Source organism: Gorilla gorilla, chromosome 3, assembly GCF_029281585.2.
Source record: "Gorilla gorilla gorilla isolate KB3781 chromosome 3, NHGRI_mGorGor1-v2.1_pri, whole genome shotgun sequence".
NCBI lineage: Eukaryota > Metazoa > Chordata > Mammalia > Primates > Hominidae > Gorilla > Gorilla gorilla.
In genome coordinates, this window is record NC_073227.2 from 119,124,081 (window position 1) to 119,234,527 (window position 110,447).

General features: G+C 39.1%; 1 protein-coding gene across 4 annotated transcripts; it reads right to left on the reverse strand.

The window, feature by feature from the left end:
- Positions 1–48,658: 48,658 nt before the first annotated feature.
- EIF4E (eukaryotic translation initiation factor 4E) lies at positions 48,659–99,279 on the reverse strand. 4 transcript variants are annotated; one of them, XM_063705442.1, is made up of 8 exons: positions 98,334–99,237; positions 71,234–71,340; positions 60,627–60,722; positions 57,285–57,348; positions 56,475–56,588; positions 55,849–55,941; positions 54,322–54,461; positions 48,659–50,537 (listed from the first exon to the last, which is right to left on the reverse strand). In XM_063705442.1, exons 1-8 carry the CDS (start codon positions 98,349–98,351, stop codon positions 50,423–50,425), a joined length of 747 nt encoding a protein of 248 aa, XP_063561512.1. In that variant the 5' UTR covers positions 98,352–99,237; the 3' UTR covers positions 48,659–50,422. The 4 variants fall into 4 exon arrangements, with proteins under 4 accessions (XP_063561512.1, XP_063561511.1, XP_018880568.2 ...); XM_063705441.1 differs by lacking the exon at positions 98,334–99,237 and adding an exon at positions 98,134–98,289; XM_019025023.4 differs by lacking the exon at positions 55,849–55,941 and having other exon boundaries at positions 98,334–99,279.
- Positions 99,280–110,447: the final 11,168 nt, after the last annotated feature.

Sequence of the window (110,447 nt, forward strand, 5' to 3'; positions counted from 1 at the left end):
ATACCTGAATCTGACTATGAGAAACCATCAGACAAACCCAAACTGAAAAAATTCTATAAAACAACTGACCTGCCTTCTCCAAAATGTCTTATGAAAGACAAAGACATTCTTATGAAAGACAAAGAGAGACTGAGGAATGTCCTCTAAAGGAGAGTGAAGAGTCATGATAACCAATGATCCGCGACTGATCCTGTCCCAAGAAAGAATGAAATTGCTACAGATGACATTATTGTGACAATTAATGAGATTGGAATATGGGCTGCAGATTAAATAATAGCATATAGCAATTTTAAATTTCCTGAGTTTGATTACTGTATTATTACAACATAAGAAATATTTTTGTCTGTAGAAAATACACATGGAAGAATTAACAGGTAAAGGGGCATGATAAAAGTAACATACTCTCCAATGGGTCAGAAAAAAATGTATCTATACTGAGAAAGAGATAATAAAATAAATATGGCAACATGTTAAAACTTGGTGAATCTGAGCAAGAGGAGTTTGGGAGTTCTTTGTACTATTTTTGCAACTTTCTGGTAAGCTTGAATTTTTTAATAAGAAGGAAAAATAAAAAATTTAAAATAACAAATACTTGGGGGTAAAGTATTAAGAAGAATTATTCAAGATCTCTATGAAGAAAACTTTAAAACTCTACTAAGAGACACAAAAGGAGCCTTGAATAACTAAAAAGGCATCATAATGAAGAAATAGCTTCATTAAGATGTCAATTCTCCTTAACTAGGTGCATAAATTTTATACAATTTTGATTAAGACTTAAACAGCAAAAAATAGCACAAAGTCATTTAAAAAATACTATGGTAGATATTAAAATGTACTATAAAGCCAGTTGAATAATGTTATATGGTAAGGTAGACTGCTCAGTGGACTAATTACAAACGCAGAAATGCATCCAAATACACATGCACATTTTTGACCCAGCAATTCTTTTTTTTCTTTTTATTTTATTCATTCATTCATTCATTCATTCATTTTTAGATATAGGGTCTTGCTGTGTCACCCAGGCTGGAATGCAGTGATGCAATCATGGCTCACTGCAGCCTTGAACTCCTGGGCTCAAGCAATCCACCCACCTCGGCCTCCCAAAGTGCTGGGATTACAGGCATGTGCCACTGTGCCCAGCCTGACCCAGCAATTCTAATTATTGTATTTTGTCAGGTAGGTAATATTTGCATGTATGGAAAATGACATCTGTACAAAGTCATTCATTACAGCACATTAGTAATACCAAAACATTGAAAATAGCCTTACTGTTCATTAATATGGGACTGATTAAATAATGATCTTCCCACACAAGGGAATTCTATGCATCCAGAAAGGAAAATGAGAATATTCTCTATGTACTGATAACAAATGATCTCCTAGATGGAGAGCAAGATATTTAGTACACCATCACTTAATTTTTTAAAGGAAAGGAGGGGAAAATTACATGTGTCTATATCTCTGTGTCTATATACATTGTGGTTGATAGAAAACAAAGAATGGCAATGGGAATTCAAAATATTACTTTTATTATTGATAAAGCTCATGTCAGAGAACACAACTCAGGTATGCGCCAACAGTAGATTCCCCAATACTAATCCCAAGAACTAGGCAGTCTCATTCACTTGGGCTGGGCCCCCACAACCCTCCCCATGTGAGGGCCACTCTTGTCCATGCTTAAACATGATTGGAGAGCAAAAAGTCTGTTTGCTGGAGTCACCTTGCTCCAAAAAGGAAGGGCAGGAACAAAATAACTAAGCTTCATGCACCAATTTTTCTGCCACCCTCATCAATCATGTAACTCATTATTTTCTGAGGAGAGGAGAAAGGGATGGGGGCCGAGGCCAGGAGAGTTAGGGAAAAAATACTTTTCAGGTAAACCTTGTGGATGAACAAAAGAAGTCCCTCCCCAGCCCCTTCCCCAAGAGAATAGACAAGAAACTGGAAACTCTGAAGGCCTCTGGCAACAGGCACTAGATGACTGGGGGCGTGGACAGAAGGAGGCCATTTACTGGGTTGCCTTTTCCATTTTTGAAATTTTGAACCAGGGGACTCTATTTATATTGAAATATAAATAAAAATATTTCCAAGTGATTCTGTGCAGATAATTAAGAGCTGTAAGGAAAGAATAAAGGAAAAATATTGAATTCATGTATCATTTGCTTCATGATGAAATGAATGGAATTTTACCTAACTTGATATAATTGGAAAATGTTTCCAAAACACAGGTAACCTACCCAGAAAGTATAGTTGATCCAGCCATGTTTTTGCTCCTTCTGCATGAAATGTATTGTCTGCCCATCAAGAGACCACAGATGGGGGAGCCAGGTGCAACGGCTTATACCTGTAATCCCAACACTTTGGGAAGCCAAGGTGGGAGGATCACTTGAAGACAGGAGTTAGAAACCAGCGTGGACAACATAGGAGATCTTGTCTCCACAAAATATTTTAAAATCAGCTGGGCATGGTGGCACGCACCTGTAGTCCCAACTACTCAGGAGGCTGAGGCACGAAGATTGCTTGGGCTGAGGAGTTTGAGGCTGCAGTGAGGTATGATTACGCCACTGCACTCTAGCCTGGGTGACAAAGTGAGACTCTGTCTCAAAACAAAAAGAAAGAGAGCATAAACGAGGTTGAAGAAAGTAGCTACAGGCTGGATCTGTGAAAAATCCAGAATCTAGAAGAGAAGGCAATATGATCAGTAAAATGCCTTCTCAGCATGGGGGACTCATAACATGTGGGCAAGGGTGCTCTGGGTTGAGAGCTCATGTTGACCAACATTGATAATGTTAAAGAATGTCTTCTCCATACTCTGAGAGTCGCTTCTCCTTCAGGGCTGGAGTTGGTCATATAGGTGTGTTTGCTCATGCAGAAGGGGCAAAATGAACTTGTGTGGGTCCCCATTTTGTGCCTCTTCAGACTGACTTCTTCTTTGCCTCTTGGACATTGACAAATGGAGAAACTGAGATATAGCTCAGTAGCTCTCACCTTGACTCTGCTATTGAAGACCAGAGAAATCTAGACTTTTATGACTACTCCTAGATTTTACATATATATATATATACACACACACACACACACAAATAATCTATTTTATATATATATACACACACACAAATAATCTAGGAGTAGTCATAAAACCCATATGTGTGTGTGTGTGTGTATATATATAGGTTTGTTTATTTTTTGCTAATTTTCATACCCTTTTTTACTCATGTTCCCATACTTCTGATAGACTCTGAAGTGTCAAACCAGGCATATTTTTAAAACAGGTACTATAAATAGGTCATGAGAGGCAGCCAAGGAAAATGTCACCAACTCACAGTGGCACTGAAAGAAACATTTCAAAGAATAATTGACTCAAAGTGCTTCCTTGCTGAGCATGCAAAGGCTGAGGCAATGGTGAAAGAATGTAATGTGCCAAATTCAAAAAGGGCATTTAGGACAACCATTCTACCTTGTTCTATCCCTCGTCCCCTGACTTCCTCCCATGGAGAAATCAGCTTCTCCCTGACTAGCTCTGCTGGATTTAAAAAAGTGTTGTGTAATTTTTATTCTGAGTTTTCCGATTAAGGTAATGGATTCAGGAGAATAGATTGTGTAACAATGAAGGAAAAAATGAGAAAGAAAAGGGTGTTAAGAGAAAGAAACAACATAAAAGAAATAGCAAGCAATATTGAAAACAGAACCAACCAATCAACAAACATAACCCAACTTTTCTCCCAAACACTGCAGCTTAGAGGTGGCCTCAGGAGATCTATTGCCTAGGGTGGGACATTTGTCTCCCAGGACCTCGGCCTTCCAGGCAAGGAGGCTCTTCACACCTGATTGAAACAGTGGCTGGTCCCTGGACCAGAGGAGTTGTGTGGTGAAGCTTTCCCTAATCTACGTGAAACTGATGAAAAAGGGAGCAATGTAGCTGACCTTTTATGAAGCTAACATTCAAATAACTCTTCGGAGTCTCATTCTGTTGCCCAGGCTGGAGTCCCGTGGGGAGATCCTGATTCACTGCAGCCTCCGCCTCCTGTGCTCAAGCGATTCTCCTGCCTCAGCCTCCCAAATAACTGGGATTATAGGAGCAGCTAATTTTTGAATTTTACCACCATACCCAGCTAAGTTTTGAATTTTTAGTAGAGACAGGGTTTCGTCATGTTGGCCAGGCTGGTTTCAAACTCCTGACCTAAAGTGACCCGCCTTCCTCGGCCTCCCCAAGTGCTGGGATTACAGGCATGAGCCACCATGCCCAGCCTAAATAACTATCCTTTTTTATTCTGATGTTGTCTTTCCTAAATTTATGGTGCTAAAATGTTATGTTTTTATCTTATGGAAATAGTAGATGCTAGTTGCTTTTTTTTTTTTTTTTTTTAGTTGCTTTTAAATATACCCTACCTGGCCAAAATAAAAAAAGGTTGGGAACTCCCACCTTCTCCAATGTTTTTAGAAATATATATCTTAGTGGAGGGGCACAGTGGCTCAGGCCTTTAATCCCAGCATTTGGGGAGGCCAAGGCAGGCAGATCACCTAAGGTCCAGAGTGATCGAGACCAGCCTGACCAACACGATGAAACTCCATTTCTACTAAAAATACAAAATTAGCCAGGTGTGGTAATGCATGCCTGTAGTCCCAGCTACTCAGGAGGCTGAGGCAGGAGAATTGATTGAAACTGGTAGGCGGAGGTTGCAGTGAGCCGAGATCGGTCCACTGCACTCCAGCCTGGGTGACAGAGCAAGAGTCTGTCTCAAGAAAAAAAAAAAAGAAAGAGAGAGACGAGAGAGAGAGAAGGAAGGAAGGAAGGAAGGAAGGAAGGAAGGAAGGAAGGAAGGAAGGAAAGAAAGAAAGAAAGAAAGAAAGAAAGAAAGAAAGAAAGAAAGAAAGAAAGAAAGAAAGAAAAAAGAAAGAAAGAAAGAAAGAAAAAATATATATCTTACTGATCCATGAAGTATAATATCTTATGCTTATGGCTGGGCATGGTGGCTCATGCCTGTAATCGCAGTGCTTTGGGAGGCCAAGGTGGGAGGATTGCTTGAGCTCAGAAGTTTGATATCAGCCTTGGCAACATAGCAAGACCCTGTCTACAAAAAAATTTAAAAATTAGCTGGGCATGGTGGCATGTACCTACAGTCCCAGCTACTTGGGAGGCTGAGGTGGGAGGCTCTCTTGAGCCCAGGAGGTTGACGCTGCTGTGAACCATAATCAATATTAGTGCACTCCAGCCTGAGCAACAGAGCGAGACCCTTTTAAACAAACAAACAAACAAACAAACCCAAAAAACAGATATCGTTATGGTTAATTTGGTGAATTTACTTCAAATGAATATCAAAAATCACAATGTGGCAGGTTAGCAAGTACACATATAATTTTTTGAATTGCAAATAATGGGTAAACATATCACTCTTCAAAAATTAGAAGGAAGAGTTAATTTAAAATTCTATTTGTCTTTAAAGACTTGCTTTCTTTATAAATCACTTTCTCATTGTAATAGCTTTAACAATTATCCTTTAAAAAAATAGAAATTTACTCTTATTTTAATATCTTTAGTAAAGTCAGAGCAAAATATTAATGCAAAATCTAGAACTTTTCATTCCTGTGATCCAAAAAATTGTATCTTACTAAAAAATGATAATCATGTAATGGCATGTCTGTATTTCCCTTCTGAAATATTTTAGGATACAAGTTTGCATTACTGAACATATTTTAGACCCATTTACTTGCATCTCTGGCTTCCTGGACAAATTTTCAGGACAGTAGACCTAAAGTCTCATACCAAGATGTGAGTGTAGTCCCTAAAGGATTAGAACAATGGCCTGGAAATCATGATAGAATCATGGTATTGGACAGTAATTCAGCGATCTCTGGGTTCAGCAATTCTTGACAGTGCTTCTATTAAGTGCTTTTCAGTAAAAGAGTTCTTTAGTCAGGCAAATTTAGGAGATCCTGCATAATGCATTTCTACTTTGAAAATCCACAATACACATTGGCATGTTAAAACTTCTAAGAAATCCTACATTAAAGAAAATCTTTAACTTGGCTTAATCCAATATTCCCAAACTTTCTTTAGCATTTAATACTCATGAATGAAGCACACTTTGGGAAACAATGATTGAATACAACCTGTCTTACTTGTTGAAAAAGGGGGATCAGTAAAAGGTTAAGAGACTTGTCCAGTAGGTAGTAGCAGAGTAGAGTCAGGACCAGAACCCAGGCCCCCTGGATCCTAACCCAGGGCACTTTCTACTATGACATGCTACTTTTCTTTTACCTCATAAATAATTTAGAAGTGATGATGAAAACCCTGTTATCAAAATAAAGTAAACCCAAATGGATACAAAGTGCATTCTTAACTATTTCCATGCTTTTCCAGTTGATGTTGTTAAAACAACATTTTAAAAAACTTGAAAGATGGCCGGGCATGGTGGCTCACGCCTGTAATCCCAGCACTTTGGGAGGCCGAGGCAGAAGGATCACCTGAGGTCAGGAGTTCGAGACCAGCCTGACCAACTGGTGAAACCCCATCTCTACTAAAATACAAAAATTAGCTGGGCGTGGTGGTGGGTGCCTGTAATCCCAGCTACTCGGGAGGCTAGGCAGGAGAATCACTTGAACCTGGGAGGTGGAGGTTGCAGTGAGCTGAGATTGTGCCATTGCACTCCAGCCTGGGCAGCAGAGCAAGATTCCATCTCAAAATAAATAAATGAATAAAACTTGAAGGCCGGGCGTAGTGGCTCACGCCTGTAATCCCAGTGCTTTGGGAGGCTGAGGCGGGTGGATCACCTGAGGTCAGGAGTTCGAGACCAGCCTGACCAACATGGAGAAACCCCGTTTCTACTAAAACTACAAAATTAGCCAGGCACAGTAGCGCGTGCCTGTAATCCCAGCTACTCGGGAGGCTGAGGCAGGAGAATGGTTTGAACCTGGGAGGCAGAGGTCGTGGTGAGCCAAGATCGTGCCATTGTGCTCCAGCCTGGGCAACAAGAGCAAAACTCTGCCTCAAAAAATAAAAATAAAAAACTTGAAGGTTAAGTGTGTGCATATATAAGGAAGAAGGGAGGCTTGTGATTGGTGAACGATGTGAGGAAGTTGCTTTTTCCACAGGCTGTTATTCAAATTATACATTTGCACGTATGAAAAGTTGAGACAAAGATGTGAGCTTCTAAATAACACACCGAAGCCCTCTCTGAGAATCAAGTTATGCAAATTAGACAGTATGAACTTGGATAACTTGTGTCAGAGATTATTTTGGGCATGTGTCTGACAACTGATATTTGGAGTACAAAATAATACACTGTACAACGTAAGTTCTCCACAAAATATGTTCATGCTTATTTAGTAATCTCTAATGCCTTTAAAGGAATTTTTCATCTAGAAGTTGCTTAAAGGTAATTTTAAAAACATTAATTTTAAAAAATACTCCTTTTAAAATTTTTGAAATAATTTTTATGTAGCATTGGTGTCCCATATCATAATAGAATTAGTCATGCATTTCCCATTAGTTTGGAATATTGTGAGGTGGTTAATTTTAGTGTTCCCAGATGACTTCCATTAGTGCCTTAAAACAGGCCTTAGTGATCCATGTCATACAATGAGTTAAACACACACACACACACACACACACACACACTTCTAATTTAATAGCTCTTTATCTTGAAAAAAAATTAAAGAAATCCATTCCCAAATTATCCCACATAAAAATCCTGTGATGATTAGAGAACAGAATTTTCAAATGGTCTTCATTTAAATAATGACAGAAATGGTTGGGGACAGTGGCTGTGTGCTCAGCACTGTGCTGAAATTAAAATAATACTAGGTGAGTGCAAAAGTAATTGTGGTTTTTGCATTGTTAAAATTTGCCATTTGATATTGGAATACATTCTTAAATAAATGTGGTTATGTTATAGATCATTTTAATGGGTATTTCTCACTTTTTTGGCTAATAACTTATTACTTTCTGTTTATGTTTATTTTAGACTACAGAAATGATGTTAGACAAAAAGCAATTTTCTTAGTTGAGTTCAAAATGGGTCGTAAAGCAGAGGAGACAACTTGCAACATCAACAGTGCATCTGGCCCAGAACTGCTAATGAACGTACAGTGCAGTGGTGGTTCCAGAAGTTTATGCAACAACAGTGAACCATTTCTCGATTGGATTGTGACATGTGACAAAAAGTGGATTTTATACAACAACCAGCAATGACCAGCTCAGTGGTTGGACCAAGAAAAAGCTCCAAAGCACTTCCCAAAGTCAAAATTACACCAAATAAAGGTCATGGTCACTGTTTGGTGGTCTGCTGCCAGTCTGATCCACTACAGCTTTCTGAATCCCAGTGAAACCATTACATCTGAGAAGTATGCTCAGCAAATCGGTGAGGTGCACCGAAAACTGCAAAGCCTGCAGCCGGCATTGGTCAATAGAAAGGGCCTAATTCTTCTTCACAACAATGCCTGACTGCACATTGCACAACCAACGCTTCAAAAGTTGGACGAATTACGCTACGAAATTTGGCCTCATCTGCCAACCAAGCGTTTGTCAAATCTTGAAGCAAGGATCTTTATGCTACAGGAATAAACAAACATTTCTCACTGACAAAAATGTGTTGATTGTAATGGTTCCCATTTTCATTAATAAAGATGTTTAAGCCTAGTTATAATGATTTAAAATTCAGTCTGAAACCACAATTACTTTTGCACCAACCTAGTTTATTCAAAAAATTTGCAATTTAATATATGTTCATTTTGTCTTTTACCTTTTTATGAGAGTATTTTTTCTCAATTTAAGATTATTTTTAAGTTACAGAGAAAAAAATCACATGCTAAATTTTTACAGCCTAAGGCTATTTCTCTCTATTCATGGCATACACCATACCTTCATAATCCTGTCCTTGTTTCTCTAAGCTTCTGTTGTAGGCACAATTCTAAGATGATCACCATGGTCTCTGCCCCCTGGTGTTTCTCCCATGATTATATTAGTTACATGGCAAAAGTATTTTGCAGATGTAATTAAGGTTACTAATCATGTGATCTTAAAATAGAGAACTTTGGTTGGTGTAATTTAATCATATGAGCCCTACAAAAACAGATTTTTCTCTAGCTGGTAGTAGAGCTGGAAGTCAGAGAGATTCCAAGTGTCAGAAACATTTGACATGTCATTGCTGGCTTTGGAAGTGCAGGAAACCACGTGGTGAGAAATATTAACAGCTTCCAGGAGCTGAGAGCAGTCCCTGCCGGACAGCAAGCAAGGAAACAGGAAGTTCGATCCTTCAACCACAAAGAGCTAAGCACTGCCAACAACCTAAAGGAGCTTGGAAAAGGATTGCCCCCTACTCCCCCTAGGTAAAAGCCCAGTCCAGCCTATACATGACTTTAAAAATGTGTTAAGAAAATTTCTACTAATTCTTATTATTTTTTTAAAAATCAAAAAGAGATATTGAAATTTTTTAAATGCTTGTATGCATCAACAGAGATAATCCTGTCATTCTCATTTCTTATCTATTAACCTGGTTAGCTGTTATTGTTTTCTTTGTGACTGTTCTTGTATTTCTGATATGATTCCAACTAGAGTATAGGCTATTACTGCATTAATGTGCTACTAGATTCTTTTTTTTTTTTTTTTTTTTTAGACAGAGTTTTGCTCTTGTTGCCCAGGCGGGAGTGCAGTGATGCAATCTCGGCTCACCGCAACCTCTGCCTCCCAGGTTCAAGCGTTTCTCCTGCCTTGGCCTCCCAAGTAGCTGGGATTATAGTCATGCACTGCCACACCTGGCTAATTTTGTATTTTTAGTAGAGATGGGGTTTCTCCCTGTTGGTCAGGCTGGTCTTGAACTCCTGATGCCTGCCTTGGCCTCCCAAAGTGCTGGGATTACAGGTGTGAGCCACCATGCCTGGGTGTGCTACTAGATTCTAATTGTTAATATTTTAAAGTTTGTGCACTGATATGTGTACAATTACCCTGTAGCCTTGCTTTGTGATACTAGTTTTGTCAGGTATATTAACTGACACTTATATGCCCATCCCAACATGCTGATGCTTATCATTTGCATGGTATATCTCTTTCCATCCTTTTGTTTTTAATATATCTTTCATATTTAAAGTTCGTTTCTTGTGGATAGAATACATTGGAGTCAGTCTTGCTTTTTTAATCCATTCTGATAATCTCTACCTTTTAATAGTTTAGTCCATTTATATTTATGCAGTTATTAATATGGTAGGATTTTGATCTACCAATGTAATTTTTAAAGTATTTGACCCTTCCACTTTTTGTTGGGTTTTTCAATTTTTGCAGGACTATTTTTGCCTATCTGGTGGGTGTGGGGTACTATCTTGTGGTTTTACTTTATATTTTCCTAAATACTGATAAGATTTAGCATCTATTCACATGTTTGTGAACTATATGGGTATCTTCCTTGTAAAGTTGATTAGGTTTTTTGGCAATTTTTCTGTGAGTTTTCTTAACTTTTTCCTTCTTGATGCTGTAGAAGTGCTTTATATATTCTGGTTGGCTATATATGTTGCAATTTCCTTCTCCCACTCTATTGCTTGCCTTTTTACTATCTTAATGGTCTTTTTTTGAGAAATACAGACTCATAATTTTAATGTAATCAAATTAATTTTTTCTTAATATTAATGCATTTTGTGCCATGGCCAAAGGCCATGAAGATGTTATCTTCTAAATATTTCATTGTTTGGCCTTTTATTTAGGTCTTTGATATGGTTTGGCTGTGTCCCCACCCAAATCTCAACTTGAATTGTATCTCCCAAAATTCCCATGTTGTAGGAGGAACCCAGGGGGAGGTAATTGAATCATGGGGGCTGGTCTTTCCTGTGTTATTCTCATGGTAGTTAATAAGTCTCATGAGATCTGATGGATTTATGAGGGGTTTCCACTTTTGCTTCTTCCTCATTTTCTCTTGCCACTGCCATGTAAGAAGCACCTTTTGCCTCCCGCCATGATTCTGAGGCCTCCCCAGCCATGTGGAACTGTAAGTCCAATTAAACCTCTTTTTCTTCCCAGTCTCAGGTATGTCTTTATCAGCAGTGTGAAAATGGACTAATACAGTAAACTGGTACCAGTAGAGCGGGGTGTTGCTGAAAAGATACCCGAAAACATGGAAGCGACTTTGGAACTGGGTAACAGGCAGAGGTTGGAACAGTTTCCAAGACTCAGAAGAAGACAGGAAAATGTGGGAAAGTTTAGAACCTCCTAGAGACTTGTTGAATGGCTTTGACAAAAATGCCGATAGGGATATCAACAATAGGACCAGGCTGAGGTGGTTTCAGATAGAGATGAGGAACTTGTTGGGAAATGGAGTAAAGGTGACTCTTGTTATCTTTTAGCAAAGAGACTGGCAGCATTTTGCCCTTACCCTAGAGATTTGTGGAACTTTGAACTTGAGAGAGATGATTTAGGGTATCCAGCAGAAGAAATTTCTAAGCACCACAGCATTCAAGAGATGACTTGGATGCTGTTAAAAGCATTCCATTTCAAAAGGAAAACAGAAGATAAAAGTTTGGAAAATTTGCAGTCTGATGATGCAGTAGAAAAGAAAAATCCATTTTGGGGGGAGAAATTCAAGCCAGCTGCAGAAATTTGCATAAATAGCAAGGAGCCTAATGTTAATCCCCAAGATCATAGGGAAAATGTCTCCAGGCCATGTCAGAGACCTTCACAGCAGCCCCTCCCATCACAGGCCTGGAGGCTCAGGAGGAAAAACTGGGCCCAGGGTCCCTGTGCTGTGTGCAGCCTAGGGACTTGGTGTCCTGTGCCCCAGCCACTCCAGCCATGGCTGAAAGGGGCCAACATACAGCTTGGGCAGTGGCTTCAGAGGGTGGAAGTTCCAGGCCTTGGCAGCTTCCATGTGGTGTTGAACCTGCAGGTGCACAGAAGCCAAGAATTGAGGTTTGGTAACCTCTGCCTAGATTTCAGAAGATGTGTGGGAATGCCTGGATGCCCAGGCGAAAGCTTGCTGCAGGGTGGGGCCCTCATAAAGAACCTCTGCTAGTGCAGTGTGGAAGGGAAATGTGGGGTCAGAGCCCCCACACAGAGTCCCTCCTGGGGCACTACCTAGTGGAGCTGTGAGAAGAGGGCCATCGTCCTCCAGACCCCAGAATGGTAGATCCAACAACAGCTTGCACTGTGTGCATGGAAAAGCCACAGACATTCAATACCAGCCCGTGAAAGCAGCTGGGAGGGAGGCTGTACCCTGCAAAGCCACAGGGGCAGACCTGCCCAAGACCAAGGGAACCCACATCTTGCATCAGCATGACCTGGATGTGAGACCTGGAGTCAAAGAGATCATTTTTAAGCTTTAAGATTTGACTACCCTGCTGGATTTCAGGCTTGCACGGGTCCTGTAACCCCTTTGTTTCGGCCAATTTCTCCCATTTGGAAAGGCTGTATTTACCCAATACCTGTATCCTCATTGTACCTAGAAAGTAACTAGCTTGTTTTTGATTTTACAGACTCATAGGCAGAAGGGATTTGCCTTGTCTCAGATGAGACCTTGGACTAGGGACTTTTGGGTTAATGCTGAAATGAGTTAAGACTTTGGGGGACTGTTGGGGAAGGCATGATTGGTTTTGAAATGTGCAGACATGAGATTTGGAGCATCCAGGGGCAGAATGATATGGTTGGGCTCTGTCCTCACCCAAATCTCAACTTGAATTGTGTCTCCCAGAATTCCCATGTGTTGTGGGAGAGACCTAGGGGGAAGTAATTGAATCACGCGGGACGGTCTTTGGTATGCTATTCTCGTGACAGTGAATAAGTCTCATGAGATCTGATGGGTTTATCAGGGGTTTTTGCTTTTGCTTCTTCCTCATTTTCTCTTGCCGCTGCCATGTAAGAAGTGCCTTTTTCCCCCCGCCCCCACCATGATTCTGAGGCAACCCCAGCCATGTGCAACTGTGAGTCCAATTAAACCTCTCTTTCTTTCCAGTCTAGGTATGTCTTTATCAGCAGTGTGAAAATGGACTAATACAGTCTTTATCTCAGCTGGAGTTACTCTGTGTGTTTGTGATATGAGTTTGGGCTGAAGCTTCTTTTTTTCCACAGCAATATCTAATTTTTCGTGCATCATTTGTTGGAAAGGCCATCTTTTCCCCCCACTGATAGTGTCATCTTTGTCATGAATCAGGTGTTTATATATACATGAGTCTATTTCTGGGTTTTCTATTTTATTCCATTGTCTTATTTTCTGATCTTTGCACCAAAAGACTGTATTTTTAAAATTCCTAACACTTAAAAATAAGTCTTGACACTTGGTAGGGCAAGTTCCCTGAAAACTGTTCTTTTTTATTGAGTGTCTTATCTATTCTTAGCCTTTTATTCCACATAAGTTTAAATCACTGTTAATTTATACACAAAATTTCCATTGCCATTCTGATTAATATTACATTAAATTTATAGCTCTATGGGCAATTTGAGTGAATTGACAGCTTACAGTATTGGATTTTTCATTCCATGAACATGACATATAGCTCCCCTTATTTAAATCTGTTAAAATTTCTTTCAGTAATCTATTTAGCTTCCTGCATAAAGGTCTTTAACATTTTTTTCATTAGATCTGTTCATTAGACATTTTTTATGCTAATGCTAATATTGCCTATTTTAAATTTTATTTTCTAACTGCTTGTTAATGATATATAAAAATATGGTTTATATATTGCTTATGAACCCAGAAACCCTGCTAAATTCTAAGTTCACAATCCTATTATCTGCAAATAATGACAATTTTATTTTTTATCTCATACTCCTGTGCATTGCTATTTTCAGTTTCGTGATCTCTCTAGGACCTCCCATAGAATGTTGAATAGAAGTGGGCAAATTTATCTTTCTCCCATTCTTAAAGGGAAACCTTTTTACTTTCCCTGGTTAAATATAACATCTGCTGTAAATTTTGGTAGATGCTCTCTGTAAGATTAAGGAAGTTCCCTGCTATTCTTAATTTACTAGCAGTATTTTTTAAATCATGGATATTGGATTTAGTATAATCCTTTTTCTGCATATATTGAGAAATATTATAATTTTTCTCCACTAATCTATTAATTGGTGAGTTACGTTGGTAAATTTTCTGATGTTAAGCCAACTTGAAATCCTTACATAAATCCAATTTGGTCATGATATATCATCTTTTTTTTAAGTGAAAGCAAGATTATTAAGAAAGTAAAGGAATAAAAAAATGTCTACTCCATAGGCAGAGCAGTGTCTTGGGGTGCTCAACTGCTTGTACTTATTGTTACTTCTTGATTATATGTTAAGCAAGTGGTGGATTATTCTTGAATTTTCCAAGAAAGAGGTAGGTAATTCTGGGAACTGGCGGTTCCTCCCCTTTTTAGACAATATAGGGTAACTTCCTGATGTTGCCATGGCATTTGTAAACAGTCATGGTGCTGCTGGGAGTGTCTTTTAGCATGCTAATGCATTATAATTAGCATATAATAAGCAGTGAGAGGGGTCAGAGGTCACTCTCATCACCATCTTGGTTATGATGGGTTTTGACAGCCTGTTTTATCAGCAAGGTCTTTATGACCTGTATCTTGTGCCAACCTCCTATCTCATCCCGTGACTAAGAATGCCTGACCTCCTGGGTGTGCAGCCCAGCAGATCTCAGCCTTATTTTACCCGGCCCCTATTCAAGATGGAGTTGCTCTGGTTCAAACACCTGTGACATATTTCCCCCTCCCTTTTATAAAACAACCTGTAATCCTAATGGTTGTAGAGGAATGAATACCCATCTTCTGTAACTTATTCAGGCTGAATGGGGGCAATGATATTCTTGCCTATTAGGGTCTCTCGTATTCAGGATAGAGAGGAGCTCGGTCACAAGATATCTGTATGCTGAGGGTCATTCATAACTCTGAGTTCTGACAAAAGGTGGTATCTGGAAGATTAATAAGTGTTCAATTTAAGAAAACATTCAGTAAACTTATCCTGCATTCCTAAACAGAGTACAAGAGCAATATTTTCCACAACAGTAAAACAAAATCAGTAAAATTATCCCAAGTAAACTAAATAAGAAGGATTTCCATGAACTGCGCAATTATTGAAACCAAGCTGATATGGGTTTGCTAGCTGATTCCAATATGTGGTCAGAATTAGAATATTGATCCAAATTTTTACATTACCCGTCCTTGTTTCTTCTGAGCTGCAGCGAGAGATCACTTGTCAGTTCACAGGAATAGGCAGTCAGTCTATTGCTGGAAAAAAAAAAAAAAGAAACAACTCAAAAACAACTGATGGCACTAGAATCTAATAACAGATGTATCATAGTTCTTGAAATAATTTTTTTCTTTTTCCAGTTTCTCATTTTTACTAAAGACAAACTATGGCAAGACTGATTTGCTTTATTATATTTGGCCTGGTTATTTGTATAAAGTGCAGCAAAAATAATTATTTTTTACATAGGCTTTTAAAATGGGCTTTGATGGAACTTTGTTCCATGAAAGGAATCTCAGATAAGACTTTATCTGAAGTCGAGCCCAGGCCAGGGTTTGTACCCTCAAATACCTAGGAATTGGGCAAATTCCTCTCCTCTTGATGTCCTAAGACAACTTGGGGCTCCTGTGCCTGTCAGAAAGTAACATTCTTTACTTACTACAGTTAGGAACCCTGTACAGGGACTGTGTAGACAAGATATGAGGCCAGTTTTCAGCTTTTATTGGATCTACAAGTCAAATTTGATTCCTTAAAGGAAAACATCCTATTCCAGCCAAAGCCTTGGTAAAATAACTAACTTCTCCAATTGTGAACTATTGCAAAAGAAAACATTCTTACTGCATTTATGCAAATAACTATGTTGCCATAAATTAAGAATACTCACAAATAGTTTCCAAATTCTGGAGAAATCAATTAGAGAGAAACAAATATACTCCAAAGTTTGTTCATAGGAGTATACTTTGCTCAATTGTTAAAAGCTGTAAATAGTTCAAGAGAAAAGTTTTCTTGGCTCTGATAAACAAAACAAAGGATCAGCAACATTTTAAGCAAAAAGTCAAAAAGATTACTTCAGTCTTCTATTAGTTCAGTCCGTGCAGTTAACTCCTGTTCTGCTTGATATTCATGAACACTCCAGCTCTCCAGGAGAGCCCTGAAAGTTTTTTCCTCTATTCTAATGTCACGATCTCCAAAGTTATTAGAAACCTACATTCAAGAGCACTTGTTTGTTAGAGTTCTATAGTTGATTATAAAACCACCTTTTGAAGAGGATAAAAACAAGACAACAATTATCTGTAGATGACAAAAAGTCTTAGGGCAGCCACTATTAAAGCCACAATTAAATAGGAATTTTGGTTATGTCTGTGTCATACAATAATTGTACATGACAATATAACTGTTATACACTAAGTTATATCAGAATTATAAGTTTCCCATAATTTTAGAACACATACCAATAACATATTTATACAAATACAGCCCAAAGAAAGCCAAACACCATTTCATATTTGATAACACTTCCTGTATGATTTTAATATTCCAAATAAGCCAAATACAGCATTTTTGGACTTCAGGGGACTTAATATATAAAAGATTAACTACATAAGAAAAAGACATAATTTATAATTTGATTTTGGAAAGTTTGTCAAATATTAAACGTTTAAGTACTTGATATTTTAAAATAGAATATGAGGTTACTATAAGCCATTCATTTAGCCAAAATGATAACTCAAAATTTTCAAAAAGGAAAACCTTTACTTATTAATAGAGAGAAGACTTAGCTTTCCAAGCAGTCTGTCTCTTTTCTTCCCCTTCTTTTTCCTGTAGTTTATTCAAAAGGCAAATAAAAAATTTTCATTTTTTTAATATGCCATGAAAATCTTGTTCAAGAGAAAGCCTAAATTTTACCTCTGCATTAAAGCATTATTGATGTCAAACCCAATTCTTAATAAAACCTTATGGACAAATCTATCAAATTTTAATCAGTTTGATCATAAAGTAAGATTCTCATAAACATTTTATAACCCCTTACAATTTTTTTGTTAAAGAGCAGATCATTGCTCTCAGGAAACCCTGTTGTGCTTTTATTCCAATGCTCAATTTATGGAAAAAGTGAATAATGCCCTTTAACTTTTAGCTAATATGTTCACACACAATTTTTTTACAAGAGTAATTGTTCATAAACCTTTCACAACTTGTTCAAACCTTCAGCTTTTTCCTATCTAACTTGAAACAATCCTTTAACACTTTAGGCAAAAAAGATCCACATTCTCATGATTTCTTATAGTCTTTTACCAAAAACACATTTCACTTTCCTTATACACCTAGTGTGTAAAACTGTTTCTTCAATAGTCTCAATTATATGTTATAATGTTAACTCTTAGAAACGATTATTTTTGGGAAAAAAAAAAACCTGAGAACTAAGGAATTTTAATTATTTACTAGATGTGGAGCCTAGGACATCAGACAGAAGTGCAGATAAGGTCTGCCTCTTTCCAGCATAGCTAGGGGCATGGCTGACTCCAGATGTCCCCATGCCTTATCTAGAATCTAATGCTCCAAAGTAGTTAAATGGAAAATTTTCAAGAGTCAAAGAAGTTGGGCATGGTGGCTCAGACCTGTAATCCCAGCACTTTGGGAGGCTGAGGCGGGTGGAACAGAACAGAACCTTAGATTTTGAGAGGGATCTATCCACTTTCAATTCCTGGGGTTCCATGAGGAAAATTTTCCCCAAAACAGGTTTTTCCCAAAACATGATCTTGTGCCTCCTCAGTTCTTCCCAAGAAGTCTCAGGCTATAAGAGCTTGAATATCTGCTTTTAATCAAGCTGACTTTTAACCATAGCGCTCTTATAAAAAAAAAAAAAAGTCGTTTTAAATCTCTTATTACCTGACTTTAGCCATGCCAAACCACCAATATTTCTGACTGTTGAACTTTACCAAAGGTACCTCCCAGGTGCTCAAAGAAAATTCAGGATGGTTCATGGAGGGGAAGAGAATAAAAAAATGTCAAAGGTCACTCAAATATCAACCAGAAAGCACTCATACCCTAAATCAGGATTGAACCTGCCACTGTAAAATGGCAAAGCCTTAGCTGCTGAGCTACAACATTGGGCAGTTTCCATTGCCCGACCCAGAAGGAGTCCAGAGCAGCCAATTATGAGCTTGCAAAGGCTTTTAACTGTTCAAAATAATTTTTAGGGCTAACTATGACAGGAGCCCCAAAATCCCTGTTCTATGGAAGCCAGAGACCAAGAGGAAGTACCGCCACGTGGTTACAAGGTCAAGCTCCCAAGAACACTTTTCAACATGTGGTCTCTGGGCAGGATGAAACAGTGGACAATGTCACCCACAGCCATCAGCAAAGAGTGCAAGGCAGATTAATCCAAAAAGAATAGCAATCAACATCCTGTAGTGCCAAATCCGTTCTTAGCCGAGGTACTTTACTGAGAGGGATCTCTAACCCCCTAAATCTTAGGAAGGACTCTAACCTTCCTAAGTCAGGCCTTGAAGGCAAGTGCAGTCAAGTGTCCTGCCTTTTAAGAGGCACCTTTAACCTACTCTGTCTTAGGAGAGACTTTAACTCTCCTAAGTTGGGCCTCTAACCCAATCCCATCCTTTACCCAGATACCCTACCACTTACCCAAAGTCAGCCAATCAGTGTTGTAGTCTATTTCCTTTGGGTTGGGGGTCTCCTCAGTATAGTCCCTTTGGGGTTTGCAAGGAAAATGTTATTGGAAAGGGGTCCCAATCCAGACCCCAAGAGAGGGTTCTTGGATCTCATGTAAGAAAGAATTTGAGGCAAATCAGTAGAGCAAATTGAAAGCAAGTTTATTAAGAAAGTAAATTTAAAAATGGCTACTCCACAGGCAGAGCAGCCAGTCATGATACATTATTTTTTAACGTATTGCTGAATTTGTTTTGAAATTATTTTATTTGGCCGGGCGCCGTGGCTCACACCTGTAATCCTAGCACTTTGGGAGGCCGAGGTGGGTGGATCACCTGAGGTCAGGAGTTCGAGACCAGCCTGACCAACATGGAGAAACTCCGTCTCTACTAAAAATACAAAATTAGCCAGGCATGGAGGCTCATGCCTGTAATCCCAGTTACTCGGGAGGCTGAGGCAGGAGGATCGCTTGAACCCAGGAGGCAGAAGTTGCGGTGGGCCGAAATCACGCCATTGCACTCCAGCCTGGGCGACAAGAGCGAAAACTCCATCTCAAAAAAAAAAAAAAAAAGAAATGATTTTATTTAGCATGTTTGCATCCATGTTCACAAATAAAATCGGCCTTTATTTTTCTTTTCTCATTTTGTTCTTGTTGGATTTTTGTATCAGGATTTTGCTAGACTTATAAAATGATGTGGGAAGTTTTCCTCTTATCTATTCTCTGGAAGAGTTTACAAGATTGAGATAATTTCTGCCTAAATGTTTGGCAGAACTTGTAGTTGATGCCATCTGGGCCTGGATACTTTTGTATGTGTGTGATAGGTTTTTAATTATTAATTCAGTTGCTTTAATAGTAATATGATTTTATTCCTCTTTCTTTCATAGGTTTAGTGAGTTGCATTTTTGTTGAAATTTGTCCCTTTAAATCAAACTTTCAAATGTATTGGTATAAAGTTATAAAAAAAAAGTTTGTTATCTTTTGAGTGTTTGTAGAATCTGAAGTGACATTTTTCTTTAAATTCCTGATCTTGGGTATTTCGTTTTGCTTTCTTTCTTGATCAGACTGAACAACTTAATCAAATGTATTAATGTTTACAAGGAACCCACTTTTAGTGTGGTTGGTCCTTGCTTTTGTAGATTTGTTTTCTGTTTCATTCATTCTCCTATCTTTTTTCCATGCTTTTCCTGAGCTGTAAATTTGTTTTAATTCTCTTATCTTTAACACTTCTTTCTTTTTACTTCTTTTCTAACTTTAAGCATTAAAATGAATGCTTAGCTTATTAGCTTTCAGCCTTTTTCTTTTCTAATGTAAAGTTTCCTCTAAATAGTATTTTAATTGCATCTCACAAGTTGAGGAGCCACTGACAATTTATTCTTCTACTTAAAAAAAATATGATTTCCTTATTATGTTGATTTGTCTCCCTCCTCTGGAATATAAACTCAGTGAAGGCAGATATTTTTGTCTGTTTTGTTCACTGACTTATCCCCAGAAACTAGTACTATGCCAGGCACACAGTAGGTAATCAAAAAATATTGAAGGAATGAACAACTTAGAAGTTGAGGGCACCTGTAGTTCTAGCTACTTGGGAGGCTGAGGTCAGAGGATCACTTGAGCCCAGGAGTTCCAGACTGCAGTGAGCTATGATTGTGCTATTGCACTCCAGCCTGGGTGACAGAGTGGGACCCTTCTCAAAAAAGAAAGAAGGAGGGAAGGAGGGAGGGACGGAGGGAGGAAGGCAGGAAGGAAGGAAGGAAGGAAGGGAGGGAGGAAGGGAGGAAGGAAGAAAGGAAGGAAGGAAGGGAGGGAGGAAGGGAGGGGAGGGGAGGGAGGAAGGAAGGAAGGAGGGGAGGGAGGAAGGAAGGATAAAGAAAGAGAAAGAAAGAGAAAGAGAGAAAGAGAAAGAACAAGAAAAAGAAAGAAAGAGAGAAAGAAAGAACAAGAAAAAGAAAGAAAGAAAAGAAAGAGAGAAAGAAAGAAGAAAAGAAAAGAAGTGGATGATTGTTGTGAAGAAAACAGAACTGGGTGAGGAAGATTGGGAAACAACATGGAGTTTTTACAATTTGAGGAGTTAGAGTCAAGGTAGAGCTTGATGAGCAATGACTTGAGGAGGAGTGGGAATATGCCATATGGATATCTGGAGGAAAGAGGCTCTAAGCAGAGGAAAAAATGGAAAAGCCTTGAGACTGGAATATTCTAGAAATGTCAAGGAGAACAGAATGGCTGGTGTGGAATGACCAAGGAGGAGATTACTAGGTGATAGGAAAAAAAAGAGGTAAAGAGGGTCAGAGCACATAGAGTCTTTGGGATATGAAAAACTTTGGCTTTTATTATGCGAAATGAGGAGCTATTACAGCGTTTTGACCATGTACATTGAGTTTTTAAAGGATCATTTTAAAGGATCATTCTGGCTGTGCTGAGAATATAACAGAGAAGGAAGGATAGAAGTAGGAAGACTAGTTAGAAGGTAAGCTAAGACTTATTGAAGTGACTTCAGGCAAAAATTGGAAGAATTAAATTGGATACAACAAGGAAACACAACCTTTTTAAGTTTTGCAGAAAAAGAAAACAGAAATGATTTAAGGAAAGGTTTTATTTTTTAAGATGATAGCGATAAACAAATATTTGTATACTAATAGAAATGACCCAATGGAGAGTAAAGCATGAGTGGTTCCCAAAACCCAGGATTCTAAACTCTGGGAGAGGAAAAGAATCAGTACAAGAGGGTGAAGGGAGAAGAGCAAGAAAGATACTAGGGCCTGATGGAGAGTGGTCACTGGGACTTTTATGTAAACACTAGCTTCAAATTACAGCTACCGGAAATACCATTCCCCCTGGAAAGTTTCAGAGTAGGGTGGCATATCTCCTCCCCTTCCACATAACCAATGCTACAATTGCAAATCAGGAAAGAATGGTTTCACATAGAAGTGAGAGTGGGTTTGTCAGCCTTTTCTCCAACCTCCATGGGAGAGCTGCTGTTGACCCCAGAGTTCACACTACCACCATTTCTTCCTTGCATTCTTGATTTTATTTTCTGGTAAATTGCATGTGGTTTACCTTAATATTTAAATCCTACCTCCCCACTCCTGCACCATATTCCCTCATCAAGACACGTGCTGTCTGTTCTCTTTATTTTGCAAATCCCATAGCAGAATTAAGTGGGTGGGTTATTTGCCAGCAGATCATTCTTTTAGAGAAAGATGTAATCATCTAGATAGGGGTTTCTTAACTTCAGCACTATGACATTTGAGGCTGGATAATTCTTGGTGGTGAGGGGTGCTGTTTGGTGCATTGTGGGATGGTTAGCAGCATTCTTGGCCTCTCCCTACAAGATGCTAGTCACACCTTCCTCCCCACTTTCCCCTCATCCCAATTGTGACCAAAAAAACAAAACAAACAACAACAACAACAACAAAAAAAAACAGAAGTACTCCAGACATTGCCAAATGTCCCCTAGGGTTCAAAAATTGCTCCCAGTTGAGAACCACTGATTTAGATGTAAATTTTCTCAATTCATTAGCCAGGAGCAGTGGCTCATGCCTGTAATCCCAACACTTTGGGAGGCTGAGGCGGGTGGATCACCTGAGGTCAAGAGTTTGAGGCCAACATGGTGAAACCCCAGCTCTACTAAAAACACAAAAATTAGCTGGGCATGGTAACGGGCACCTGTATTCCCAGCTACTCGGGCGCCTGAGGCAGGAGGATCACTTGAAGGAGGTGGAGGTTGCAGTGAGCCAAGATTACGCCACTGCACTCCAGCCTGGGCAACAGAGTGAGACTCTATCTCAATAAGTAAATAAATAAAATTTCTCAATTCATTATCAATAGATCCTGGTGGTGTCAATAATATACGGAAAGAAGCTGAGGATTTATTAACTATATCTTTATTCTCTGATTTATTTATGTCAAGGATATCAGTGTTAACCTTCCACTTCTTACCACCATTCCAAAATGAATATTATGGAACCTCATTTTAGCAACTGGTACCTTTCTGCACATGGTTGGCCTGGGAGAATAAAGGAATGAGTAAAGTCGGACTATGGAAATTTAAAACATCATTGGTGAGATTTTACCATCAGAGGCTCTTCAAAATATTTGCCTCAAGCATCATGGAAGAGACTTTTTTTCTATCAACTAATTGCTGATAACCTAAAATTGATGTTATCTGCATTGGACCCATTAATATGTATTACTTTGTGAGGTACCAAAAAAAAAAAAAAAACACACAGCATCAGAAAAGCTCAATCAAGCTTGAAAAAAGATAAATTTGAAGAATTTATGCTACCAGAATTCAAGACTTAGTGCAGAGTTGCAGTAGTTAAGATAGTGTGGGATTGCCACAAGAATATACAAATAGACCAGTGGAAGAGAACAGTCAGAAAAAGACCTGATTTGTGACAGATATCAGTGCAACTCTGTAAGGGAATGAATAGCTTTTTAATAATTGGTATTGGAACAATTGAATTTAGAGGACAAAATGAAACTTGACCCCTCCCAATCATACTTTGCCCAAAATTAATTTGAGATGTATCACAGTATCAAGTGTATAAAATAAAACAATAAAGCATTTAAAACAAAAGAACATCTTCAAGACAGTCCTAAATAGAACACTAACCATAAAAGACTAGCTTCATTAAAATTAAAATTAAAATTCATCAAAAGACAGAACTAAATATGTCAACAGGCTGGGCATGGTGGCTCACATCTGTAATCCCAGCACTTTGGGAGGTCAAGGTGGGAGGATCACTTGAGGTCAGGAGTTTGAGACCAGACTGGGCAACAAAGCGAGACTCCATCTCTACATCTAAACTATATTTAAAATTAGAATTAAAAAAGCAAACCACAAACTGAGAGATTTCCATGGAATGTATATCCAACAAAGGCTCGTATCCAAAACAGCAAGAAAATGACAAATAATCCAATTTTTTTAAATGGGAAAAAGACCTGAACAGGTCTGTCACAAAATAGGCTATTCAGGTAGCCAACAAGAATATGCAAAGGTGTTGAATATAATTATTTTTCATAGAAATAATAATTGAAACTACAGTGAGGCCGGGTGCAGTGGCTCATGCCTGTAACCCCAGCTCTTGGGGAGGCTGAGGCAGGTGGATCACTTGAGGCCAGGAGTTTGAGACCAGTCTGGGTGACATGGCGAAACCCCATCTCTACTAAAAGTACAAAAAATTAGACGAGTGTGGTGGTGGGCACCTGTAGTCCCAGATACTCAGGAGGCTGAGACAGGAGAATCAACTGAACTCGGGAGGCAGAGGTTGCAATGAGCTGAGATGGTGCCACTGCACTCCAGCCTGGGCGACAGCACAATACTCTGCTAAAAAAAAAAAATCTACAATGAGATAACTCACCTACCATATGGTTAAAATTAAAAAGACTGTCAATATAAGATATTAATGTTGCTATGAAGCAACAATTGGAAGCTTCATTTATTGCTGATAAAATACAAAATTAGCCAGGCGTGGTGGCGCATGTCTGTAATCCTAGCTACCCAGGAGGCTAAGGCAGGAGAATCGCTTGAACCCGGGAGGCAGAGGTTGCGGTTAGCCGAGATTGCGCCATTGCACTCCAGCTTGGGCAACAAGAGCAAAACTCCGTCCCAACAAAAAAAAAAAAAAAAAAAGATAACTTTGTTCAACCACTTTGGAAAATGGTTTGGCAATAGAAAAATTGATGGCACTATGTGCTAAAACAAAACAGTTCTATTTCTAGACGCATACCCAAGAGATGAATGCACATGTCCACCAAAATATATCTTTAAGAAGGTTCACAGCAGCGTAATTCATAATACTAAAAAACTAGAAGCCACTCAAATGTCCTTCTGTAGAATGAATCAGTTATGGTATGGTCTTACAATGGAATAGTACAGAGTAATTTAAAAAAATCAAAAACCTTGATGCTTGCAACAAAATAGATTAATACTATAGACACTGTATTAAGTGAAAGAGGTCACAACAGTGCATACTGGATGATGCATTTATACGAAGTTTGAGATCAGGCAAAACTAATGAATAATGACAGAAGTCAGAATAGTGATTGTTAAGGGTGGTATTGACTAGGATGGAACATGAGGAAACCTGAGGAGACAGAAATGTTCTATAGATGTACATGGATGATAGTTTCATGGATCCTCTAGAAAGTGCAGATCACTCTTCTGAGGCATTTTGCTGTAAAGCAGAGAATGAAGGCAGTGGCTGGCAGAGCAAACAACAATAACAAAAACAAAAACAGGTTCTATAGGAGCAGAGGTGAGACCAGGATACCTGCGAGTCATTGTCTATGTGAGCAGATGAAATGGGAGCCTAGGGAGTTTTCTTCTGATTGCCTCCATTTTCTCAGAGAATTAGGAAGCAAAAATCATCAGAGTGAGGACAGAGGAAGTGACTTGGAAGTATGGGGAAAGAGCCGCAGGAGATAATTAGAACAGGAACGCAGTGAATGGTCCAGGGATATACTACACTCGCGAGGTAGGTTCAGGGCAGGGAAGTTCATGTGGGTGGGTTTCTCTCCAGTTATGTTCTGCTGCACAGAGCACAGGCACTTCTTTGAGAGGAGACTTGGATTTAACCAGCCTTGCAGTTTTACTATAGGGTAAACATAAATTTTGTGCGTGAGATAATATATACCTAGGAACCTTATTTTTACCAATTGGGGCATCATCAGATCTAGGTTCTTTCAGTGCACAAAACTAGGAAATTATTTAAATATATTTGAAGAAGTTCATGTTGACATTTATAATTCATATTTAAGACTACAGCGATCTTTCTGAACTTTTGATGTGATATTTGCAGCTCTTTTCTCTGGCAGTGAAAATCTTGGTTGATAATTACAATACTGATATTACTATCAGCAAAAAAACTACCTAGCAAAGTTTAAGTTGAGTTGCTTTTTTTCTTAGAATATATCCTATTAAGGATGTACAAGTGGAGTACTATATTCAACAGTCACTTGGAATCATTACTTTCTCTGTATGGATCATAACAATATGAAATAAAAACAGGTTCTTTAATTGTTTGAATTAAATTTGGATGTTTGCTTTTTACACTTCTAAATTAATTTTTAAAACATTTAAAACACATTGGTAAGAAGAAAATCAAAACTATAGAAAAGGTTATATTCAGAGAAGTCTTGCTTCTATCCTTGTCCTCTCCTCATCCCCTCTTCATTCCTTATAAGTGACCATTTCTTACTCTGAAAGCTGGTAGTTTAAAGAGAGGAATTAAACTCTGAGGACAAACCAAAATTTATCTGCAGCTGATGAGTGAAAATTATTCTTTCTGACTGAGAAAAAAATGTGTTAATAAATGAAGAGGAATTTACTTGGAAAATCTTTCTGCAAATCTCAGTAAAGTAATTCAGACAAGGATGCTAAGATATAACGTTGTTGGAGAAGAAAATATTGGCGCAGAACCAAAGTATCACCCCATTCTGAAGCTGAGTTCAAAACAAACAAACAAAAACAAAGTATCACCCCACAGATTACTTGCTTGTTGCAAAGGAAAAACTTATCACTACAATGGAGAGATCTCATATTATCATCCTAGCCAGGTGATCAAGCTTGACATTATGTGCTTACTGATGGGAAGCAATATGCCATACACAGCACCAACCATGAAAATAAATATTTTCAAAAATATTTAACATGATTCTAGTCAAGCCACTAGGCTGAACTTCCAGTTTAGAACTGGGAGAGGTTAGAGGAATAAGTTTAAAAATCTGGAGTGTGGATCATCCCACGAAACAACTGATCTTGTTTCTTCAAATAGGCAGTGTCATGGGGGAAAAATAACAGAGCTGTCTAAATAAGACTAGATTTTTAAAAAGACACAATGATACAAATAACAAAATATTCATACCTGGTACCCAAAGTGCAACACTGTGCAATATTAACCAACTCTTAAATGTATGTATAAATAGTTGTAGAAGTAATATGTGAAATGTGCTACTGATTTTTTACACTGGCAACAAGGTGGACATTAAACATTAGAATTGCAGAGGTTTATTTATATAAACCATTTAATAACATTTTATTAAATTTTCAAAAATTAAATTTAAAGTTTTATTTAAATTTTTATTTAAAATTGAGACAATTATATTTATATTTTGTCTTTTTAAAAATAATTTTGAATATTTTAAAAGAGAACTTTTTTGAAAACATGAAAATAATTTTAAATATTTACTTAACTTTTCATTTTCAATGAAATGTATGTACATATTATACATTTGAAATACATTTTTTATATTTTATATTACTGCCAACAGAACACAAATAATGAGAAAATTCATTTAGAGGCAGAGGCAGGAAGACTGCTTAAGCCCAGGAATTAGAGGCTGTAGTGAACTATGATTGCACCACTGCACTCCAGCCTAGTGACAGAGCAAGACCCTGTCTCTAAAAATACACACACACACACACACACACACACACAGAATTAAATTAATGATTTTGCTAGGATGAAAGCAAGACAAAACTGAGAAAGTTTCTTGGAATGAAGATTTGAAAAGACAAGAAGAGATGGCTGGGCATGGTGGCTCACACCTGTAATCCCCGCACTTTGGGAGGCTGAGGCGGGCGGATCACCTGAGGTTGGCAGTTCGAGACCAGCCTGACCAACATGGAGAAACCCCGTGTCTACCAAAAATACAAAATTAGCCGGGTGTGGTGGTGCATGCCTGTAATCCCAGCTACTCAGGGCGCTGAGGCAGGAGAACTGCTTGAACCCGGGAGGCGGAGGTTGTGGTGAGCAGAGATCGCGTCATTGCACTCCAGCCTGGGCAACAAGAGCGAAACTCCATCTCAAAAATAAAAGAAAAGACAAGAAGAGATAAAAACAATGGAAGAATAGCCAAATACATAGATAACAGAATCAAAATAAGCAGAGTTCCTGAAAAAGATATCTGAACAAAATGAATATTAACCAAAGATACGTTTTCATCACTCACTCAAACATTGCTGCTAAACACCTGAATAAGTGCAATAATTGTCATCTTTGATATTTTGTACTGTGTCATATACAAACCACAATGTTACATATCTTTCTTAATATCATTATAATGAAAAGTTATTTGCCGAGGTAAGAAGATGGAATATATTTGAAGTTTGCTAGCTTGATTCAAATATTATATTTTAGTTTTTATTTTCTCTTTGTTTTTCTTTGAGACAGCGTCTCATTCAGTCACCCAGGCTGGAGTGCAGTGGCACAATCACAGCTCACTGCAGCCTCAACCTACCAGGGCTCATGTGATCCTCCCACGTCAGCCTCCTTTGCAGCTGGGACTAGAGGACTGTGCCACCACACCCGACTGATTTTTTTTGTAAAGACAGGGCCTCACTTTGTTGCCCAAGCTGGTCTCAAACTCCTGGGCTCAAGTGATCCTCCTGCCTCAGCCTCCTAAAGTGCTAGGATTATAGGTATGAGCCACTGTGCTCAGCCAATTCAAATATTTTAAATAGTTAGACATATTATATGTGGATCTTCATTTGAACTCTTGCCTTGGGCCCTACAGCTGCAAACATTAGGGGGTGGGCCTGAATGCAATTTTTAAATGCCAAGAATAATTAAGCAATATCTATAAAGTTTTCAAAGAAAAACATTGCAACCAAAGGATTTTAAATTATTTATACCTATTCAAGTTTCCTTTAACATGTAAGAGAAATGAAAGAATATTTCAGATATTCAAAGGCTGAAAAATATACCATCTATGAATCCTTCTTGGAAAAATTATATAAAGACCAAACATCCCAAAATACAGAGCTCAAGATTAGGAGATTTCAGAGAAGATGGCCATATGAATGTGTTCCTGCCATTCGACACTCTATACTCCAGCCCAGCAACAACTGCTTCCCCAAGTAGGTAGGTATGGACTATGTGAGCTAACCCTCAGGTCTGCTTAGATCATTTCAGATAGAGGGAACTTAGGACTTTCCCTTCCAGGCCAGATGAAGTCATGGGGACCTGTAAAAAGAACAAGAGCCTTAGGATGAGAATTGAAAAGTCACCCATATATGCTTGGCCGGCTCACGCCTGCAATCCCACTACGTTGGGAGGCTGAGGAGGGCAGATCACCTGAGGTCAGGAGTTCAAGACGAGCCTGGCCAACATAGTGAAACCCCTGTCTCTACCAAAAATACAAAAAATAGCCAGGCATGGTGGTGGGCGCCTGTAATCCCAGCTACTCAAGCTGTTGAGGCATGAGAATCACTTGAACCTGGGAGGCGGAGGTTGCAGTGAGTTAAGATTGCACTACTGCACTCCTGCCTGGGCAACAGAGGGAGACTCCATCTCAAAAAAAAAAGAAAAAGAAAAAGAAAAAAAAAAGTCACTGATGTAAGATCATACCAGATCTCACGAACATTTCTTTTTGAATCTCTGGCCCTTGGGGACCTGTGGAAAACTGACAGGTAGATTGGATCCCTGCTGCCCAGAATCTGAGAAGTCAAGGGAATAGAGCATTGTCAGCAGTGAATAAACACCTTCTGGCTTAGGTGCCAGTGGGCTGCAAGATAGAAAACGACAGTGCCTCTCAGAACTAGTGGAGTTGCACTAGAGGGACACCAGCGTCAGGACTTTAGCTCTGAGCAAGGGTGTAGCCATGAAGAGTAAAAGGAAAATAACAAGACCCCTAACCTAGCAGCCAGAGTGAGGAGGCGGGCAGAACCGCTATTACCTCCCAAAACAGAATTACTGGAGGACAAAGAAGCCATCTTGAACAAACCAAAAAATGTGCTTAAGAAAACCTGATTACAAATCACAAACCATGGGTTTTAAACTTAGAAAATAAGCAGATGAATTGAAGCAGAGAAAGGTCACTATTTAGATTTCAAATGGTGAAATGTAAAGGTCAGGTTGAAGGCCTAGCTCAAAACATTCAGCAAACATGCAAACAATTGGGACTCATGAGAGAAAAAATAAAAACTACCAGGACAGATCCAGAGCATCTCTCATAAAAAATGACAGGAGTGCCAAGAGAAGTTAAAGAAGTATAGATGAAGGAAAGGCAATAATTAAACAAATTAATAAAAGAAAACTGAAGTCTGCAAATTAAAGGGGTCCACTAAGTCCCAGTTAGGATTGTCAGAAAAAACATACACACCTACACATGGCTTCATAAAATTCTGTACTCCAAGGATAAAATCATACAAGCTTCCAAATTGAAAGAAAAAGAGAGCATAAGAGAGAGAAAAAGAGTCAGCTTCTTACCCCTCCAATAAAAAGATTTTTTTCTTAATCAAGTTTGAGTCCTTTCTTGAACATTTGGCTAAAATGCTGTAGGTGGTTTGTATGGTCTCTGAATATTTACATATCTGGAAATTATTTTTCATTCAGCAAGTAAAGGATATCTTAGCTGTGTAACAGACATTTATATAATACTTACAATGTGCCAGGCACTCTTCTCAGCACTTTAGAAATATTAACCCTCCTAAATTGTTATAATCCCCATTTTAACAGAATGGAAGTACAGAGGTTAAGAAACTTACCCAAGGTCACAAGCTAGTAAGTGGCAAAACCTTTTCTCTTTGTTACTATCAGTCCATGTGCACTAATATTAAAAGCCATACACTGAATAAAGAGAGGCATCATATAAAGTAGCAATTCATGTGGATATAATGGTCATTAACTTGTATGAACTAACAACATACATACATAGATTTGTATCACAATTTTTGGATGAGAAAAAGTACCATAACTAAAGTCAATAAACAATATGCTTGCAAAAGTATTTATAATGCAAAACAAATAGTTAAATAGCTCTTAGAAAACAGTAGTAAAAAAGCAACTTGCCAGAAAAATGTCCTAAGAAAGTAAATATGCAGAAAAGTAAATACAAATACATACACGAAAAGATGTTCAAAATACCACTATGCAGAGAAATATAAAGTAACAATGACAAATTACTTTACATCCATTAGATTATCAAGAACGAAGAGCTTTAGTTAACATGTTACCAAAGTTGTTACTGTAGCTTATAGAGCCTAATGTAATCCAAACCCAGACCATCCCTTCTGACCTCATTTCTTTCTACTTCTCCCTTATCACTCCACCCCAGCCACACTATCCAGCTAGTGACCTTCACACAAAGCACGGCTGCCTTTTCCTGAAACACTCATTCCTTAGATACAACTCTGGCTTGCTCCTTAATTCAGGTCTTTGGCCAAAAGTCAACTGCTCAGAAATTTGCCCTGATCACTCAACAATCTTATATATAATGCTCCTTCCATACTGCTCCATGTGCTGACCCTACTTTATTTGCCTCACAACACTTATCAGTTACCTAGCATAACTGACTTGCTTATTGCATTTGTATAATACTTATTTTATTGTATTCATTTGTTTATTGCCTGTCTCCCTTAGTAGGAGACAGGAACTTTTTCACTCTAGCACCTAGAACAGTGCCAGGAACATGGCAGACACTCAGTAGACACTGACAGAATGAACAAACATGCAATGAACAAACACTGACCACTAGAACAGATGCTAATAAAATGGAACTCTTCTATACTCATGGAGAATATGCAGATTTATAACAGCATTTCTGAGTTTCTGTAAAATGATGCTTATGTATGATAATATTCCCCTTAACTGAGCAGTAGGTCACCATCTGCATAATCTAAATAAACTTCCAAATATAAGGACAAATGTAAAAGAAGAATATCTATAACAACATTACTTATAGTGGAAAAAACTAGAAACAAGAGTGAATCCTCAGCAATAAGGATATAATTAAGTAAAATGTGGTACATACACAGCGTAGTTTATGCAGGCTTTAAAAGAACTGAAATTAGATCTATGCCTGTTTTCTTAGAAGGATCTGTACTACATATTAAGCAAGAAAAGCAAGATTCAGGTGTTTATACTGTGAGCCCATTTTATGAAACAATGACTAAACCTCCACTCTATACATATACATATATTAGCCTAGTGAAAGGGAGGTACCAGTGTTGATAAATGGTCATGTGGAGCTTGGGCAAGGTAAGAAAAAACATAATGCTCTTTTGAAAAATGTCCACACCAAAATCAACACAAATGATACAGTCCCCATTATGTACAATTATACATGTGTGGCGGATACCATAGGTTGTCTGTCCAACAGCCACTCCTGATCATTCTTCCTTGCTATCAAAGCTTACCTCTCAATATAGTAGCAGAAAATGCCAGAAACACTTGTTCCCGTTCTCCCTTGTAGTTGAAGGATGACCATGTAACCTGACCAATGGGAACTAAAAATCTGCTAGAGTCTCCTAGGAAGCATATTGTTTCCCCTTGAAAAGAAAGACGTGAAGAGAAGCAGCTCATTTCCTTGCTTCTAGCTTTTGAACATAGTTATCTGAGGAAGTTATGACTGGAGCTGGTAGAGCCATCCTGTGACTATGCCAGGAAGGCAAGATCAAGAGAAGTCAGTCCAAAGCCCTGACTCTGCTAAACTGCTATCAATCCTAGAACTGTCATCTCCAGCCTTCTTATTACATGTTATATATTTAATGAATAAATTTCTATTGTTGACATTACTTTCAGTCAAGTATTTGGGTCAATTGCAGCCCAACATCTTAACTAACCCTGTATCTATGTGAATTTTATGAATCCATAAAAATTTGACCACGAGGCCAGGCGCAGTGGTTCATGCCTATAATCCCAGTATTTTGGAAGGCCAAGACCAGTGGATAACTTGAGCCTATGAGTTCAAGACCGGCCTGGGCAACATGGTAAAACCCTACCTGTAGAAAAATATATATACATACAAAAATTACCTGGGACTGGTGATGCAGGCCTGTAGCCCCAGCTACCTGGGAGGCTGAGGTGGGAGGATCACTTGAGCCCTGGAGGTTGAGGCTGCAGTGAGCCAAGATTGCACCACTGCACTCCAGCCTGGGTGACTGACAGAGCAAGATCCTTTCTCAATAAAAACGTTAAAAAAAAAAATTACCACCAAAATATTAACAGTACTTATCTTGGATCAGGGAGATGGAAGGAAATTGCAGGTAAGTTTCATTTAATCCTATACTTTTATAAATTGTTTGGATCTTCAGTGAGCAAATATCCTTTATAGAGTCATCCCAAAACAATAATTTTATTATTACACATAGTTTCGTTATTTTAAAATAATGAAATCAAAATAATATAGCTGATTTCATTATTTTAAAAAATGACATTAGAGTCAGGCAATAAATAAGATAAATTAGAGATAAACTTAAATGCTGTAAACGTGATTATAAAACATGGTACAAGGCCGGGTGTGGTGGCTCATGCCTGTAATCCCAGCACTTTGGGAGGCGAAGGTGAGTAGATCACCTGAGGTCAGGAGTTCGAGACCAGCCTGACCAACATGGAGAAACCCCGTCTCTACTAAAAAATATATAAAAGTTAGCCAGGCGTGGTGGCACATGCCAGTAATCCCAGCTACTTGGGAGGCTGAGGCAGGAGAATTGCTTGAACCCAGGAGGTGGAGGTTGCAGTGAGCCAAAATTTCACCATGGCACTCCAGACTGGGCAACAAGAGTGAAACCTTGCCTCAAAAATTAAAAAAAAAATAAAAAAAAACCCATGGTACAAATTGTCAAAAGTTCCTATTCAGTGAGAAAAGAGATGATGTTTTTAAAAGTATTTAAAATAATTGGGCATTTAAAAAAGACTGAGAAGTATAAAAGTTGAATTTTTTTAAATAAGAGGAGCTAAATAAAAATACTACATGTCATGTCACGGTTGACACTGGCAATTAAAGAACACAGATTAAAGAATGATTTTGGAGACTTAAAACATCCACTATATAAATCAAATACAAAATTTGCATATTTTAGAAATACAAAAGCAAAGAAAGTAGTTTAAAGCAAAACACTGAAAAAGAAGTAGCAATCAAGCATTTAAAAGACTAAAAATGCAGGGTGGGGTTGCTCATACCTGTAATCCCATCACTTTGGGAGGCTGAGGTGAGAGGATCGCTTGAGGTCAAGACCAGCCCTGGGCAACATAACAAAACCGTCTCTATTTTATTTTTAAAAAAATTAACAGTAAAAAAATTAAAAATAAATAAAAATTAAAAACTAAAAAGATGACTATAATCAAAGATATATGTTATAACAATAAAGATAAATTAATCTTGTACAGTAAATAAGGATGATCTGAAAAGTTAAAAATGACCAAACTCTGGCCTCCAATTGAAAATAATAGACAGAGGATAAATTTGCCTCCCTTCCTTCCCAAAATCATAAGGAAGTAACAGTGAAGAGGAATAAGGACTTCTGATGTGAAATAGCTGTGCAAATCAGCATCTTTTACTTTCTCCTTTTAGAACTGTTAGATATAAGTTCTAAATATCTTTTCAAAGAATCAATGTCAGTATGTTCAATTCTTTACCTTCTACTTTTAAACTTAACTTCCTCCTAAAGCAACCTTTTTCCATTACCTGCTCCACCCTGACTCATTCTGATTACCTACTCCACCCTGACTCATTCTGATTACCTACTCCACCCTGACTCATTCCAATTACCTGCTCTGTCATAACCTTTTTTCCCGCCAACCACTCAACCCCTCACTCTCTTTAAATTAGCTAATCGGAATTAGTTTATCCTGTGCGGTCTAACCCTAGCCAATAGGGGAAAGACACAGCAGAAGGCGCCACGTGTGTCAGGGATAAGAACCCCTTCCCCTCCCTTGTGCAAGTGTGCACTCACCATTGCTCCATCTGTAAGGGCTCACCCTTCTATAGAAGTGCCTTGCTTTGCTAAGAATTAAAAAGAAAATTTTATATTCGAGTGCTATTTATTTTGCAGCGCCGAAACTTTATATATAACAGCACCTGGACGAAAACAAGAATATCGGGTAGGGGAGACCCTATGACCTTTCTCAATGAAACACAGAAAAAGCATAATATGGACGCCAAAACATAGGTAAGTAGTGCGAAAGCACCTGAAATTGTACAGACAGAATAGAGACAGCCCACTGGTGGCAAATCTCAGAGAGCACCAGCAAAATACACGTGCACCCTAAAATGTATATCCTTCTTTGCTATAAGCAGTGCAAAAATGGAAGTGAGCAGGACTGATACAGGCAGCAGGGCATACAAAACTTAGATGGTACCAAGGAGGCCTGGCAACCAAAAATGTGAGAAATACCAGAAAAGTACACTCAAACTGCAATTCACTAATTTTTTTTTTTTTTTTTTTTTTTTTTTTTTTTTTTTGAGACAGAGTTTCACTCTTGTTCTCCACGCTGGAGTGCAATGGCTCACCGCAACCTCCACCTCCCAGGTTCAAGTGATTCTCCTGCCTCAGCCTCCCAAGTAGCTGGGATTGCAGGTATGTGCCACCACGACTGGCTAATTTTGTATTTTTAGTAGAGACAGGGTTTCTCCGTGTTGGTCAGCCTGGTCTTGAACTCCCGACCTCAGGTGATTTGCCCCCTTCAGCCACCCAAAGTGCTGGGATTACAGGCATGAGCCACCACTCCCGGCCTCACTAAGTACCTTTTTTAAAATGGCACATCAAAGATAATATCAGAAATAAAATAAGCCACGCACAGTGGCTCACACTTGTAATCCCAGCACTTCAGGAGGCTGAGGCAGAAAGGTCACTTGAGTCCAAGAGTTCAAGACCAGCTTGGGCAACATAGACCCTGTCTCTGTGAAAAATAATAATAGAAATAAAACGAAAAAGCAGCAAAACTGACCAGCAGATAGAAAATACTCCCCCAGAGAATATGAAAAATTTATAGTTAAAAAGAATAAAATGGTTATTTTCATCAGGCTATGCAACTGAAATCCAACTGACAAGCGAAAAACAAAACAAAACAAGAAAGAGTAGGAGGTGTATTGGACAGATGGTAAAATCTGAATAAGGCCTATAAAATGCTTGAGTGTATTAATGCTAATTTCCTGATTTTGATCATTATACTATGGTTATGCAAAAAAAATGTTCTTGAAAGCTGGGCGCGGTGGCTCACGCCTGTAATCCCAGGACTTTGGGAGGCCGAGGGGGGTGGATCACGAGGTCAGGTGATCAAGACCATCCTGGCCAACATGGTGAAACCCCGTCTCTACTAAAAATACAAAAATTAGCTGGGTGTGATGGCACACGCCTGTAGTCCCAGCTTCTCAGGAGGTCAAGGCAGGAGAATCGCTTGAACCCGAGAGGCAGAGATTGCAGTGAACCGAGATCGTGCCACTGCACTCCAGCCTGGCGACAGAGAGAGACTCGGTCTTAAGATTTAAAAATAAAAAATGTTCTTGGTTTTAGGAAACAAAGATTTTAGGAAATACACACTGAAATATTTGCAGCTAAAGGAGTATCATGTCAGCTTATTCTCAAATGGTTCGGAAAAAAATTTAGGTAGAAAGAATAGGCTGAATGTCGTGGTTTATGCCTGTAATCTCAGCACGTTGGGAGACCAAGGTTGGAGTTGCTTGAGGACACAAGTTTGAGAACAGCCTGAGCAACATAATGAGATCCCATCTCTATAAAAAGTTTTAAAAAAGAATAAAGTAAAGGTAGTAAAATGCTAACATTTAATGAATCTGGGTGAAGGATAGTCTTGGAAATAATGGTATTCTTGCCAGGCACAGTGGCTCACACCTGTAATCCCAGCACTTCGGGAGGCTGAGGCAGGTGGATCACCTGAGGTCAGGAGTTCAAGACCAGCCTGACCAACATGGAGAAACTCCATCATTACTAAAAATACAAAAATTAGCCAGGCGTGGTGGTGGGTGCCTGTAATCCCAGCTACTCGAGAGGCTGAGGCAGGAGAATCACTTGAACCCAGGAGGTGGAGGTTGCAGTGAGCCAAGATGGCGCCATTGCACTCTAGCCTGGGTGACGAGAGCGAAATTCCGTCTCAAAAAAAAATGTATTCTTGTATTATTGTTATAATTTTTATGTAACTTTGAAATTATGTCAAGACGTAAAGTTAAAAAATATATATATTTACCTGGAATTGGCCGGGCGCGGTGGCTCATGCCTGTAATTCCAGCACTTTGGGAGGCCGAGGCGGGCGGATCATGAGGTCAGGAGATTGAGACTATCTTGGCTAACAAGGTGAAACCCCGTCTCTACTAAAAATACAAAATCAGCCGGGCATGGTGGTGGGCGCCTGTAGTCCAGCTACTCAGGAGGCTGAGGCAGCAGAATGGCATGAACCCGGGAGGCCGAGCTTGCAGTAAGCCGAGATCGCGCCACTGCACTCCAGCCTGGGCGACAGAGCGAGACTCTGTCTCAAAAAAAAAAAAAATAATAATAATAATAATAATAATAATAACCTGGAATTTACACATAGATAATTCTAATGATTGGTCTAAAGTGAAACCTGTCCATTTACAATTCTAACCTACACTAAAGGTTAGACTTCAGGGGTTAGAGAGAAGCAATAGTTCCTAGAGGAGAGGAGTTCAGACAGATAATACCAGGGATATATATTGCATTGGAGAAATATTAGACATTTCTCTGTGTAATAAAGCCTACAGTTAGCAATGAAAATTGCCATCTTTTAGCATCAAATAACTTTACATGAATTGTGTAAGGCAAAAACTCTTAGAAATACAAGGGGGAAATGAGCATATCTACAAATCCATTAGGACAAAAGCTTTAAATCAGGCATGGTGGCTCATGCTTGTATTCCTAGCTACTTGGGAGGCTGAGGCAGGAGGATCACTGGAGCCCAGGAGTTCGAGACCTGACTGGGCAACACAGTGAGACCCCATTTCTACAAACAAATTTAAAAATTAGCTGGGTGCGATGTTGCATGTCTATATTCCCAGCTACTTGGGAGGCTGAGGCAGAAGGACCACTGAGCCAGGCTGGGCAACATAGAAAGATTGCATTTTTTAAAAAAACAAGCAAACCAAAAAACCCCCCCAAAAACAAAAGCTTCATCTGGGGTGATGTTTTTGTCCTGATCTTTTACTAGTAAACCAGCACTTAAGAGGTACCTGGCATATAATAATCACTTAACAAAATGTAGTAGAGATTTGGACACATTTCATAGATTTACAGATAATCATCATGAGGGTGAAACCATGTCCTATTTTGTTCTCCACTGTCTATTCAACACATAATAGATGCTCAATAAATATTTGTTGATTGGCTGAGTCTGCTTTTTGATACTTGTGGGAGATTGAGTAATAAAAACATCTTTTAATGAGTCAGAATTCTAGTGGTATAAAAAAGGAATGTGCATATTCCCTCCACCTTCTTTTTAATTTGTAACAACGTGACACCACATTTGGATAAGGTGAATATAGGCTCTTCTGCTATACACAACAAAGAGAAGTATTCATGTTATTGCAGATGATGACATAGGCTTACGGTCATGAATTGTGAGGCTTTAAATAGGCAACCAGTCTAATGTAATTAAATGTTCCATCGTTGACCCCCCTACCCCCTGCAAAACATATTCTACGGAGGACATATCTAAAACCAGCATTACACTTTTGACAGATTATTTAGCTGATTAATAGTTAACAGTGCCATGTAGCAAAATGATTCATTCAGTTATTTAGGGATATATTTTGTATTTATGTTAAGAGTATAACTTGAAGTTAAATTAACCAATTGTAAAAAAAACAATGAAGGCTTCAGAGAGAATTTTTTATGACCAAGGTGGCCAACTGTTATAAATTGCTTTGTAATTTTCATAGGCCCACATTACCACAGATACTTTTTGTGGCACTTTTTCAAACTACAGATTGTGACTGACTAGATAAAGAGGATTGAGGCTAGCATTAAAAAAAAAAAAAAAAAAAAAGAAGAAGAAGAAGAAGTTGGGTGGTGCACACCTATAATCCTAGCTACTAGAGAGGCTGAGGTGGAAAGATGGCTTGAGCCCAGAATTTGAGGCTGTAGTGCACCATGATGGCACCTGTGAATAGTCACTGCACTCCAGCCTAGGAAACACAGTGAGATTCTGTCTCTTAAATTTTTTAAAATTTTTAAATGAAATAGACCAGCATAGAAAATCTCAAAACGCATTCCATATGGTAACACTGAGAACCACCTAATGAAACTTTTGTTTTGGTGTATACATATATCTACATAAACTGAGCCACAATATAGAATGTATTTCTTACTGTAGGATACAGTAAGGAACTTTTTTGAAAAACACTTTATGCTTTAGAACTCTTTGCAGCAGAACTTCGACTCACTGCTAGGATGATTTGGTGGCATTCCAATCAGGTACATTTCATTATCAGACTCAACAAAAAGAATGACAATCTTATTTAAGCTTAGCTCTCAAAGCATATGATTGCTCTTCAGATACTTGTCCAAAAGTAAAATGCACTGCCATTTGAAACATTAAAAGCTCACCTGAGAAAAAAATGCATACAGCACAGCTGTCCAATAGAACTTTTGGAGCTAGAAATACCTGCACTGTCCAACATAATAACCACTAGCCACATGTATTGAGTACCTGAAATGTAGCTAGTATGAGGAGCTGGTGAATTTTATTTAATTAACATTAAGTAGCCACATGTGGATAGCGGCTACTGTTTTGGATAGCACAGATACAGGGCATTATGCCTTAATACTTTCAAAATGTAGGTACATGAACAAAGAAATAAATGCTACATGTTTGAGATGATGAATATCCTAAATACCCTGATTTGATCATTACACATTGTATGCATGTATCAAAATATCACACATACCCCATAAATATGTACAATTATCAACAAAAAATAGATTTTTAAAATGTGGTACCTGGACTATAAGGATCATCTGAGTCACTTGGGAGCTTCTTAGAAATGCTGAATCACAGACCTGACTGCAAGCATAATTAGAGTGACCAGCTGGTTCATGAGCACAATGAATTTGAAAAGCACTGATCTATAGGACTGGTTTTCAATGGGCATGGAACCAGTGAGCACTGCTGTACCAGTGAAAATTAATGGGACACTTTGGTTGGAACAATTACCGATGAAGTGCTTCTGGCACTACTACACATCTAAGAGCTGGCATCTCAAATGACATTCAAATATCTTGCCACATATTTATGTAATTTTAAAATAATCTAATCATAATAGTGAACATTTGAATTGAACTCAATTTTCTAACATTATCTAGCACCAAGTATTTTTTGTGCAACTTTAATGTATTCTGAATTTTCCAGGAATACCATATGTAAATTGAGGAAAAGATATATTTTTGTCCAGAACTTTTACTAAGTGTTGTGCCACATTTCAGAAAAGCTTATTTAATAGCCTGCATTTAAAAGTTATCATGTGCACATCTAGGTGGAGGTTCAGTTATCAGACTACTTCATTATGTAGTTATGTTGGAACTAAAACAAATATTTAAAACGACTTCCCTCTTATTTCACCTATTATATTATCTCTATTATTCGCCAGTTAAGACTTTTTTTCTTTAAAAAAAAGTAGGTAAGCAAGTTATATACACATGAATTTCACTTCAGGATAATAGTGCGCACTGATTTTACATATGAGGTGCTGGGTCTAACAGACTTAACCACTGATTTAAAGATTTATGCACCTATTATCATCCCTCTAGATCAGGGGGCCTTAATCTGGGAATACTGTACAAGGATCCTCAGCCAAGAATTCTGTTGAGTGCAGCTTCAGGAGATCTATAAAGTCCTCGGTAGCACACAATTTGATGTATATGTATTAAATGATAATCAATCATCAAGGTGTTGCCACCATGGGGTGAAGAACACATAACTTTATCAGGAAGTATTAAATTAAGAAACATACGTTACACCCTCAGACTGTATAAATTAGGCTGGACTATAAACTTGGGCCTCAAAATGTGGATCACCACCCAGTTACATTTACAGAATTGCAATTTTTATCATTTCATCAACCTACATTGATGAACTCTACAAAAAGAAAAAAAACATAAAAGAGTTACAGAGTCACTGCATTACTCACACTATAGGTGTTCCTTCACCGAGACATAGGGAAGGCTAACATCCATTAAACATTTGCTACACACCAAGCCATACGTTACATTCTGTACACCCAGGAATTCATTCATAAAGTCTCACAACTACCCTCTGATACAGGTATTACTCCTTGTTTCACAAATGAGGAAACTAGCTTAGAAAGCTCAATTAACTTTGACTAAGTTCATACAGCTAATAGCAGAACTAGAATGTGAACTCAGGTTGTCTGCCTCCCAAACATGCATGCACTTTTCTGGAGAGGGTGGCTACTTTTTCTTTAATGTTATCATAAAGTATACATCTATTGGATCTTGTCTTCCATTGGCATAGCCTGCTAGATTTCTTAGGGCAAAAATTGTATCCCACAAATGAAAGTTGCCCAAGCATGACATCAGCATCTTTGAGTAAATTGCTTCACTTAAGAGTGGTCACTTAGAATGGGCTTTATGGAATGCATTTGGCATGCTAACCTTACTTTTGGTTTAATATTTTTTCACATTCTCCCTTTTCTTCATTTTTAAATTTACTTCCTGCAATAAGGCAATGAACAAATAAATCCACACTACATGCTGCTTTAGGTAATGCATGAAATACTAAGACAGTCCTACAGAGTGAATACAGCTTTATTGGATGATTCAGAAATCACCTGGAATCATTCTTATAATTCAAAACACCAACTATCATTATGATAACAGTACATAAGTTCCAGTATTTTCCACTTTGAGAGAACCCTGGTTTCCTTGGCTGCTTTCTAAAGAGTAGAAAAAGAACACCTAACAGGGAGATAGATCAACAATGAGCACATTTGAGGGCATAGGCAAAAAGTAGGGAGATCAGTTGTTATGTCATTTAGGTAAGAACTGATACAGTAACAGTCAGGAGACAAATAGAAACTGCAGTGGACTTGGAGACACTGCCTAAGTGGAAGGTGAAAGGAAGTAGAGCCATGCAAACCAAGCTTAGTTGACCATATTGATGACAAAGTCGTAAATGGTGTTAGGAGTTTGTAGGAAGTAAAAGGGAAATTTAAAGAGAGTAAGCTATTTGGTTTTTTGCCAACACTACCATCACTGCAAAACGTTTAGAGTAGGTGGTCAGCAAACTTTTTACATAAAGAACCAGTTAGTATATATCTCAGGCTTTACAGCCAGATAGTCTATGTCTACTTTAAGACAACTCTGACATTGTGGCACAAAAACAGCCATGAATATATGTAAACAAATGGGTAAGGCCATGTTTCAATAAAACTTTATTTACAAAATAGATGTGAGCAGTCAGAATGGCTATTACTAAAAAGTCAAAAAATAACAGATGCTGACAAGGTTGTGGAGAAAAGTGAACACTTATTCACCATTGGTGGGAGTGTAAATTAGTTCAACCATTGTGGAAGACAGTGTGGCAATTCATCAAAGACCTAAAGGCAGAAATAGCATTCAACTCAGCAATCCCATTACTGGGTATATACACAACAGAATATAAATCATTCTATTATAAAAAGACGTGCACATGTATGTTCATTGCAGCACTATTCACAATAGCAAAAACATGGAATCAACCTAAATGCCTAATGATAGACTGGATAAAGAAAATCTGGTACATATACACCACAGAATACTATGCAGCCATAAAAAAGTACAAGATCATGTCCTTTACAGGGACTTGGATGGAGCTCGAGGCCATTATCCTTAGCAAACTAATGCAGGAACAGAAAACCAAACACCACATTCTCACTTGTAAGTGGGAGCTAAATGATGAGAACACATGGACACATAGAGGGGAACAACACACACTGGGGCCTATCAGAGGGTGGAGGGTGGGAGCAGGGAGAGGATCAGGAAAAACAACTAGTGCATACTAGGCTTAACACCTGGGTGATGAAATAATCTGTACAACAAACCCCATGACACAAGTTTACCTATGTAACAAATCTATACTTTCATCCCTGAACTTAAAAGTTTAAAAAAAAAAGTGATTGGCACAAAATGACAGGATGGATAACCCAAGGGCAGTAGAAATGGAAGATGCGAACATTTGAAGACAACCTTCATAAAAGTACTACTTATAAAACAGCATGTAGAAAAGGAAAATAGTGGTTTCCTGAAAGGAGAAAAAATGTGCTTACTAATCACTTATCATTCTGACTCAGTTACAAAACTCGTGTGTGGAGACATGCAGGACATTGCAATATTTATCCATGGTTATTATCTAAAAGGCAGAGCTAGAACACAGAGCCCCAACAGTATATCTAATACACTCAACACCTTGACATAAACAATACAAAACAAGGTCAAGTTGGGACACATCTTGTCTCACATGTCCTATGGCATATACTACACATCAAAACACGATGTCAGGCACCATGCACAAACCATTCACCCAAAATTGAGTCAAATGTTGAAGTCACAAAATAAAGCAGAAAAATAATGCTCTTAAAAACAAATCAGGCCAGACGCTGTGGCTCACGCCTGTAATCCCAACACTTTGGGAGGCCACGGCGGTCGGATCACCTGAGGTTGGAAGTTTCAGACCAGCCTGACCAACACGGAGAAACCCCGTCTCTAAAAATACAAATTAGTCAGGCGTGGTGGTGCATGCCTGTAATCCCAGCTACTTGGAGGCTGAGGCAGGAGAATCACTTGAACCAGGGAGGCAGAGGTTGCAGTGACCCGAGATCACGCCATTGCACTCTAGCCTGGGCAACAAGAGTGAAACCCCTTCTCAAAAAGATAAATAAATAAAAATAAAAATAAATCAAATGCCAAGGGAAACTGGTTATGACCATAAAGATGTCTTTGGGAAATGCTCTCATTTAGAAAACTGTGAAGTTAAATTCATTATAAGGCATAACAATTAAAACTAGGTCCAATATCACTGCATTTGATTGTTTTTTCAATGTTTACAGGTAAATAGGTAAAATGAAAGTAGATGCTAGTTCATAGCCCATCTTTGGGAAAGAGTACAATCTAGCAAATAAACAGATTACATGTATAACAATGTTGGCTCGTTAGAACAAAATACATTAAAAACCAATCAGAAAAATATCATGAGGACCAAAACTGCATAACTCGCAAAGCTGCATTATAGAACACAATAACAAAACAGATGATGGTCTGTATACATGGATTAGAATGGTTTGGGTGTTAAAGGGGTGGATGGTAAGTGCCACTTGATACTGCTGAAGAAAATCAATCCGTCTTTTTTTTTTTTTTTGAAATGGAGTCTTCCTCTGTCGCGCAGGCTGGAATGCAATGGTGCAATATGCTCACTGCAACCTCCACCTCCTGGGTTCAAATGATTCTCCTGCCTCAGCCTCCCAAGTAGCTGGGGCTACAGCTGCGCACCACCACGCCTGGCTAATTTTTTTTTCATATTTTTAGAGATGGGGTTTCAGTATGTTGGCCAGGCTGGTCTCGAACTCCTGACCTCGTGATCCGCCCACCTCAGCCTCCCGAAGTGCTGGGATTACAGGCGTGAGCCACCATACCCGACCCCAATCCGTCTTCTTTATGCTTAGTGTAAAAAGATACGAATACAACTTGAGGGTCTGTGAAGGCAAAAATTCAACCAACGAGACATCTGTATAGTGGAACACCAGACACTAAAAATAATGTGTTCTACATACATCATGACAAGTAAAAATGAGAAAACAAAGCTAATGGAATTTTTGTGTCCAAAGAAAAAAGTTACATATATTGTACATCTTTTTTTTCTTTTTTTTTTGGAGATGGAGTCTGGCTCAGCTGCGCAGGCTGGAATGCAGTGGCGTGATCTCAGCTCACTGCAGCCTCTGCCACCCGAGTTCAAGTGATTCTCGTGCCTCAGCCTCCCAAGTAGCTGGGATTACAGGCGCGCACCACCACGCCTGGCTAATTTTTTCTAATTTTAGTAAAGACGGGGTTTCATCATGTTGGCCAGGCTGGTCTCAAACTCCTGACCTCAGGTGATCCACCCACCTCAGCTTCACAAAGTGCTGGGATTACAGGCATGAGCCACCATGCCCAGCCACAGTGTACTTCTATTGTATGCACAAGTTTCTAGACACGTACAAGAAATTTGAGTGGCACCTTGAAAAACAACAGTAGGATAGGAGACAGAATTCTCATCTTCTACCTTTCTGTAGGGATGAAAAATAAAATAAGCATGTATTATGTTTGGCCAAACATTAAAGAAAAAAATCACAGATCAGTGTTTTGGGAAGGTGGCTGGAGAAGCCTCTAAAGCCACACCAATGCAAACACAATTGCATTAAAAATACTACAGTATGCTAAAAAATGTTAAATGAATGGTGAAAAAATTTTAAAGTACAATCAAATAATCAAAGAGACACAAAACTTTACTTGGACAATCATATAGAGTTCAGTAACATAAAAGTAGAAACGGTCTTGCAAAAGCTATAATTTGCATATGCTGGTTTGCTAGAGTCCTCCTGGAATGTGATCTGTTTAGAATCAATGTTTTAGAGCTGGAAGAGTATTTAGAACAACCAGGGCCGGGTGCAGTGGCTCACGCCTGTAATCCCAGCACTTTGGGAGGCCGAAGTGGGCGGATCACGAGGTCAAAAGATCGAGACCATCCTGGCCATCATGGTGAAATCCCATCTCTACTAAAAATACAAAAATCAGCTGGGTGTGGTGGCACGCGCCTGTAGTCCCAGCTACTCGAGTGGCTGAGGCAAGAGAATCGTTTGAACCCAGGAGGCAGAGCTAAGAGCGCGCCACTGCACTCCAGCCTGGCAAACAAGACTCCGTCTCAAATAAAAAAAAGAAGAAACAACCTCATTTTATATTTACCTCGACCGCATCATCCCCAGTAATAAAACCCTAGTCCTATTTTCTGTAACAACAGCTATTTGTAGAACCTTATGGACACGTTTTTTTTTGAGATGGAGTCTTGCTCTGTCACGCAGGCTGGAGTGCAGTGGCGTGATCTCAGCTCACTGCAACCTCCACCTCCTGGGCTCAAGTGATTCTCCTGCCTCAGTCTCCAAAGTAGCTGGAATTACAGGCGCATGCCACCATGCCAGGCTAATTTTTGTATTTTTACTAGAGACGGGGTTTCACCATGTTGGCCAGGCTGGTCTCAACTCCTGACCTCAGGTGATTCACCCGCTTCAGCCTCCCAAAGTGCTGGGGTTGCAGGCATGAGCCACTGCTCCTGGCCAGACTCACGCATTTTTAATATGTTTGCTTTTAAATCTTCTTTAGAGCAGGGCCCCAGACCATTCTGTTCTTGCTATATGCCCAGCACGTGGAACACAGTAAATAGAGGTGCTCAATATATATATATGTGTGAATACATACTTTTTTTCAGAAAAGGTAGGGAAGTGAGTTCTGTGCAAAACTGAGAAATCACAATGCATGAAGTAAACAGAGCTGCAAGATTAAAATATGAAAATTAGTTCCGCTGTATTGGAAAAGACAGCACCATAGGCACATGTGATCACATGCCTACAAGTTCATTTTTTGCTTCTACCAGTAGAATGGTCATAAGAATATTGAACTCTAAACTATGGTAGTAGGAAGGCTACCTAATGCCTACTTTGGAATTCACAGTAAAGCAGGACACAAGAGTTTATTTTAAGATGGTAGAGAACAGGACCAAAGTTTTTGACACCAAATCCATAACTGCATGAAGATGAAAACTGTAGACGTAACAGACCTGGTTGTTCTAGGAAATGATGGGCAAATGAGTTGCCCTGGGCTAATGGGGAAAGCAACCTGTGAACAGTGTTTCTCACACCATATGTGAAGGACCAGTCTTAACCCCTAAATTGTACTCTGCCAGACATACTATATATACACGTACATATATGTGTTTTGTTATATATTATATATATTACACACATACATAAATATTTTTTAATTTGTTTGTAGCGATGGGGTCTCACTTTATTGCCCAGACTGGTGTTGAACTTCTGGACTCATGCAATCCTGCCACCTTGGCCTCCCAAAATGCTGGGATTACAGGCATAAAGCACTATGCCTGGCCTGTAAGATATATTTTTTTAAAACATTACTAGAAAAGTGATCACATACTAATGTCACAGTAATATAAAATTACTATAGAAGTTGCCAGACACACAATTTCTACACTGACCTTGAGTGATATGCTGAAGTTTTGTTTATCAATGTCAATCTTGAATTTGTATAAAAAGGATCTGACATTTATTGTTTTACTACTCAATAAAAACATTCTGTAAGAAACAATTAGAGATAAAAGGTGCATAGCCTTGTCATTAACTTTAAAATATAACACTGCTTTGTCACAACGCCTAAAATTATCCTTTTGAATGCAACTTTAGCATTTAAGAATCTCAATGCCTATCAGTTTGAATATTTTGCCTTATTTTGCCATTTATATTAGATTAGAATACAGAAGCTTAAAATGTATATGAAAACATGACCATGCATTGATTAATGATGGGAATATGTTTTGAGAAACGGGCCATTAGATGATTTCGTTGTGTACTTACACAAACCTGAATGGTATAAACCTACCACAAATATAGGCTTCAGGGAACAGTCTATTACTGCTCCTAGGCTACAAACCTGTATGGCATGTTACCATACTGAATACTCCATAATGTTATTTGTGTATCTAAACATAACAAAACATGGAAAAGATACAGTAAAAATACAGTGTTACAATGTTACTGGCCCACCACCCTATATATGGTCTGCTGCTGACCAAAACTTCCTTATATAGCATGTGATTATATTTACTTACACTACCTCCCGTAAACTCCTGTATCTTTGCCTCCAAACTTCCCCAACTGACTAACACAGTGAATCTAGGGAAAATTTCCATCTATTACTAGATTCATTACCAAAGGGAGTAAAATGGAGAAATGTTTGCATGCCCGACCTATAACAAGCTGAGGTGATTTACTATAGCCAATAGACAGGCTGTACCCTATGGAGAAAGTGTTATGTAATTATTGTCTCTGGAACCAAATTTCCAGAATTCAAATCCACCCTTTGCAATTTACAAGCCAAAGTTAAATTCTCAGTAACAGCACCTACATCTCAAAAGATTATTCTGCAGGTTAATAAGCATGTAAAGTGACTAAACTACTGCCTGGCACATAAATTATTACTACGTAGTGTTATAATTATTTAATTGCATAGTATGCATTAAATCCTTCTGTAGAATTGGGATAATAAACTTTAAATTCATTAAATGAAATGTCACATGCCTACAATAAACTGCTATTCACCCATTAAAGACTATTTCAATTCTCTATTATGAAAATATATCTATTTGGGCTGGGTGCAGTGGCTCACGCCTGTAATCCTAGCACTTTGGGAGGCAGAAGCAGGCAGATCACAAGGTCAGGAGATTGAGACCATCTTGGCTAACACAGTGAAACCCCGTCTCTACTAAAAATACAAAAAAAATTAGCCGGGCATGGTGGCAGGTGCTTGTAGTCCCAGCTACTGGGAGATCACGCCACTGCACTCCAGCCTGGGAGACAAAGCGAGACTCCGTCTCAAAAAAAAAAAAAAAACAGAAAATATATCTATTTAATCTATTTATAATATCCTGCTAAACAGAGAGAAAACAGTAAGTTGGAAAATAACATATAGCCTAATTTTGTATTTAGAGAAGATGCTGATAAAGTTATAAAAGTTGCAAGTCACTGTACTATTTAAGTGGCAACTGCCAAAAGTGATTCAGAGTAATTTATTATCCTTTCTTGTCCCCAGGAAAAAGGTTTAAAATAAAATCATGATTCTAAAATGGTAATACCAATAATCAAATGCTACACATCAGTTATTTCAAAAATTTAGAACTGTATACATTTAATGTGTTAATTCCTCCTTTGCACCTAAAAGCTGATGCTTAAAATTGGACTTCATCTTAGAATTAAGAAAATAGATCAATTTATAATAGATATACTACTTCAGTCCCACCCACTGCCAACATACCACTAACATCATCACTTTTAAGTAAACTCTTGAAGTACTCAAAACTATACATATTGACATAGACAGTAAGTCACCTTAACCAATTACCCAAGTTTAACTAGCAGATATTATGTACAGTATGCTGAGATTATAATAAACACAGAAGATTCAGTATTTCTAGAATACTGAACAAGAGGTGTTTGTGGCATTGAGAGTACTGTGATAACCTGTGGTGCCCTTTAAACTGCTTTAAAATTTTACAATGAAATCAGTGCTATTAATTTCATGTTTATTTCATACAGGGTTTTTGTCAAGTTTATCAGTTTTAAAATGATTTAAGTCATAATCACCATTCAAAGACAAATTTTCCTCTCAAACTAATAATTTCCATTCTGCTACCTACAGTTTGGCTTATCCTTTGGTCTGATAGCCATACTTCATTTCACAGGACTATACAAGTATGTACTATGTACAAAACATTTTCAAGTTTGCTTTCAAATGATACCTACAAAGAGTAGATCAAGTTTTCAAGTTTACAGAATACCATACTACAACAATTTACCACTATAAATATGTCTTAATACCTGTTTATTCCATTCTATTTAGATTGCAACACTAACAGAATTCTTAATGCATATGTCCCCACCACCTGTACTTTCCCTACACTATCATTTTGACACTTACATAGAAACAACTCAATTCAGCAACCAAGTTTTACAACCACTGTTGCTACCAATCAAATGGTGATGCATCAGATCCCAATTCTCATGAGTATTAACATATTAAGAGAGTACATTATTTACCTAAGACTGAAGGACTGTGCCTTACTTTATAAAAAAACAAAGATAGCCACATCAATTTAATTCCATATATATGATACTACCTATTCAATTTATTAAAAATTGTAATAAACATAATAATCAAACTAGTGCTCCAAACTTATGCTGTTCACATGGAAGACACCACAAAAGAAGACATAATATAGAGACTGCCTTGCAATAAGAAGTACAAATTCCTTCTATAAAGATGGAGAAATAAAAGGACAAATCTAGTTGTCTAAAAGACAATTCACTGTACACATTTTATTTACAGTTTTGTACACTGTCTTAATATGAATGGGACTGCTTTTCTACTTGAGCCATTTTTAACCAAAGCAAAATAACCTAAGTAATACAAAGTGTTAAAATACAGCATAAAGATACAAAAACAGACATACTAATTCTAGTTAGGAATGTAATTATGATGTTACATGTTTTATAATCCACAATTATGTTTAGGAAATCACACAAACATAGATCACTGATTTGAATGAAATGCATAAATTTGTAGCAAAGCTTTGTAGTTACAAAAAACAAAAAAAATTACCAAAGAATGCACAAAATTAATGTTTATTCCACCTTTGTGTCATATTCCTGGATCCTTCACCAATGTTACATGAGGAAAAAAACAAAAGCAAAACAAATGAAAAACTGAAATCAGAATCACTAATATTATCAAGTAGGGAAACAAATAAATTAAAATCTAGCAGCCATCAGCAAGAGTACAGCAAAGACAATGCTGTAAAAAGAAACAAAGAAAATTGCTAGAAAACTGTATGCATCATAATCTTTCAAACCAGCAAAATATGCTTCTGCATAAAATGGAACAACAGAATTTTTTTTCCTGTAAAGTATAGAAATGCCAAGTTGTTTTCTGACTATTGTGGATAGGTAAAATCTGTATGTAATTAATGGTAATTCTACTGAACTATTACAGAGTGGGCCAGGAACACATTTATGGATTCTGGGGATGTGTACTGTAATTCTTTGATTGGGATAGTGGAAACTCTAGCCAAAAAAAAAAAAAAAAAAAAAAAAATGAACACAGAAGTACAAGACAAAGGCGAATGAGACTTCTCTTATATCTGAGTAACATTTAGATGGAAATCAAATTTAAATGCAGTCCACTCTGCTTTTTGAAGAGGCTTTGGTTCAGCTCCCAAATCTCGATTGCTTGACGCAGTCTCCTATGAGAATACTCAGAAGGTGTCTTCTTAAACAACAAACCTATTTTTAGTGGTGGAGCCGCTCTTAGTAGCTGTGTCTGCGTGGGACTGATAACCAATCACTATCTTTGGAGGAAGTCCTAACCTTTCCTTGTATACCCTCCTAGAAGAAAAAAAAAAGAAGAAAAAAGTAGCCATTAACTTTTACTCACAAGAAATACATTTAAAAATTTAGGGTTATTAGTCTTTATATTAAAAAATATAGACTTGAGAGTAAAATAGGAAATTAATTATACACCCTTTTCCTTTCAGCACAATTTACTCTTCATTTTTGTGATATTCTTGGTTAATTACTTTTAAAATATTTGAGAGCGAGTCAGGTATGTTATTACTAAATTACAGGAGCATTACTATATTATTATATTGTTACTTATTATGATACTATAATTATTACTAAATCAACAGTGAACAAAGTAAGGACAGTCCCTGAGCTGACTGCATTTATAGTCTAGTAGAGGAAACATAATCAAATAATCACAAATACATGACAGACCTGTATCACATGCATACTTAAAAACAGAAATCTGTAAAACAAATATGTTTATTTTCATTCTTTGATCTAAAATCTTACATTTCACGTCTGAACCCTAGCAAATATTGTATATTACTACACAAATTATATTAACCATACCTGCTATAAGACTGCACAAAAACTAAACACTTTGAGGGAGATTAAACACTTCAAGGGAGTGAATGAAGCACTTCGAGGGAGAATGTAATTTCTGCTTTACATACTAACTTTACAACCTAATTTTCAAGTAAGACATGACTCTATTGCAAGAATAAAATGGCACTTGTCATGAGTGCCAAAGAGTAAATATAAGGGCTGCGATACTGTATAACAAGGAGATTCTAATCTCATCTACAATATTAGAGAAGTCTTCCCCTTTAAATATCACGAGGTCAAAAGGATAATGTTAAGAGAATGAGCACATCTGAAAGCTGAGAAATAAAAATTAGGCTGTGTGGCTAGGGCTCGTAAGTAAAGTGAACATGAGATAAAGCTGACAAGGTTTCAGAGGAAGATCACAGAGAGCTTCATAGGTCATCTTAAAAATTTGAATCTTTGGCCGGGCGCAGTGGCTCACACCTGCAATCCCAGCACTTTGGGAGGCCGAGGCGGGCGGATCACGAGGTCAGGAGATCGAGACCATCCTGGCTAACATGGTGAAACCCCGCCTCTACTAAAAATACAAAAAATTAGCCGGGTGTGGTGGTGGGTGCCTGTAGTCCCAGCAACTCGGGAGGCTGAGGCAGGAGAATGGCGTGAACCTGGGAGGCGGAGCTTGCAGTGAGCTTGAGTGAGATTGTGCCACTGCACTCCAGCCCGGGTGACAGAGCAAGACTCCATCTCAAAAAAAAAGAAAAAAGAATCTTTAGGAAAAAAATAGTAAAAATTCAAAAATAAGCAAAAATCAAATAAAATTAAAGGAATAAAGATATTAATGGAGTTAAATCCTCCAACCTCCAACATGACACTAGGATAGGTTTTTTTACACCTTCCAGAAGATTTACCACCTTCCCCCTAAAATAAGGTATTAAAAAGTAATTTTATGGTAACTAAAGTGTTAATTATCAAATTTGCATTATAATGCAATACATTCCTTTCAATTATACTTAATTATTAAAAATGCCATTTTGCGACCATTGAGTCATGCAAATTGGAAGGGTTAAAAAAGAAAATCTTCATTTGAAAATCTGAAGTCTTAATATACACTCAAAAACATTTAATATTGACAAAAATACAAAACTTCCGTGGGAAAAAAATTCTTAATTAATCTAACTCTTGTTTAAAAAAAAAAAAGTAAATTCTCCAAAATTAGGTTTTGATGCTGGAAGAAACATTAAAATATGATGACAAATCAACTCTTTTCTCTTATGGAACCCCATATAGCATGAAATGTAGAAAATCCCTATACCTTTTGATCCAGAAATAAATTATGTTCACATAAAAATTTACATGGCTGAGAGCAATGGATCACGCCTGAAATCCCAGCACTTTGGGAGGCTGAGGCAGGTGGATGACTTGAGGCTAGGAGTTTGACACCAGCCTGGCCAACATGGCGAAACCCTGTCTCTACAAAAAATACTGCAGTGGCTCAGGCCTGTGGTCCCAGCTATTCAGGAGGCTGAGGCAAGAGAATCACTTGAACCCAAGAGGTGGAGGTTGCAGTGAGCCGAGATCGCGCTACTGCACCCCAGCCTGGGCAACAGAGTGTGACTCTGTCTCAAAAAATTAATTAATTTTAAAAAGAAAAATTAATAATATTTGAAAAATCACAAAGGGGCAAACCAAACATTTTGACCACTGACTGACCAGCACTTAATTTTAACATAAAATTGTAAGTCAAAATTTTTTTTTTTTTTTTTTTTTTTGGTGAGACAGTCTCGCTCTGTCTCCCAGGCTGGAGCGCAGTGGCCCAATCTTGGCTCACTGCAAGCTCCGCCTCCCGGGTTCATGCCATTCTCCTGCCTCAGTCTCCCAAGTAGCTGGAACTATAGGCGCCCGCCACCACGCCCAGCTAATTGTTTTTTTTGTATTTTTAGTAGAGACGGGGTTTCACCGTGTTGGCCAGGATGGTCTCGATCTCCTGACCTCGTGATCCACCTGCCTCAGCCTCCCAAAGTGCTGGGATTACAGGTGTGAGCCACTGCGCCTGGTGTCAAATATTACTAATATAATTGAGGTAAAAAGAAATCTTAGTTAGAAAAAAAATGTCAGCTGGTTTAGCATGGTGGCTCACGCCTGTAATCTCAGCACTTTGAAAGGCTGAGGTGGCTTGATCAAGTCCAGGAGTTCATGACCAGTCTGGGCAACATGGCAAAACCTCTTCTCTACAAAAAATACAAGAAAATAGCCAGGTGTGGTCATACACACCTGTAGTTGCAGCTAATTGGGTGGCTGAGGTGGGAGGATCACCTGAGCCCAGGAGGTTGAGGCTGAAGTGAGCCATGACTGCACCATTGCACTCTTGCCTGAATAACACAGTGAGACCCTGTCTCAAAAAAAAAAAAAAAAAAGCCACTTTTGCAAAGAATAAAATTTACAAAAAAAGGTTTAATAAAACCCTACATATGTGGGTTTTAAACATGGAACAAAAACCAAGATACGTTATATAAATTTTAATGAAAATTGTATGTAGTAAACACACATGCTTTAAATGCACATATACTATTTGCCAATAATCACTGAATTATTATTACGAGCATACATTAGCTCTTTTCAAAGTAGTACTTTTTTTCAAACAGCACTTTCAAAGTAGGAAATAATACATTCTCATTTGTGAATGAATAAAAAATGCTACATGCCAAAGGAGAGTGCTCTAGTGGTTATATACTTCACTGCTAAGAAAAAGCAATTTTACAGAAATAAAAAACATATGAACAAGGCCAGGCGCAGTGGCTCATGCCTGTAATGATAGCACTTTGGGAGGTTGAGGTGGACGGATCACTTGAGACCAGAAGTTAAAAGACCAGCCTGGCCAACATGGCAAAACCTGGTCTCTACTAAAAATATAAAAATTACCCAAGCATGGTGGCATGCGCCTGTATTCCCAGCTACTCGGGAGGCTGAGACATAACAATCTCCTGAACCCAGGAGGCGGAGGTTGCAGTGAGCCTAGATCATGCCACTGTACTATATAGCCTGGACAACAGAGTGAGACTCTATCTCTAAATAAATAAATAAATAAATAGCTGTGAAAAAACCCAAAAAAACAAGACGTTGCACACCAACTGAGCCGTTCAAAATTATAAAAGTGTTCACGAAAACAATACAAGGAAAACAGGATCTACAAACTGAAGTATTTCTAAAGCTACAAATAAAATAACTTCTGGTTTTACTCATCTTAATACTGTAAAATAAGTAGGCAAAGAGCAAAACTTACCCTATATGTGTAACAGCTTCTCTGTTTTCACATTCAGTAGTCCATATTGCTATCTTATCACCTTTAGCTCTAACATTAACAACAGCGCCACATACATCATCACTGTAGTCATCAAAAGATTCTCCAATAAGGCACAGAAGCTTAAAAAAAAATCCCAAATTACATTTAATAGATTATAAACAAGCTCATTACACTGCAAATGTCTCTTCTGTATTTGCATAGATAACTAAAGACAGTTTTTAAATCAAGAGTTAATTTTTTAAATGTGTAAATTTTATTTGCATATATAGATCTGTCCTGACTTTTAAATACTCATTCATTTATTTACTATCAAATCAGCCTTTTTCAGCAAATTTGGCAGTTAATGCCATGGCAGACATAAAAGCTGATTTTATTAATATTCATTTGCTCTGCTGCTGCTTATATTTACGAGCAAACAAATATTAATAGAATAACAAAAATAGCTATTCATGGTTAATCTCTTGTTCTTATTTTTTATGAATATTTGTTAATGGTCTGGTTTTTTGTTGTAGTTGTTTGAGACACGGTCTTGCTCTGTCACCCTGGCTGGAGTGCAGTGGGATCATCACAGCTCACTGCAGCCTCAACATCCTGGGCTCAAATGATCCTCCCACCTCAGCCTCCTGAGTAGGTGGGCATACATACAGGGACATGTCACCATACCCAGTTAATTTTTGTATTTTTTGTAGAGACAGGGTTTTGCCATGTTGCCCAAACTGGTCTTGAACTCCTGAGTTTAAGTGAAATGCCTGCCTCGGCCTCCTGAAGTGTTGAGATCACAGGTGTGAACCCAGCCCTAACAGGTTTCTTAATTGTGGTAAAATACAAATAACATAAAATTTACCATTTTAACCACCTTTAAGTGTACAGTTCAGTGGTGTTAAGTACATTCAACATTGTTGTACAACCATCCCTACTACCATCCATCTCCAGAAGATTTTTTTTAACTGCAAAATGGAAATGTCCTGACTTTTTAATGTGGAATTCAAAAATAGTATTTGCTCATGATCTTCCTTCTCAAAAACAGAATTTTCTTCTTAAAAAGTCATTCATTCATTAGCTGGGTGTGCTGGCATGCACCTGTAGTCCCACCTACTTGAGAGGCTAAGGCAGGATGATTGCTTGAACCCAGGAGGCTACAGTGAGCTATGATGGCCCCACTGCACTCTAGCCTGGGCGACAGAACAAGACACTGTCTCTAAAAAAAAGCAAAATAGTCACTTATTCAAACATTTAAAGTGATTAACTTAACAAGTGCTAACTATAAACCAGGCACGGTTTCAAGTGCTAGGGATACAAAAGAGACTACAAACCCCGCTCCTATAAGCTTGGGGTTTGGAATCTCTGTCTACAGAAAATGCTTATTATCTCATATTTAATTTGTCTTGTAAAGCCAGAAGTTCCAATTAATATCACAACATGTAGGTCAAATGGTAGTACACAACAATTTTATTATTTGCTTCACTGATCTAAAAAGTTTAGTGGGACAGGTACAGTGACTCACACCTGTAATTCCAGCACTTTGGGAGGCTGAAGTGGGAGGATCACTTGAGGCCAGAAGTTTGAGACCAACCTGGGCAACATAGCAAGATCCCATCTCTAGGAAAAAAATTAGAAAATTAGCTGGGCATGGTGGCATGCACCTGTAGTCCCAGCTACTTAAGAGGCTGAAGTGGGAGGATCACTTGAACCCAGAGGGTGAGGCTGAAGTGAGCCATATAAATAAATATCCACACTCCAGCCTGCGCAACAGAGCAAGACCCTCGCTCTAAAAATATAAATATTTAAAAGTTTAGTATACATATAGCAATGCTGTAAGAGGGTTGCAAAAACTTCAATCATACAAAATGTAAGGTTCTATAATTTTGAGGTTAATGAAATGACCACAGTGAGCTTATTGTGGTGAGAGTCAACTGCCAATCACTTAAAATATCTGACTTATAATGTGGTAGGATGTTTCACTGTACTATAAACAGGAGTCATATGACAGAACAAAAATAATTACTGACCCTGATTTTCTAGTGTTGGGCATCCTTCTCTTAAATTAAGTAACAAATGTAAAACATAACATATCTTAAGTATCAGTATTCCAAAACTACCTCTAAAACTGCTTTATACTTTTAAAACCTTACTGTCTCTAGCCAAAAGCGATCGAGGTCACTTCGTCTCTGCTGTTTGTTCAATGTAATTAGCCATCGTCCTCCCCGTTTGTTTTTCTCATCTTCCCACATAGGCTCAATACCATCCTACAGGGTTAGAAGACAACAGTATTACACAACATTGTTACCTTGACTTTGAGAGATAATCATTAGAAACAGTTAAGCAACAACACTGTCAACTTCTTACTTTATTGCCCATAAAACTGCCATTGATGTAGTTTTTAAACAGCACATAAGACTTAAAGCCAGAGGCATGACATTGCAGAATTAGAGTCCTGGCTTTGTCACTTATTAGCTATCAAATCTTGGGTTTCACTTAATTTGAAGGTTCTTAAACTTTCTGAGAAGCAAACATATTTTAGAAGCTCTGTACATTTCTACAGCTAGAAAATATATGCAAAAACTATGCAATTTCAGTTAATGAATGTCCTGTCCCCCTACCACCTGACAAAGCCCAATAATAAGTATTCCAAGGACCCATGCTCCTAAGGTTAAGAATGCTTGATAAACTCAGTCTGCTCAAATATATAAAGGAAGGAGTAGACTGGATAATCAAAGCTCTCATCAAAATCAATCTCAGTATGTTCCCACAGAGTAACTCTCTCTCAATTTTTATAAACAAATAGAGTAAGATATATTGATACTAAAGCATACTACAGCCAATTAAATTATCAGCCTATTCATCACACTATCAAATATTCCTAAGTTTATGGTAAGATTTCTTAATGAATACCAAATGGCCCAGTCCTATAATAAATATATAAAATCACCAATTAAGCATACCTTAAAAAGTGAGTAGTCACAGCCAGGCATTAAATTACTAGACAACTGGATATGGTTGTACAGACTAGGTAAAAGAAAATAACAATTAAAAACACAGACTATGTAATATAGAGTTTAGGTGCTTACATATATATACATTTAGAACATATGATGAAAATAAACAGATAAAAGTTCATGTTTACTTGTTTCTAAGGAGTCAATTTCTAAAATGGACAAAACAGATCTTAAAAGCAGTTAAATAATCAACTTCAGATGACAGGTATAATTTTCAAAAAAACTTCTAGTGACTGCTCTGACAAAAATATATTTTACGTTAGTTAACTCAGTGCATACATATGTATATATATAAGAAACTGAGAAGAGAGGTATAAGGTGGCTTTAAGTAGATGAAATAATTTCTGAAGTTAATACACAGTTTTTTTCACAAACATAAAAAAAAACAAACCAGAAATGATGAACTTCCTGACCATCAGGATTGCATGACTGAAACAGTCATTATCCTTGAGGGTATCCAAGAGTAGAATAGATCAATGGTTCCCAAACACCACGAACTGTCACTGGTTAGTCAACATAATAATCACTTTAAAACTGATTTTAGAAAAATAAATAAATAAATATAGTTCCAAGCCCTACATCTTGGGATTATAATCACCTAAATACGAGATGGAACCCTGCAGTCTGTATTTCTAAACTATTTCCCAAGTATCAAAATAACAGAATAACATTTGCGATGACTTAGTTGCTTGCCTGAAGGTAGGAGGCTTAGATCACTTGATCTCCTGTAGTCTTTTACAGCAAAATTGATTTAAAAATTGGCAACTCTTCAGAATCTTTTGCTTGTCTCCAATATTAGATGGCAGAAATAATGATCTTAGCTGTGTCTACAGACCATGGATGATTCTACTATCCTTAGTCTGGCTCTCCTGGTGCCATGTTAACCCCATCTAGGAATATTTCAGGTAAAGATTTAAGGGCCGGGTGCGGTGGCTCACGCCTGTAATCCCAGCACTTTGGGAGGCTGAGGCAGGTGGATCACGAGGTCAGGAGTTCGAGACCAGCCTGACCGACATGATGAAACCCCGTCTCTACTAAAAATACAAAAATTAGCCGGGCACGGTGGCATGCGCCTGTAATCCCAGCTACTAGGGAGGCTGAGGCAGGAAAATTGCTTGAACCCAGGAGGCGGAGGTTGCAGTGAGCCGAGATCACCCCACTGCACTTCAGCCTGGTGACAAAGCTAGACTCCATCTCAAAAAAAAAAAAAAAAAAAGATTTAAGAAAGAAGTTGGCATCTTTAAATCAAATTCCATAGTATAACACACAAATATAGTTTAGGTGAGACAACCTAAGACCACATAAGGTTTGCTGAGTCACTACCTAATGGTAACTCCCAACTATATCATCAATGACAGCCTCCACTAGGCAACAAAAAAAGCCTGAATACTAAGTGACTATAAAATTAGCGCTACTAATTTCATAAAATAAATGGATATTGTGGAATGACCTTCAATAAAATACTTTTTCCCTTTTGCTGCCTCCTTTCTCTTCTGTGGTGCTCAAAGGTCTCTCAAGTAAGTCCATCATGAGAATTTATAATGGCACATCTAAACAGAATCCTAAGACTATGCAGTCTGGATAAATACAAAAGGACTCAATGGTTATTTGCAATAAATTTGCTAGAAAAAAACAGAAATTAGGAAGTGGCCCACACATTTATAGAAAACTGAAAAATCCTTCATATCTCTAAGTTATGGTATAAAAATCTACTATGTAATGACATTGACTACACGTAACTGAAGCGTGGAGAACTGTTCTAATTAGAAGGTAGAATTATGTAAACTGGTAAAAGCCAAACAAACTAGATACATGCAAATCTGATTGGGGAAGGTGGCTCAAGGCTTCCTTTTTCTCTGTAGGAAAATGAAAAGCTTTTTTTTTTTTGGGTGCAGAAGACTGGAGTTATTTAAGAGTCCTGAATAAACAAAACTAGAGAAGAAAAACTACTTGATGTTTTGATGATGGGCAAAGAAGAATAATCCTAGTTTAACTAGAAAACTAGACCTATAAATTATTAGGCCTTAAATGTAGTTATTATTAAGTGTCAATGCTTTTAATAAAAAATAAATACTCTCAAAGTTTACTCTCAAATGAACGTTCTCAAATACTCTCAAAGTTTATGGTTTTAATCGTATGCTTTGCTTTTTTCAGCAACACAAATGAATACAAAATATCAATTAGAAGCCAAGCACTGGAAATATACAGAAAAATATTGTTTCTGCTGTTGAAGATGTACATATATATGTATAAATTTTATACCACAATCTATTTCTTTGTATGAGCAGAATATCTTGAGGGGGTTACATTAAAACATAAGAGCAGCATCACTAATTCAGCACGTATATGATCCTAAAAAAAGATGTACAAGTTAGAATACTTAGATAACTGCTAGGTAATTTAAAGTGCTTATTAAAGAGTTTTGCCTTTCATGGTCTCAAATAGTACCTCCCTAGTCATCCTCCAAGTAAATTAGACACACTGGATTAACTTTGTTTTTAAGAGAATCAATTATCAAAACTTCTTGAAATAGACTTTACAATTTTTAATTTTATTTATTTTATAGAGAAACAGGGACTCATGTTGACCAGGTTGGTCTTGAACTCCTGGCTGCAAGTGATCTTCCTGCCTCAGCATCCCAAAGTATTAGTATTACAGGCATGAGTCACTGAGCCCAGCCTTAAATTTTGTTTTAAGGTCATGCAAAAGTTGATGATCCCAATTCTCAACTTTCTGCTATACAGAAACAAAATTTCAAAAATATTTCAACTATTCTTCTTGAGGTTGATCAAAGTATAATGAAATGAATAAAGTATCATGATAGATACTGGCATTCCCTTGACAAACCGTGAATTCTGAACACTTCAGCCTTTGATATCTTAAAATCTCTGGTACAGGAAATTCCAGATATTGCACTGAAAACAGTTTGCAGAAATGAGGACCCAACAACGCACTGCAATACCCAGTTATGAGGCAAATGTATCTTGGCAACCAAGAGTGGAACAAGTTCCAACTAGCTGTCAAAAGTTCTAAGGGCAATAATGGATTCTTGAGCTAAGGATATCTCAGGACAAGAAACAGAATAATTGGGGCTGGGGGATGACAAGATTGAAGCTCTGTAAAACTAATAAAGCATAATCACCAATTCAAACTTTTGTGAGGAGATAAAAAATAGATGAACATTCATTAACTGTTTAACTCATGCTTCATTTTGTGAATTCGACTTAAAAATTAAAAAACTACACAATGAATAAAACAACAAACATACTAAAACAAATGGTTACTTACGCCCAAAAGTCTTCAACAGTATCAAACTTGGAGATCAGCCGCAGGTTTGCTTGCCAAGTTTTGCTTTTATCATTTTTAAAAAACCAGAGTGCCCATCTAAAAATAAAAAATCAGTGTCAAAAAATGGTAGCTGCATACCCATGTTAAAAGCAACATTATTCACAAAAGTCAAAAGGTAGAAGCAACCCACCTGTCCATCAACAGATGAATGAAAAATGTATATATACACACAATGGAATACTAAAAAGCCCTGATGAAGGAAATTCTAACACTTGATAAAACATGAGGGGAAGCTAAGGACATTAAGTGAATAAGCCAGCCCCCCTTCAAAAAAGACAAATACTGTATGATTCCACTTATATGAGGTATAAGAAGTCAAATTCATAGAAACAAAAAGAATGGTGATTGCCACTAGCCAAAGAGAAGGGAGTTTAGGGTTATAGAGCTTACAGAGTCTTGGAAGATGAACAAGAGTTCTGGAGATTAGTTGCACAATAACTGGTTGCAGAAAGTACTTAACATTAACTCAACTGTACACTTAAAAATAGTTAATACTGTAAATTTTTATGTTTACCACAAAAATTTAGGGAAAAAAGCAAAATGCTAGTTGTTATTACAGTGGCAAATAATGAGAGTTCTCCATTTCTTTCATTTAAAAAATATGTATGTTATGTCTACTACATAACAGATTCCCTGCTACACCTAGAGACCCAAGACACACTGAAACTCATCACTCAACGGAATTCACAGAAATGACGCAGAGAGACAACTACAGTGTGCTAAGTGCTCTGACAGAGATAAGCAAGCACAGTTATTTAAGAAAAACACAGCAGAGCTGGGCGCGGTGGCTCACGCCTGTAATCCCAGCACTTTGGGAGGCTGAGGTAGGCGGATCACCTGAGGTTGGGAGTTCAAGACCAGCCTGATCAACATGGAGAAACTCCATCTCTATGAAAAATACAAAACTAGCCAGGCATGGTGGTGCATGCCTGTATTCCCAGCTACTTGGGAGGCTGAAGCAGGAGGCTACGGTGAGCTGAGATCACGCCACTGCACTCCAGCCTGGGCAACAAGAGCGAAATTCCATCTCAAAAAAAAAAAAAAAAAAAACACAGCAGAAACACTTAAACTATAAAATAAGACAAGGGGCCAGGCGCGGTGGCTCAAGCCTGTAATCTCAACACTTTGGGAGGCTGAGGTGGGCGGATCACGTGAGGTCAGGAGTTTGAGACCAGCCTGGCCAACATGGTGAAACCTGGTTTCTACTAAAAATACAAAAAAATTTAGCCAGGCATGGTGGTATGTGCCTGTAATTCCAGCTACTCGGGAAGCTGAAATACGAGAATCACTTGAATCCAAGTGGTGGAGGTTGCTGTGAGCCGAGATTGTGCCACAGCACTCCAGCCAGGGCAACAGAGGGAAACTCTGTCTCAAAAAAAAAAAAAAAGAAGGCGAGAAACAGGTTGGCTGATATTTCTCAGAGGAACAAATTAGCCAAGAAGAAACGAGAGTGCCAGGAGTGGGGAAACTATCAAATGTGATTCTATATTTAATCAAATACCTAACTGGGAAAATAATAAAGATTGAGTAATGCTGCATAGATATGTTCTGAAATAATGTATACCAGTTTTTATATATCTGTATATACTTCTCTTGAAATAGTTTTATTCCTACATAATATATAATAGCTTATATATACCTAACATATTATATATAGAGGCATACCTTGGATATATTGTGAGTTCAGTTCCAGATCATCATAATAAAGTGAGTATCACAATAAAGGAACTATCTTTAAGGAGAGTCACACAAATTTTTTGGTTTCCCGGTGCATGTAAAAGTTATGTTTACACTATACTGTAGTCTACATTATGTCTGAAATAGCATTACATCTAAAAAAAAAAAATGTACATACCTTAATTAAAAATTCTATTGCTAAAAATGCTAACGATCATCTGAGCCTACAAAGAGTGGTAATCTTGCTGATGGAGGGTCTTCCCTTGTTTGCTGCTGACTGATCAGAGTAGTGGTTGCTGAAGATTGGGGTGGCTGTGGCAATTTCTTAAGACAACAACGAAGTCTGTCACACTGATTGACTCTTCATTTCACAAAAAATTTCTCTGTAGCATGCAATGCTGTTTGTAAGCATTTTGCACAGTAGAATTTCTTTCAAAATTGGAGTCAATCCTCCCAAACCCTGCAGTTGCTTTATCAATTTGGTTTATGTAATATTCAAATCCTTTGTTGTCACTTCAACAATGTTCACAGCATCTTCACCAGGAATAGATTCCATCTCAAGAAACCTTTTTTTCTGCTCACCCATAAGAAGCAACACCTTATCCATTCAAGTTTTCTCATGAGACTGCAACAATTCAGTAACATCTTCAGGCTCCATTTCTTACTGTTGGTCTCTTGCTCTCTGCACATCTGCAGTTACTTCTTCCACTAAAGTCTTGAACCCTTCAAAGTCATCAATACGGGTTGGAATCAAATTCTTCCTAACTCTTGTTCATGTTGATATTCTGACCTCCCATGGATCATGAATGTTCTTAATGACATCCAGAATGCTCAATCCTTTCGGAAGGTTTTCAATTTACTTTGTCCAGATCCATCAAAGGAATCACTATCTACAGCATTTAGCCTCATGAAATATAGTCCTTATTAATAAATAATAAGGCTTGAAAGTCAAAATTCCTCTTTGCTGCTCCATACGCTGCAGAAAGTACACTGTGTTAAGAGGCACGAAAACAATTCATCTCCGTCAGAGCTCTTGGGCGACTAGGCGCATCATCAAGGAGCAGTGATATTTTGAAAGGAAACTTTTTTTCTGGGCAGTAGGTTTCAACAGTAGGCTTAAAATATTCAGTAAACCATGCTATAAATCGATGCACTGTTATCCAGGCTTTGTTGCTCCATTTCTAGAGCATGGGCAGAGTGGATTTAGCATCATTCTTCAGGATTCTTCAGATTTTGGGAATGGCAAATGAGCACTGGCTTCAACTTAAAGTCATTGGCTGCAAGATCCCCTAACAAGAGTCAGCCTGTCCTTTGTAGCTTTGAAGCTAGGCCATGAATTCTCTCTAACTAGCAAAGTCCTAGAAGATGGCATCCTCTTCCAGTAGAAGGCTGTTTCGTTTACACTGAAAATCTGTTTTTAGTGTAAACTTCCTTCATCAATTACCTTAGCTAGATCTGGAGATTTTGCTGCAATTTCTATATCAGCCCTTGCTGCTTCACCTTGTACTTTTATGGGGGTGACTTTCCTTATACCTTATAACTGACCTCTGCCAGCTTTCAACTTTTATTCTGCAGCATCCCCACCTCTCTCAGCCTTCATAACACTGAATAGAGTTAGGGCTTTGCTATGGATTAGGCTTTGTCATAAGGGAATGTTGTAGCTGGTTTTATTTACTACCCAGACCACTTGAACTTACTCTATATCAGCAATAAGGCTGTTTTGTTTTCTTATCATTCATGTGTTTGCTGGAGGAGGACTTTCGATCTCCTTCAAGAATTTTTCCTTTGCTTTCACAACCTGGCTAACTTAATTTGGTACAACAGACCTAGCTTTTGACATGTCTTCCTCGTAAGCGTAATCATTTCAAGCTTTTGATTTAAAGTGAGAGACATGTAACTCTTCCTTTCACTATAACATGTAGAGGCCACCGTAGGGCTATTAATTGGCTTAATTTCAACATTGTTGTGTCTCAGGGAATAGGCAGGCCCAAGGACAAGAAGATGGGAATGGCCAGTCAATGGAGCAGTCAGAACACATACAACATTTACCAATTAAGTTTGCCGTCTTATATGGCCAATGTTCATGGCACCCCAAAACAATTATAATAGCAACATCAAAGATCACTGATCACAGATCATAACAGATACAATAAAAGTTTGAAATATCGTGAGAATTACCGAAATGTGACACAGAGACACCAAGTGAGCACATGCCATTGGAAACATGGCATCAACAGAACTGCTTGACACAGGATTTCCACAAACCTTCAATTTATAGAAAAGGCATGATTCGTGAAGCACAGTAAAATGAGGTACGCCTGTATAATATTTTCTCTAATGCCTTGAAGATAAACTCGTGGAACATTAAAGTTACACTTAAATGTTATTATCCCAAGATGATTCTCCTTTAGAAGAATTAAACTGAATATTCTCTGAATTACAATACCAAAGGGAAGTCAAAGGGAAATTTCATTTTCTCATCAACACGAATGTTGTCTGAAGAGCCTTCCAAATTGAATATATATTTCATAATCCTATAATTAATGCTTGGTGACTTCACCTAGACAGAAAAATGAGATGCATTTCAACATGTACTTGATAATTTGTCAGCAACTGCCACCCCATTATCAATAAAAAAGAAAAAGAAAAGGCAAGAAAACCACCAACGAGGTCAAGTATACATGCTGGATTTTTAAAAATAATTCAATCTTTTTTCAAAACAAAAACCTCTGCACCCAGCCATTTAAACACATAAAGATCTATGGGGCCAGGAAAGGTGGATCATACCAGTAATAACAGCAATTTAGGAGGCTGAGGCAGGAGGATCACTTGAGTCCAGGAGCTCAAGACTAGCCTGGACAACAAAGCGAGACCTCATCTCTACTAGACATTTAAAAAATTAGCCAGGCATGGGCTGGGCGCGGTGGCTCACGCCCATAATCCCAGCACTTTGGGAGGCCAAGGTGGGTGGATCATGAGGTCAAGAGATCGAGACCATCCTGGCCAACACGGTGAAACCCCGTCTCTACTAAAAATACAAAAATTGGCTGGGCGTGGTGGCACGCGCCTGTAGTCCCAGATACTCAGGAGGCTGAGGCAGGAGAATCGCTTGAACCTGGGAGGCGGAGGTTGCAATGAGCCGAGATCGCACCACTGCACTCCAGCCTGGTGACAGAACGAGGCTCCATCTCCAAAAAAATAAAATAAAATAAAATAAAATAAAATAAAATTAGCTAGGCATGATGGCATGTGTCTATAGTCCCTGCCACTCTGGAGGCCAAGGCAGGAGGATCGCTTGAGCCAAAGAGTTCGAGGTTGCAGTGAGCTATGATCATGCCACTGCACTCCAATGTGAGTGATAGAGCAAGACCCTGTCAAGGAACGGGACAGGGATGGGGACAGGGACAGGGAATGGAAGGGGAAGGGGAAAGGACTGCTTGAGGTCAGGAGTTTGAGAACAGCCTGAGCAACATAGCAAGACCCCGTATCTCTCAAAAAAAAAAAAAAAAATCTTAGCTAGGCATGGTGGTGCACACCTATGGACCTAGCTAGAAAGCTGATGTGGGAAGGTCATTTGAGCCCAGAAATTTGAGGCTGCAGTGAGCTATTATCATGCCACTGCTCCCCAGTCTGGGCGACAGAATGGGACCATGTCTCTTCAAAAAAAAAAAAAAAGCCAGCCACGTTGGTTCATGCCTGTAATCCCAGTATTTTGCGAGGCTGAGGTGGAAGAATTGCTTGAGTCTACGAGTTCAAGGCCAGCCTGGGAAATAGCAAAACTTCAACTCTACAAAAAATACTAAAATGGTGGTGGTGCATGCCTGTGGGGCCCCAACTGGGGTGGAAAGACGGCTTGGGTACGGAAGGTGAAGGCTGCAGTGAGCCGAGATTACACGCCACCCCAGCCTGGGTGACAGAGTGAGACCGTGTCTTCAAAAACAAACAAATGATGTTTTTAGTTCTGGAAAATCTGAAAACATCCTAAGTGCTTATCAAGAAGGAATTATTTAAATCAGCACTTCTCAAAATGTGGTCTGCAGACAGGCAGGAGGCCCTAAGATCCATTTTCATAATAATGCTAAGAAGTCACTTTGCTTTTCAGTATTCACATTTGCACTAACGGTGCAAAAGCAACAGTAGTTAAATCTGCTGGTGCCTTAGCAAGAACCAAGACAGTGACACAAAACTATACGAGTAGTCACTGTACATTTATTACTACCAACTCTCACAGTACTAATAATGTGAGTTTCATATAAGAATGCCTTTGGGCCGGGCACGGTGGCTTACACCTGTAATCCTAGCACTTTGGGAGGCTGAAGTGGGTGGATCACCTGAGGTCAGGAGTTCAACACCAGCTTGGCCATCATGGTGAACCCCTGTCTCTACTAAAAATACAAAAATTAGATGGGCATGGTGGCAGGTGTCTGCAATCCCAGCTACTTGGGAGGCAGACGCATGAGAATGAACCCAGGAGGCGGAGGTTGCAGTGAGCCAAGATCGCACCATTGCACTCCAGCCTAGGCAACAAAGTGAAACTCCGTCTTGAGAACAAAAAAAAAGGAATGACTTTGATGAGGCAATCAATAGACATTACCAGTTTCATTAAATTTCATTCTATTTCCATATTTTTCATAATCTGCACAAAAACCACTTCCACTACTGTACAACAAAATACAATATTTAGGCAATTGTCTGAACTTAAGATTGTTGCTTAAAATTTAAGCTTTCAGTAGAAAAATCAGAATTTTAGAAAGATTTCATCTACCACTGTAAGCCTGACAACTTCCTAAAAATCAAAGATGCTTAATGAGTTTAGAGGTAATATTAATGAATTATTATTTTGATACTATATAAGAAAATGTGTCAACATTTGGAAGATCTGCATAACTCACTGAACCATTATTTTCCAAATAAGCAGTGTATGATGTTAAAAATCTTACACAGGTAAGAGATCCATTCCAGATGCAAGACAACAGACCAATGGATTTTAATGTAACAAAGTAGAAAAAAATTCTTGGATATGGTTTCAGATTCCACATTGCAACTAGCCTCTAAGAAACCTAGTATCTCTTTGAGCATGTGTCCTACGAAAAATGGGGGAAAAAAAGAAACCTAGTAGTGTATCAAAGGAGCATATCAACAATTATTTTTAAAGGCTTTTAAAAACTATTCTCCCTTTTCCAACCAAATACCTGTGTGAGGCTGTACTGTCTTCTTATACTTCTAATGAAACATCTTAACTCCATAGACTGAAGGCAGAAACAGCTATGAAAATCCAGTTGACTTCTAAGACGGCAAAAATGCGGCTAGGCACGGTGGCTCATGCCTGTAATCCCAGCACTTTGCGAGGCCGAGGTGGGTGGATCATGAGGTCAGGAGTTCAAGATCAGCCTGGCCAACATGGTGAAACCCCGTCTCTATTAGAAACTACAAAAATTAGCCGGGCGTGGTGGCACACACCTGTGGTTCCGGCTACTAGGGAGGCTGAGGCAGAAGAATCGCTTGAACCCGGGAGGTGGAGGTCCAGCCTGGGCGACAGGGCGAGACTCCGAAAAAAAAAAAAACAGATGGCAAAAATGCTGTTCTTCCCATTATATATTTTTTATTTCAAATAATTATTTTCATTACAAAATGTCACTTATGTTAACATGTGATAGATTTTCTAAACGAACAATTTTACATTTCTCAAGTTTTTCAGGTGAAATTATATATTCATTTTTAAATGCGAAAAATAAAATAACATCTTAGCATTATTTACTGTAAAAATATAGTAAATAACAATAGATAAAAATCCACATAAAGCTCTGTAGAGTCACCAATAATTTTTAAGAGTGTAAAGGAATTGTGAGACCAAATACTTGAGTACTGCTGATTTAAATAAAATATCATACATCCACGCAAGTGACTACTATGCAACTATTAAAAAGTTTAAAAAAAAAAAGCTTAATTGTGTGGTAAAGTTTTCCTAAAATTGATATGAAACCCAGAAACCACTGAGGAAAAGCAGTATTTGCCTACACGAAAATTAAAGACCTCTTAAAAAAAAAAAACCATACAATTCCACAGACAATGTTAGAAGACAAATGATTTGGACAACCTGTTTCTGACTTAATACTCCTCCAACTTCCCTGCCTTGGGTGAGTTAGCACTCTAATATAAAATGCTTGGAAATAAACTTGAGAAGATATTCCATAACTTGTTAGCTTGAAAGTAGGGGGAAAAAAAAGATAATCCAAAAGAAAAACAATAGAAGAATTGAATAATCTGTCCTCAGATAAAAACCACAAATCATCAACATGAAAATATTTTGAAACTTCAATTTTAAAATGCAAATTGAAAATACTGAAATTGTTTTCCCAAATCAAACTGGGACCAATCTGATTGGCAACAACTTAAAAGACTAATCACATGAGTTAGCAAGGATATAGAAACCAGGAACTCTCAAACTATTAAGTCTAAGCCAATAAAACAGAATAATGTGGCAGTATCTGCGCAAAGGTTGTTAAAGGGTAATCTTTGTTCTAGGAGATCTGAAATTTTACCCTATAAATATATTCACACAAGTGCACAAGTATGTAAGGATGTAAATTACAGCACTGTGTGTAAAAAGAAAAATCTATACAGCCATTAATGTAAACCTAATAAAATATATGGCTGTATATTAATATAATGCAAGACGGTGGTTTAAAACAATGAGGTAAAATCTGCACATACAAACAGAAAAGTCAACTGTATAGACATATGTATTAAAAAGTATTACATATGTGCATTTAATACTTCTGGAATACAAACCAAATTTAACATTGACTACTCTGGGGAGTGAAGAAAGTAAAATGCAAGAAGTAAATAATGAGAAAACTGCCAAAATTGGAGCCATAAAACATAGTATTTTTCCAAATGATACTTGCTATTTTACACAAAAAGTAGAATTTATAGAGAAACTGAAGTCCCCAGAGACTTCATTTTAAGATTTAAACTTTTTTTTTTTTTTTTTTAACTGATGAGGACACTTAAGAATCCCTTCTTAGACTCCATTCAAGCTGTGAGGGATATACGCCTTGTTTACTTCTCCCCACAATAAAAGCGACGCCAAGAACTGGGTTCACAGACAGCTAGAAGATATACAGAGTTTGTTTCATATCACTGAAAAAAATGAAAAAAAATGTGGGTTTTGGTGCTACTATTAGGTTAAACTATATAAAACTGCCTCTAACGAATTGTTCAACGTAATACATGTGGTACATTGCTTTCCTGAGGAAGGATTTTATCCTTTATAGACTGTTTGACCTCTGATGTCCCACTAGCTGAGAATCTCCATTGTCTAAAAAACTGATTTGTTCCTCACTGGAGGATATACTGAACCAAAGGGTCTCCTGTAAGAAAACTGCATACAGCATATTTGAACTATTTATTTCAGTAGGTCTTCCATGATGAATAAAGGAAACATTAAAAAAAAATAAGATCATAAAAAAATTTTAATAAATGAAACTAAATTACAAATAGACTTGTGGACTCTTTTAAGTAGAGAGTGAATGGTCTGCCCTAAAAAAAGTAAATAAAAAGAAAAAAAGACAAGAAATGAACTGAAATACTTCAAGAACCTCAGAAGTTAATTCCAATTCACTTTCCTCTAGATTGTTACAATGTTTCTGAACTGCCATTTTCTTCCCACCATCAGTATTCAGTGAACTCAAGTTAATTCTCATATACCCCAGAAAATAAATAAAAACAAACCTACTGGAAAGGAGTGGGAAGAGTTGGGAAAAGCCATATAATGAACTAATACTCAATTTCCTGTTACACTGTTAACTATGAAAACTTAACTAATTTTAATCTGTCCCCTTTTCTAGTCTCTCACTTACAAACCAACCAACCTTCAAACTCCACATTCCCTGGCTCTCGTTTCTCATTCTCAGTCCAACTTCAAGTCACCTGTTCTTACTCTATACATCTGTATATCTCCTATTCACTCTTCAAACTGCACTAATCTCTTTTTCCATGTTTTATGGAACTACTCTATAGAACCTTACTAAAAAACTTTTTCCCAAGTCAGCAGGGACTTTTTTAAAAGTGTTCAATCCAATGGATATTTTGACATCTTGCTTCATTTGACCTTTTTAGCACATGTGCTGTAAACCACCCTATCTTAGAATAAACCACCTTCTTGGTTTCCATGACCACCACTGTCTCTTTTTTTTTTTTTCTGAGATGGAGTTTCGCTCTTGTTGCCCAGGCTGGCAGGCAATGGCGCAATCTCAGTTCACTGCAACCTGCACCTCCTGGGTTCAAGCAATTATCTCACCTCAGCCTCCCGAGCAGCTGGGATTACAGGCATCTGCCACCATACCCAGCTAATTTTTGTATTTTTAGTAGAGACGGGGTTTCACCATGTTGGCCAGGTTGGTCTCAAACTCCTGACCTCAGGTGATCCGCCCGCCTCCGCCTCCGCCTCCCGAAGTGCTGGGTTTACAGGCGTGAGCCACCGCATTGGGCGACCACCACTGTCTTTGTATGTCCATCCTTCATAGGCATTCTTCTTCAACAAAAGCCTCCTATATGATGCTAGTATCCCCGGTCTTTGTCCTGAGTCAAGTTCACTTCTCCTTAAGGGAACTTATTTACTAATGTGGCTTCCATTACGACCAATACTTTTCAAACTAATCTCTCACATAGCTCCTTTTGAACTCAAGACTCACACATAAAACTGTCTGCTGGTCATGGGTCATCCAAGTGAAAATAGAACCCTCAACCTTAGCATATCTAAAACTAGTCTCATAATCTAACTTTCCCTTCAGACTTGCCCCATTCAAGTGGGCAAGTCTGTGGCCCTTGTGGCCTAACTCAGAAAACCTAGGTGTCAGAAAGCTTACCTGTTCTGTAGAGGATGTTTAATATAGTGTTCTGGGTTAGCAACCTCCTGATTAGATTCCGTTTTCTCCTCTTCTGTAGTCGGGGGATTAGGAGTAGGGGTGGTTTCCTAGTGGAAAATAATATAAAACATTTTAAATGTCTTAACACATCTATGACAGCAATATTCTAACTAAACGTGAACTGATATGCTGATAATTTTTTTTTTTTGAGACAGAGTCTCTATCTGTTGCCCAGGCTGGAGTGCAGTCGTGTGATCTTGGCTCACTGCAACCTCCTCCTCCTCCCAGGTTCAAGCAGTTCTCCTGCCTCAGCCTCCTGAGTAGCTGGGATTACAGATGTGTGCCATCATGCCTGGCTAATTTTTGTATTTTTAGTAGAGACGGGGTTTCACCCCGTTGGTCAGGCTGGTCTTGAACTCCTGACCTCGTGATTCACCCGCCTTAGCCTCCCAAAGTGCTGGGATTACAGGCATGAGCCACCACACCCGGCACTGGTAATATTTTTTAAGAAGAAGTAATTAAAGCAGATTGCTTCATAAAACAGACCACAGATCAACCTCTAAAGAACCATTCTCTATTCTCATATCTCTTCATTAAGAGCAAAGAGCAAACGGTTTCTCAAATTTGAAAATATAACAGTATTTATAGTTATCCTTCCACTTGCACTTTTTTTTTTTAAATAGCAGGAAGACTGTCACAGACTATGCAACAAAGTTGGTAAAATCTTCTATCTTTCTTAACATACCATCATATTAAGATACTGCATATGGTACTGAAGGGGGTATCAGGAAGGATAGAGGATGGAAACTAAAGTTTCAAGAGTATAACAACTATATCACTGGGCACTGTGGTGCGTCTCTACAATCCCAGCTACTCGGGAGATTAATAGGAGGATTAATAGGAGGATTGCTTGAGCCCAGGAGTTTGAGACCAGCCTGGGCAACACGGCAAGACCCTGTCTCAAAAACAAACAAAACAAAACAAAACGAAACAACATTATGATGACAAAAAAGCTTTGTAAAGTGATCAAGCCAATGATACGCAGGTCTTACCTTCATAGCATAGTGTTTACCCTATCGTAACCTAAAAGTTCGGCAACTTAATATTTTCAATGGAACCTAACAAGATGGACATTGGCTTGAACTTAAATCTTCTTTTAGGCTAGACAAAATTAACACTGTCATCTAAAAATATCAGAAAGAAAAGTAGTCTGGGGACAGTAATTTAAAATAGGTGTTCACCACATTCTTCCATGTAGCTCTTCATACTATCATAAATTGTTGTCAACAAAAGAAGAGAGTCAAAGAAAGGCACTAGGACAAAGACTGATACCAAAAAAAGGGCAATGCAACAAGTGTTTGGATATCAGACTGAAGCAGCAAACAACAGAGATCTATGTTAACATAACAAGATATGTAAGTCAAATATTTATTATCTAAAAGAACTCAGAGCAGAAAGGTGGTAAATATTTATTTGAAAGAATATGGGTTTTTTTTTTTTTGTATTTTATTTTTCTTAGAGATGGGGTCTCACTCATAGCTCACTGCAGCCTCAATCTCCCTGGCTCAAGCAATCTTCTTGCCTCAGCTTCCACGGTAACTGGGACTACAGATAGGCACCATGATACCTGGCTGATTCTTTTTTATTTTTAGTAGAGACAAGGTCTCACCATGTTGGCCAGGCTGGTCTCAAACTCCTGAGCTCAAGCAATCCTCCCACCTTGGCCTCCCAAGGGATATGTTTTTTCTTATCAACATATGACATGTACAAGAATTTCTATTAGCCTATAAAGTCACCCAGAACGGAGACCATGTCTTGATTTTACTCAATAATCACAGTACTTAACCCAACAGGAACTTATTAACTTGATTACTTAAATGAATAAATTTAAATGTTTACATAGAATGATTAAGGCCTGAAAATTGACATACAGTAAGTAATGCCTTAAAACCAAACATTTTTATCAACATTTACTTACCAGTAAATTTAAGTGTTCAAACAGATAATTACTGAATGACATTTCCTATCCCACTAGCTTAAAATTAATGATGGGTTTCCAGGCAGACAGTGGGAGTCTCAATGAAAACAATGAGAGACTGGCAGGCAGGTAGGCTTTGGGGGACAGGGTACCAGAGAAAAACTGCTGTAGATGAGGAGTGGGCTCCTCAATATATGTAAAAATCCCTCACAGGTTTTTGGCTAACTCCTAAACTGGCACTTTCAGAGCGTAACTCTGGTTGGCCTAACAGAGAAGAACAGCTAAGCCAAAACTTGCGACTGCCCAGTATTTGTGAAACGTAAGCAGAACGGGTGCAGGGACTTATGTCTGTAATTCTAGCACTTTGAGAGGCCAAGGCGAGAGGACTGCTTGAGTCCAGGAGTTCGAAAACAGCCTCAGCAAGTGAGACCCAGTGAAGAAAGGGGAAGAAAGAAAAAGAAACAATCCTCTCTCTCTCAAGTCTTTGGACATACAGGAATTAAAAGCAAGTTATCACTCAGGAAAAACATATTCAGTTCCTAGAATTTTAAAGTGCTATTTTGAATTAAAATAAAAGTCCCACTGTAAGTAACTGATACTGCAGTCTTCATATCAAGAACACATAATTGGCCGGGCATGGTGGCTCACGCCTGTAATCCCAGCACTTTGGGAGGTCAAGGCAAGTGCACCACCTGAGCTCAGGAGTTCAAGACCAGCCTGGCCGACATGGTGAAACCCCATCTCTACTAAAAATGCAAAAATTAGCTGGGCGTGGTAGCGCGCGCCTGTAATCCCAGCTACTGGGGAGGCTAAGGCAAGAAAATTGCTTGAACCCAGGAGGCAGAGATTGCAGTGAGCACAGATCGTGCCACTGTACTCCAGCCTGGGCGACAAGAGCAAAACTCAGTCTCAAAACAAAACAAAAAGGACACATGATTTTGTACTTTTCCAACAGCTTAAAAAAGGAGCTACACATTTTTAAATACGTGTGTATGTATGAATCAGTAAGTATACTAATTTAAAATCTTTAGTCTTCACTTTTAAACATACTAGATTTTAAAACGAATGATGTGAAATACCATAAACATTTTTATTGGGCATAGACAGTCATCTTTTCGTATGATCTATATGGGAACTAAAAAATATTTCAAGAAACAAGTTCTGTTTTAAGGTATCTAACCTTATTTTTAAGATTGCTTCCTATAGACACTAAATAGTTTTAAGTTTACATTCAGTTTAAAAACAAAACTCTACTGCAAAATCCTACCATATTCCTCTCTCTACTCTCTTAGGCTGGTGTTCTCTCAATGAGCAAATTTCACTGGAAATTACATCCTAAATGACCGATCTCAGGTTCTATCAGGGAATTTAAAAAAAAAAAAAAGGAAAAAAATTAAATGACCAGTATTTCTAGGTTTATAAACTACTTGGACAAAAAAGTAAAGGCTAATTTAGCAGATTATGGCTAATCTCAAAGTAGTCAAACACATTTTTACCCTAAAATAGGCAATCTTCCCTTGAAAAAGCATTGTGTAACGAATTTTAGGTGGGTAGAATAGGGAGTAAGAGCGAGGCCATGGGATGGTGCTGTGTTCATCCAGGTAGTGACCAATGTGGCTGAAAGAGAGGGTTCATGAAACCAAAGAGCTAGAATGGTAGGTTGGAGTGAGACTGTTAAAGGCCTCAAAGGTCAGGCTAAAAGTGTACCTTTCATCTTGGGGGCAATGAAAGCCATTAACTAGAAGGTCAAAGAGATTAAATACAAACGGCAAGTGAGGGAACAGAAAAAGATAACCAATTTGAGAGCAAAGTATTAAACCTGGTTTAAGATTTGCTGAGTTTATCAGCTTCAAATAAAAATGTTCAGTATTGTAATTTAGCAAACCCAGGGCTGAATAAACTGTCATAGCAACAAGAGAAAGTTGAAAGTGAAGAAAAAAAGCAAGCAAGGGCGAGAAAAGTCTAACAACTGGCTGCAAAGAATGTCAGGTAGCTTTTTACTACATTCTGCAAAAATTAGCACAGGTATAATATTAATCTTACAGGACAATCCTAATATTATAGAGGTAAATATTTCCCAGATCTAGCATCATTCTGTGGTGTTTTCAATAAATCTGACTAAACTTTAGGTTCTCCTCATCATGTTCAAGTCTACATTGCTTAAATTCCAAAACCATGATGTGCTTTTCCATAGTTTTGAACATTCAAGATTTCTCAGCAACTCTCAACCTAAATATACATATAAACCACTTCTAGAAATAATGATGAGCCTTCCCCCTCAGAATACCCCATTTGTGTCCTCCATTATCTTCATTCAACAAATATCTACTTACTCACAGGAACTTCCAAAAAAATTTTTTTCCAGGTTAAGACAAATCACCCAACACCTTATTTGAAGTATGGAATAATCAGTAGTCCCTCTCGGCACTAATGGTTTGAACCAGTAACTCAAAGTATAGTCCACAGACTACTACTGCTGGTCCACAAACTGGTCATGGTTGACAGTGAGGTTAAGTATAGAAATGCAAAGTAAACACTTCGAAAATCTGTAGCAATTTGACAATTTTGTATCTGCTGAAACTAATCAAATTCAGGCTTACATATTGTATGCATGTCTTCATCTTTATCATTTTACAAAAGTATTATATTAGAAATTAAAAAAAAAAAGGCCAGGCATGGTGGCTCATCCCTGTAATCCCAACACCTTGGGAGGCCAAAGCAGGAGAATCTCTTGAGCCCAGGAGGCCAAAATAGGAGCACCACTTGAGTCCAGGAGTTCTAAGGCTGCGGTGAGCTATGATAGCACCACTGCATTCCAGCCTGGGTGACAGAGTAAGACTCTGTCTCTAAAAAATTAAATTAAATGAAACTTTAAAAACAAACACAAACCAGATTGTCATCAGAATATGAGATGCACTGCTTCTGATCACACCCTCTAGAGCCATGTTCCCCATGTTGGAATCCCAGCTCTGCCATTCACAGCTGTAAAATTCAGAGCAAGTAACTTCCGTGGCCTCAGTTTCCTCATCTTAAAATGGGCATTGTGACATTTATCTCCTGGGATCACAATGGGGATTAAATGAATTAAAAAATAAAAGCATTTAAACTGTCTGATACATGGGAAATGCAAAATAAGGGTTGCTTTTTATAAAGTAGCTAAAAATTTTAAGTGAATGGTTACCTGGCTTGCCATTCTCCAAGTATTTATTCAGAGCAAACTATATGACCAGCCACTATGCTGAGTTGTTTCATATGACTTGTTTTAGAAAGAAAAAAATTTTTTTTAATTATATTTATCACTTTCCTCCTTCCTAAATTCCTTCTGATATATGTAGATATAGGTATTCCTCCCAGAACAATAATGATTAATGCAATATAAAGTCATTTTAAAGTAAATTCAAGTGAGGAAACCTACTTTTCCTACTTTTAAAGGTACTCCCAGATACCCTATTTCCCCTTTTCCGTACTGAAGGCATCGTATCTTTGGCCTCATGAATGGCTAAAATATAGCATTGAACTGCAACTATCTATTACCAAGGAACAGCATAAAGGACATTGAAATCAAGCATCAAAAAAGGCACAAAAAAGGGGGCTAGAGGGAGAAAGACATCCTATATCAGGCACATTTATTCACATACCATCTTCTGTGCTTCCAAATAATGCTGCAACTGACAGTCTGTATATATCAGGCTCTGACTTCACTACTACAGTTTTCCTCTCATAACAGAAAAAGCAATCCCAGGTTTATCAATCCCTGATGCACTAGGAGCCATACTGCAAAATGGGTAGCTCAACAAGACAGCCTGGATCCACCTCTAACCCCAATTTGATGAGTCCTTTAAGTCTTAAGATGAGTATGATAGGAGAAAACTTTCAGAGTACCATAGGGATTTAAGCGATCTAGGGTAAGTCCTTAAAATCCCTGTGAGGATCAGTTTCTTCCCTTGTAAAAAGTGCCGTGTGGGTTTTCATCAACAATCCAAGAGTTTGGCACTGAAGTGATCCATAACTGTCAGCTACCATGAGCAATCAGTACTTGAGATGACATTAATGTAAGAGTTTAGAAAGGTAAGAGCTGAGTAAATGCGGCACACTGAACTAGACTTCAAACTCTGGAGAAGTTCCAGTCCTTTAAATTTTAAGATGAGGAAAAAATTTTAAGAACAATAGAAGATAAATCACTAACATTCATATCCCAGTAATATCTGAACAAGGAGTAGTAACCTAAACTACCTAGGGTATGCTCTCTAAATCTTTTTGTCCTGACTCAATAATTTCTATCTATCCTCAGATCCTTACACCGGACCTTCCCCACCTTCACCCCACCCCCAATCACACACACAGTAAGTGGGGGTATGAAAAGAGAAAGAACTCGTGATTAAGTTAGAAATAATTACCCAGATTGCTGTTACCACACCTAAATAATTCTGATACCAACACTCTCCCCCTTCCTGATGACACAAAAATATAAACGTGTTCGGTCAATGCTACAGCACCAAATAATGGATAACAACATGATTGGTGACCCATATCCAGTGTATTACCCCTTCCTTCACTTTCTGTAGCTGAACTGGAAAACCAGCTGTGTCCATATTAGAAATGTAAATGCTACATATGGCAAAGACAGCTGCAATTATTTCTACAAGGTACTAATACAACGTTCTAGTAAATTGAAGTCACTATATTAAATAAAGGTATGAAATAATGAGCAGAAGGACAGACACAGTAAGAACAGAAAAGGGTGGTGCTTTATGATTTTGAAAAGCTCACACCTCAACCAAACTATGAGTTTTTACTTGATAGGGAACATTTACTAAGCAGTAACTACCAGGCCATGTGCTACATTATTTTCATACATATTATCTCAACATACTATAAATCATCTCAATATAGTCAATCTTCATAATCCCATGAAAGAACCATTATTCTCTCCACTCTTCAGGCAAATCTGAAGTCCTGAAAAAGTAAACATGTCATTTAAATCCAGGACTACCAGGGTTTACGGCTAAGAACACCACATGTCCTAGTTCTACCTGTTTGTTGTTTCAGTATAATTGTTAACAGAACTCTCATTCACTCCCAAAGGTGGCCAGGACTGAATAATAAATTATATGGTTACAAAGATTCTCTTTCTAGGCAACATAAATCTATAATACATACTGTGCTCTGCTCTACAGCCTCAGGCTCAACACCTTTGCTCATCTTGCCAATGCATGTGACTGCCAATAAACTAGTAAAAAAGGCATGAATGGTACACCTCACCCTTCCTCCCAGACACACAAAAAAACCCACTACCAGGAAAAAAAGCAACTATATAGTGAGTTTGTATTATTATGCACAGCAGGACACTAAATACCCATTGGTCAAATATCTCACATATACAGGTAAGTGTAAGTAAAAACCTCTTTTATGTGTACAAATAACTTTAATGAGAACATTATTTAATACAAATATGTAAACAGACTTCATACTTTTCTGTTCCTTGTAGTATCTACTGTTAGTTCTCAGTTTTGTCATTCATTTGAAAAATTAAATCAGGCAAAGAAATGTATACAATCACATAAAAAGAATCATGTTCTCACACTTGAACACACAGCAGTGGTCAAAAATAATGAAATGTAAACTGGACCCCACGATTTAATGCAAAAAACACCCTGTACATAAAAGTTTCAGGCTTCTAACTCCACTGAATCCAGTACTAAATGTTCTTTATATTCCTCAGCTTCTTCCAAGTCTTTTTCACTTTCTAAAATCTGCCAAAGAACAGCATATGCAGCTTCCAACCTGTGCTGGCAAACAAGGCTTATCACCTGGGATTCTCGCAGACTTTCTGCCTGCTTTTTAATGCATCATTTTCACCATCTTCAGCTGTCATTTTTTTTCTTTCCTTCTTGTTGTTTTGCTTCTTTTTCATGCATCACTTTTTCTCGACCAACTGCTTCACCACAGGAGTCTTAATTTGTCTCAGCACAGGATCAGCCACGGTCCCCCAAGTGCCATGAGAAGGGTGGGACAGAGAGCCAGGGTAACCATGGAGGAGGCGGCTGTCAGTCCTCAGTTCTTTTCAACAAACCATGCATTTCCTCAGAGCACCCTCAAATATGTAAAATAGTATAATTAATTAACTAGTACACAAGAACAAATACAGTCTTTCCACCTGTCTTGTAAGAAATAAAAAATTTGGTGAAAACACTGAAAAATTGCCTCAGGCTATTAAACTGTTTTGGTTTTTAGCTTTCAAACATCTATTTACAGTAAAGGAATACCAGTTAATATGGCATCACTCATGAAAGTGTGGCTGTGGATTTTGCAGTCTTCCTTATCTGTAATAAAGGATCAAAACTATGACTTTTATACTCCTCCCTTAACTGAGAAAGTTGAAATAAAAAACACATGGAGATTTAGCAAAATACAAATCTTTCAACACTAAAACACTGCTCACATGGAAAAAATTTTTTCATGTAAAAGACCCTGAGACATCATATATCAATCATGATTCAAAAGACAGTACTTCTTAAAGTGTTTTTCAATTAATATAAAATGGCAACTAAACAATAACAAAAAATCACTAGTAACTGGATTACTAAAGAGTTGTGATGATGTGTACAAATTGTGCAGTGTCCAAAAGTACTACAAAAATTCAATCGCTGTTTATTTAAATAATAACCTAATTACTTGATCAAAATAAGTAGCACTAACTCATGAGTGAATAGAGCTGATTAAGTTTGTTGGGCTATAGCTAAATATTTATATTTCTGGATACTCAGCAAGCTATACTTGAACACATTTTATTAATTAAAAAAAATCCCAACAGTCTACACTTGCATTTCTGATCTTCAAATAAACAGTTTTAAAACTTGGATGGATTCTTTTTTTTTTTTTGAGACAGATTCTCACTCTGCCACACAGGCTGGAGTGCAGTGGCATGATCTCGGCTCACTGCAACCTCCACCTCCTGGGTTCAAGCAGTTCTCTTGCCTCAGCTTCACGAGTAGCTGGGACTACAGGCATGCACCACCACACCTGGCTAATTATTTGTATTTTAAGTAGAGACAAGGTTTCACCACGTTGGCCCAGCTGGTCTTGAACTCCTCCTGACCTCAAGTGATCCGCCCACCTCGGCCTCCTAAAGTGCTGGGATTACAGGCATGAGCCACCGCACCAGGCCTAAAACTTGGATGAATCCCTTTTTTTTTTCCCTTTGAGACAGAGTCTTGCCCTGTTGCCCAGGCTGGATTGCAATGGCGCGATCTCGGCTCACTGCAACTTCCATCTCCTGGGTTCAAGCAGTTCTCTACCTCAGCCTCCCAAGTAGCTGGGATTACAGGCGCCTGCCACCACGCCCGGCTAATTTTTGTATTTTTAGTACAGACAGGGGTTTCACCATCTTGGCCAGACTGGTCTTGAACTCCTGACCTCGTGATCCACCCGCCTCGGCCTCCCAAAGTGCTGGGATTACAGGTGTGAGCCACCGCGCCCAGCACATTCTTAACTACTAGAAAGAGTTGTAGGAGGCTGGGCACAGTGGCTCACACCTGTAATCCCAGCACTTTGGGAGGCCGAGGCGGGTGGAGCATCTGAGGTTGGGAGTTTGAGACCAGCCTGACCAACATGGAGAAATCCCGTCTCTACTAAAAATACAAAATTAGCAGGGCGTGGTGGCACATACGCCTGTAATCCCAGCTACTCGGGAGGCTGAGGCAGGGGAATCACTTGAACCCGGGAGGCAGAGGTTGCAGTGAGCTGAGATCAAGCCATTGCACTCCAGCCTTGGCAACAAGAGCGAACTCTTGTCTCAAAAAAAAAGAAGACTTGTGGTCACCTTTTAACATTTTAAAATAAATTTTTTTAAAGAACATTCTTAAGGGAGCACTAACATGTACCTACTGATCAAATTACTTTGCACATATTATATAGCTTAAGCCAACATCACAAATTCAGTCTGGGTTTGGGGAGGTGATAACACACACACAAGAAATAACAGATGTGTGATCTAGGATGACAAGGCTAATGATAAAATTTAAATGTCACTACTATTTAAACCAAAGGCTACCAGAAGATTCATAATTTAAAATAACTAGAAAAATTTACAGGCCGGGCACAGTGGCTCACGCATATAATCCCTGCACTTTGGGAGGCCGAAGCGGGCGGATCACGAGGTCAGGAGTTCAAGAACCACCTGACTAACATGGTGAAACCCCATCTCTATCAAAAACACAAAATTAGCTGGGCATGGTGGCGCATGCCTGTAATCCCAGTTACTTGGGAGGCTGAAGCAGGAGAATCACTTGAACCCAGGAGAGGGAAATTGCAGTGAGCCAAGATCGTGCCACTGCACTCCAGCCTAGACAACAAGAGCAAAACTCCGTCTCGAAAAAAAAAAAAGAAGAAAAAGAAAAAGAAAAATTTACATACGGCCAGGCGCGGTGGCTCACGCCTGTAATCCCAACACTTTGGGAGGCCAACACGGGTGGATCATGAGGTCAGGAAATTGAGACCATCCTGGCCAACATAGTGAAACCCAGCCGCTACTAAAAAATACAAAAATTAGCTGGGCATGGTGGTGCATGCCTGTAATCCCAGCTACTCAGGAGGCTGAGGCAGGAGAATCGCTTGAACCAGGGAATCAGAGATTGCAGTGAGCCGAGATCGCACCACTGCACTCCAGCATGGTGAAAGCAAGACTCCATCTCAAAAAAAAAAATACAAAGAAAAGAAAAATTTACATACGTTGAACATTATGCAAAAGTAAAAAATGATTCAAAATATATCAACACTAAAATGGCATTACAACCAGTGCACAAAACTGTTGACTGCAGTAACATGATAATTTCCATTTCAATTATTCCTTAAAGCTTTATAAGAAGTATTTGAAAGGCAAATCTTTTAAAGAATTTAACTGCTATTTAAACGTTTATACATTTTAAAACTTAGAAAACATAACTAAAATTTCATGATACTAATTAAATTCTAGTTTTTTAAAAAAATCAACCTTTACATGTCACAGTTCAAACAAATGAGCAGTTACTGTTAAAATTCTATGTGTTTTGCCGGGTGTGGTGGCTCACGCCTGTAATCCCAGCACTTTGGGAGGCCCAGGCAGGCGGATCACCTGAGGTCAGGTGTTCGAGACCAGCCTGGTCCAACATGGTGAAACCCCGTCTCTACTAAAAATACAAAAATTAGCCAGGTGTAGTGGCACGCACCTGTAATCCCAGCTACGTGGGAGGCTGAGGCAGGAGAATTGCTTGAAACTGGGAGGCAGAGGTTGCAGTGAGCCAAGATAGTGTCACTGCATTCCAGCCTGGGCAACAGAGCAAGACTCCATCTCAAAAAAAAAAAAAAAAATTCTATGTGTTCATTTTCAAAAGTTAAAGGTTATAATTTCAATGTAAACTGTAGCTTTAATAAGGTCATTTTGTTTTCTGTAACAACTTCTTATCCAACAGATTTTTTTTTCTTTTTTTGCCTTCAGAGGAGGGTATCACTATTACTTAGGCTGGAGTGCAGGGGTGCAATCACAGCTCACTGCAGCCTCAAACTCCTAGGCTCAAGAGACGATACTGAATAGCTGGGACTACAGGCATGAGCCACCATGCCCAGCTAATTTTTAGAGACAGGTCTCACTATATTGCTCAGCCTGGTCTCAAACTCTTGGCCTCAAGTGATCCTCCTGCCTCAGCCTTCGAAGTTGCTAGGATTACAGGCGTGAGCCACCACACCTGCCTTTTTATGTACCAAGGTTTTAAAATCACCTTTCAAAAGAAAATATTTTGAAGAAATATATGCCTTAAAAAAATTTACAAAACCAGGTATAGTCAGTTTCATATGTTCCCAGGATTACAGAGTGGAATACAACCTTCTATTTACTTAGTTTACTAAGTTTTACTTAATTTAAGTTAATAAACTATCAAGCTTCCAAACGTAAAAGGATCTACTGAGTTCCAAGCCAAAACTAAATGGGAAAATAGAAAAATAATAAAATTAAAATAAAAAGATCTACATTCTTTAACCTAGTAATTAGACTTCTAAGAGACAACACATCTATCAACAGATATAACCAAAAGGTAACAGATAAACAAACCACGGCATTTATGATGTAAGCACTAAACATGTTTGTAAAAATTACTTTAAAACTAATACAAATGTGGAGAAAAGCAGATTAAAGAACCATATAAAAATGAGCACTTAAAAAAAAAAAAGGCCAGGCACGGTGGCTCACACCTGTAATCCCAGCACTTTGAGGCCGAGGTGGGCGTATCACGAGGTCAGGAATTTAAGACCAGCCTGGCCAACATGGTGAAACCTCGTCTCTACTAAAAATACAAAAATTAGCCAGGCGTCGTGGCACGTGCCTGTAATCCCAGCTACTTGGGAGGCTGAGGCAGGAGAATCACTTGAACCCAGGAGGAGGAGGCTGCAGTGAGCTGAGACCGTGCCACTGCACTCCAGCCTGGCAACAGAGCCAGACTCCGTCTCAAAAAAAAAAAAAAAAAAAAAAAGCATTTTTTTTTTTTTTGCTTTTGACCTATTTTAAGAAGTCCTAAATAAACTGTAGTGCATCCAGAAAATGAAACATTACTGAATGCTAAAATAAAATGAGTTATCAAGCCATAAAAAGACGTAGAAGGAACTTAAATGTATATTACTAAGTGAAAGAAGCTAAGCTGAAAAGGCTACATACTGTATGATTCTAACTCTGTGACACTCTGGAAAAGACAAAAAGATCAGTGGTTGGTGGGGAGGGTATAAACAGGCAGAACAGAGAGGATTTTTAGGGCAGTAAAATTATTCTGCACGATATTATAACCGTAGATACATGTCATTTTACATTTGACAAAACCCACAGAATGTACAACATCAAGAGTGAACCCTAATGTAAAGTATGAACTTTGGGTGACAATAATGTCAATTTAGGTTCATCAATTCTAACAAATGTGCCATTCTGTTGTAGGATGTTGACACTGGGAAAGTTGTACCTGCACCGGGGCAAGGAGTAAGTTACGGGAACTGTCTTTTCTGCTCAATTTTGCTCCGAACCTAAAACTGCTCTAAGAAAATTAAGTAGTTAGTTTTTGAGACAGGGTCCCGCTCTGATGCCCAGGCTGGAGTGCAGTGGCACAATCACAGCTCACTGAAGTCTCGACCTCCAGGGCTCAATCAATCCTCCCGCCTCAGCCTTCTGAGTAGCTGGGACTACAGGCACATGCCACCACACCCAGCTAGTTTTTTGTATTAATATTTTTAGTAGAGACAGGGTTTCACCATGTTGCCCAGGCTGGTCTTGAACTCCTGGGCTTAAGCAATTCACCTGCCTCAGCCTCCCAAAGTGCTTCAGGTTTCAGGCATGAGCTACGCACACACACCCGGCCGAAAATTAAGTATTTAAAAGGAAAAAAGAAAAGGTACGAAGAAGGATATGGTTAAAAAAAAAAAGAGAAGTTCACAAACAAGTGAACCAAAATATTACCAGAGAACACCTAGTTGTTGAGATTACAGATTATTTTTTCACAGTGATCTAAATGTTCAAAATGTATTATAACAAAGTTATATTAAAGCCCATATAAACATCTGAAACTACTCCTGGACTGCTCAGTGTATTCCAATAATCTGCCCATCCCCTCATGAGCCAACAGCCAATATCATATTTTTGTAAATTACTTTTTTTTTTTTTTTTGAGACAGAGTCTTGCTCTGTCACCCAGGCTGAAGTGCAATGGCGTGATCTTGGCTCACTGCAACCTCCACTTCCCAGGTTCAAGCAATTCTCCTGCCTCAGCCTCCCAAGTAGCTGGGATTATAGGTACCCGCCACCACGCCCAGCTAATTTTTTGTATTTTTAGTAGAGATGAGGTTTCGCCATGTTGGCCAGGCTGATCTCGAACTCCTGAACTCAGGTGATCCACCTGCCTCAGCCTCCCAAAGTGCTAGGATTACAGACGTGAGCCACTGCGCCTGGCCGTTATCTTTAATAATATTATTCTTCATGGTACAGTAAGTTCCCCAGTCACCTTTGCTCTTCCTTTTTAAAACTTTGCTTCTGCTCATGCCTGTAATCCCAGCACTTTGGGAGGCCGAGGCGGGCGGATCACTTGAGGTCAGGAGTTCGAGACCAGCCTGGCCAACATGGTGAAAACTCGTCTCTACTAAAAATATAAAAATTAGCTGGGCATGGTGGTGGGCGCCTGTAATCCCAGCTACTCGAGAGGCTGAGGTGGGATAATCACTTGAACCTAAGAGACAGAGGTTGCAGTGAGCCAAGATGGTATCACTGCACTCCAGCCTGGGCAACAGAGTGAGGCTCTGTCTCAAAAAAAACAAGTCTACGTACTTCCTCAAAGGAATAAGTTAAGATTTTGCATGTATATAACAATTACAGGAAGCTATAAAAATGAACATTCAGAGGACAAAAAAAAAAAAAGGAAGAGAAGGAGGATGGGAGGGAGAAAATAAATATCTGGAAATTCAAAATCAATGGAAACTTAAAATGAAGGTTGAAAAATAAATGAAATTTCCCAGAGAACTAGTCCAAGAGATCTAATATCTGAGTAACTGTTTCAAAGAGAAAAAAGAGGAGAATTACCAATAAACCTATGAGAAGTGATGGACATGAGTGGCCATATTAAAAATGCCCAATGAGTACACAGTACAATGGATGAAAACAGACTTATACTAAGGTATATTATTGTGAAATAAGGACAAGAAAAAGAGTCTACAAATTATAGGGAGTGAGGGTGAGAGAGCAACAGGTCACACTAAAAAATAATTTTTAGCTACCAGAATAATTTCAGACTCATCAGCAGCTACAACAGAAGTCCACCACGAAACTTGACTTCAGAATCCTGAAGAATTCTATGTCCAGCCAAACTACAGGTATGACACTTAATATTCAAGGCCTCAAAAATTTTTTTACTATGTACTTTTTCTCAAAAAACTGCTGGAGATCTGGCCCACCAACGTGAGACAAGAAACCAAATAACAGGAAGATAAAGGGCACAGCAAATGGAAGGGTGGAACACAAAAGTCAAATGAAAGAATCAGGAACATGGTAAAAGGAGATCCAGGGAAGACAAATGTTTACCATATATAAAGGGCAGCAGTCCAGATTGGAGCAATGTGATTCAGGTGAATGTGACTGGAGCAATGTGATTTAATGGCTGCTACAATTAAAATGCCTATTATTCTACCTTTTCTAAACACACACACACAAAAAACCCAAATGCTCAAGTGTCCAGCCCAGACTTTTATCTCTACTTAACTCTGCTTGACCACGTGTTCATGAAGTTCCTCTTCTCTCCTTTATGCCCTGCTAACTGTATTAGGTAACTTTACACCAGAAGAGTTCAGCTTTAATCCAATCTTAAAACAAGATACAGAGCAGCATATTCCCAAAGACCACTCTCTTACTGAAGATTCTTTGCCTGGCCCACAAAACAGCCTCACCAGATAACAACTATAAATCCTATGTTTCCCAGGACATGTCCATGATCATGCCCACTGGTTTCCCGAAAAAGGGCTCTAGTAGAAATTCTAGGAAGCTGAAGCCAAACTATAAACCAAAAACTGTGTTCAGATTATCATTTTTATGAGCCTTCATCCAATAGTGGCAATACCATCTTTCCCTTAAACATCTAGCTTTTTAGTTTTTTCAAAACTAAACAACACATATCTGAAAGATACATACATGGTAGGTTAATGTAGAAAAAAACAAAAAACAAGGGAATGCTTGACTCAAAAGTCAGAAAAGAAGATGGAGGAGGGGCCAAAGATACAAGAATGTGATCACGGAGTATTAAAAAAGCTGAAATGCTGCTGCGGTGTCCTAGGTCATGGTACATGGGTCTTCAGTTTACTACTCTAAAACCTGGCCAGGCGTGATGGCTCACACCTGTAATCACAGCACTTTGGGAGGCCAAGGCAGTAGGACTGCTTGAGCCCAGGAGTTTGAGACCAGCCTGGCCAACATAATGAAACTCTGTTTTTACTAAAAATACAAAACTTAGCCGGGCGTGGTGGCGCACACCTGTATTCCTAGCTACTCAGGAGGTTGAGGCAGGATGATCGCTTGAACGTGGGAGGCGGAGGTTGCATTGAGCAGAGAACATGCCACTGCACTCCAGTCTGGGCAACAGTGAGACCCTGTCTCAAAAAAAATTTTTTTTGCCAGGTGTGGTGGCTCACGCCTGTAATCCCAGCACTTTGGGAGGTCAAAGCGGGTGGATTACCTGAGATCAGGAGTTTGAGACCAGCATGGCCAACATGATGAAACCCTGTCTCTACTAAAAACACAAACAATTAGCTGGATGTGGTGGTGGACGCCTGTAATCCAGCTGGTCCGGAGGCTGAGGCAGGAGAATCGCTTGAACCCAAGAGGTGGAGGTTGCAGTGAGCCGAGACTGTCACTGCACTCCAGCCTGGGCAAGAGCAAAGCTCCGTCTTGGAAAAAAAAAAAAAAAAGAAAAAAAAAAAATTAAAGATAGAAGAAAACGTACATACCTATTTTATACTTTGTTTTTACATATAAACATTTCATTATTTTGAAAAAGGGAGGAGCACTAAAAAAAAAATTGCAGCCTGAAAACCAACTATATTTGCAAAAGTGTTTTATCTGACCAACTGGGTTTAAAATTTTTCAATCCGTTGTCAAAACATCTACTTTATAGATATATTATCTCGTGTATGGAATGATACAGGGAAAAGTTTATTTACCCCAGTAATGTTTGAAATAGCAAATGGTTGGAAATGACCTAAATATTAATATAGAAATAATTATGTTAAAACCATATAGTGTAATATATACCATCAGAAAAAAGAAGTGAAAACTTTATGTGTTGATATGTAATGCTCTACAAGACATATTAAGTGAAAAAACACAATGTGCCAGAAAAGTGCACATAGCTGGCTACTATTTACTTTTTATAAATATACATATTTGCTGTATATGCACAAATCTCTATTAAAAGTTAAACAACTGACAATGCTGGTTGCCTCTAGGTCATCTGCCTGGATAGAGATCAGCTTCAGGAGACTGTGTACTTTTGCATAAAACTTGAGTTTTGAACACTGTAAAGTACTGTCTATTTACACACACATTTAAAAAACTAGTAAAAAGGCTGGGTGTGGTGGCTCATGCCTGTAATCCCAGCACTTTGGGAGGCTGAGGCAGGCAGATCATGAGGTCAAGAGATCAAGACCATCCTAGCCAACATGGTGAAATGCTCTCTCTACTAAAAACACAAAAATTAGTTGGCAGTGGTGGCGCACACCTGTAGTCCCAGCTACTAGGGAGGCTGAGGCAGGAGTCACCTGAACCCGGGAGGTGGATGTTGCAGTGACCCGAGATCGTGCCACTGCACTCCAGCCTAACAGAGTGAGACACCATCTCAAAACAAAAACAAAAAAAGACTAGCAAAAAAAAAAAAAAAAAAACATTAACCCACAGAACAATTCTAATTCTATACAAGAGTAAATAACTATCTTTCAAAGTTTAAAATACAGAGCGACAAGCTTTTCTAGGATACAATCATGTATCTAACCAAACTGGACGTATCCAGTTATACCTTATAAAGTTGAACTAAATACAATATGTATACACACGTTTGCACACACCAGAATTTCTAGATTTTCTTTTTTTTTTTTTTTTTGAGATGGAGTCTTGCTCTATCACCCAGGCTGGCGTGCAGTGGTGCAATCTTGGCTCACTGCAACCTCTGCCTCCCAGGTTCAAGTGATTCTCCTGTCTCAGCCTCCCGAGTAGCTGGGACTACAGGCACGTGCCACCACACCCAGCTAATTTTTGTATTTTTAGTAGAGATGGGGTTTCACCATGTTGGCCTGGCTGGTCTCCAACTCCTGACCTCAAGTGCTCCACCTGCCACAGCCTCCTCAAGTGCTGGGATTACAGGCTTGAGCCACCATGCCCGGCCAGAATTTCTAGCTTCTGAGGCCATACTGCACAATTAGGTAGCCATTACCTACATGTGGTTAATTATTAATATTAAATAAAGCTTAAAATTATTTCCTTGGTTGCACAAGCCACAATATCCAAATGCTCAATTACCATGTACAGCCAGTGGCTACTGTATTGGACAGTAAAAAAGACCCTTTCCATTATCTCAGAAAGTTCTCCTGGACAGCCTTTTTCTAGTAGAATCCTCAAAAAATTGTAATTGGGCAATTTGGAAAGGGGAATGAGGTGGTTGGGGAAGATAGGCAGGAGATAGGTTTTCCACATTAGACAGAACTTAGCCTGTGCCAGATAATGTCCTTAATATGACTCATGCTAATTCAATCCTTGTTGTACTTCAGTATAAATTGGTTTCCTTTGTAAACCTATGCATTTTATGTAATACATGTTAGAACATTCTTTTTTCTTTTTTTTTTTTTGAGACTGAGTTTCACTCTTGTTGCCCAGGCTGGATGCAATGGCACCATCTCGGCTCACTGCAACCTCCACCTCCCAGATTCAAGCAATTCTCTTGCCTCAGCCTTAGCTGGGACTACAGGCACCCATGAACACGCTCGGCTAATTTTTGTATTTTTAGTAAAGATGAGGTTTCACCATTTTGGCCAGGCTGGTCTCGAACTCCTGACCTCAGGTGATTCGCCCGTCTCAGCCTCCCAAAGTGCTGGGATTACAGCATGAACCACTGTGCCTGGCCTGCATTTTAAAACACTCTAAGATAGGGGCTATAGGCTTTACCAAATTGCTATTTTGGACCATGAGTATGTAACTAAGTCAAAGAAAAAAAACAAAAAATAAAGAAAAGCTAAATACCATGATGTATAAACCAACATCCAAAAGAGATTTTACAATTCACAACATGGTAACAAAGTGTACAAGTTCAAATGAAAAAAATTTAACCCTCCTAATCCCACCATCCATAAACCATCTGGCATATTCTTTCAGTTAGAATTTTACACTTATTTGTGTACCTACGCATCAGTATCAACCCTAACATAAAAGTTTTACTGAAGGATGGACTTTAGTTTTGGTTGAATTTGTTCCTCTTTTTACACAAGATAGTAATAAAGCTTGAGACTCAGGTTTGAGTTCTCTCTCACTGATGTTAATTATGAGTTCTATAAAAATAACTTGCCTTGCTAAAAATTAAAAAAAAAAATTTATATTCAAGTGCTATTCCTTTTGCAGCACCAAAACTTTGTATGTAACACTTAAGGAACTATGTGACCGTGGTAGAAAGTTAAAAATCACTTGAAATATGAATTCCTCACCTATAAAGTATTCATTTATTCATCAGAAAAAGAACTGTAAGAAAAAATGTACATTTCACTAATCAATTAAAATATCAAACTTTCTTGCCTTAGTTAATACTTCTGACCAGATTTTGTGCCAACATAGGCTACTGCCCCATAAGAAGTTTCATGGCAATACTAATATGTTGACATATATATGTAGACATATATATCAAAATTAGTTACAATATTTTTTTCTGTGCTCTGCTCATTACAATGACAGTAATGGAGTGCAATGTCATCATCTCAGCTCACTGCAACCTCCACCTCCCAGGTTCAAGCAATTTTCTTGCTTCAGTCTCCCGAGTAGCTGGGACTACAGGCACCCGCGACCACGCTTGGCTAATTTTTGTATTTTTAGTAGAGATTACAATGACAGTAATGAGCAGAGCACAGAAAAAAATATTACAACTAATTTCTGTATAGCATTTTGTAGTAACAAGCTTAAAATACACCAAGAAACATGTATGTGCACATTTTAGCTTAAACTTTTTCAAAACAACTGTTTTACCCTTTGCCAGACCTATCACCAAAATTACTAAAAGTACTAAGGTAGTTAAGTCTAGAATAAATCCAAAATTCACAAACTTTTAAAAATGTACTAAAACTTTTTTCACTAGCAAAATATTTTAACTGGGAAATCATACGAACTAGCAAATGCCAGAAATCAAATTAGAAAGGGGGAGAAGGTTAAGTGTCCATCCACTTTCTTTAGAAATCCACAAAGTTCTCAATTAGTCACTAAAACACGATTAGTGTAATTGCTTGGTTTAGTCCTCAAGATTATATATTTTTGTTATCTAACATTGTAATATAACAGGGCCTAAAAATAAATGCCCACACGTTTTATTTTATAGCTGTAGCAAAACACATAGTAAGCTTATCAAAACACATCTCCCCTTCTGAAGTCACCCAAGCAAAGCACATTACATGCCTACTTGAAAGAGTGCAATGGTTAAGAATATACACTCTGCACTTTGGCTGCTTTAATTTAAACTCCACCCCACCACTTAATAGCTGTGTGATTTTGGAGCAAGTTAGTCACACAATGTTACTTCATCTGTACTGTTAAGAATTAAATGAGTTAGCCTGGCACAGTGGCTCACGCCTGTAATCCCAGCACTTTGGGAGGCTGAGGTGGGCGGATCACGAGGTCAGGAGTTCGAGACCAGCCTGGCCAATATGGTGAAACCCCATCTCTACTATAAATACAAAAATTAGCCGGGCGTGGTGGCGCGTGCCTGTAGTCCCAGCTACTCAGGAGGCTGAAGCAGGAGAATCACTTGAACCCAGGAGGCGGAGGTTGCAGTGAGCCGAGATCGCGCCACTGTACTCTAGCCGGGACAACAGTGAGATGCTGTCTCAAGAAAAAGAATTAAATGAGTTAATATATGTAAAGCATTCAGTGTGGTACTTAACATAGAATAAGTGCTATGTGTAGCAATTACAAATAACGATCTTTCTACATTAAAAATAGCTGTTACAAACAAGGTATGTTTATAAGTTTTCTTTTTTTTTAGTTAGTTGCTTACAACAATAAATCCATATCCTTAATTCCATATCCCTATAAATCCAATGCTGGTTAGATTTGTAATGATTCCACAAAAATTTACCGAATATAGTGTGACCAAACTTCATTTTCCTATTGTTTCTTTTTTTTTTTTTGAGAAGGAGTTTCAGTCTTGTTGCCCAGGCTGGAGTGCAATGGCAGATCTAGGCTCACCGCAACCTCCACCTCCCAGGTTCAAACGATTCTTCTGCCTCAGCCTCCCAAGAAGCTGGGATTACAGGCATGTGCCACCATACCCAGCTAATTTTGTAATTTTGTTAAGTAGAGACAGGGTTTCTCCATGCTGGTCAGGCTGGTCTCGAACTCCCGACCTCAGGTGATCCGCCCACCTCAGCCTCCCAAAGTGTCGGGATTACAGGCGTGAGCCACGATGCCCGGCCCATTTTCCTACTGTTTCTATGGAATAATGTATCAAAAATTCCAACTGGGGAAACAAAAAAAAAAAACCCTTATATTTCTGACCACATTCTCAGGTTCCAGAAGTGCCCAGAAATGATTAGTATTTTAGACACACACACACACGCAAAATCATTTTCTTTTTCTTTCTTTTTTTTTTTGGTGAGATAGGGTCTCTTTCTGTCACCCAGGCTGGAATGCAGTGGTGTGATCACAGCTCACTGCAGCTCTGACCTCCCAGGCTCAGGGGATCCTCCCATTTCAGCCTCCTGAGTGGCTAGGACACAGGTGTGCACCACCATATTCAGCTAATTTTTTAATTTTTTGGAGAGACAGGGTCTCGCCATGTTGGCCAGGCTGGTCTCAAACTCCGGGCTCAAGTGATCCTCCTGCCTTTGTCTCCCAAAGCCTCGGATTACATGTCTGGGCCACCAAACCCAGCCCCTTTCTTTTTCTGGAGACATGATTAGGGACTTTTGAAGGAACACTAGTGATTTTTATGGTAGGGATAGGAGTGGGAAGAACATCTTAGGATTGTGAATCACAGGCTTTGCATTTCTTGCTAATGGCTGAGGATTGATAATTAAAAAGCAGCAATGTGAATTTCCTAGAAAAGAGGGAATATGTAAATGCATGGATATACATGAGTATAAAACATTCATGGAATGTCAACTTTAGTCCCTTACAGTTGACAAACTGTCACCTTTGAATACTGCATTTAAAAATCGAAATCACCGTAAGATATCTTATTCCAACTTTCAGCCGACTTAGAAATTTCAGTCTTCAAGATCACTCAGATATTAAGATAAGACTATAACCCATGCTCATTTCCACTTCTCATAAAAGTCTCTATGACTAAGATGGTGCAACTCACCGGTACTAATAGATTAAGGAAACTTCTTTTATTTTTTTTTTTTGAGACGGAGTCTCGCTCTGTCACCCAGGTTGGAGTGCAGTGGCACAATCTCAGCTCACTACAACCTCCGCCTCCCAGGTTCAAGAGCTTCTCCTGCCTCAGCCTCCTGAGTACCTTGGGATTACAAGCACGCATCACCACGCCCGGCTAAGTTTTGTATTTTTAGTAGAGATGGGGTTTCACCATGTTGATCAGGCTGGTCTCAAACTACTGACCTGGTGATCTACCCGCCTCGGCCTCCCAAAGTGCTGGGATTACAGGCATGTGCCACCGCACCCGGCCCATATTCTTAACTTTATGTAAATTAAACAATATTTTACTTAAATGTTTTTTGCCTACAGTTTTCTGTCCAAACTAGAGTAAGCTTACATAATTCATTTTGCATATTACCCCTTCTGCAACTTCTGTGTATAAACTGTGTGTCTACATTGAATTTCTCTAAGACTAATAATCATGCTCATTAACTCAGATTATAAAATGAAGTGTGAAATTTGTTTCTGTTTTTTTTTTATTCTTTTTGATGGAGTCTTGCTCTGTCGCCCAGGCTGAAGTACAGTGGTACCATCTCGGTTCACTACAACCTCCACCTCCAGGTTCAAGCGATTCTCCTGCCTTGGCCCCCCCCAGTAGCTGGGATTACAGGCGCCTGCCACCAGGCCTGGCTAATTTTTGTATTTTTAGTAGAGACAGGGTTTCACCATTTTGACCAGGCTGGTCTCCAACACCTGACCTCAAGTGATCCCCACCTGCCTCGGCCTCCCAAAGTGCTGAGATTACAGGCGTGAGCCACCGCACTCAGCAAGTATATTTTTTTCTTTTAATTGAAGAAATCTGGAATATGAACACCAGAGCCAAATTTACGTGGATTATCGAGGAACTCTGATATAGTGGGTTCTTTCATTAAGCAAAAAGCCCACTAATTTGCATAGTCTGGTAGGCATTCAATTGTTCATTAATATGAATTACATAGTACAACAAATATTTGTCAATATGTATATAAACCTTATTTACTGTTATTAATAAGCTGTGTAGTACAGAGCATGTTTCCAAAGTATAAAAAAGGAAGCATTAAATCAGCTGATTGTCCAAGTTGATTCACTTATGAAATTAGCGTGGTTTCAAAAAATTCAAGAGCTACAATGTAAAAACAAGTAAAATTATATACTTTCAGTTAAGCTAAAGAAACCAAAATTAATCTCTTACCTCAAAAGGAACTACAAGTCAAAAAAATTTTTTTAAATTCTAATAATGAAGGATGTAGAATGAAGATAAAGCTACAAAGAAACACGACCTACTGGAGGTAAGATGGCCTTGCCATTTTCACAGACTAATATTAAACCTAATTTTGACCCAGCCACAATTCAAATGCCGATAGAATAACATCAGAGTACTGTTTGCCCTAACGTTCAAATTTTTGCCAAATTATCCGTTAAGAGGTAAAATGTTTCCCTTAATTTTCCCTTTCAAGCTTCTCAACAAATTTAATATTTGTGGGCCACATCTTCATGTAACTCAACTCATACAAAGAGAAAACCACACAATAATATCAAACTGAAAATGGTATTTTATGTAATGTCCACAGACAAAAATCATCCAGATACCTATGAATGATGGGATAAGCAGGAAAAGCCCATGGCTCTTTTTAAGTGTTTATGATTATGCACAGCAGAAAACCATTATGGAAGCTCACAAACTAGCTGAAGTAAGAAAAAACATGATTTTTGCAGCCTTCAGCAGGGGTATCTCAAGTACAATCCAATTCTAATCAGTTGCTTCAAAAAAAAAATCCAGGCGAGGCTCGGTGGCTCACGCCTGTAACCCAACATATTGAGAGGCCAAGGTGGGAGGACCACTTGAGTCCAGGAGTTTGAGACCAGCCTCGGTAACCATTGCGAGATTCCATCTCTACAAAAAGTTTAAAAATTATCCGGGCGTGGTGGCCTGCGCCTGTAGTGCTTGCTACACCAGAGGCTGAGATGGAAGCATCTCTTGAGCCCAGGAGTTTGAGGCTGCAGTGAGCTATGATCGCGCCACTGCACTCCAGCCCCAGCAACAGAGCAAGATCCTGCACCCCTACACACAAAATCCAACTATTTAAAACTGTCAAAAATAATTCCACATAACTAGCCTGTGCACAAGGGTATATTAAAAGTACTAAAAATTTTCAGGCCGGTCGCGGTGGCTCATGCCTGTAATCCCACCACTTTGGGAGGCCAAGACGGGCGGATCACCTGAGGTCGGGAGTTGAAGACCAGCCTGACCAACATGGAGAAACCCCATCTCTACTAAAAGTACAAAATTAGCCGGGCGTGGTGGCACATGCCTGTAATCCCAGCTACTCGGAAGGCTGAGGCAGGAGAATCGCTTGAACCCAGGAGGCGGAGGTTGTGGTGAGCCAAGATCGCGCCATTGCACTCCAGCCTGGGCAACAAGAGTGAAAGTCAGTATCGAAAAAAAAAACAATTTCATTTCTCACTAAAACTAAACACTTCGATACTATTTTACATATATTCTCAAAATACTTTAGTTTCCAGCTTCACACACTTTGTTTTTAGGTTCCCCTACTCCCCAAATTTAAACATAACATCCAAATCTCCCAAAGTCTGTACCAGAACAAATACTGTATCACTAACCACATCCCTAGGAATTAAGTTCCTTAAGGGTTTACATTCAACAAGACTCACATCTTGTATAACTTCGTATCCTAAAGAACACTTGGTACAACACCCTGGATATATCAGGAGCTATTAATATTTACTAACTCAAAATATAGTCACCACTTTGCAGTTCTGTTCTGTGCTGCTGAAACAAAACTGCATAAACTCTGCAAAACTCAAGGGACCTAAATGTGACAGAAACCTCACAGAACTCCTTATTGTTTTATAGTTTACAGTCTTGTAGCCTTGCCCCTATTACCAGATGTAATGCTTTTTACTGACACTAGTATAGTGGGGTAGGAACAGATCCAGACAAAAGTGGACATCAGAACCTGTCAAGGGGTTTAAAATGTATATTTTATATACTTATCCTTCATTAGTGTTATATAACATTAATGTCCTAAAGTCAGTTAACTGTAGCAACAACTTATGAGTTTTTCAGTCAATTTAATTCCCAGGAACATAAATGAAAACTGGTGCCAATAAAAAAACAAGTAAGCAAGCAGAGAAGCTGCCTTGAATTTTGACAAGGTAAGGATAGTTTACACCAACGCAATGAAAAATAAGCCTTTGTGTAGTCTATAAGAGTTTTTGAAATAGTTTTATAAAAGTCTTTAAAAGTGCCGGGTGCGGTGGCTCATGCCTGTAATCCCAACACTTTGGGAGGCTGAGGCGGGAGGATCACTTGAGGTCACGAGTTTCAGACCAGCCTGGCCAACATGGTGCAACCCCCTCTCTACTAAAAATACAAAAATTAGCCAGGCACGGTGGTGCCCACCTGTAATCCCAGCTACTCAGGAGGCTGAAGCAGAAGAATCGCTTGAACCCGGGAGGCGGAGGTTGCAGTGAGCCAAGATCACGCCACTGCACTCCAGCCTGGGCGACAAAGCAAGACTCCATCTCAAAAAAAAAAAAAAAAGTCTTTAAAAGTCAAAGCAAACTGGTAAACCATTAGCAAAACCACAAGCTACCATGAAAAGATACACAAAAGTATCTGGCAACCAAGGTCTAGAGCTGGTTCCAGAGTGTGAAAGGTTTTCTGATTGCTAATAAACCCCATTATGCACACAAGATATCTTCACTTAGCTGTGTCGTTTCTAAAAAGGCAACAGGGCCCAGAAGTTTCAGTGAGCCAGTCCTGGCAAACCCAAATTATGAAAAATATACCCTCTGCTTAAAGATTAACTACAAACCTACCCTGGGACCAGCTTGCTTCAGTTAAGTTTAAAATGGTGCCTAAATTGAAATGAAAGTCTGTAGCATAGATAAAGAGGAAAAAAAAAGTCAAATGGAAAAGTAAATTTAAAAGTTTCTATTTCCAATAAACTGCGTCTCAGAAATCTTCCAGGAGATAAAGACTCGGAAGAACAGAGGGATTGAGACCCATTCGCATTCTCTGAGGCGTGCGCACTGGGCGGAAAGGATGAATGAATGGAAGACGGGCGCGTGTGAAATGCAGCAGGTCCGGCCGGCAAGCCGACCGGCTACAGCGATCTGTAGGCCTCGCTCCTCCCCCTTCCCTCCTCCATGACAGCCCAGTCCCAAGCATGGAGGGGCGAGGACAATGTGATACCCCTTCTCACCACCACCATCCCTCATTCTACTTGGAGAGCTTCACCGTGACACACGAGTGTTCCTTCCCACCCCAAACCTTTCTCGCTTCCCCTGGCGCAAACACCGGCAACTCTCCGGCGCGCTGGATTAACAGGCGCTCGCCCCTCTCAACTCCCCTAAGCGAGGTCGAAGCTCCTCCACGCGTGCCGCGGCACCACTCCCGCCTAACCCATCCTCCGGCAACACTCGCCCACCAGCTCCCCAGTCCACCGGTCTAAGGAAGACGTGCGCGCGCCTCGCACCCGAGCCCCAGAGCTGGGGTTCTGCAGGGAGGGAAAGGCTGCTCCAGGGCTCCCTCCTCCATCTCACTCCAGGCCGGCTCGCCGCCCACCCTGCCTGCGGCTCCCAGTACTCGCTGGGAGCCGGCCCCGCGCCTTCCCATCACGAAGACACCATCCCCGCATACCCAGCCCAGAACCCCAGCTACCCTCCACCCTGTAGACACCTCGCGGTTCCGCAGGAGGCGCCACGCCGCCCCTCCCCCACACCGCTCCCCCAGTTCTCGGGCCCCCACCAGAAAGTGTGCGCTACACGCCGCCTCGGCCAGCCTCCGGGACGTCCCCACTTGTCCGCGGGAGGTCAGGTCCAACATGAGGGGGAGGGGGCGGCAAGGGGTACAGTGCGCGCCCGGAACGCCGTCCCGCGGAGTCCCTCAGTCAGAAGGGAGACGGAGCGCGGGGACCTGTGGGGGTGGGGGCCAAAGGCAATACTCACCGGTTCGACAGTCGCCATCTTAGATCGATCTGATCGCACAACCGCTCCAGAAGGGGGGGGTAAGAGGAAAAAAATGAGATTCAAACCGGATTGGCCAGCTTCTGGCCACGTGACGGATATGTCCGTTTGGCCCTGGAGGCGCCTGCGCAAGACTGCGGCTGCGTGAGTAACGAGAGGCTTCTGGGAAGTGGAGTCTCTCCACCACCTTTTTTTTTTAAGGTAAAGAAATTTTTTTAAAAAGGACTGGTCACGTGGCCGATGGGTAGGGTGCGCGGTTCTCAACGCGGCGGACACTCGCTTGCTGGAGGGTGGTTTCAGTCCTCTGCTCTTCCGCCTGGATAGCTGCGGTCATACTTACTGCCAGGCAAGCCTACTGTGCCCTTTGTCGCCCTGTCCTCCCATCTTCCCCGGAAGGTTGGGAACTGCAGGCTCAGCACACACAATAAGGCTTCATTTGCTTAGTTGAGGTCCCAGGACAAGTTGCCTGTGTGTTTATTTAGTTTTCTTTTGATCTCCCACCATTTTCTCTTAGTTTCAAAAAGAGGCGGCGATGCAGAGTCGTTTAGGCAATCAAGCCTCCCACGTCCCCTGGCTCAGCTAATGCTGGTGGTCATTCGTTGCCATTTCTGCGAAAGGGGACGGACGGAACCGCCCGCAGTACCCGGTTGCCACCGGCTGGACGAGGGGGAGGGACGACAGCTTTTACTGTCCCAAATCCTGAGATTAAGACCTCAGGGCTAAATCTTAAGTGGCGGTAAAAATTATTTGGAAGTTCTGTGCAACCGTTCCAATATTCCGCTTTTACGTGCACGGAAATAGCCTAAGTCCAGATGCCAGCCAGGGAAGCCACTCCGGGCCCCGCTGACTAAGCCCTGGACTGATGGTCTGGAGTCTTTAGGCCGGGTCAACTATGACTCTTGACGTTGACTCATTCTCCTTAGGCGAGTGACTTAATCGCTCGGCGTCTCAGCTTTTTTATTTATGAACCAAAGGTGATGATACACTTACCTCACAAGGGTGTGCTTTGTAATGACTGTAACCGGCTTTGAAAATGCATCGGACTCTAGAAATGATTCATAATAAGCAACTGCGTGCCTTCCTAAAGATCAAATGCTTCTGCTTTTTTTTTTTTTTAGCAAAGTTTAAATTTTTTTCTGTTTACTTTGTTTGATTATTATGTACACCAGTGTAGTTTTAAATGTTCAGGACCATTTTTTTTCCTTTACAACTGCAGCTGCCCTCAATAGAGGCTTTAATGTTCATGAAATTATTGTTATGCTCACAACAATCACTGGCAATCAGAAATTTGTCCCCACCCTGGCATCCTACATTTCCTTTCCCTCTAAGATACTGTGCTATCATTTCTCAAGACCGTGTTTTTTGCACAGTTTGGCTACTAATAACAACAAATAGAGATGAAGAAATCTAGTAGACTCCTAAGGTTCTAATGAAGAAGACACTGTCTCATTACTATTTCCCATGCTTTTAAATAATGTTGACACCAGGAAAAGGAGTGTATGCAGGCTGCCTGTGCCTGTCTGCTTATAGTGTTAATGAGGTCCAGAGCTGTGTCATACCTATTATTGAGTACATAATGGATGCTTGAGTTGACTAACACATAATTGAGGCTGTATGAGAACTCAAAGCCATTGCCTGTTCATATGTTTTGGTTTACCTGAATATCAGAAGTGATTAATGAAAGCTTTTGTCTAGTGGGCTTAGCTCTACTAGTTTTTAAAGTAGATAGAATTAACAGGCCAGGTGCAGTGGCCCACGCCTGTAATCCCAGCACTTTGGGAGGCCAAGGCAGGTGGATCACCTGAGGTCAGGAGTTCGAGACCAGCCTGACCAACATGGTGAAACCCTGTCTCTACTAAAAATACAAAAATTAGCCAGGCATAGTGGCACCTGCCTGTAATCTCAGCTACTCAGGAGGCTGAGGCAGGAGAATCACTTGAACCTGGGAGGTGGAGGTTGCAGTGAGCCGAGATCCCGCCACTGCACTCCAGTCTGGGTGACACAGCAAGACTCCATTTCCAAAAAAAAAAAATAATGATAATAAACGGATAAGTGGATTTCTACTTACAGAGACTATCTACTGTTACTTAGACTATCCAAAATTATTCTGTTGACCGCATTGTTATTTTCTGCTGGTTAGAAGTGGTGTCAGGTTACCTTCTTTGAAGAGAAAAAGACAGCATAGATGTCCTATTTTCCCCTTCCCCACCCTTCCCCACCCTTCCCCTCCCTTCCCTTCCCTTCTCTTCCCCTCTCTTCCCCTCCCCTCCCCTCCCTCCCCTCCCCTCCCCTTCTCTCTCTCTCTCTCTTCCTTCCTTCCTTCCTTTCTTTCTGTCTTTTCAGGCTGTTGCTCTGTTACCCAGGCTGGAGTGCAGTGGCATGATTATGGCTCACTGCAGCCTTGACCTTCTGGGTTCAAGGGATCCTCCCACCTTAGCTTCCCAAGTAGCTAGGACTACAGGCATGGGCCACCATGCCTAGCTAATTTTTTTATATTTTGCAGAGACAGGAGCGTCTAGCTATGTTCCCCAGGCTGGTCTTGAACTCCTGGGCTCAAGCGGTCCCCCTACCTGGGCCTCCCAAAGTGCTGGGATTGCAGGCATGAGCCACCATTCCTGGCCAGATGTCCTATTTTCATGAAGCTGTTATATAACAGCAAAAAATCAATGAGATTGGCAAGAAAATACCTATAGGACTGAAAGCCAGTGATGTTCTTAAAACTTTTTTTAAACAACAGTTTCCATTTTTATTAAATTTTCTGTTAATCAAAAAACTCGGGCCGGGCGCGGTGGCTCATGCCTGTAATCCCAGCACTTTGGGAGGCCGAGACGGGCGGATCACGAGGTCAGGAGATCGAGACCATCCTGGCTAACACGGTGAAACCCCGTCTCTACTAAAAATACAAAAATTAGCTGGGCGTGGTGGCAGGCGCCTGTAGTCCCAGCTACGTGGCAGGCTGAGGCAGGAGAAAGGGGTGAACCCAGGAGATGGAGCTTGCAGTGAGCGGACATCGCGCCACTGCACTCCCTCAGTCTCAAAAAAGAAAAAACAAAAAAAACTCCCTCTTGTCAACCAAGACTCATACTTTTACAATACTTATGGATGCTCTATTCTTTATGGTTTAGTTTCTTTCCATTTTTTACATAGTTTTCAACAATTTTTCTTTATAATTTTCAAGCACAGAGTTTCATGAAAATCTCCATTGTTGTATATACTTTGTTGCATGTGTTTTATGACCATTAATGTGTCTTTGCCTATTTGAGATTCTACCATTTCAAAGATTTAACGATTAGGTTTTTATGTATGTGTGTATGTGGTTGTTTTGTTTTGTTTTTGCCAATCCTAAATATATAGAGCTGAAATTTTATGTTTTATTTCTCTATTTATTCTCTATTATTCTTTATTGCTCTTCAAAGGACTTGTAATTCCAAGTTCATTTACAGAACTGACCAGAAACCATCCAACAAGTACTAAGTTAGTAATGGGAACTATGTAACCAGTGGAGGATATTTAAAGGACACAGGAAGTACAGGCACTTCCTTCCCTGACTGTAAAATCTGGTTGGCGTACTAAGTCATAGAAATATAAATAGTTCAGTACCCATATAAAGAGGTGTGACTAAGAACCAAAAGGATGCAGTTAACAAGCACCATAACCAGCACACATTCACATAATGAATGAGAGAATCATATACTTCCTTCCCTCATTTCATCCAGGCCTCCGTTCCAATGTGATCTCCTGAAGGAGGGCTTCCTTGACCACCCTATCTAAATTACTGTTTCCATTACTCTTTATCCCCTCACTCTGCTTTGGTTTTCTTTAGGCCACTTCATAACCCTAACTCTAAACTTGCTCTTAAACATTATTTAATTAGTTGTTGATTGACTCTACTACTAAAATATTAGCTCATTGAGGATTTGTAGATAGATTGCTATCAAATATTTGGGGAAAACTCAAATGTAATTTTTTTTCCCCCTGAGATGGAGTCTCACTCTGTTGCTCAGATCTTGGCTCACTGCAACCTCTGCCTCCTGGGTTCAAGCGATCCTCCTGCCTCAGCCTCCCAAATAGCTGGGACTACAGGTGCGTGCCACCACACCTGGCTAACTTTTGTATTTTTAGTAGAGATGGCCAGCATGGTCTCGAACTCCTGACTTCGTTATCTGCCTGCCTTGGCCTCCCAAAGTGCTGGGATTACAGGCCTGAGCCACTGCGAACCCTTATTTTAATTTTACAGTTTGAGAGACACCAATTCCCATTACCTACTCAGGACATTGCTTAAAAACATGGGATGTACGCAAACATGACCAAGGAATTTTGAATATTAAAAGATTGGAGCAGAATTGGAATTTTAAAAATTATTTTATTATTCTAGTTAGTTTTTTGTTTACTCTCTCCTTGGTGATTTTTATGAGACTGAGGCACTACCTACTGGCTAATAAGGCACCTTGATTTTTAAAAGAAAATCAAGAAAAAGAAAAAGTAAAGAAAAAAATTTTTTAAGGGAAACCTCTTCTGCTATTCTAATATATCCGTGTGCCAACATTTTATGCTTTTACAATTATAGGGTGCAAAGAGTTTTTGTTTGTTTGTTTAGAGACAGGGTATTCCTGTACTACTAGGCTGGAGTGCAGTGGCACAATCCTGGCTTACTGCAGCCTCTAACTCTGGGGCTCAAGCGATCCTCCCACCTCAGCCTCCTGAATGATGGCTAAGACTACAAACATGTGCCACCATGCCCGGCTCATTTTTTTATTTTTTGTAGAGAAAAGATCTTGTTATGTTGCCCAGGCTAGTCTCGAACTCCTGGGCTCAAGTGATCCTCTGGCTTTGGCCTCCTAAAACTCTGAGATTATATGTATGAGTCACCCCCAGCCTGCACAAACAATTTTGAATTCTACATTTTTTTCCACATGACATCTTATTGCAAACATTTTGGACATTGCCTATAGATGGGATAACAGTTTTTATACTTTTTTTTTTTTGGAAAAATTTTAAACTTACAGAATACTTGTAATAGTAACTCTTCTTCTAAGCCCTTCTAAATTCACCAATTATTAATTTGTTGCATTGCCTCTCTTAATCTCATTACTTCTGAACCATTTGAGAGGAAGTTGCAGGCATGATGATCCTTTACCTCTAAATACTTCAGCATGTTCCTCCTATGAATAAAGACGTTTTCTTACAGCACCATAATACAAATAATGAAATCATGAAATGTAATAGTAGTTTTATCTAAAATAAAAACCATAAAATCAATATTCGTATTTTGCCAGTTTCTTCAGTCATTTTGACAGAAATACTACAAAAATAATATTGTATTCTTTCTGGTGCATCACATCATCGGTAACATTAGTGGCTTCAGAATATTCTGCTGAGTGGATATATCACACTTCCCTTAATCAGTTCCAAATGGTTACATATTCAGGTAATTTCCAGTCTTATATTATTATAATGTTCTAATGCATACATTTATGAGAAGTGTGTTTTCCTATTTAGATGATTTCCTCAGGATAATTTTTCATCAATAGAATCAGTTTATAGGATACATAGTTTTGACTGTTTATACATAATGGAATTCATGTTGCTTTCCAAAAGTGTGGTATCGGCATGAGATGTCACAGCCAACTTATCAGCGTTGGGTGTTAAAGGAATTAAAAGAATGTATCGTTAATGATTCTTGTTGCTAGTTTCAATATTTACTTATTCACAGCCTTTACCTTTGTTCCATTACCTGTTATTTTGGAAATGTTGAAATCTACAAAAAATTTGAAACAATACAACAAACACTTATAAACCCTTCACCTAGATTCTCTAGTTGTTAATCTTTGAATCAATAAGGATTGATAAGGGCTGGGCGTGGTGGCTCACACCTGTAATCCCAACACTTTGCGAGGCCGAGGAGGGTGTATCACTTGAGCTCAGGAGTTTTGAGACTAGCCGGCCAACATGGAGAAACCTCATCTCTACTAAAAATGCAAAAATTAGCCACGCATGGTGGCGTGCACCTGTAGTCCCAGCTATTCAGGAGACTGAGGCAGGAGAATCACTTAAACCCAGGAGGCGGAGCTTGCAGTGAGCCAAGATCGTGTCACTGCACTCCAGCCTGGGCGACAGAGTGAGACTGTCTCAAAACAAACAAACAAATAAGGACTGATAAGAATACTGATGTAATTTTGAAAAGTATGTAGTAGCCAAGGGGCCTGTCACATATGGAAGAGTTATGGAAATGGTTAATAGAACATGGAGTCTCTAGGTGCAATATAGATGGGCAGCCAAGAAGGGTACTATTCAATTTACACTACGAAAAATAAATAAATAAGTAAAAATTAGGGCCAGGTGAAGTGACTCATGCCTGTAATCCCAGCACTTGTGGGAGGCCAAGGCAGGAGGATTGCCTAAGCCCACCAACCTGGGCAACACGGTAAGCCCCAGCCTCTAAAAAAAATAAAAATAAAAATAAATGATGGATGATAAGGAGGCCATAGGCAGTTGTACCAATAAAACATCAAAATCTCCTGCCAAGTTCCTGGACCTGAGCCAATTTTTAGACCCAAAATCCATTGACTGAAGAAGTTAGGTGCGAGGGAGAAAGGAACCGTGGCAAGCAATGGGGTTAATGATTCCCCAGTTCTTCCCCCAAAATGATCTATGGCTGTTTACTTGTGCAACTGTATACTTTGTAAAGGGGAACACCCAAGCAGTTCTAATACTGCCGGACTCAGGTTTGACTTGACATTGATACCCAGAGCCTGAAGTACTATCCTAGCCTTCCTGTTTAAGTGAGGATATACGGGGTTCAGGTAATACATGAAAAGCAAATAAAAATGGAAGGTCCAAAATTCCTTAAATGTCTTTTAAGCAACATTAATAGGAGACTGTTATATACAGTTGACCCTTGAACAACACATGTCTGAACTATGTGGGTACATTTACACATGGACTTTTTAAATACAAATATATTGCAAATTTTTTTGGAGATTTAGGACAATTTGAAAAATCTCACGAACTGCATAGCCTAGAAATATTGAAAAAATTAAGAAAAAGGTATGTCATGAATGCATAAAATATATGTGTTAATAGATAGACTATGTTATTGGTAAGGCTTCTGGTCAACAGTAGGCTATGAATAGTTAAGTTTTGGGGGAGTCAAAAGTTTTATGTGAATTTTCAGCTGGGCATGTCATACCTATAATCCCAGCACTGTGGGAGACCAAGGCGGGTGGATCACTTGAGGCCAGGAGTTCAAGACCAGCCTGGCCAACATGGCGAAACCCTGTCTTTACTAAAAATACAAAAATTAGCTGGGCATGGTGTCATGGACCCGTAATCCCAGCTACTTGGGAGCCTGAGGCACGAGAATCGCTTGAACCCGTGAGGCGGAGGTTGCAGTGAGCTGAGATCATGCCAGTGCACTCCAGCCTGAGCAACAGAGCAAGACACTGTCTCAAAAGTGTTTTAAAATTTAAAAAAATTAAATAAAAAAGTTATATGTGAATTTTCAACTGTGTGGGGGGCTGAACACCCCTAATTCACACATTGTTTAAGGGTCAACTACTGGGAAACCAACAGATGTGTCTTCTGTAATGAAAACCACACAGAATCTGTAGAATGTAGTGGTCACTGATTTTGTAGATTTGAAATGAAGAGGGAATAGCTGTTTTACTCTCTGGGAGAAGACTATCTGTAAGAGAAATAACATCCAGGCTAATGAAATCGGTAAGGTACTGGCCAGGCATGGTGGCTCACGCCTGTAATCCCAACACTTTGGGAGGCCGAGGCGGGCGGATCACGAGGTCAAGAGATCGAGACTGTAAGATACAGTGAATTTCTTTGAACTTCTCTTCAAAGGTTTAGCCTGCTAACTTCCTTGTCCTTTGTTCTCAAACTCAGCTTTCCTGTTCCTCCTTGCCCCTAGTTACTGTAAAACAGCCTACCCCCTTCCTGTCAGCTCTAATCAATAACTCACATCTTTTCCCTTGGCTACCTGCACCCATTGTTCTCACGAAACTGCACGTCTCAAACAGTCTCACATGTTTTACCACTGTACCTCACGTCCCCCTGCCCTTCCATATTTAGAAAAATATTTGCAAGTAGCCAATCGGGTCAGCTCAGATTGTGCGGTCCGACCCCAGCCCATCGGGGAGGGACAAAGAGGTAGGGATTGCATTAAGGATATAAAAAACCCCTGGTGTCCTTTGTTCTCTGTGCTCTTGCGATCTTGATTGACACAAGTGGCACCCTTCTTCCGAAGTAAATTGCCCTGCTGAGACAACTTTTGCCTGAGTGCTGGTTTCACTTTGTGGCACCGAGCATTTATTTCCAGAACATTTTTATATCCAACAAGACCATTCTGGCCAACATGGTGAAACCCTGTTTCTACTAAAAATACAAAAATTAGCTGGGCTTGGTGGCGTGCGCCTATAGTCCGAGCTACTTGGGAGGCTGAGGCAGGAGAATCGCTTGAACCCAGGAGGCGGAGGTTGCAGTGGGCTGAGATAGCGTCACCGCACTCCAGCCTGGCAACAGAGCGAGACTCGCCTCAAAAAAAAGAAAGAAAAGGAAGGAAGGAAGGAAGGAAGGAAGGAAGGAAGGAAAAGAAATTGGTGAAATTGGTACTGACATGAAATTACAAAGTGCATTTTAGTCTAAATAAATAAGGAAGAAAAATAAGGTATCAGAGGAATCTGAGGCAAGAGAAAGTTGGCTGGAGATAGTTAAAATATTTCTAAGGCCCAGTCTCTTGAGATAGACCTGTAGCCAATAATTTACATAATAATAACAAAAATGGCAAGGGAGTGAGTAAACAAGTAGTTCACAGAGCTAAAAGCAAGGCATGATGCAAGGTGTGAATGGAACTAGTAAGTAAAATGTGTTGCCTGGGTATGTAGAATTTGATATTTGTTTTAACAAATTTAAAAACTGTCAGCTGCTACTTTAAGTGGAGACAGAATTTCCCTTTAGCACATTTTTATTCTGAGAAGAATCACAGTAGTGGCTGCTTTTAGTTATGTAAATGTATGGGCAAAAGCATAATTGCAAACTAGGGCTGCTGGTAGACTGCTCCACTTCTCTAATTCTCTCTTCAGCAGCTAAGTAGCTTGGTATTAGGGTAGTCCTCTTGGACTAGTAAGTTTCTAGGCTTTTTAATTAATTCAAAGGGAAATGCAACAACAGAAACTACTTCCCCAATAATGAGTGGAAAGTACCAAAATTAAATAAATATAACTGAGGTGTAATTTTAGGGAAGAACAATTGGATTGTGATTTTAACCAAGGAATGTAAAACTATGTGGTTGCAGTATATTCTGCCTGAACTAAAAAAGTGCTTTAGCAGAGGAAAGGAAATTGGTAGTAGTCTCCCTGTCACGTTGAAAAGGAAAGTCCAGAAAGATTTGGCTGTGTGTTGCCTGCACTACTCGGGGCCCTAGAATACAAATATGGTATCTGACTCATGGGGTAAGTATCTCCCTATGTCAGACTAGGAAAGTTAGTGATACTTATCATTATTGAATAGGGTATAAAACTCAAGAACAGGACAGGTGTGGTGGTTCATGCCTGTAATTTCAGCACTCTGGCAGGCCAAGGGAGAAAGATGACTTGAGCTCAGGGGTTTGATACTAGCCTGGGCAACATAATTTTTAAAAATAAATTAATTTTTTAAAAATAAAATAAATAAATAAATACATAACCTCAAGGACAACCTTATAAAATTAATCCTGATAATTGCTCCTAGATGAATGCTGATGAAGGTAAGTGAATTCTAAAAACAGTACTAATCTCCCTTCTACCTCACCAAATATGTTTCTTTTCCTGAATTCTTTATCCTGGTTAATTATAAAATCATCTTCCAGTCACTCCTTTCCTAAAATCTTGTCATCATCTCTCCAATGATGGTCACTCTTTCATCCTCCACATCCAGTAAATCAGCAAGGTTTAGCAATTATTATTATTATTTTTTTTCAAGACGGAGTCTCCCTCTGTTGCCCAGGCTGGAGTGCAGTGGCTCAATCTTGGCTCACTACAACCTCCGCCTCTTGGGTTAAAGTGGTTATTGTGCCTCAGCCTCCCTAATAGCTAGGACTACAGGCGCACCCCACCATGCCGGCTAATTTTTGTATTTTTATTAGAGACAGGGTTTCACCATGTTGCCCAGGATGGTCTTGAACTCCTGACCTCGAATGATCCACCTGCTTCAGCCTCCCAAAGTGCTGGGATTACAGATGTGAGCCACCATGCCTGGCCATATTTTTATGTTCTCAAGTATTCCCTCTCCTCTTCATTCTCACTGTCTTAGTGTAGTGGACATCTATATATCTATAGTTCAGCTTTCTTTTTGTAATACTTGCAATTCTCATCTTTTGGGGACCTATTCCTTCTCACTCTAACCATGTGGTTCTACTGGGACTTACCTCATGGTTCCCCTTACACCGTTATTGGAGGCACATGACCTGGGTGGAAAATTAGAAGGAGTCATAACTGAAAGGGTGAATGCAGACACTTGACTTTATACAAGTCAAGGTTATCGTAGTGGTCATGGTGGATGACTTCTCAACAAGAGTCTCTCACAATGATTAGTCTAAGTCAGAAGTCACCATACTGTGGACACTTAGGGTCAGATAATTCTTAGTTGTGGAAGTTGTTTTTTGTATTGTAAGATGTTTGGCAGTATCCCTGGCTTCTATCCTTTAGATGCCAGTGCACCCTTTCTCTAAGGTGTGACAACTAAAAATATCTCCAGATATTGCCAAGTGACTCCTAGACAGTGAAATCATCTCAGGTTGAGAACTACTGGCCTAAACTATTTGTGGCAATCCTATTGCTTATTTCATCGGTCTCCAAAAACAGGCCAATGTAAGGTGTAAAAGTTTTGTCCACTAGAGGGCTTCTGGGAAGGTTTCCACAATCCTGAGAAAGTCGACTGGAAGTAAGAGCATTTTCTTGAGAGAAGTTGTTTTTATGTGAATACTTAAACTGGCTGCAGTCAACATGGAGGGGGAAATGGAGAAATAAGGAATGTAAAGTAGGAGATAGAATAAATTTTACTCCTTAACTGTTGAGCCGATGACTTCTCTGCATGAGCCTAAAACAATCTTATCTCTGTACTACCACTTATTTTTGAGTATATATGTATGTACTAAAAAAAAAAAAACGCTCAAATGGGAGTGTACTGTACATGCTTTGTGTTACTTCTTTTTACATATTTGTAGGTGATGCTTTCATATAAGTATATAGAAAGCTGCCTAATTCTTTTCATTGACTGCAAATTATTTCATTTCATAGATAAGGAATAATTCATCTAACCAGTATCTTGGAGTCTTTTATGTGTGTTTTTTTTTTTAAAAAAACAAAAACAAAAACATTTTTTCTAATGCAAAGAATGGTTCCATAACTTTCCATTATACACAAGTCATTGGAATAGACTTGAGAAGAGGAATTATTAAGACGGGCGCCATGGCTCATGCCTGTAATCCTGACACTTTAGGAGCCCGAGGAAGTGGATCACTTGAGCTCAGGAGTTTGAGACCAGCCTGGCCTACATGGTGAAACCCCGTCTCTACTAAAAACACAAGAAAATTAGCTGGGCGTGATGGCACACACCTGTAATCCCAGCTACTCAGGAGGCTGAGGCAGGAGAATCACTTGAACCCAGGAGGAGGAGATTGCAGTGAGCCGAGATCATGCCACTGCACTCCAGCCCGGGTGACAGAGTGAGACTCTGTCTCAAAAAAAAAAAAAAAAAAAGACAAATTATTAGGCATGCATATGTGATTTTCATAGATATTATAAAATATCCTGGGAAGAGATTGAATTAACATTCTCATTATCAACATATGGTAACCTGATACTCTGATTAATAAATTATCAAACTTTGAGACGGAGTCTCGCTCTGCCACCCAGGCTGGAGTGCAGTGGCGCGATTTCGGCTCACTGCAACCTTCACCTCCCGGGTTCAAGCGATTCTCCTGCCTCAGCCTCCCAAGTAGCTGGGATTATAGGCATGGGCCGCCATGCCCGGCTAATTTTTGTATTTTTAGTAGAGATGGGGTTTCACTATGTTGGCCAGGCTGGTTTCGAACTGACCTCAGGCGATCTG

Bases quoted from the DNA above. Each gene is read 5' to 3' on its own strand.
- EIF4E (XM_063705441.1), bottom strand. From the start codon at position 98,211: ATGTTGGACCTGACCTCCCGCGGACAAGTGGGGACGTCCCGGAGGCTG. The intron at 60,723-71,233 runs GTAAGCTTTCTG...TTTTATTTTTAG, and splicing joins AAACATCCTCTACAGAACAG to ATGGGCACTCTGGTTTTTTA. The intron at 57,349-60,626 runs GTAAGTAACCAT...TCTTTTACCTAG, and splicing joins ACTGTTGAAGACTTTTGGGC to TCTGTACAACCATATCCAGT.